This window comes from Buteo buteo, chromosome 3 (genome assembly GCF_964188355.1).
Source record: "Buteo buteo chromosome 3, bButBut1.hap1.1, whole genome shotgun sequence".
In the NCBI taxonomy this organism is placed as follows: Eukaryota; Metazoa; Chordata; class Aves; order Accipitriformes; family Accipitridae; genus Buteo; species Buteo buteo.
Window position 1 is genome coordinate 52,595,765 of NC_134173.1, and position 123,107 is coordinate 52,718,871.

General features: G+C 39.2%; 4 protein-coding genes across 12 annotated transcripts; 1 reads left to right on the forward strand and 3 right to left on the reverse strand.

The window, feature by feature from the left end:
- Positions 1-1,523: 1,523 nt before the first annotated feature.
- RAD54B (RAD54 homolog B) lies at positions 1,524-73,537 on the reverse strand. 2 transcript variants are annotated; one of them, XM_075023605.1, is made up of 15 exons: positions 73,452-73,537; positions 70,462-70,615; positions 69,578-69,752; positions 30,273-30,473; positions 26,820-27,107; positions 23,513-23,675; positions 22,567-22,792; positions 14,864-15,071; positions 14,182-14,321; positions 13,297-13,587; positions 11,749-11,924; positions 9,276-9,537; positions 8,077-8,143; positions 6,427-6,627; positions 1,524-2,988 (listed from the first exon to the last, which is right to left on the reverse strand). In XM_075023605.1, the coding sequence occupies exons 2-15, from the start codon at positions 70,597-70,599 to the stop codon at positions 2,771-2,773; spliced, it is 2,754 nt and encodes a 917-aa protein (XP_074879706.1). In that variant the 5' UTR covers positions 70,600-70,615; positions 73,452-73,537; the 3' UTR covers positions 1,524-2,770. The 2 variants fall into 2 exon arrangements, with proteins under 2 accessions (XP_074879706.1, XP_074879707.1); XM_075023606.1 differs by lacking the exons at positions 69,578-69,752; positions 70,462-70,615; positions 73,452-73,537 and adding exons at positions 45,407-45,504; positions 46,073-46,154.
- FSBP (fibrinogen silencer binding protein) lies at positions 46,785-53,292 on the reverse strand. The gene is made up of 2 exons (XM_075023607.1): positions 52,364-53,292; positions 46,785-48,061 (listed from the first exon to the last, which is right to left on the reverse strand). The coding sequence occupies exons 1-2, from the start codon at positions 52,732-52,734 to the stop codon at positions 47,536-47,538; spliced, it is 897 nt and encodes a 298-aa protein (XP_074879708.1). The 5' UTR covers positions 52,735-53,292; the 3' UTR covers positions 46,785-47,535.
- A 180-nt stretch (positions 73,538-73,717) lies between the features above and the next one.
- Positions 73,718-89,356, forward strand: LOC142029178 (RING finger protein 151-like). Of its 8 annotated transcripts, none has more exons than XR_012649859.1 (8): positions 73,728-73,845; positions 78,214-78,331; positions 79,284-79,509; positions 80,748-80,887; positions 82,693-82,855; positions 84,076-84,196; positions 85,105-85,718; positions 85,980-89,356. XR_012649859.1 is itself a non-coding variant. In XM_075023611.1 (8 exons), exons 3-7 carry the CDS (start codon positions 79,304-79,306, stop codon positions 85,339-85,341), a joined length of 867 nt encoding a protein of 288 aa, XP_074879712.1. In that variant the 5' UTR covers positions 73,728-73,845; positions 78,214-78,331; positions 79,284-79,303; the 3' UTR covers positions 85,342-85,347; positions 85,636-89,356. The 8 variants fall into 8 exon arrangements, 6 of the variants coding, with proteins under 6 accessions (XP_074879711.1, XP_074879712.1, XP_074879714.1 ...); XR_012649860.1 differs by having other exon boundaries at positions 86,233-89,356; XM_075023611.1 differs by having other exon boundaries at positions 85,105-85,347; positions 85,636-89,356.
- A 1,831-nt stretch (positions 89,357-91,187) lies between these two features.
- VIRMA (vir like m6A methyltransferase associated) lies at positions 91,188-119,505 on the reverse strand. Its single transcript, XM_075023615.1, has 24 exons — positions 119,394-119,505; positions 116,010-116,125; positions 115,680-115,766; positions 115,229-115,277; positions 114,454-114,622; positions 113,408-113,530; positions 112,585-112,869; positions 110,752-111,904; positions 109,201-109,692; positions 108,297-108,451; positions 106,806-106,888; positions 106,257-106,350; positions 105,576-106,120; positions 104,760-104,995; positions 103,751-104,003; positions 101,949-102,166; positions 100,577-100,709; positions 99,825-99,977; positions 97,141-97,301; positions 96,778-96,874; positions 95,537-95,703; positions 95,044-95,375; positions 94,053-94,196; positions 91,188-93,593 (listed from the first exon to the last, which is right to left on the reverse strand). The coding sequence occupies exons 1-24, from the start codon at positions 119,454-119,456 to the stop codon at positions 93,436-93,438; spliced, it is 5,466 nt and encodes a 1,821-aa protein (XP_074879716.1). The 5' UTR covers positions 119,457-119,505; the 3' UTR covers positions 91,188-93,435.
- Positions 119,506-123,107: the final 3,602 nt, after the last annotated feature.

The following is a 123,107-nucleotide window of genomic DNA, read 5'->3' on the forward strand; positions in this document are numbered from 1 at the left end:
AAACACTGAATATTATACTATGATTATGTGAGCAGGGTGGGCTAGTCTCATTTTGCAGGCTGTTGTAGACTACTGTGGGAGAATCACAGATGGCATAATAAATTAGTCTGTATTCATGCTTCCTGTATTTTCCATAGCCTATTCCTCCAGTGAAAAACATAATTTTCCAGGACACATCAAATTTCAGAACGAGATTTTCAATCTGCATCATGTATAATGCCGTGTGCAACCTGGGTATTTGGGTAGTATTGTCTTACCCAAACAACCAAGAAGCACATGCATACTTCCATCGTGCCCAGAAGTGGTAAAGGGTTAATGAGGGGTGCACAACTGGCTGGCCAGGTGGATGCTGGAGGAGCCTTCCACTGAGAATCACCTTGCCACTGCCACAGATCTGGGGCAGCTTGGCATAGCAGGGCACAGGCAGGGAATCATACCGAAGCAGTAACTGGTGTTGCATGTGTTTGTACAGGCTGCTTTGGGCTTCTTAACCTTGAAGCAACATTACTTAGTGTGATAGCCCATCTGCCAGAAATCCCTCCCAGAACAATGATCTGAGCCTGGATCACCTTCACGCATACAGCAGTACGTGTCTGGGGGCTCATTCCCTCTGGCCTCCCGAGAGCTCCGTGGTGGTCCAGCAGCAGCTTTTATATTTTTTTATTTAAAAACTGCCAAAATAAAACTGCCCGGAGGCCAAACAATAAAAGGGCTTCTCTGCCAGACCTGTGTTCTGCCAGCATGCAGCTACAGCTGTATTGTGCGGAGTGGTGCATGACGTGACAGCAAGTAGGATTGTCTGAGGGCAGGACTCAACAGGTGAGGCGGGGAGGCCTGCTGAGATACCCCTGAGGGACTGCCTTGGGCAGAGAAGATGAAACATGGCATGGTGTGGATCCTGGAACTTCCTTCTCTTATATGCCCAGGTTTCCTCAATGGCGCTGCCAGTTGGTTTGCTCCAAACCAGAGCGGGCTCATGGGTGTTCAGTGGAGATGACTAGGGTCCCACAAACAAACCGGCGATATAGAACCAAACTGGCATCTACTTGTTCATACAGATGCAAGAAACCACATATGAGATCAGCATCAGCAGAGAATGCCAGCATGCTTCCTACAGACAGGGACAAGAGCACAACTTACAGAAACTTATGGGCAGCACAGATCTAAGTATGATCAGTCTCAGATAATGATTAATTACAATAATGATTATTATACAGATTGGCTAGAATCTCTTTCTTGAGTTACAAAGCTGCAGGCAAACCTTGCCCTTGCTAATTAAAATAAGTTGTGGGAGCTGTAAGATATCAGACAGCCTTTGTCTAACAGCGAATTGGCACCACAGCAGCACAGCATCTGGATAAGCGTGACCGCCACACTCACCATATACAGGGTGAAGAACAGGCTCTTTTAATAGCCAGCCTAAACTGTCAAAGAATTAAACTCTAGGTGTTAGCATAATTGTAATTGTTACCAAGAACACAATTTGCATGCCAAAAAGATGTTTGCAATTGATGACTTTCTCAATCATTCTCTCACTTTGGTCTTCATTATTTTCTGGTGTCATTCAGCATTTAGAGTCAAAGGAAACTAAAAAACCCTCTGAAATAAATGTGGATGGTGAAGAGAGGTCAGTGCACATGGCTTTCTGTTCCCAAATTGCATCAAAATGCAAGGAAAATGTTTGATGATGGGTTAGTATGGACTGTGAACTCAGTGACAGCCTAGGGAAAGAGAGAGCACTAACTGTTATAACACGGAGAACAAAACAATTTTAACTGTTTTCTGAAAGTTGGTTGGGCTTTTAGCCGCTGGTCTCACATGTACCAAATACCAAGAGATTGTACATCATGTGGCATAATGCAGGATTACCACAATGGAGCCCTATTTTTGCTCAAGGTCTTTCAAATTCTGTAAGTTTGCAGTATTTGTGGAAATTATCCAATCTTCTGTCCTTCTGGGCCTTTTAAAGTACTTCACTTAAAAGCTGTAAACTGATTTCAAACTTTTGCACCTTCAAAGAAGAAGGAAAATAGTCATAAAAAATATATATGCTCAGTACTCCAGTGTTTGGCAAAAAGAGTCCTTAAAAGGAGTTAGCTAAATGTAGATAAGCCTGTACTCTGTATGTCTGAGAAATAAGGTTTTTTATTTTCTCAAGTAAAAGCAATAGGAGAATTTCAGAATATTTTGTCACAGTATCCAGCTGTGGTCTCAGAATTTTGGACCTCAGTGGCTATTGCTCCGAGTTTCATTAAATTTTAAATTCAAGGGAACAAATACCTACCTTGCTATAAAGCCACAGTTACACAGATACATAACTTTTCATTGTCAAAACAAAAATCCAACCAGAGTCTTGTTAACAGCATATACATGCATACAGCATTGCCTAATCTTACAAAATTTGGCTGAAGAGTTGCCAGCTTTACAAGCAATAAATCATCACGATCAAATGAAAACTATAAAACAAAGACATACATAGGAATGTGCATAAAAACTATCCTACTAATTATGTTATCAAAGGAACAGAAGACTGGAAAGCAAAGTTAGTTTTAAAAACCTGTATTATAAATATAGTAAGTATGATTAACTTAGTAATAACTGTAACTTTGTATAAACATCAGGAATCACATTTACCCAGAAACCTTGTCAGAAAGACACAAAACAGAACTTGGCAAAAAGAACAAAAGGTAACTGCACATCAGTTGATCAGTTGTTTACTATACCTATGAGGAGGAGGATGCAAGTGATAGGGAAAGGCACTTAAGTTTTATTAGCTGGTGGAAGTTGGACTGGTTACATTCTGGAAAATGAAAGAAACATTCTCTTTAATCCTTTCAAGGAAAGGATCAGTGAGAGTCTGATGTTGCCCAGAGAAATGTTTCCATTGCATCAGCTGTGACATGGAGAGTGGTTTCTTTGAATGAGGCTTCCCATGATTTTGTCCAAGCTGGCAACTTCTAGATACAGAAGGCTTTTCTGAGGAAGGATCTGAAAAAAAATGATGCAGTAGACTAATCAGAGAAAACTAAGACAGAAAATTTCAGTCTGAATCAATAAGCCAGTTGGTGGTAACAAATGAGAGAAAACAGAACAGCATATATAATCCTTCTATGTCAATGAAACCCAAACATATGTATCCACAGTAAGAGGGGAAAGGCTGTTTCTTGCTCATTGATCGAGTTTATCAAAATCACCATATGCTAGCATGAAGACAAATCCTTTTACACATGGATGGGAAAGGAAATATCTTATCTGGCAATTTCCTTCCTTCTATCTTCCTATTCTGTGACATTTGGGCTGCTCCCATTCTTTAAGTAAAATCTGAATCTAGAAGTATGTTGCAGCAAAATTCATGCTAGCTTCTATTTCATCCCAGGGAAGTCATTCCAGCCAGCTAAGAATAGTTTGAATAGCTATTTCATTGACTCAGCACACTAGAGCTGTGCACTTTGTACGCCCAGGTTATGTCAAGTTGTTCAATATACGCAATATTGTATACTGTCTATCACAGTAAGGAAAAGACTATTGCTGTGAAGCACAAAGAGAGGAATTCACTTTCAACAAAGGATCCTAAAGACCCAAACAGTACCACCTCATTGCAGGGTGTGTCACACATTGCTGGCTTCATGATTCATCTGATGCATGTGACAAATGAAGAAATAATTTTGGAGGGAAAAAAATTGCATCACTGCTGTTACTGGTTTAAAACCTGTTGTCACATATTTTCATAGCAGTGTTACATGCTCCTTAGGAAAGACCAGTGATATGAGCAGCATGATGACTCAGAGTATTCTTGAGTTTTTTAAAGTTTTGGAGAGCCCATAAAGACTCATATATGCAAGACTTTCCTTTTGACTGACATATGATGCACATTTGCACTAGACTTGAAACGTATCCTTTTACTGGTGTCCTGGTTTCAGCTGGGATAGAGTTAATTGTCTTCCTAGTGGCTGGTACAGTGCTATGTTTTGAGTTCAGTATGCAAAGAATGTTGATAACACTGATGTTTTCAGTTGTTGCTAAGTAGTGTTTGGTCTGGAGTCAAGGATTTTTCAGCTTCTCAAGCCCAGCCAGCGAGAAGGCTGGAGGGGCACAAGAAGCTGGCACAGGACAGAGCCAGGGCAGCTGACCCAAACTGGTCAATGGGGTATTCCATACCATGGGACGTCACGTCTAGTATAGGAACTGGGGGAGTGGGGGCGGGGAATCGCCGCTCAGGGACTAACTGGGCGTTGATCGGTGGGTGGTGAGCAATTGCCCTGCGCATCATTTGTACATTCCAATCCTTTTATTATTACTGTTGTCATTTTATTAGTGTTATCATTATCATTAGTAGTTTCTTCTTTTCTGTTCTATTAAACCGTTCTTATCTCAACCCATTAGTTTTACTTCTTTTCCCGATTTTCTCCCCCATCCCACTGGGGGGGGGGGGGGGGAGTAAGTGAGCGGCTGCGTGGTGCTTAGTTGCTGGCTGGGGTTAAACCACGACAACTGGCCAGAAGAAAATTTAGAATAGATGCACTTCTCAAGTCCTTACAGATTATGCGTTCCTAATGTCATAAATTATACCATGATCAGGTAAAACAACAGGCTTACAGCTTTGTAGCTGATCTGAAAGCCAGTAGAATAGCAAGCAACCCATCTGCACAATCCATGCACAGTTAATTTCTTCCTTTCAAGACTCCTGTGGTTTCCTAAAGATGGCCCTAGTGTGAATGGACAACAGGAGCTTGGTCAAAAATATCCAGTCTCGTTGGTATATCTAATGGAGAACATTAGGAAAAGTTCATATATTGTGAAGCCTATATTGTTTGGTTCCTCTTTAGTTTATCTTTTGAATCATACTTGCTAGAAATGGAGGAGATGAATCAGTGAAAGTTCTTGGCCTTTTCTGCACACCAGTATCTATCCCCAGTAACCTGGAATCTGGTTCCCTGATGAAGTAATTTGACAGCTTTCTGTTCTTAGGAAAGGCCAAGAGACCAACTAGTGGTAGCTGTGTTCTAGGTGATCAAACCAAAGACCATGACTTACAACAATTTGACCAGGGAGCTGGTTAGCCAGTTTGACCTCTGCTCTTTAGGATATCAAATCTTCCACTCACTCTGCCATTTCCACCATTTAAGTCTAAGAATGATCTTCAGGTTTTTCCTTGATTTACTGCCAAAAGGTTCTGTTTACTGGGACCAAGGTATAAATACCCTTGAGGAAGTCCTGGTTACAGGATCCAAGAGACCAATGCTGTAGCTGAATTGATGGAACCAATATGCATTCAAAGCATAAGATAAGCTGTCAAGACTGTTAAGACAACTGCAAAAATACTAAATAAAATTATATGCACCAGGGTTCATCACAGTAACAATATAAAATTTCTCTGGATTTCCGCAGTCCAGGACCTCTGCCTGCCTCACTGCACACCAGTGAGAAAATCTAGCTGACATTTAACACTAAAGGTGCCTTTTCCACACAGAACCTGTAATAGTACCTAAGTGGAGGCTGCTATATTTTAGAACATCACTTACTCATGCAAAAACAGAAGGTCTAATTTTTCAATCATTTAAGAAAGATACAAAGACAATGAAATCAGTATGTGGAGCAAAAATAAAGGAGAAAGTCAAATTCTTATGGCTACAGAGCCACTGTGGTTTCACTAGCCGAGTCCTCCCCATTTTGGGTTGAATCAGATGAGAAAGGAACACAACTCTAGCCTATTACCTGGAAATGTGCAAACCATCAAGCAAAATAGTCTCACTGGGTCTGTATTACTTAATTTCTTGCCCATGTCTGTTGAGAACATGCACTCTTGAACCCATTTCTTTGGTCCTTTTTATGGTGGTATCTGTGTGCATTTAGAAGATATCAGTAGTGGTACCTCACTATCACCCCTGTAAATAGTGTACAGGGATATTTCATGCCCAAAGGAAAGAAACATACCAGGACAATAGACACTCTTTCCTTTAAGAAACTAGATGAGCTAGTTTTAGTTAATAACTGTGAAATGAAGGCTTATATTCAGAGATCTGGCACAGATCTTCATCTGGTATGGCTGTCCTCAGATAAACAGCTTTTGAACTAGCTCTTACCAGCTATTGATTACTGTCCTGAATATTTAGAACCAAAACACCATATAGTGCCAATTGGTTGCAACGAATTACTAATTGAGTTGGCCATAGCTAATTCAAGGAATTAAGAGGGATGACACTTGAATTGGTTGTTACTGCAAGGAACGAATCTTGTCTCCTCTTCATCTTGTGAAGGGCTCCTATGGATTAGAAAAATCAGCCAATATCTGGAAGATCCCATAATGAACCTCATTACTTCAATCCTATTTTACTGAGCAGCAGAGTTTTCTCCAGTGACAGACTATATATTCAGAATGGATGTACTTCCTCAACAATGGCCAGAGATAACAAAAAAGAAACTCACTTTGGTGGTCTTTCTTTCCCATACAGTTGCACTCAAGCAAGTCATGGGTAACACAGGTGGAATCTTCATGAAGAGTAAAGAGATTTCTAAGCTCCTCAATGGAAAAATGGATGTGTTCAGATGTCTTGGAAAGGTCTACAACTGCCCCAGAAAGGTCTTGTTTGCTGATCTGTCTTTGATAGATCTTTTCTTCTATTGAGCCTGTATTTAAAAAAAAAAAAAAAAAAAAAGATACACTGGAATAATTTTTGATCAGTACTTGTAAAGAAAAAAAGTCAAATCCATTTCTTGATAACAGTATGCATAGCTGGTATTGGGTTTGTGTGGCAAGGTTTTGGTAGTGGGGAGGGCTACAGGGGTGGCTTCTGTGAGAAGCTGCTGGAAGCTTCCCTTATGTCCGACAGAGCCAATACCAGCCGGCTCCAAGATGGACCTACTGCTGGCCATCAGCAATAGTGGTAGTGCCTCTGGGATAACAGATTGAAGAAGGAAAAAAAGTTGCTGGGGCACAGAAACTGCAGCCAGAGAGAGGAGTGAGAACATGTGAAAGAAACAGCCCTGCAGACACCAAGGTCAGGGAAGAAGGAATGGGAGGAGGTGCTCCAGGCGCCGGAGCAGATATTCCCCTGCAGCCTGTGGGGAAGACCCTGGTGAGGCAGGCTGTCCCCCTGCAGCCCAGGGAGGTCCACAGTGGAGCAGATATCCACCTGCAGCCCGGGGAGAACCCCACGATGGAGCAGGTGGATGCCCAAAGGAAGCTGTGACCCCATGGGAAGCCTGCGCTGGAGCAGGCTCCTGGCAGGACCTGCGGACCCATGGAGAGAGGAGCCCACGGAGCAGGTTTTCTGGCAGGACTTGTGACCCTATGGGGGACCCGCGCTGGAGCAGTCTGCGCCTGAAGGACTGCAGCCCGTGGAAGGGACCCACGCTGGAGCAGTTCGTGAAGAACTGCAGCCCGTGGGAAGGACCCACATTGGAGAAGTTCGTGGAGGACTGTCTCCCATGGGAGGGACCCCACGGTGGAGCAGGCGACAAGTGGAGTCCTCCCCCTGAGGAGGAAGGAGCGGCAGAGATGAGGTGTGGCGAGCTGACCCCAACCCCCATCCCTTGTTCCCCTGTGCTGCTGGGGGGAAGAGGTAGAGAATTTGGGAGTGAAACTGTGCCCAGGAAGAAGGAAGGGGTGGAGGAAGGTGTTTTAAGATTTGGTTTTATTTCTCATTACCCTACTCTGGTTGATTGGCAATAAATTAAGTTAATTTTGCCCAAGTCGAGTCTGTTTTGCCTGTGATAGTAATTGGTTGAGTGATCTCTTCCTGTCCTTATCTCGAACCACAAACCTCTTGTTATATTTTCTCTCCCCTGTCCAGCTGAGGTGGGGAGTGACAGAACGGCTTTGGTGGGCACCTTGGCGTCCAGCCAGGGTCAACCCACCGCAATAGCAAATGCTAAACCACTATTTTCAGTTATTCAAGCAAAAGCAAAGCAAAGGCACATGAACCAATGTGATGTCTCTATTTTAACTGAATTCAGAACAAATCATATATATTTTTAAAGAACAAATTATTTCCAAAAACACTCCCTCCCTTTCTTTTATGGACAAAATTTCAATAGCTGTCTCACTCTGGGATATGTTTGAGCACCACCTCTGACCTGTGGTTAGCAGTCTGTAGATATATACAGTATGTTTCTGACCATCTCTCCATACTCTAGCCATTGCCTGAAGAAAGCAAAAAGATGAAGAGCATTAGCAGCCTACTCTACAATGGTATTTCAGCTAAAACTTGTAGCCTCCACTGATCACATTACCAGTTCTGCTAGCTCATTCGGAAAGATGTTGTCCAAAGAAAGCATTCCTCAATAACTGTCTTTGACTGTTTTTATGTGTCTTCTAGTATTAACTGTAAATAATTCTGAAAATTTAGTTTACTGTCTGCCATTTATGCCCCCCTTTCTTTCTGTGTACTATAATAGGAAAGTAAGGGTTTCAACTCTTTCCTGCCAGAAATCCCCTCTTCACATTTGTTTTCCAAGTATTAACAACTGTTTGATATTTCAGGAATACTCATCATTCTCCCCCATCCCCAAAATTGTTTTTTGCCACAATACATCTTTAAAAATGACTTTTCCATTTCTTTTAAAATTGTAAAATTACTGTTTTACACCCCCTTTAATTCTTAAAGAAACACAATGTAACTGAGTACTGCTATATGATTTTTTTTCCAAAATGTAAGGGTTACACCTACATACTGGGTACAAGTACCCACAACATGGTTTGTGGTCTTTAGCAACCTGTAGCAATTTTGACACAGACAGCAGACTGTTTCAAGTAACAAGACAAGTGACCACATGAGGGTACTAATTCACACTTGTAACTGAAGCAGGGCCAATAATCAGAGCTTATTTCAGATATTAAGCACAGGGCTTCACTCTACAAAAAGAAGTTTCTTACTATGTTTACAAAAAGATTTTTTAAATTGTTATTGTTAAGGACTATTTTAACTGAACACTCTTATGCCAACTAAATAATCCCTTGAGGCCAACAGTGCCATTACAAGAATAGCACAGCACTGGCTTTGTTTTCTTTCGACATCATTGCCACGTGATTTTCTCATTCTCTTAATTCTGATCAGAACCTCTCCCTTTTTCTCAGGTATTGCAAATCAACAGTAACATTCGCTATGCAGTCTAATCATGTTTTTCTTTTTAGAAACACAGCAACTTTCCAGTTAAAAAGAGATGGAATGTGATAATTGGGTAGCAATAAGACATGTAAAGCCAGGCATTTCAAACTCAATCAAGAAATCATTTGATGCCCATCCCAACCCACACGTACATAGTTGTTATCAGACCTGAATATCTGTAGCTGGATTCCAGTCGATATCATACAGGATCAAATGAGATGCTCCGATCAGATTCAGTCCTACTCCACCAGCCTTTGAACTCAGCAAAAAGATAAAAGCTGGACTGAATTTACTATTAAAAGTATCAACAATCTGTTGTCTCTGGGAGACAGGAGTATGTCCATCAAGTCTAGTGTAAGAGTATCCATAATGTTCGCAAGTCTCTTGTAATATGTTTAATGTCTGAGTGTAATTGGATACCAGTACAACTCTGTCAAACAGTAAAACAAAGTTATCTTATCATCTTAGACCCTGGTAAAGTTAAAGTCCAATAACAACTTACTGAAGACATCTAAGAAAATAAAATTACAAGTCAAGCAAAAATTACGCATCAACCTGAGGTTACTCATATTTCCTAAGAAATAAAACATTTCCTATTAATTTGAAGCACATACTAGATTTCGATGCATTATCACTACTGTTAAGCATTTAAATGTTAAATAATGAATGTTTTCCTTCGCAACAGAATTTGGCTTAATGCACAGATTGCAGTGATCCAGAACCAACCACAAAGATAAAAATCTCTATACGAAAGAGCTGTTGTTAAGGCAGCATTTGCAGAGGGTTTTGTGGCAGCTAATAAATAATATATATATGACTCTACTTACTGAAAAAGATACTGTGAGCTTCTATAGACAACCTCAGAAAATTCTAATAAACAAAGTCATGAAAGTCAAATAGGAAAGCAGTGACTCTTTCCTACATTTTATGACTGAAAAGAACTGGGATGAAGGATAGTGAAAGATATCACAAACAATATAGTCTGGATTTTAGTTGTTATTTTTTAAAGCAAAATCAGTCTGATCCCTTACACTAATGACCCATACTATGTTGGTGTTTTTTCTCTGAAATTTTTACTAAATAAGTTTCAGAGATCTGCAAATCTAGAATTTCTATCCTCCCAGATATTGAGGATGACTCTACTGAGTGGACAAAGCAAGTTATTTTGAATTTAAGCCATAAATAAAATAATAAGGGCAGTTAGGGCATTTTCTGCCAGGTCTTGCTGGGAGGTCTTTTATAATCTAAACTAAATGTAACAAATTCCATGAAACGTGCTCCATGTTTTAAAATAATTTTGATTAAAAACAAGTACTGAAGAACTAGACAAACAATTTCATGGAAAACCTGATAAATTAACATTTTAAAGTTGTTTTAAAGTATTTTGATTATTACACTTTACAATTGAATTACATCCAAGACTTGTTTGTAAAGACTTCACAAGATTGATTTTTGTTGTCAATCAACACCAAATTCACACCTTTGTTTTCATTCAAAAATAGAACATAAACTTCAGAATAGGACTGGAATTGAGTCTGTATATTGCAAAAACTATTTAGTACTAATGAGAGCAGAGAAACAAAAGGAAGAGAAACATGAATAGCACTGAATTAAAGCAACAAAACTTTTAAAGGTGTAAAATAATGCCTCAACATCAGCTGTAACTCAGCAGCTCCTATAGCACTGATACAGGAAGAGGTGTTTTTCCAGATACCCCTGTTTCTTTTGTCCTACAAGAAATAAGGCCAGTACATTTAGATATTTATCTTTCATTTATTTCAATTGATGTTAGGTATATAAACTCCAACAATGGGCTCAGCTTTCTGATTTGTAAAAAGAGAGCATCTTCAAATTCCGTTACATCAGTGCCAAGAGATCTGCTGTTACTTCCCACTACTGAATTACAGCATGTCTTATTCAAGCATCAATTTAAATAAAAGTTAAAAGCTAAATACTTTTAGAATAGCTGGGCTTTAAGGCATGAGTCCATAAAAAAGTTATCATGGGACACAAGGTCATGTGAGATTTCCGTGAATCAGCAATTGCACAGTAACTAACCATGTGCATCCTATTACCCCATGATAAACAGAGGTTTTCCTACGTGTCAGTGGCATTTACCACAGGGGAAAAAAGTAGTTGCTGTGCAAGTTCATCTGTTGAGACTGGTTAACCCTGAACAGAAAAGGCAGCAAGCACTGAGCAGTTAAACGTGATTAAAGAGGAAATAACTTATAATGTAGTAATTAAAAATATTTTCATGAAATTTAAATTATTTTATACATTAATACATGTCCTCAAGGAGATACAAAGCACTGGAAAGTCTCTGCAAGTAAAGATAATATGTCATAGTACAGGGGCTGTAGCAAACTATCTTACTTGCTGGAACTTGGTATGAAAAATACAAGTATCTTTATCTGGAAAAAATATGAAGACCATCTTTGAAAATTATGTCAGCTGCAAATCCTAGTTTAGTAATTTAACAAGGAAGAGCCAGAATTACAATGCCTAAATATGTTTGGCACCTCTGCAAACAGTTGCAATGGCTTTACTTTGAATATTACATCCCCATGCATTTGAAAAGCAAAACAATATCCAGAAGGTCACTCCCATGATTTCCCTTTTACCTTGCTTTCACACTTGCCTTTCAGAAGAGTTGAGCTCATGGATTGCTGCTAACAACTTCACCAGCACCTGCAATTTTCCTGAATCAGTTTCAGAGAAAGTGTCCGAAGTATAATCTTGTGGAAAGACATCTATTAGACCTTTGTAGAGGCTAGACTCATCATGTTCATCAGACACAGGATCACAGCTTTTCTCCTATTGAAAATAAAAGGATTCAAGTTCCATGTTTTGATTTTTTTTAAACTCTCCTATATTTTTATTACAAAGACAAAAGGAGCCATCAGAAGCTGCCACAAAGTAGTGTATCATGTGAGCACAACTCCTGATAACAGACTGAAAACACAGTTTTAAAATACTGATAGTGTTTATTTTGGTATACACCCTCTAATCTAAGATATTGTTTGCAGCTGAGTAGAAAGTTGAAATACTTAAAACTTAAAAATGTGTTTTACTTCTAATTCTCCACTTGAGCAACCACACAGATGTATCCCCACAGCAAAGCCATATCTAAAACTTGGGGCAGGGGGGTAGAAATCAATATTCTTTATTCTTTCTAAATCCCATAATACCTTATTATGGAACTTTCCAGTCACTGACTTTTTTTAGGAAGATGTTGTCATTAAGATTCTGTTATGCAACTGGAAATGAAGAAAAGCTATCAAGTAAAAACAATAAAATAGAAGAAATACAGGTGGTATTTTGCTGTAATTTGACAATCAATGTTTCACAGGGAGGAAAAAGCCAAACTACTCAAATGCCAAAACCACAATGGCAATAAATGACTTGCACATATAGTCCTTTTCATCCCTATAGTTTCTAAAGGCTTATGCTTTCACATAAAAAAATGTCTAATGCTTATAATATGAAGCAAAGGCAATGAACTTTACTTGGCAGTGTTGAAAGTTACAGGGAGGTCTGTGCTGTGGACACTCCTACAAAGTCATGAAGTACGTCTTTTAAGAAAGATTTACGTTTCCACCCACCTTACTTGGACTTTGACTAGTGGCCATAGAAGTTAGCATTATCAAGTTCTAACTATCACATTATTTACCTATAGGAATGAGAACATTTCTACAGAAATTACAAGGTGTACAGTGTGAAAGTGTCCCAGGAGAAGTGGAAATGGAGACATCTAGTACCACTGACATCTTGAGCCTGCAGCTCCCAGTGTCAGTGAGCTTGAGTGTGAAATTATCATGTGGACAGGGAGGTTTCAGAGGAACTAGCAGACAGAGTACAGAGTAATCTCTAGCCAACAGTGTTCTTTGTAAAATTCACATTTATATGTATTTTTACAAATATTCAGAGACAAGATTAAGAGTGAAAATACATGAAGAACAGGAAAATGCCACAAGGCAGTAGGAAACTGGTGAGATACCTTCCCTGAGTACATTCAAATTTCCTAACATTTATGTTTTTGAAAGCAGATCTCCTAAAGCAAGTTGTATGTGAGAAGAAAGTATGGAAATGACCTTAAGTAACATGCATATTGACCATAATATAGTTTTAGGGACCTTTGCCTGCTGAAATGACTAATTGCAGGCACCACCCCCATGCAAATAGATACCTTTATAGCTTTAAACAGAAGACATGGATGATTGCAAAGTTTTTTCAAAGCTCCTATACATATTAGGTGAGGACTGTTTTCTAGCCTGCCTTGTAGACAGGACCTAATAACTCGAGAACTAAGCAGTTTTTGATACAATTCAAGTTGCAGTGCTGTTGGTCGGCAAAAGATTATGCTCTCCTTTTTGGGGGGCAGAAATTTGTTTATAATCTCCTGTGTTCTCCTTAGAATAAAGAGTCCAGTGAGGCATGTGAGTTCAGCTGCTCTTTTTTCTCCTAATTCCTTTTCCTCCTAAAAGAACAAAGCACAAAATTAATGATAATTTTGCATTTCATCACAGTAATTTTCTGTATGATTTTAATTAGGTATTTAAATAACATTTTAAAAGTATGATACCACTTTCTGACATGGGACTGTAATGACCAATTCTTCTCCAATTAGTACCACTGCATTAGCTTAGTTCTAGGTCTGGTTTCTAAAGTCTTAAACAAAGGAAGATAATGTCCCAGAAGACATCCAAGGCTTGAATTATATTCTAGAATTTCTGGACATGCAATAAAATCATGAAGAATTTGCAATGCTGTGCAGAAACTAAGAATGAATAAAGTATCATCACATGGTAATGCGCATGGCATTTTTGGGAATGCAAAGTGTTGGAGAACAATTTTTGCCTGCTAATTAATAGGCAGCTGAAATGACGTGATCTCAACAGGCATGTATTCCTCCTGCTTCCTTTGGAGAACAAGTGAATTTATTTCAAATAGGAAAGTGAAAAGCTTTTGTTACTATTAGTAGTCCTGAGCTTCATTTTATTCCATAGAAAGCAAATTTCACAGTGCTGTCTATGAATTTTCTTCTATAACTGTATTTTTTTTAATAATATACCTTTGTTGCTGAAGGTTCTCTAGATCTGACAATTGGTTCCTCATATATCTTTCTATATGAGGATAAAGAACCAAGTATTCCTGGATTCACAAACTCTATTAATGCATAAAATTCTTGCAAGTCATTTTGGATTGGAGTACCTGGAAAAAGAAGAACAAACAATTCTGCATCTGGCAACTTTTTCTTGAAACTGATAGAACTACAGTCATTGAAGGCAGGGTTTAATATTGAGAATGCATCTTGAAAACAGGTTTTGTTTCAAAGTGAATTACTCAGAGTTCTGAATTAATCTAAAATTTTATCATGATTAATAAGCTAATTAAGACCTCCTAACTAAACAGACTGCACATCTAATTGTTTTGACAAAGGAATTAAAAAAGTCAAGTTCTAAATCAATTTTATTAAATAACTACAAAGGAAAACAATGACTGTATGCAGAATCCTGATTCCCTTACAGAAGTTCCCAGGATCCTTGCCTGCCCCTGAAGATGGACAAATTATACATTTATTTTAAAAAATTGGAAATAATCTGTTTTTAGAAGACCCCAAATTTGTCCCTTTAATACCCATTGCCAAAATTTATACTATGCTCCTGCCATACTTACAATAAATACCTTTTTTCTTTACCCCCACCTAGCACTATTGACATAGTGAAATATTAAAAGTAACTATAGATACTAACCAGTAAGGATAATCCTCCTCTCACAAGACAGACTAGTGAGGGCTGTAGTTGTCTTAATAGAGCTATTTTTCAGACGATGTCCTTCATCACAGATTAGGAGGTTAAATTCTATAGCCTGAATTTGATCCAAAGATCGCAGTAGCATCTCATAACTGATTATCATAACTGAATAAAGTGGAGAACCAATGAATTCCTCTACCTTGTGGTCCTGCAGGCATAAAGGAAAATATATCATACAACTATTTCTTTGGAGATCACTCATCATACTCCTTAAACATCCAGTGTCTACAGAAATTTTTTCTAGCATGACACAAGACATTTACTATCTCCTTCATGAGTTTGGGTTATTGATTATTTCCTAATTTGCAAAGGAAATATGGGATCTGATACAGCAATTTAGAGTTTTACCACCTCATTAAAAGAAAATGTATTATTCTTTTAGGCTTTCAAATCCTCTGAGACACATTACTGTGAAGGTGAAAAGCACAGGCTCCCTGTAACAGCTTCCCAGTCCTGGCATTTAGGTAAGCTTCAAATGAATAATTAAAGCCAAGATAACGAAGAAGCATAAGTAGCTGCCTGTACGTTCACTTTGGGATCTCAAGCTGCAAGGTGCAGTAATGGGGTCCAGTAGGAAGTTACCACATTCTACCAAAATTCCCCTTGTAGTTTTGAATTGAATATGATATTCTTGAATATATTATATGAATATTATTGAACCTATTGAATAGGTTTTAGGTTTTAGATTTTAGAAGAGCAAACTGCAGCTCACTCAGAGCTCAGTTGAGAGGGATTCCATGGGAAGCTTCCATGGAGGACAAAGGAGCTAGTGAGTGCTGGGAGTTTTTCAAGAATACTCTCCTGGAAGCACAAAACCAGTTCATCCCCTTTAAACATAAGGGACATAGGTGGAGCAAGAGACCCCCTTGTCTTAACTGCAAGCTTCTGAGTCTGCTCAAAACCAAGAGAGAAACATACTAGACGTGGAAAAGCGATGAATACCCGTTGAGAACTATGAGGTCATTGCCAGGGCATGCAGAAATGCAGTTAGAAAAGCAAAAGCTCAGCTCTGATTGAAATTGGCCAGAGATGTCAAAAACTACAAGAAAGGGTTCTTCAGATACATAAACAGCAAGCAGAAACAGAAGGAAAATATCAGCCCACTGTTAAATAGGAGAGGTCAATTAGTCACCAACAATGCTGAAAAGGCAGAGGTTCTCAACACTGTCTTCACCGCTATCTTTACAAGCACTGTTGGGCCCCAGGCCTTGGGAACAAAAATCCAGGTTGATGCAAACACAGACCCACCATCAGTGAAGGAAGAGTTGGTATGTGCATTATTACAGGAGCTTGACCCCTATAATTCAGTGGGCCCTGATGTTATCCACCCAAGCTGGCTGATGTCACTGCAAGGCCACTGTCCACAATCTTTGAGAAGTCATCGAGATCGGGGGATGTCCCACAAGGCTGGAAGAAGGCTAATGTCACCCCCATATACAAGAAGGGCTTAAAGGAGGATCCAGGAAATTATAGGCCCATCAGTCTTACTTCAGTCCCTGGGAAAGTTATGGAACGAATCTTCCTGGGGAATATCACAAGTCAAATGAAGCACATGGTTGGGAAAAGCCAGCACAGATTCACCAAGGGCAAATCGTGCCTGACAAACCTGATTACCCTCTACGACAAAGTAACCTCCTCAGATGATGTCAAGCAACCGGTGGACATTGTCTACCTGGATTTCTCCAAGGTTTTTGATATGGTTTCCCACAGCCTCCTCCTGGAGAAACTGATGCGTTACAGTCTAGACAAGTGGTCTGTGTGGTGGGTGGGGAACTGGCTGACAGGCAGCACCCAGAGGGTGGTGGTAAATAGCTCCTTTTTAAACTGATAACCTGTCACAAGTAGGGTCCCCCAGGGATCAATACTGGGCCCAACGCTGTTTATTATCTTCTTAAGTGATCTGGATGATGGGATCAAATGTAGCCTGATGAAGTTTGCTGATGATATATCAAACTGAGTGGGAAAGTGGACACTTTGGAAGGGAGAGCCACCCAGCAGGAAGACCTGGATAGGCTGGAAGAGTGGACTAACAAGAACCTTATGAAGTCCAACAAGGACAAGTGAACCTGGGAAAATATAACCCAGGAGCGCAGCACAGCTGGGGAGCAGCTCTGTGGAAAGGGACCTGGGGATCCTGGTGGACAACAAGCTCAATATGAGTGAACAGCATGCTGCTGCGGCAAAGAAAGCCAGCAGGATGCTGGGTTGCATCAACAAGGGCATCACCAGCAGAGATAAAGAAGTCATTATCCCACTCTACTCAGCACTCGTCAGGCCACACCTGGAATAGTGTGTTCAGTTTTGGTCCCTGCTATGCAAAAAAGATGTGGACAGGCTGGAGAGAGTCCAGAAAAGGGCCACAGAGATGATTAAAGGACTGGGAAGCCTGCCATATGAGGAAAGGCTGAGAGAACTACGTTTGTTCAGCCTTGAGAAAAGAAGGCTTAGGGGAGACCTTATCACCATGTTCCAGGATTTAAAGGGTGGCTACAAAGAAGATGGAGACTCCCTTTTTACAAAGAGTCACATGGAAAAGGCGAGGGGTAATGGATACAAGTTACTCCTGGGAGATTACGACTGGACACAAGGGGAAAATTTTTCACAGTGAGAACTATCAGCCATTGGAATAATCTCCCCATGGAAGTGGTGGATTCCCCAACATTGGACACTTTTGAGATTCAGCTGGACAGGGTGCTGTGCCATCTTGTCTAGACCGTGCTTTTGCCAAGAAAGGTTGGACCAGATGATCCTTGAGGTCCTTCCAGCCTGGTATTCTAGGATTCTATGATGATTCTATGATTAACTTTGTTACAAGCCCTTAACATTGATGGGTTGGCCAACAGGTAAGGACAGCCTGGGACTCAGAAAACAGAGCCCATAACCAGCCCCAGAAAACATGCCTGTCTACTGGCAAATAAATGCAATTGATTTCTAAACCCTGTATTACTAGTCAGAAAATGCCTGTGAGCCCTCCACTCTTATATACCCTTCAAAACCTTTTCCTTCAATAGACATCAAGACTTTTGATGTCTATTGAAGGAAATAGACACACTAAATAAAAAGTCACTGTAATGTGACAGGGAGCTTCTTCCAAAAAACTTTCCTAGATATAGTTATATTTCTGTGCAGACTTGCGAATGTACTAGGATTGCTTACCTGTCTTGCAATTATGTGTAAAAATGGAAAAACCTACTGTGAGCACGCCCCTCACCTTTCTGCTTGGCTCCAGACACTAATTCCCTGCATGGTCTTTCCTATTTCCTAATGGTGTTCACTAACTAAGCAGGCTATGGGTGCAGCTGACAAGCTGAAGGACCTCTTTAATTGTGAAAGCAAATCAAGCTAGAGCCTCAGAAGGTATTTTTATTTTCAAACAAGATCAGTTACCAAACACAGACAACTAAGTCTGGAGCCAGATGGTGTAATATACTGTAAAAGCAGCACCACTTAATTATCACAATCTTTAGAGCCCCCTGGTAGGTGATTCAGATGAATCTGTGGGCCAAATCTGGTGCATTAATCTCATAAAGTACCTTGTGGTAGATCAGTCCCCACACACTGCTCACGAAGAGGTGCAGCACGCATAGGAGGAAGCAAGGAGTAGTGAGGAGCAGGTAACGAGGGCATGCACCGATCTCCCCAGGTGTTTGGATTGGACCTGAGCATATCTGTTGTTTCCAGGACTGTAGTTAACTGCCTGTTTCCTGGCCAGTATTTTTACTGGCATTTTCAGAACAGGAGCAGAAATTTTCCCAACACAGGAACAGAGACACAGAGGAGCCCTGTAGGCAACACCCAATGTTGTCCCTGCCCAGTATTCAGGCTCCACACTGCAGCCCTGAAGACAGAGGCAATGCCTCTCTGACCTTCTCTTGGGACGGCACCAGAAGATGCCCAGGGTTCAGAAACCATTTTGTTTCCCTACACTTTCAAGCTGTGAGCTGAGACTACAGGGAAAGTGCTGAGGCACTCAGGAACTGCCACCAGTGTCCCTCCCCTGGTAAATCAACTCTTCCTGACTGTTTGAACCCCTTATAATACGTCAGGACTCTCCTCCTGTTTTTTTGCAAGCCCCCTGCAGCCAAATATAATATATTCCCTGCTGTATATAACAACAGCAGTGAATGATGGACTCAAAATTAAAATAAATTTACAAGCTAATTTCAAGTAATTAATTTATCCTCTTAACTGGCTGCAAGATATGTATGTATTACAGCCTCCATTTTCACGATTACCCAAAGTGACTTGACAGGTTTAAGCAAGTTGCCTGGAGCCACATATGGAGCAAATGTCAATCAGTATTAGAGCTCCATAATGTCCCAGACTTACTCTTTGAACAGACCTTTCTTTGCACTAGTCCAAATCCAATGTAGCTGGTGAAGTGTAAATTAAAAAATGCTGAATCATGAAGCAATGTAAACCTTTAATTAATTAATTCTCCAGATATTTTGACTTAAAAACCAAACTAAAACAACTCCAGTAGAAGAGATACTCTGCAAACAGATAAAGGAGTTATTCTCTCAAACAGGTCTCAGATGCTGATAATATGGATTAACAAGACCTAAATGCAACCTTTGTGGGGACGCCTTCATTTTAAAAGCCATGTCCTCTACATAACGTTTGCATTTTAACAGAAGTAAACTGTAATCACATTTTAAAAGCAGATAATGTCCTGGTTTTTTGAAGAGTCTATTACTGAAGGGTTAGGATCAGTTCATGGTGTTTCAGCATGAAAGTGAGGAAAACATGCCTAACATTTTAAAAAGTCTGCCAGTTCTTTGAATGTATTCCTTATAGGCAAGAATAGAAAAAACCTTTGAGACAAGCTCTTCCTTTTAAGTTATACTGGAGAAATAACAGTATGGTAATTGCTGTTTTTCCAGAGAAGATAGACAGTAAATTATTTTGAAATACTCATTATACCCCAGGCAAGTCATATTGTGTCTTCCTTTTGCATGACAATGTATTCCTTGCTATTTGGGAACACAATCTTAAAAGCCTCTGAGTGTCCTCGATCCAAATGGCTCCAATGAGATGAGTAAGAATATTAAAGTCATTTAAATGAAAAGAAAATGAAAGCTACTGTCATTCTGGGTCACAGTAACTGTCAGCAAATTCAGGTTTTCTCCTCCCAACATTATTCATAAAAACTGCAAGAAAACGATCAATTATTTCTAACTACCTTTTCAGGTAAAAATGTTGCCATATTATATTTTGCCTTGTATCCACTTCTTTTAGAAACTTCCATATTTCTCTACCTAACCTATATTACATTACAGTTCCTGACAAGTCAGTTTGCTTCATTTCCACATCTTGAAACAAGTTACTAAGAAAAGTAAATGATGCAAAGAGCACCTATTACATGTGGATTGTTCTCAGTGGAAGATGAGTATGTTCAATAATTTCAAGAGTTTGACAATAATGAGTGGAATTCAAAGAAATAATTACTGTTACAAAATTTTGGATGCTCTTGTCCTGGTTTCAGCCGGCATAGAGTTAATTTTCTTTCTAGTAGCTGGTATAGTGCTGTGTTTTGGATTCAATATGAGAAGAATGTTGATAACACACTGATGTTTTCAGTTGTTGCTAAGTAATGTTTAGACTAAGTCAAGGATTTTTCAGCTTCTCATGCCCAGCCAGCAAGAAGGCTGGAGGAGCACAAGAAGCTGGGAGGGGACACAGCCAGGACACCTGACCCAAACTGGCCAAAGGGGTATTCCATACCATGTGATGTCATGCCCAGTATGTAAACTGGGAGGAGTTGGCTGGGAGGGGTGGATCACTGTTCAGGGACTGACTGGGCATGGGTTGGCAAGTGGTGAGCAATTGCATTGTGCATCACTTGTTTTGTATATTCTAATTCTTTTCATATTATCATTTTCATATTATTATTATCATTGTCATTATTTTCTTCCTTTTCTGTCCTATTAAACTGTCTTTATCTCAACCCATGAGGTTTTGGGGTTTGTTTTTTTTTCAATTCTCTCCCCCATCCCACTGGGTGTGGGGATTGAGTGAGAGGCTGTGTGGTGCTTAGTTGCCAGCTGCCGTTAAACCACAACATCTCTATAAAAGAGTTTAAAAACAGTTTGAAAATTTCCATTTCATGTGAAATATTCACTCTTCCATACAGACAATAAGGATAATGCGAGAAACTAAAAGCAAATTTGATTGATGTAAGAATCACATTATCTTTAGAATGAATTACTATTTGTTTCTTCAATCTACTTGTATGGAACTATTAGATTAAAAAATAAATTTGGAAAATAAATATCTTTGTTGCAAGCACCAATGCAGATACTATAAATTCTCCACTTTCGCCCACTGGCACAATTCAAATATATAGGACCAAGGAAAAAAGTAGGGGTACAGCAGACTGCTGAATGTAGATATAGAAACCACCGTTTGCTAAACAACTTTTCTTTCTTTTCTGCTGTGAATGCCCACTCCATATGGACATGGGGACCAGAAGTTTCAGGAAAAGAAATACTGGATGGTGAATTATTAAAAAACAGAGCTTGAATCTGAAAGCTTCAGAAACATTAACAAAAGCATGAACAAGTCTCCTGTTCACAGTTTCATAAATGCTGGTCCTGAGGGGACCCAACCCTCTGACCGAGATATTAAGCCATGCTTAATGGGAAAAATTTACATGGCAAGAAAACCTTACTGGATAAGCAGAGCAAGATGTGGCTCTCCTCCAGAGAAAGCCCTCAGTCAGTGATGCTACAGCCTCACTCCTTGTACTCCCTTGTATTTCACTTGGCCAGGTGTTTTCCTGCCTGATGTGGTCAATAAAGGTCTCTGAAGCACAGTTTGTGCTAGAACTTTTAGTCTTTGCATAAAGGACGGAGAGAGTTTTGTGTTTTAGAAATAAAGGCAAGACCCTAAAGGTATACCAAGGAGATTAAAAGATTACATACTTCATCAACACATAGCATTCATCCAGGCACTACAGGAACTTGGGAGTGTCATTACCAGTGGGAACAGCTCCACTATAGGAGGGGACAGGGATCATCCTGCTTCTTGATTAAGATTTGTACTTGTCTGCATTCTTCTAGAGACAAGAGATATTCACATTGTCTAACACTGAGACTCTAGGCTTCTATCTTACGAGACTTTAAATCAGCCCTACAGAAACCTAATTCTTGACAGTGACAGTAAAGGGAATAACCTTCTGAAGTAACGTGAACCAGATAGCCAAAACAAAGAGGAAAAAGTTTTCAGTACAGAACAAAAGCAACTACCACAGAAATGGAGTACAAGTCAGTCAAGGTAGATGCTCTGGTACATAAAGCAGGGAAGGTGTGCACTTTGATAGACAACAGAAAGCTGTTCCTTAAACCAAAGAGGCACATGGAGGAGCATGTCAACTTTTACATCTTCAAAGGTGAAGCCTGAGGAAAGATAAGACGGACATATTCTACACAGGCAGGTGAGCTTGAGTTATGAACTGGATACTGACAGCTAAATGCTCATATGGGCAATTACCTGAAGGAGAAATAAAGTATTACAAACAAATATGAATAGAGAATTACTAGTTTTGATCTCTGGTTTAAAAAAAAAAAGAGGAAAAAAAAAAATCACAAGTCCTATATTCTAAGCCAAGTATGACCTAATCCCCTTTTGGAAATAAATCTTACCTGATCAACTGTAAAGACTTTGATCCTTTCGCTTCCCAACCACTTCTGAAATTCCTTTTTCCAGTTTTTTACCAGGCTCCCAGGGGTGACAATTAGTGCTCGCTTTAGTACAGGTTTGCATCCATAGACCCCCTGACGCAGAAGAGTCCAGACAAGTGCAATGCATTGCAATGTTTTTCCTAAGCCCATTTCATCAGCAAGAATAGCTCCAAATCTGCCACTAACTCTGTAAGATATAATTAGGCAGTGGTAACATTTTAAAAGACATAGCTATAGTTATTTACAACTGGTTTAGGGAATTGCTTCTTGTGGTTGTTTTCTGAAGTATAAAGAACCTATTTACGCTTATTATGCTTATTATGCTCTACTGTATGTTTTCATTCGGCTATACCAATAGACCTTAGAGTGAAACTCCTCATTTTCTAGATTAATGCATTAGTCCTCCAAAACCAAATAGTTTAAATCTTCTTATAGAATTAAAAATATTACCTAATACTTTTAAAACTTGTGTATATCTTAAGGAATCTATGACTTGAGAAAACACTTTTGAAAATAGTACTGTATTTTTTCAACAGGTTGGTATAACAGCTTCTTTATTCAAAATGCCTGGATTATAAATTATATGAATAATCATGAATAATATGAATTATAAAACCCAGAAAGCAGCATGCTTTAGCATGGGTTAGATGGTATCTGTGTTTACAAGACTTAGTATTTGCAGTAGAACTTTTGGTGCACTAGCTTCTCATCACATCTGGCAAAGTCACAGCAAGCATGATGTTACACACAGGTCAGAAAAAACTTATGCAACCTTTACTTGGGGAAAATTACTAATACGAATTCATTGAACAGTTGCTCAAATCTTCCCATTCAAATTGCCTAATTTTGAACATGGGCATGAAAATATTACAGGCATTGAAAGCCAAAAGGATAATTATTTTCTTACCTCATTCCCATTACACATTCATACAGAAATATAATTCCTTCTTTCTGATGTGGTCGGAGGTTATTTGCAATGTGAGGATCCACAACTACATCCACCATAGGTAAACCAGCCTTATTGAACATCCACTGATGACTTGCATTTGGTTTTGGCATAACTAGAGAATCTTGAAGTTCAAAATATATGCAAGCATTGCACAAAAACGTTATTTTTAGTCTGTTACCAAAGGGTATTATTTCTCTAACTCACCTACAGAATAAAGTCAATAATCTAATGACTGCTAAAAATACTGTTTAATATATTGACCATTCTCAGACAGAAAATGCATTTACCAACAGAGCATCTAGATAGCCTTCAAAAGAAAGATCCTTTCATGGAGATTTCCCAGATTGTTTGCACTTTTCTCAAATGTAAAGGTGACAAACTGAGAAATCTGAGTATTTCTTTATGATGAGGTAAAACTGCCTACATAATAAATGTTGCATGATGACTTTGAATGCATAGAGTTAAATCAGAAGAAGTTCTAAAAGGCTTCTTAAAGGAAAGTTTAAGAAAAAGAACATAAACAATGACCTACATAAAGTCTAGACACTACATTTCAAGGGGGTATTATTGTAGCTGCCCAGAAAGGCTTCTCTGCCTGAGAAACAGAGATAAAAAGACAACGATTTGTTTAAAAAAAGGGAAGGACTGAGAGTGAGCTGACAAAGGCTGCCACAGTGCATGAATAAAAGAAGTTGACAGGTTTGAAGACATACAGAGGCAAAGAGAGCATGAAGTATTGGGATTTATCCTTTGGCTACATCTAAATAACAGTTTTGCTTGCCATAATTTGTTTACAAACTCTAACGTCATAATTTTGCTAGACAATGTCCATACTGCGTTGCTTATATTGATGCTACACATCTGCACTGAAAAGTTGTATTGTCAGAGGACAGAATGAGAAAGCAATCTATAGCTGCTGGTATTTTTATGTCACTGGAGTAGATCTATATTGATAATTTATTCATGGGAATAGGTTGGTTGACAGCTTGTATCATTCAGGGAGATTTTGTTTCCTACTGACAAAGGGCTGAGTTCTGATAAATTATATCAAATTGCATGCCTGTATATATAAAAGCCAGTGGTGACAAAAAAAGATAACTTTTCTGACAATATTTTGCAGCCTCAGAGATGGGGAAGAAACAAGGCTTAGATGAGCAATGGACTAAAACCTTAGAAATCATACTTGGAAGACATGGCTCTACATCTTTGTCACTGTGCTGTTCTGCTGAGCACAAGGATAAATGGCTTTCCATTTTGAAGAAGCTGCATTTTAATTATCCACTGGTATAGGCCTCAACATGAAAACCCCAGAATGCTCCAGTACCAAGGTGTCCTGGTTTCGGCTGGCACAGAGTTAATTTTCTTCCTAGTAGCTGGTATAGTGCTGTGTTTTGGATTCAGTATGAGAAGAATGTTGATAACACACTGATGTTTTCAGTTGTTGCTAAGTAGTGTTTATACTAAGTCAAGGATTTTTCATCTTCTCATGCCCAGCCAGCAAGAAGGCTGGAGGGGCACAAGAAGCTGGGAGGGGACACAGCCAGGGCAGCTGGCCCAAACTGGCCAAAGGGGTATTCCATACCATGTGATGTCATGCCCAGTATATAAACTGGGAGGAGTGGGGGCAGGGGGATCGCCGCTGGGAGACTAACTGGGTGTCAATTGGCAGGTGGTGAGCAATTGCATAGTGCATCACTTGTATATCCCAATCCTTTTATTATTACTATTGTAATTTTATTAGTGTTATCATTATTAGTTTCTTCTTTTCTGTTCTATTAAACCTATCTTATCTCAACGCACAAGTTTTACTTCTTTTCCTGATTTTCTCCCCCATCCCACTGGGTGGGGGGGGAAGTGAGTGAGCAGCTGCGTGGTGTTTAGTTGGTGGCTAGGGTTAAACCACGACACAAGGTCCTGGTCTAGGAAAGTATCTCCACTACTTCTGAAAGAGCTTATGCAACAAGGTGTTTATTTAAACTACGTGATTCTCCTGTGTAAGCAACACTAATGACTGACAGTCCAACCTACTGATGCGTTGAGGGCTCTCCATATCAGGCAGTTTAGGGAAATCTCATCGGAAGTACTCAAACTTGCCAGAAGAAAAGTCACAGGAGACAAAGAACTAGAATAAACCATTGCTTTTTGACAGACTAGTGCAAAAACAACAAAAAAGTTAGTGTGAGTGTTGAATATATCGGGTCTTTGACAGATTTTAGGTTAGAAAGATAATGTAGTATCATGCAACCACAGGAAAGAACATCCTTAGGCACAACATAACCAAATTGAATTCAGACCAGAAGATGGTGTTAATAAGGCTGCTCTTACAAAAGGGCCAATGATAACACTAATTACCACTTGATTGGGATTTCATTGTTTATTTACATAGCAGCCAGGTAGCAGCTTTGAAAAGTCCCATAGTATCAGGATATGAGTTAAGAAGTAGCATGGAGGTAAAACTACAGTAAGAATGTAGAACAAACTTTCATTTTTTTTACATACACATTGCTCTGCTTAATAACATTTCTTTAAATTCATTTTTGTCTTCCACCCAAAAGATAAAGCCATCAGCAGAACATAGCTCCTAAATGGTTGGTTATTGACAGACAAAAGAGTACTTCTTATTTCAATAAGCAATGCCACTCCCTGCAGCTATCCTGTTTACAGGATCCCTCTTACACAACTGCTTAAGCAGCCTGTTTCTACACAATTTGTGAACTCCCATGGCTCTTCAGCACATGGTACTTCTAGCATTACAACACGAAACTTTTATTCCAAAATAAAATGAGTTTGGGCAGTGTAGTTACACTCGCTGGCTGTGAAGGATCAAGCACTGTCAGGAGCAATTCTTTGAATCAAGCTTAACCTCTCTATTACTGATCCTCCACTGTAATTACTGTGCTGCCATATTATGTCAGTGCTTCACTGACCCCAGCAGGAAGCTGGAACTCATCTAGAACTTCTAGCATGTGTCAGACTGTTTCTCTGATCAATAAACTCATTTTTCTTGGCAAAATTCTCAGAAACCACTCTAACTTGTTTTTACAGCCATCTGTAACAACTATGGGGAACTTTATGCAGTGCAGAGTATTCCACTTGTTAGATACCCGCATGATAAAATCCGAACATGGTATTGATAGAAACACTAGGCCTGTATGTCAGAAATACTTCAGTAATACATGGGGAACATGAAAATTTTGGTTACACATTCAACATTTTTTTTAAGAGCCACAGGATGCTTAAAGAAACTTAAAAATCTGAATCTTACTTGAAGCATTTGGATCATGGCGAGGTTTGTAGCTTTGAGAATCTTTGAGTATATTCTCTTTAGTATTGGGCTGAGAGACACTTTTGAATGGTTTACAGAATGGTTTCATATTAGTTTGAGAAAAAGCAGTTGGGACTGTGTCATGTGTCCCTATTCCAGCCTGAAAACACCTGCCACTGCTGAAGTCATCTGCTGAAATTACACCCATCACTTCAATTTCTTTTCCTCCAACCATCAGTGTTTGACCTTCACCAAGACTGTCTAGCTCTTTAGATTTATATCCAGTACCTAAAAGAATGTAAAAATTTATCAGTTAGGACAACACAGCAAATACTACTTCCTTAACACCAGTACTCATCTGCAGGAAGCAAAAACAAAACTGTGAACAGGTATTTGATTCCTAAGCATTTGAATTTTTACACACAGGAACTCATAAAGCCTTTCCCTCCTTAATACAGATTGAAACTTGAGTGCTAATAATCAGAATGAGATAGTGGAATATGTGAGCAAATATTCAATCATCCTCATCTACAATTGATTCTACTGAATGTCAGATATCCATTTAAGGGAATTTTTAAAAAAACAGCCCTGTGTCATAAAATCTAGCAGCTTGCCTTATTTTTGAACTTGCTCAAAACTAATGACCATTCTAGGTCCTTTTTCCTTCCTTTTCAACAAGAACACCACTAGCTCCTCTTGCTATTGATCTAAACAGAATAGTCTACTTTTAAAATCATTCTAAATTAGCTTTTTACAATTAAGGATTCAAATGCATCTGAAATCTTTACTTCTACACATGCTCTGGAACATATATGCTCTGATTATTGCCAGGATTTATCAATCAGCTCAATAGTTTGTTCGTTCAAAAACCTACCAGGGATGTGATGCATTTTTCTATGTCCCCTCAGGGAGTCCATCAGGTGGGCATTCTCAGAGCAGCTACCACATACCATCAGTCTCATTACAAAATACAGCTACAGCTGCCACTTTCTTTTACGATAAATATGTAGGGAAGAGTGGTGGTTCCTTCTTTTAAATAGCATTCTAGTTATTGAAGCTCTCACATAAGAAACAGGAGACATATATAATTTATTTTCTTAACTCAAAGAGGTCAAAGCCACATCCGTACCTCAGAATTAGAATCAGGCACGTTCTTTACCCCAATTGTTGAATTTGTGCCACTTTGGATAAACAGGCTTGGATCCTTAGTTGGGCCAAAAAAATAAAAAGCATGACTGTGTAGACCAGCAGTTAAAGCACTTACCTGCGAAAGAGGCAAAGCCTCCAAAGGTTTTACACATATTTTATCCAACAAACACTACATATAAAGACTGCTGGGAGCTGTTTGCAAAGCTCATGTCTCCCACTTCTAGGAATGTGGAAGGTTGGAAGGTAAAGATCTGGATACGAATTCTTGTAAGAGACTAAACTTGCTGAGGTGTTTCACAGTCAAAGCAAGTGTTGAAAAATAGCCTGGGTAAAAAGGAAGGGGAGGTGGTTTTCTTCCCCTCCTCTAAATGTATTCAAAAAGCACACGGCGAACCTTGTTTCGTTCTTGAAAGAACACCACTTGCTTCCAGGAAAGAGCTGAAGATGCCTGAACACAGGAGAATGCACGTGCCTTCCCAAACGAGGTGCCTGGGGAGGGCATTTATGACCTCTCTTTTGCTCTGCATTTTTGTTTTGTGTTATTATCTCAGCATAGCTTCAGGCTGAGCATACTGAACACAGGTGTATCCTTGTACAGGATCTTTTGGATTCCAGCCTGAAGAGTCTAATTCTAAGGCAGGATGGGCTTTAAGGGTATCTGGGAACTTAGGAAAGGCAAAAAGCAAACCTATAAAGGTCAAACGTTTACGCAGCTACCAGAAATAACTGTTTCTATAACATACAGCAAATTACAAGAAAGCACTTCCTAAATTCTTTGTAATACATTACTAAGGAATTAGGACATTTGCAGGGGAGAAAAGCAACATGTTCTGCTGCCTCGAAAACAAGCTACAGCCTGTGTTGGTTTTAGGTTTCCATGCCCCTTCTTAGATGCAGCCCTGGTATGCCTAAAAAAAGAATAATAATAATTATAATAATAATAATAAAAAAAAAATCTTCCTTTGCCCTTTTCTTCCCATTTAAAAATAATAATTCTGGATGGTCATTCACATTCACTGTAAACTTCCTAGTATTAAATACAATTTTGGAGGTAAGCACCACTACCGAACTTTTCCTTCTCACTCAATGGCCTTGTAGAATAATTGCAGAAATGCTGCTTAAATTGGTCAATTTATGATTTTCCTGGAATCAACAACTATTGAAAGCAACTCCGAATGGGCAAGTTAACACCAATGACACTGGTATCATTGTGCTCCCTGACACCATCAAACACAGCAAAAAGACTTTTACTAGCAAAAATCAGAATATTCCTTTTTCTATTGTGTTTTCTGCTAATTCAAGAAGACATGACTTGAAAAAAAACACAAGAACAACAGGGTGGTGGCTGATGCATTCCAAGCATTACTCTCTTTCTCTCTGCCTTTTTCAAAAACAAGCAAGTCTGTACATATATTGCTTTGCTATAAATAAATGCAAATTAACTTCTAAGTCACAGACTGATTTGCAAATCAAAACTGCCTGGTCCTAACAAGGCTCACAATGTCATGACTGTAACATAAGAGCAGACAAGACATCTCAGCCCTAAAATTAATCAGATTATATTTTGTAGCAACACTGTCCAATCCTACTCCCTTACAAAATATCTTTGGCTCAGTTAGCAAAGTTAATTCTTGCTTTGCTTTCAATAAAAAATTACTGCTTCAAGTTGACTGCAGCCTATAGTTTGCAAGTCTTATTTTTAACTCTGATATCAACCCAAACTGTGTCTTAACAGCAGCAGCTGCTGCTAAAACTACAAGACTAAAAATTGCTACACAGTTGACTTTGGCTGGGCTGGAAAATGTTGCTGTTCGCCTGTCTTTCCAACAAAGATAGTATTTTTAGCTGTTTGGCTGAAAAGTACAGATCCAACCTCTGACATTCCCAGTTGCCGTACTACTGACTGGAATATCTACAAGAAACTTATCTGTGTATCTTTCCCTAATTCTAACACCTTCTCTAATGCATTATGTGAGCAACCGAAATCAACTACTCATCATCCCTCATTTGGCATCTCCGCTGAATTAGTACAGCCGTTCATTTCCAGATCCTCTCCTTGGACTAGCATTTGGTGTTTCTGTGAATAATGTTATTCAGCCTCCCCCATGCATCTGCCTTATATGTAAGAAATATAAAGCTTTCTTTCCGTCTCCTTCTCCCCCCCAAAACCCACTAGTTTTTCATCCTGTGGTCGACATTGGTATGGAGAATTCTACATTATCTAAAAAGCTGTGTCTCTGTTAATCAAAGCACAATAATTTTAAGCTAGTTGTTCACTTACACAAGTATGCAAATCTACAGTACCTCTTCCAATGTCTTTGCCTTCCATATCTTTCAATATTACTGACTTTCCTTTTGTAATAAGAACAGCATCGCCTTCCCACTTCTTGTGCTTTTTCTTTGATGCCTTACACCACACAACACTGAAATATTTCTCAAGGCAGTCAGGTTCTTCCTGAGCTGCTTCTTCCTTTGCTGCCCCTAATGTTGGCAAATACAGTGCATCTAAAAGGGAAATAAAATAACAAAGAATATCTCAGGTCCTCTTGATGAAGTGTACAGTCATTTGCATTTCAAACAAATCAAGGACAATCTATGCATTCATCTCATATAAACAAAGTAGTGTACTTCCTGTCCTGGGCCACTTATGGTTAGGTTTGGACTGAGACAGAACAGCACATAAGGACTCATCCTGAAAAAGGAATCATGAAATTGTTTTTGGAAAAGCACATTACTATTAAACTAATACAATGAATGTTTGTAACAAATTCATTTTAACATGTTCTGGTCAGATCTGTCATTATCACAACCCTTTGTGCCCCACATTGGGCACCAAAAAGGACTATCGTGGTTTAACCGCAACCACCGACTAAGCACCACACAGCTGCTCACTCATTTCCCCCCACCCAGTAGGATGGGGGACAGAATCTGGGAAAAAAAATGTAAAACTGGTGGGTTGAGATAAGAACAGTTTAATAGGACAAAAAAGGAAGACAATAATAATGATAATAATAACAGTAATAAAATGACAATAATAACAAGAAGAAAAGAATTGGAATATACAAAACAAGTGATACACAATGCGATTGGTCACCACTCGCTGACCGATGCCCAGTCAGTCCCTGAACAGTGATCCACCCTTCCCAGCCAACTCCTCCCAGTTTATATACTGGGCATGACATCACATGGTGTGGAATAACCCTCTGGCCAGTTTGGGTCAGCTGCCCTGGCTGTGTCCCCTCCCAGCTTCTTGTGCCCCTCCAGCCTTCTTGCTGGCTGGGCATGAGAAGATGAAAAATCCTTGACTTTAGACTAAACATTATTTAGCAACAGCTAAAACCACCAGTGTGTTATCCACACTATTCTCATACTGAATCCAAAACATAACACTATACCAGCTACTAGAAAGAAAATTAACACTATCCCAGCCAAAACCAGGACAGTACATTAGTAAGATAGCTCCTGATTTGACATACAAGATGACAAGAGTGGAGAAAGAATAGAAGGGAAGACTGGAAAAAAACAAAAGGGAAGCAAACATAGGAGAAAATGAAAACAGGGTCCTGGTGCTGGGCAATGTTCTGGAAGCAAGGATAGGAACACAGAACTCAGGAAAGGGAGCAAAGGAGGCCAGTAACCAGACCTGCAGCTGAAGTCATTAGTACTAAGTGGCAGAATAACCATAACTGTAATAATGCAAAAGATTATTTCAACTCCTTTCCTTATATTCTTTAAAAACAAGTAATTGTGCAAATCCTGAAAGAGACCATCTCTTCAGTTTGCAGCAACTCAAATGTTATTAGGCTTAGATTGATTTAGATTTGGCAGCAGTTACCTAATTATAAGTGTCACGGATGTAAATATTAATAGGAAGTACTTAGGTTAATAAGGTTAAGAAATCATAATAGAACAGACAGCAGTTGATTATAATATCGATTAAGAATAAACACATGCTTTCAAGTGTTAGCAATCTGACATAAGTAATGGTAGATAAGTCCCCAGCATTACCTAAAGGAGTATCTGTAGCATTCCTTTTCAGCACATGCACAGCTTCAAAGGGAGAATCAGACTAATTTTCATTAAAATACCCTTGCATGCTGGTTAAAGGCTTAAATCGGTTTGCTCCTTTGATTCCATCTGGGATTCTACACCATACAAATCTGTTACAAAAAAGTGCTTATGCCACAGACTAACCATTCCAATTTCCAAGTGTGCTGGTATTTAAAGGAGAAGTGGCAAGAGTAAACTTTTTCTCACAATAATAGTCCAATAAAGAGGCAACTTTATCACTTCTACATCAAGTCTACACATTCTTAAAACTGCAAAACACTCTTAAGTTACATGCCTAAAATGAGTGCAATTTTTCAGACTAGCGTTTACTAAAAATATACTATCAAAATGAAAAATGCTATATTTATTGAATAGAATTTTCTTCCCAAAGGTCTCTGAAAGTTTTACTGTCTGTATAGAACTCTATGCTAACACAGAGCCTAACGTAGATAGGATTTTCCATAGGTGGATGTTTCTTCAGGGCATTAGCCAACATCTGTAGTGTTTCATGTGACAGATGCCCCCATCTCCAAGGGGTAACAGAGCAGCTACTGAACACTGGCATACCGCAGAAGGATGAGAAAAAAGAACAGAGCATCTCTTTTTGAAATGTAGGGGATTCTTTGCAGATGAAACCTGGGAAATGAGCCAGACAGCAAGAAAAAATCCTTGCAGATTTGCAAAAGGTACATTAGCTCTATTGGATCTTCAGCAATCACAAGTGATAAGATTTGGAGGAGTGAAGGAGGGGCGGGGGGAGAAAACCTGTACACTGCTAAAAATACAAAGGACTAATTTGATTCTGTATTGAGTTTCTAACTGTAAACTGATTCAACAATATAAATACAAGACTGTTTTCTCTTTGCTTTTCAAACTGATTCTCTTCGTTTAATCAGCAACTTCTTTCCTCATATTAAGATTTTAAGTAACTGTTACTGCAAAAACTGGAGATTTCATTGCAGAACCTTCTTCTTCTCGCTTGAAGGATGGCCATCCATAAACAAATGACCACCTCCTTGTCTCCTCCGCTGACCTCCCACATGAGTTTGGTGACCCCTGAGATCTGTTTTATGGTCACTGCTTTTACTCAGGGAGTCCTGCACGGTGCTATCTGAATCCAACCAGTAGATTAACTTTCAGGTCAATATCAATTCTTCAAACTCTTCTTATCCCTACTTCATTTAAAATAATAAGAAAACCAATAATTTAGAAACAGAGCTAGAAACTGCTAACGTTTTGTAATAGTGACTTTCGCCAAAAAGGATTTCCAAAGCAACCTGCCCCCCGTAAGAAGCAAACCAGCACCAATATTCCATATAATACTACCATGTTCCTACAGGAAAACTGAAAAACAACAGCCTCTGCCATGCTCAGATTTCATCCCTCAATTTGTCTTCTGAATTACCATGATTTCTTGTTTATAAAAATATCCAATAACGATTTCTTTCTATGGTACATAAAGTATTCTCCTTTTACCTATAACTACAGGATAGTTTCAGATAAAAGTGTTAAGGTGTATTTCTTTTATAAAAATTAAGCATTTTAATGCAAAAATCATTACATCCTCTCAAAATTATCTTACATAGAATTCCCTTGAATAGAAAACTTTAACCTGTTCACCAACAGTGCTGATCAGGTACTTGCATTCAACCTTCTTTTTGTCATTTTTGTTTGTAGTCAGCATCACACCTATTTAACTTCAAAGATTTATTCCAGTGCAGTAGAAGAATATCCAAATTTGATAAATACACTGTCAGGAACTTTTCAGGAACTGAAGCGAGACTAGTATGGTATGCACAGGGACTAAGTTCAGTCTTAGATACAGGGGTATAGAGAGCAATGGTTTCCACAGTAAAACCCTTGCTGCACTGACCTTAGACAGTATCTTAAACACAGCTGGGTTTGCTGAGACCCTAGAAGATAAACTGCAATTGTAAATTCTGAGCTCTGCTGTTAATCAGTTTGGACTGAAAATAATAAGTAACAGGAACTATGTGTACACCACAGTATGAGAAAGATCAGGAAATCATGCCCACTCATTTCTCTCCCAAACAGCAAACTGCCCAGCCTGGCAGTGCGGTTTTCTTAACCATGAAGAAACTCTAGCAAGTGGCATGTCTTTCCTCCCAGAATGAAGGACTTGGGAACTTTAAAGACATGGCTAATAAGGCTTTGAAAAGCTTCCACAAATAAAAAAAGCTTTCTCTCTCTGGTTGAGAAAGCAAGGGCTTAAAGTTTCAAGATATAAAACATAGCCTAGTTGATACGAGGAAAAGTTTCAGCTGCCTGAGGAAGGTGATGATTTACAGAAAGTGGGATGGGATCCAGGAGAGGGGACAGGGGAGCATTCCAATGGCAAACTAGTTTAACCAGTTTCTGATGAGCAGGATTTAGAGAAAATGCATCGATTAAGTGCGTTAGGTTACTCCCAATGCACCAAGAAAACAGCTTCATTATGAAAGACCACAAAAGGTAATGCAAACCTGCGTTCTCAGTAGACTGTACACCGTAGCTTGCAGCACTGTAAGTATGCGTTACGGTAAGGAGTGCAGCATGCTCCAGTGAGCGGGGCACTGGACACCTCGGCCTGAGGTGTGGTTTAATGGATGGCTTAACCCCATCCAACTGCAGGCTGCTGCCAAAGCCCATGAGCTCACCTCTCCTTCCCTGTCCCCTCTGCCTCTCATCCACCAGCTGCAGGCAAGCCAGTTCAATGAATCCCATCAGCAACTACAGTCAATACAGGGAAGGGATATGTGTGGTTTGGAACAAGGAGACTGGGAGGCTGCCCCTTTTTTTGTGGCAGCTACTGTTAGGTTGGGGTGATTTTGAAACCATGGGACCTGTCAAGTTACCTGACATCTCCGTACCTGAACTTGTATGTAAGCATGTATGAAACAACGGGGAGTTTACCCTCAGATGCTCTGAATCTTCTAAATAAAAAGCACTGTTGCAATGCAAAAATTAAAATTTAAAGAAAACAACTTTGATTCAAGTTGTGCCCTATAGTGCTGAGAAATAATTAAAAAAAAGAGGGAGGGAGCAAAAAATCTGGACTGAGGTAAAAGGAGATTTGGGCTCTGAATAAATCACAGCCAAAACTCGATGGCAGTGCTCTCCTGCAGCCTCTGCAGCCACTCTGCATGCGTGCCATCAATCTGCTCCACAGAGCCAGCATCATCTCTGTCTTCTGAGCAAAGGAAGTAATCAAAAAGTTCCTTAATCAAATTAATTCATAACATTTAGAGAACAGATGTTTACATAGTAGTTAAATGTCCTGTTGCATATGAAAGATCTGTATGTTAAACACTCCCAAGATATCCCAAGAATATTTAAAGAAATATGAGACAGAGATAGCATCATCCTTCATTTGCAAAGCAATTTCAGTCTAATGATAAACTTAATACTAAGCTAACATGTAAATGTATATTAGTGTGCCTCAAAGATGGAGAAATATGTAATAACTCTTGTCACAGCACTTCTGTGAGACTTTTATGAGGAGTGCAATCAGCAAGAGTCGAGCTGACTTGCCCTGAAACCACAGGAATCAATGACAGCTGGGATTACATCTCAGAGTCGCTTGACTACAACCCAGTGCTTTGTACCCCTCTTTCAAGCAGAAAATGTATATGTAATTCATCGCACACATATCAGCATTGTTAGCAAACTCACCTAAAGACTGATATTTCAAGCAGGAACATTTTCTTTGAAAAACACTTTGGTTTACATCCAAAATTATCTTTAAACAAAAATGCAAATGATCAAATATGTTTTAATATTTGTAAACATCTGTGTCAAAGATGGTGATGGCTCAGGCTTCAGTCACTTCACATGCATAGCTTTCATCTGAAACTACAATCAAACTAGCCTCTAGATTCCTGAGCGTGCATTAGTATGGGAACCTCCATGAGTAGATCTTACTTTACATAGCTGATAACTTTGCCAGGCCTTCATCAGTCCATACGACATCTTCCATGCTAGCTGTCTTAGTTTAAGCACACATATTCACACACACACACAATGTCCATATGGACAATGTCCATAAAAACTCACTGTTTATGAGAACAAAAATCACAGATTAATAAAGTTTTAGTCGCAATAAATTATTACTCCTTGTAGAAGCTCTAATAACTCAATCCTCTGGAGAAGAATCTCAAAATTTGGGGGGACCATAGTGCTTCTTTTTTCTTTTGGCTGGGGTAAAACTTTTTCCATTCCTGAAAAGCTCTTGGAAATAAATGCAGTTTGCACATTCTCTGCAGCTTAATTTCCTGAGGATTACAAACTGGACATGCTCTAACTGAGGCTGAGAATAGCTTTCTCTGTAGTCACAGCTCTCACTGCTCGGACCAAAGCCCGGTCTCTTCCAAGCACGCCAGCAGGGAATTTCTCCTGGTCCCTCTCCTTCAGAGACATCATCTCCCCTCCTGACACCAACCAGGGAAAGATGGCAGAGGGGACAAGGACCAGCTACAGAGAAGAACAGCTTGGGAGAAGCCTGAAAAGAAAGACTACCACTGGAAAGGAAGGCTGATGTTAAACAGGTAGAAAACTGACAACTGGGTAAAAGACTGTAAATCAGAGCTGGAATCAGAGCACACCCGGGAAAGGCTAGAAACCAAGCAGGGAGTAAAAAGAATAGGAAGACAACAGATTATTTTAGGAGAAGGGATGGGGAAAATAACAGGCAGACTGGGACTGGAGTCTAGTATAAGAGTCAAGCAGCAGAGAGAGACAGTTGGGATTTTCTGAGCAGGAACTGGGGAAAGAAAAACTTACTGCCCCTTATCTCTCTCCCTTAAAATTCAAGGTTCACTAAAAAACATATGGCTGGAAACCATCAAATCAAGGGAAGACTTGGGAGGATGAAATGAGAACAGAAGCTGATTAGACAGTGACAGGGAAAATAAAGTGAGAAGCGACTGTGGAAGAAACCAGCTAAGGACAACACAGCATTGCAACATAAAAGATGTCAAGCAGATGAGTCCAGAACGACACTCAGAGCAACCCAGCCTCCTGGTAAACAGGGCCCACTCCTCTTCCCCCATCCTTCTAGTTTAACTTTTTCACTAATTCAAATTTTAAGACCACCAAGTCAGTCTTAGAGGTAGTCAACATAAAACTACTATAATTATTATGCTGTTCCATAAAATTTTACAGAACAGGATCCAGCAGCTGCTCTCCATGTAGGTAGGGCTGGGGGAGGACAGCAAGGGAAGATTTAGGTGCAACGTAAGAGATGGAGGTAATTAAGCTTTTGAACTGGATCCATCTGACTGATCATACCCTGCGAGAAACCAAAATCAAGTCTGAGTTTAGGACTGGTGGAAGACCCAGAATCAGGCAAATAATTCCTAGTGGACAAGTCAGTGAAGGCAAAGCAGGAACTAAAGCTTGGATCATTGTATCGTTTACCCCCAAGTCCCTTTGGTACCTTCTGCTCTTCAACTTAAAAATTTTCAGTCTTTCAGTTTCTCTGCTGTCAGCGAACACATGCAAAACTCACTGGGCAAAACACTGCATGCCACTATATTAACGGTCTACACTGAATTCAGTGACCTCCTAATGCAGTCATTCACTTTATTATCCCAAAGGGTAAAAATAAGAGTTGCAACCTTGCCTGTCTTACACAGATGAAAATATCAAATTATATGGAATAATCTGTTTAGAAATGTTAATTTGCTCTAAAAGCCAAAAGATTAATATCTACAACCCCATGGTAGAAAACTACATCATACACCCACCCCATTCCCCAAACCCCAGCTTCCACTAAGTGAAAATTTTAAGATTGTGAAGTCGACCAAAGTTTGGAGATGTCAAAAATAAGACCGTTCAGTGACCTGATCTGCCCCATTGTGCATATGCATTAACGATAAAGTCTTTACAGAAAGCATGCTGCACTACCTTGCCGTGGGACCTCTTGCTCATTCAGAGCAGAGAACTGAACTGCTCGGCAAGAGCAGGATAAAAGAGGCTGCTGCTGCCAATGTGATCCCTCAGCTGCTTTGTTGCAAACTGCAAAAAGGGTGTGATGAAGGAGGCCGACACTGCAAGAAGAGAAAGTCCACCCCTGTGGTCAGATAAGCTGAATAGTGCCTTAGAGAATTGGATTTTACTTGCATGTCTTCTAGAGTTCCTCTGTGGTATAAGGAAAGTAACTTAACCCCAACTTTTCAGCAGTAAACATTTGTCTGAGCGCCTGACTTGTGATTCAGTCTCATTTGTAGTAATAGTGAACACTCACAGGTGCAAATGGAAGTTGTGGTTTGGAAAGATTAACTGTACGGTATACTAAAGCACTGCGATAATGCAGTGCTAGGTGATTCAGTCTGCACCTTCAGCAGTAACAGGGCTTTTCGTTTTTATTCTCTCTGTGCCTCAACTCCTACATTATCTCCAACAAAGTGGAGATTATACCAACCTCTTATCTCACAAGGATGTTGTAAAACGTAATTGCATCTGTGAAGCACTCAGATACTATCATGATGGGCACCAGAGAAAAAAACATTTGCTAATTAATTCAAAATAGTTTGAATAGTGTGCTGAAAACAAGGCATAAGTCTATAACTGCACAAAGAGGTGGAAAGAAAATACTGAATAGTGGCTCACTAAGTGGACACAGCCCAGTCTGTGAACTGAAATTGGCAAGGAAGCCTATAGAAATATAATCCGTAATCATGTAATTAATTACTATACCCAACAGCATGAGAAGGCTGGATTCAGGTTGTGCATATTTGCAAGTTTTTGGGTACTTGAGTTTGTAACCTTTATTTTCTTTTCAAATAGGAACATTCCATATACAATAATAGAGATGGTAGTTGTACTTAAATTGAACAAGTAGGAACAATCCTCTCATCACCGTTCAATGAAACATTTACCTCTTAGGGTATGAACTGCAGAGAAGGGAGGATGGAGAGCATATACCTTCAAAATTACAGCTCCATAGTAGAAAACGATTCTTCCTAAACCTCTCAACTGTCTAAAAATCCAACAGACTCCAGCTTCCACTGTAAAAATTTAATGAACTAAGCTGAAAGCTTCTGTCAAGCCCACAGAAATAGATGTGCAAGTCCTATTATCAAAGGAAAAAGCATCATCATTGAGAATTCTGAAAGGCTGCAGGCATCATTCGGTGCAGTGAGCCAGATCAGCTCCGTAAAACATTGGAACCAGTCAAATGCCATCCAACTTGACTGTTTACTACACTTCTTAATGCTGCCATCCACACTGAAAGTTGTTTTGATTAATTTGTCAAGTAAAGGCTCTTTTACTTCAAAAAAAATACATGCAAAAGTCAGGTCAGAAAGCAACATCTATCCTTGGGTTCTGTAAATATTCAACGTTATTGCAATAAATGATAGTCTAAATGGGATATAAGTGGAAAAATTCCAAATATTTAAATTACCAAAAAATCCAAATTACTAAAGAAATAGTTAGTAGACTATTACACAATCACGGGCTAATTGTAGCCATCTCAAAAAGCAGTCAATTTTTGAAGCGGCTTGCAGAGATGTAAGTATGCATCCTTTTGTGTTTAAATGTTAATTGAAGGTACACAGCTAAATCCATATGTGGTACTTTGAAAATATATAGTTTGGTATTCTCTTAAGCATTTGCTATTACTTCTACTGTTTTTTATTAAAAACAAAACTGTATTTCCGTGCTGTACAAAATCTCCATTCCTAAAATGCAAAGACTTTTAGATCTGTAACAAAAAGCAAGCAGGCAGAAAGGGATTTATTAAGATTACATTTCCTTCGTATTAACATCTGGTTTAGCACATATTGGAAGGAAAAACATTTTTAATGTACTGTTTGTGTTTGTTAATGGCCATCTTTGATTTCCCTGGATTATAATAATGAGTCCTTGAAATAAAAAAAATCAATAAATCTTATGCCCACTGTCATAAGCATGAAAAACAATACATTCCTATCCTAAATTATTTAAACAGGATTGTTTAAAATTTATGACATTACCCTGGAAAGAGGCACACAAAAGATGAGTCATATTTTTGAGAATTTTCATGTGTTATGCAGCAATGATTTCTTGCAGAGTGGCTGACGAAATATTTGGAAAGAGTAATCTTTCCAAATCAAGTTACATAACTTTGATGTACATAAATGTAATCCATTCAGTAGTCCAAGCAGAAAAGTAATATTTATGGCCCAAGCACAAAAACCTATAGCTCTAGTTGTAATTCCTACTAGGAAAACAAAACTGGAACAGGGAAGGTGAGGGAGGAGGGAAGAGGAGAAATTCATCCTTGTGCAGGAAAGCAATGCTTACTGTGCTGCCTTTGCTGGTTCTGGATGTAAGAAAATTGAATAAAACTTAAATTGCATAGAAATTCCAATGCAAATTGATAAGATGACTCCATGCAGGGAGCTGTAAATTCAGGATGCCTTAAACAGAGTCTACTTTATGTCAACCCTGCCTATTTTTGGTCCTGAGCTGACCACTTACATAAGGAAATGCTAGAAGACATGGAAATGTGGCAGCTTTCCATCAGCAGACTGGGTCCACTTGCTATTCCCAAGGGACTGCTTTGACCCTTGATGTCGCTTGAAAGCCTCTGCAGCATGTGCAGCTCTTCTTACCAACTTACCATATGCGTATCTTACTTGGTTTGTGCATGTGTGTGTGTACATGTACATATGTATGTGTGCATACTCATCAGAGAAGGATGAGATTTAAAACAAGATCAAATTTAACTCTATGGTATTTCATCTAAAAACAATCTTTACAGATGCCCACTGTATCTTCAGAGCTAAAGTATATGAAATATATAAGAATATATTTAATTTCTGGACTGTTGAAAAACATCTTTAGTACCATATTGGAAGTTGACTTAGGAACTGTGTATTTTCAAAACTCAACTACAGCAAATTAGTACATACAGTTATATAAAAAAACCTCTTCAGAAAGGAACAAATTTTATCTAGCAGAAATAATTATAACAACAATGGCTAACTTCCCTAAGCAAGCTTAATTCAACCCTCACCTGTGCACACACTACGCAGTACTCTGAATCAGAGCTACAAAGCATATTTTCCAGGCTATTGCTGGTCTTCAACTTTTCGCAGAAGATCTGTGCCTATCCAGCTGTATAGTTCAAGTGATTTGAAATCCTTACTGCCCTGAAAGAAGAGCAGTTGTGCTTGAGATCCTTGCTGTCATCTGTCACCCTCTGTGGATCTAAAAAAAGTGGCTTCCTCACTGAGGCTACCTGGCCTGTTAGCAGCAAAACTAGGGACACATTTTCTTGCTTTCATTCAAGGTGTTCACAGCTGAGAAATCACTTTTCTTCTCTCAACAGTGCAATGTGCCCAGGTTGCAGAGACTGTCCTAAGAACTCCTTTAGAGACTATATCTGAAGTATAACAAACTTGTACTGAAAATGACCAAATTCCATGTTTGCCCATGACTTAGGAATTAGACAAACTTGAGTGAGGTTTTACAGGAATAGCCAAAGATCAGCTTGGTGCCAAATTTCAAGTACTTTTTCAAAAGCACAGAGAAACTAGAACACTACAAAGGGAGGATCATAAAAATCCAACACATCCAAACCAGCGTATTCTCCTCTCAATCTGCTTCACAGAAAAAAGCTGAGCTACTTCAAAAAGATATAAAAAACACAAATACATATCTAGAAAACACAAATTATAGCCTGAGAGGAGGTAACCCAGCATAAAGTGGTTTGATCAAACTGATAGTTGATGCTACCAATATCACGTGGAAGTCCATCATGACGTACAACCTACTGCCAAAGGTTCCTTACAATGCAAAACAATGCAAACATCACCTGGATGAAACTTGCAGAGTTTACAAGTCAAAAATAATATTTTTTTGGCTTACATGTGCATCCCTAAGTGAATGCAATATTATGACAGAGAATGTATCAACAGTAATAGTAATGTTATACATACCCAATTTTACTTCTGTATTTCTGGTACATGCCACACAAACATTTCTAGACTTCACAGAATAGTATTCTTAACAGTATCAACATATGGGCTAAGTAAAATTCACCTGCAAGCTGCTGCAGTTATGATAAATTACTTTCTTTCACGTGACACCTTCGGTGATTAATAATAGATAAGACTCAAGACTACTGCAACAGATTTTATCTGATACAATAGAGGAAACAAGTAACGTTGTAGTAACTAAATACAGGCAGTCCAAAATCCTTCTCCCCATCCCCAAACTAGATAAACATTTTGTTCTACTGTTTCACTGTTGAATTAAAGCAAAAAAAACCCCCAGTAATTTATAAATTGATTTACTTATTTCAAGCATGCAGAAAGTTCTGAGCTTTAAAAAAGACATGTTTGAGAAAGCATTAGCAATATAGACAAGGATCATACAAAGACATAGCAAGTAAGCAAATAGCAACACACAGAATACTGTAAACAAAATGACTGAGCCTTAACCGAACTGGGTCCTGACATCAACAGAGTATGGAGGGGCACTATAATCCAGAGGAATTATTTTTTAGCTGACAACTATGTTAGATTATGCTAATTATTGTGACTATACTAACTATAGATGAAAATCGAGAACCAACAGGAAATGGCCAGGAAACAATGACTTATTTTTTAAACAAATTCTATTTGCATACATAAAATACAAAAAATCTAGTAGGATTTTTCAAGTCTGCAGTTTTGCTAAACAACAAATAGCAGTCATAAATCACGTGGAGTAACTGCTGATTAAGTATTCAATGAAAATTACATTATATTCTTCTTGTGCAAATAATACAGAGTCAAACAAGGTGTTATGTTCACTCAGAGATGTTTGGATACATCAACAAATCGTTCTGTGTAATCACTAGGATAAAATAGCATGAAAATCCCATAGCACGGAAGAAAGGCAGGGACAGTGGGGAGTGCCAATGCCTGCAGACAGCTGAGCCTTCCTTGGGTTCTCTGACCCTTACCCACCCCCTCTTAAACACAAATCACAAGCGAGGTTTTCAACTACTTTAGCACTGAACAACTGTAGGTTTTACAAGGAAGAATGCACAGAAACTGATTTTGTTAGCTAGTATTCAATAAAACTTCAGTAAATTGTATCTTTATTATGGAGGAAACTCTGCCCAGACAAACTGGATACCATTTAAAAGCAACCATCACTACACAGGCAACTCGGCCAACATCAAGGCGAACGCTTTCATTTTGAGCAGAGACAAGACACAGAAACATAGGTCACAGAATGACTGAAATTTAGTCATGTGTTACACACCCAGCCTAACAGACTAGTATTTTAACTACTGTAAACAACACACTTTTTTCTTTTTTAAAATCTAAGACAGACAATGAGATTTCTCAAATTATTTAAGACCTGGATATTTAAAAATAGAATAAAAGCATGACTTGTTAAGAATACACACTGAGAAGCTACACTTCATGTATTTTAAAACCCTGAAAAATGCTAAAAGGCATTTTTCTTAAAGGCTTGTCTTTATTTTCATGTGCAAAATAGAAAAGTAATCAACATCCTAGGAAAACACCACTTTATCATCTTCATGAGTAACCTTTTTATGATTTTACCGAAGTTAAAATTCATATGGAATCATCCTAAAGCACTTTAAAACACGATACAAGAAATTTTAAAAGACAGCTTAGCCAGCCAGCCTGGATATCACAATTCCTCATTTGTTCCTCCCACTTAGAAACAACTCTCTTTTAATTATAAGCAACTTAATAGCTTTGCCTATTGGAAATCCAGGGGACACAAAGTCTGCCCAAAGAAGGTAGTATGCAAGCTCTAGTTTATGCATTTTTGTTGTATGGGGAGGAAAATCCCAAGCCAGAAAATGTGTAGAAATATAAATGAAAGAAAGGAATTGAAGTTGGTGAGGTGGAAGATGTGAGAAAACAGGAGAATGACAAGCAAGATTAGCTATAAGTAATCTCTCCTGGTCTTGGAGTACTTCTCTCTCCTACCATTTTTACCTGATAAGAATTTAGATCTAAGGCAAGCACATCAACTAAGATAATTCCACAAGAGTTGAAAGCTTGCAGGGGGAAGCAGAGAGGGACAAAAAAAGCAAAATAATTAGGGAGCAGCCAACAAAATTATGGACTGATCATTAGACAATTAAATAGATGAAGTTACACAAGATGCTATCACAATTATCACAAGGTTATCATAGTTACAGTTTTTTACTCTAATCCTAAACATAAGTCCATTAGATGTTGGGAATTAAATCATTCCTGGAGCCTGTTTATTTCAGTTATCTTAGTAGAAGGACATGAACATATGGTAGAAATTTACCCTTGCCTAAAATTACTCTGCTTGTACTACATACATCATGAACACGCAGACAGGGAATGGCACTGCCAGATGTAGTGAAAGGAATAAGAGGATAAGAACAGGGTTGAAGGAGGGAAGGGCTTCCCACCATCCCTTTCACACATGCTAACGAAATATCATTTGCTGGAACAGTAAAAATCATAGCACTTCATGGTCCAGAAGGACTAGCCACAGCTGTGGTGCATGTACTCACATTAGGAATACACGGAAAAAAACCAGCAACAGGCACTGAGAAGTGAGAAGTCTGACTCAGACAGATAACCTGATACTGTAAAGCAGATGTGGAGTGAGAAAGAAATGCAGATCCACCAGCACGGAGAGGTATAATATATAGTCAGCACCATACTGCACTGACGGAGCAATATAATGTCACCAAAGGAGGAAACATTTCTGTAGTGAAAGGAAAAAATGTTATGTCACTGGTAAAGAAACAAGCAAGCTCTACAGGGACTCAAGAGATGTCTCCCCCCACCCCAAGCTCCCCAAAACCCAAAAGAAACACAACCGAGAATAAAGGAAAAGAGAAGCATGAAAGAGATCTCTGAATTAGAGGTGTTGCCTGCAGATAAGAATGAAAGGCCTTCCACTAAGAAATGGGACAACGCTAGAATAACCAAACATGGAAGAACACTGATTATAGGGAGCCAGTTCTGACCAAGCCAGTATATTTTATTTCTTTACTCATTTGTAACCTTCCCCTTCCAATATCAAGAATAGAAGGGAGACTTTGCTCTACCCAGAGTCCTATATTTCTGCATCTACTTTGCCTGTCAGTTCAGAAAGGACTGCAAGCTTTCAAAGACTGGAAATTCCTCTGGTTCTAGTCCTTGAAATAAAAATACCATGCCAATAGAAACCCCAGAGGTCACCTCTTCATCTAGTTCAAGGAGAATAGAGAATTCAACTGAAAATATTCTAAAGTCTCTAGACAATTTTGGTGGCAAATGTAAGAGTAGCTATAATTCAACTGCAAGATGATGAGCTGCATGGGAATTATTTTCTGAACTATTAAAAACTTGTTCATTTGCATAATATGTAAGGACAGAAACAACAAATAGAAATTAATTCCTTACCACTGGAAATGAGAATTCTGATTCTCAGCTGAAAGGATAAGATCAGGCGTTTCCAAATTATAAGACGAGCGCAGAGAATTTAGTGCTGTTTCCTGTTTCTGAGTAGAACAAATAAAATCCTTATTTATTTATTAAAGCCAATATTTTGACTCTTGTAAACTCATGGAAGTGAGTATCTCCTTGAAGTGTTTCCAGCTACACAAAAACAGATCAATGTTCTTGAACTGAAAAATACTGCAGAAAGCCAAGGACTGTACAGAAACAGAGGCCACTTATTCAGGCATCATCATTTTCAGCGCACGCAAAAATTCCCAAGAGAACAAACAGTGCTCTCTTCTCTAGAAAACAACTGGAAAACTATTGGGGAACTCCATATTGATGACATCGGTTTTCACTGTCTGTATTTTTCTTCAGTTTGTAAACAAAAGACTTGCTTCCTCTACTCTTCCCACCTGTAACCTGTTAAAGTTATCCTGGGCACCAACAGTCAAGATTATTTCTCTCGTATCACTATCATAAAATTTTAACTACAATTCTTTAAGCTCCACTAGCCTCTAAATTAAACTTAAATGCTTCCAGCCTTCAGTTTTTAATACGCATTTATCCCTGCAGCTACAAAGGTAACCTGATTCACTCAGAAGACTGACAAGGAGGTGCGAGGCTTACCTCATTCAGAGTCTGCTGATGCAGACCAGTGCCCCATGCTCGCATGCTGAGGTTCTGTGGGAATGGGGAAAGAAGCAAATTTGGGAAAACAGTGGTGACAGGAGCAACAGTTACAAGCAGCCGCAGGAAGAAATATTCTTCTTCCTATTGCTTGGGCTCTTTCTGTTGTTGGGGCCCTCTGAGATGCACAGGAGGAATTACATCTCCTTTGTTCTTTCTTCCTCCTTGATGCTATGCTTCATTTCCTTTTTTTGTGCTAAAGGTTAGAGGAAGGAGAAAGTACTGTTACAGGGAATAAGGAGCCAGAGGTCTAAGGCAGTTGTGGATCCATTTGTAACAGGCAGGAGACTAAGAATTATGAAGAAATGAATCATCTGGGACTTATGCTTTCCAGGTATTTTTCTTCCAGTTATGAACGCTGATCATAACTGCAGAGGAAACAGCTGCTACTAGGACAGACAGAAGAATCAATTTCTTTTTCATTTGGGGCTTTTTATTTGAAACTAATCGAAAGACCAGAACAACAGCATTTATAAAAGATATCCAGAATGACAAAGAATCTTCTGTTGATTTCAAGTCACATGTTACATACATACAGAAACTATTTCATTTCAGTAACTTATAGTCATAGTGATATTGATCAAAGGCACCTGCAACTGTCTTGGTTGCACATGCACTGTAGTAATTATGCATGCAAATGAGGAAATTAGACTTTTTGGGGGGTTGATCACCAGTATAATTACTATAACTGAATATACGATCATGGTAACTGTACACACAAATTACACATGCATGCAGCTTTAAAAACCAAGCGTTGTATTCATTGTTTCTATTTTGATAACATCCTATGGAAACACGCCTCCACTGGAAACAATAAAAAGTATTAACTTTTAAAAACATGTACATTTATTCAACCATCTACTGAACATTAAAAAAATATAACAATCCAGTAATTTTGTGTTCCAAGCTGATATATCAGCAAAGTCTCACCTCTGTCATAAGATTTACCAACCTGAAAAGAGTAACATTTAAACATAGCCTCTTACTCTTCTTTTTTATATGTATTTATTAACCTGTAATTTCATTAAGATATTAAAGGATAGGTGATTATTTGAAAAAATAATGCATATGATCAAAATTTTTAAAAAGAGCTGAGCTAAATTTCCATTAGCTCATCATAACTCTTAACAGATATAAGTGGAATTATTTTAGAAGTTTGAATTTTTATCAACCTAAACACTTAAATATACAAGATTTGATTATACTTCAGACCAGAAGAGTTGGTGCATTCAAACCCATACAAGGTATTTTTCTAAGGTACATAAACAACAACATGGAAAATATGCTTTCATCTCTCAAGCCCAGGTTTTGATCCATCCATATTAACATAAGGAACAATTTTGCTAGGGAAAAAGCATTTATTAATAAGTATTTCAAAGAATATGACAGAAGTAATAAAATATTTAGATATTGCTGTATTCTGGCAGATCACGGCGTAGTCGTATTGCCTTCAGCTTCTCTACTTTGATTTTTGTTCGCAACAGTTCTTCTTCCAGTTGCTGCTTTCTTTTCAAACCATCCCTTTTTTCTTGGACATAAAGACCAATTTTTCTCTGATTTTCTAATATTATTTGATGCTCTTCTTTCAGCATTTGTAACATCTGTGGGTCATAACCACACATTGGTCTAAAGCGTTCTCCAACCTCAAGCCTAAAAAACTCATCTCTTCTTGGTACAGGAGAGGGAGACATCATCACTCTCATATCAACTGAAGATACTGATGTTGAAGGAGACCTTTCCATAATATGCACCAGTTGGTGTTCTTCCTCTTGTTCTAAGTTCTCATTTTGCTGTGAGTCTATAATCAAAGAAGGAGGAGGTTTGACATCCTCTTCCGATTGCAACTCCATCATGACTGTCGCAGGATGGTGATCCAACATTGCCTGTGGTGAACTGGTACCAGCAATTGTTTCTTTATCGATACTAGCACTAGAACACACAAAATCATATTTAAATAAGCCATTAAAAACTATTTTTAAAAGGCGTAGCTGTAAGTAACCAAAGCTTCATTTGAAATACTACTCTGCTATCTATGCCTGGGACTCTACTTCATTACATGAACACTACCTGTACCCCTCCTCCTTTCCACCACACACCTACACAGCCCTGTCCTACTTGGATTCTATTGCTATAAAGGCAGTACAGCCAACAGAGGACTATCCTGGTAGGCCCATCTTCTGACACTGGAGAATCGAGAAGGGCTATTAGTGACAAATGAGAATAAAGACAAAGCAGCAGCAAGTCATGCAAGTGACAGAGGAAAGAGTTGATATAATATATAATGTGATTTTAAAAGGCCATTAATTTAGATTGAGTGAACTGTGGCAGAAACATTTCCATCTCCCAAACTTATTCATCTCATCCTGTTCTAATGTGTTCCCTGTTTCTGATTCATGCACCCGAGTATTTGGTTTTTTTTTAATGTAAAACAATCACTGAATAAAATTACACAAAAAGCCTTGGGAGAAGAAACCAGAGCCCAAATGATGACCCTGCCAGTAGATCAGGGAATCAAGCTAATCCTTGCTCCTTCTCTTTGAATCAGCGATCTCAGTATTTTTCCAAAGCTTCAAGAGAAGACACAGAAATGTTTCCATTAAGAACAGCCTATAGTTCTGTGCATTTCTTTTTGAAAGTACAACGCCCACTTGACTCATCTGTCTTTGTGTAAACCCCTGAGTCAGCAGCACCTCAAATCATGATTTGACATTACGTTGGCTTTGATGATAATAATGGCTCAAGCTGTTCCTGCCACTTCTCTACCATCGGTTGCATTTGAAACCCTACACTTCTGCACATCACTCCTTTATTCAGGCAATGGTTTTTTCAAGCCAGATCAGCTTCCTGATCTATTTTACAGTACAGATCTACAAAGAATACTTTCAGCATGACTGGGAAGGCAGTATAGTGTAACATGGGAACACAAATATATTAACGTGGTACCGATACCAAGACAGTGCATCGTCATGGCCATGACTGTCTAAAACAGGCTATAACTGGTGGTTGCAGATATGAGACATTCCCCAACCCTTGAACTGAGCTGCCGCTAGCAGCTAAAGACAGTGAGTGGGTCCATGATTAATTTAACATTCACAGATGCTCCCCAACCCTGGAGGACCTGAGTTGCTGTCTATTAAATTGGGGGGTGGAAGCTGTTTGTTTACACTTTTTAAACTCCTTGTGAGCCCTACAATCCACAAATTGAGAAACACTATCTGATTATTAAAACACTGTCCTGGTTAGCAATAGCTGTGGGTTCAAATTCCCAGAAGCAAAGGAGAAATTTAATTTGCACATCCTACTTCTTGTGTAAATGCACTAACTCCTCAATCAAAAGGTGGCATGATCATCTCTTCTGCATCTCTCATAGTCTTCAAAACTCTTGGTTTAAAAGAAATAAGCAGTCACAGTTGCAATTTCCAAAGGACCCCACATCTAGCCTCCCATCCATTAACAGGAAAGTACATTTTCTAGAATAAAAGCATGCAAGCTTCTCAATACTCAATTGTAAAAATGTTCAACAGGGTCAGAGCAATATATTTTCCAAAAATTAGTCCTGTCAACCACCCAAACTATTCTAACTAAAGGTTTGGGGTTTTTTTACAAAAAAAAAAGTCCATCTGAAGCAGATATTGAAAACAGACCTTTCATCTACTCCCTGAAGAAAATGCCAGGATAATCTTCATTCTACTGACTGTCTGTTACCTGAGCTGCCTGTAGAGTATCAATTATATCACCTTACTCCCTCCTCCTCATGCCACAAAGCTTCACTTTTTCCTATATACCTCTTTCTCACATTCCTTTTACTCTTCTCACTGTGCATCGGAAGTATTATCCTGCACACAAATTTTCACTTGTTTTCCCCAGTGCTGACTGTAATTCTGGGTTTCCCCCTCTTCACAACCGCAGCTTCTAATACAGCTTCCCTCCTTCTTATTTGCTGGCTCCTGGCCAGCTTCTAGCCTGAGAAAAGTGGAAACAACCAGCAGGAGAAGCAGGTCATTCCGACAAAAGGAAACAGAGAGAGAGCAGAAAGAGAAAGTGGGAGAGGTTAAAGAGAAGAAAGATAGGTAAGATTTAGTCTAACATAGACTAGATCCTCCAAACTGTGAAAAATCCATCTCTCAAAGCGTAATCCACACAGAACTAGAAAATTACCAAATCTTCAGGTAACTCTGATGAGGCTTTTTTTTCTTTGTCTTAGACTCAGTTTCTTAAGAGGAAAACAATTAGACAGCAAAGAGAGAAAGAGGGAATTGAGAAACAAAAGAGCCGCCTGTATGGTGGTTACTAATGTTGTTTCTGACAACTTGACTGAAAGAAAGACAAACAACAGTTACCACAATTGGGGGATGGTGTTTATAACCCTGCAGGCACCCATGATTCACCAGGTTTTGTTTAATCACAGCGAGCTAGAAATTGCTTAAAGGTGCGATTAAGAATTTGGATTCATTGTAAGTTGTATTTCCCTCCTACAAAACCTAAGCCATATCCTGGTGAGTTAAAACCCAATACAAGGTTTTGAAAATTAGGGTAAAATGCAACTCAGAGTTAATATTGGAACTATCAAATAATGATGTATTTGGGCAGGGAAAAAAAAATATCTTTTAAATTACATTCTTTTCCATCAGCATACAGTATATTGGCTGTTCCTAGGAACAACCATTTTGGGTAAGCAGTAATCAAGTCAACGTTCCCAGACCCATAAGGGACTGCAAAAAATGTTTAAATTATAGGAGACAAACTATGGAGATCATTAGCTCTTAATCATTCATGAAAAGCATCAGTGCTTTTTATAAGCCGATCTACAAACCAAAGTTCTCACACTATTTTTTTTCCCCTCCTTACAAAAGTTGGTAGTCAAGACACTGCAACCTTTATTAGCGCAATTAAAAGCCTCGTTTTGTTCCAGAGAATTCTTTGGAACGGTTCCTCCAGGGGCATTCACCAGGAGCAGCAGCACAGCCCAGTTGCTTCAGACTTCTTTACGCAAAGGACCCACAACAGCATATTTTTAGAGCATCTGGCATGTTGGGATTTAGACAATTGTTACCATTCAGTTCAACCAGTGGCACCATGAATCCAATTCAGCATGTGTGCGCATGCCAGCTTTTCTTAGAGTGTTACGCTGCTGCACCGACTATCAGTATATCTGATTAAAATACAGAAAGTTCACTTCCCATTAATATGCTTGGGAAAATAGGAAAAATCAGAGCTTTCTCAAGGTTGCTGGGGAGCTATTTGACTTCTTTTTCCCTCCTCCCTAGCTTAGTTTTTGTATGTGGAGGAACCAAAACCTGACCCAGGCATTTTTTGATCCCTCAAGGACCAATACAGAACCAGCAGAGTGTTGCAAGTCAGATATGAGGGGCATTAGCCAGCTGTGGGAGAAAGCCTGCATGCTGCCTGCCTGTATTATGTCTGGCTCAAATCTAGACAGTGTGTCTCACTTTACTGAGCAGTAAAAAAAAAAAAAAAAAAAAAAAAAACAACCCAACCTACAAAAAAAGAAAACTTCTACTGCTGTACCTCTCAGTTTCTCTCTATTTAAACTACCTAACGTACAATATGTAACTGCTTGGAATTTAGACTGCAATTAGCCTTGCTCCAGTTTCAGGGAACCACCGTCAATACAAGAAAAGTATAATTTAAAAAAACATTTGCACTCACAAAGGCACTGTGGTGTGGGGAGTCTTTTTTTTTTTTTAAAAAAGGATTGGGATCAGTTAAACAACATGCAAACATCAGAGTAAATAAGAGAAAAAAGGTGTATGAGTAAGGTTTCTTAGCTCTGTGAACTAACTTTATCAAAAATCTTACATAAACTAGTAATAGTTCCATATGTTGCAAAATGACTGCAGTATTACCTTAAATGGAGGAGAATAGCCATCACTTTGCCAGTGTTTGAATAATCTGCCTATTAAAAGGTAGGGGAGGGGTAGAGGTTGGAGCTACTATTTCTCTTTGATTCTCTCTTAACCCTCACTTTCCAGAGTATGACAAAGACTCTGAAACAGGCTTTGAAAGAGAGCTGAAAGAATGAATGCAGTGCTAAGTCACCATAAAGCTTCCCATAAAACAAAAGCAATATTGTTTTGCCATTGTTCCCCATTTGGGGATTTTCTCTGCTACACGTTTCCTTTAGGAGCCTGAACACAAGCAAAGCGTTACAGAGTAGATAGGAGGCGCCATAATTTTCATTCAGTAACAAAATAAAAAGAATCGTCTCACCTTTGAACACCGCTCCTGTCTCTTAAACACACATTGGAAATCTGTGGAATCATCTCCACAACTTTCTTGGTTGGCTCGGAAATGCTGCTTTTACAATCTGAGTGAGTCTCCTTTTGCTGCAATAGCTCCTGTTTGGCATATTCTTTGAGCCTCTTGTACAGCGTGCGCAGGCCCTGTGCAGTACGAGGAGGGCGATCTACTCCGATGGCATTGTAGTTATCAGCTATGATATCCCAGCATTTGTTTTTTTCCACTATTACAGAATGCTTATTGGTATGTTCCTCGAGAATTTTAACGTACGGCTTCACGAGTTTTAGCAAATCGAGCTTTTCAGATAAGGTAAAATTAGAAGATCTGGCCTTCCCAACCATTGTTATCTTTGAATTAAGGAAGCCGTTCCTGAAGCCACCATGCAGTCCCTAGCTCTGCTCAGCTCTTTTTCACAAACAGAAAAAGATCAGGCTTAACTAGGCTAGTCTCATTTAGGCCCACGCCTACAAGGGAGGGTTTATTAAAATTCCTTCAGCTTAAGCTGACGCAGGTTCAGGAAATCTGCTTAAGCCAAGCCTGACCTACATAAGGCTTCAGACTGAAGACGACGAGAAGAAACAAGCAAAATACACTTTTGTACGAAGAGGCCAGACATACGCAGGATTTAAAAACATAAAGGTTTAAAGATTAGCACGTTACCCAGCTAAAAATTACCTAATTTAGCTTGAGTAACAAGCTCTGACACATCTCCCCAGCGCTCTCACACGTATCTCAAACTGAAACCGCGCTCGAGATGATTCTACATGTAACGACGTCCCCAAAAACGCAACAATTGCTTTGTGGAACGCACTGAGCGTTACAGGGAGCGGGAGGCGAACGGCAACGGCGGCGGCGGCGGGCGAGGGCGGCGTGTGTAGAGAGCTCCCTGACAGAGCCCCCGGCCGCCGCCGCCGCCGCCGCCGCGCTCCCCTGCGCCATTTGCATAATGCTGGTCCTGCTGTCAATCAGGGGCGGCATATCCTCCAGCCGGTTAGGTTACACTCAGGCGCGGGCTTCGCAGTAAAGCTGAGCTTCTCCTGCACTTGGCAGCCCGCTCCAGCTACCTACACGGGGGCTTCTTAAAGAGGCCGCTCCCCTGGGCGGCCGAGCCTCCACGGCCAGGCGAGGCGCGGCGGAGCAGCGACGAATCGGCCTTTTATTACAACTTGGGCCGGCAGCTGCGCCCCGCGGAAACACGGCTGCCTCGCAGCGCCGGTGTCGGCGCCCTTCGGCCCGGCGCCGGGGCCGCACGCAGGAAAGGCGACGGTGGGTCGCGGCGGAGCTGCCGAGCGCGATCCAGCCTGCGGGACACTGGGATTCCCCTCATAGCCACCAGGACACTACCTACTCTTACTAGAACGCTTCCAGGCGTTCTTTCGGCATAAAAATCTGATTCTTATTAACGAGATGCGCGTGGTATGTGCGTGCCTTTCTAATGCTCGCTCGGAAACGCAGCACCTTAAGCCAAGCCCTCACCTAAAAACGCACCCAGGGCTCTAAGTTGCTGTGGTCTAAACCAAATCAGCACGTCGGAGAAAGAGGAAAAACCCGCGGATGTCAGCAGAGGTGCTCTCAAGTACAAAAAGCAAAAACTAACTTTGAAAAATGACATACACGACTCGGAGTCCGGAGGGTGGAAACGAACACCATTTGGGATAGTGGCAACAGCTTTCTCAAGCTTAACATGTTCAGCCTTGAAAACAAGGGAGCCTAGAAGGGGGGTGAAGGAAAGAGAAATCTAATTATAGTTTGAAATATCTTAAGGCTATAAAGATCTAGGTATAAGCTTGTTTGCTCTGAGGGGAAGAAACCCAAAGCAGGCACAAGCCATATTCAAAACAAGAAATTCAAACTAAACAAAGGGAAACTTCTAACTGCTAAAAATCAATTAGCATTTAGAATAACAACCACGTTTGGAACCGTTTCTGAGTCTTGGCTTGTCCGTATCACCTAACAAAATTGCAACCAGTCCACTTTGCTGGAATTGCTTTCAAGCCAAGATTAAATAAAGCATTTTATAGTCTGAAGCCCATTACACTACAATTTGAGAAACAAAATACTCATGTGGTTAGAAGCACTGTATGAAAACCATCACTTCTGAAGACCTAATCCTTCCCTATTTCCCCACACTTTGCAGTTTACTAACATTAAGAGTAAAAAGCTGCTGGTTATCTTTTTTTTTTTTAAATGCGCTTGGTTGTTCTTCAGTAACTGGGGAAAAACAAACAAACAAACAAATGTGCCTCAGAAAGTTTAGGCTCCGGCAGTATCAGAATTGAGGAGTCACAGGCAAGCCTAAACTGTACCCTCTGCTGTTGAAGCAGCTGTGCAATGCCTCAGTCTCTTGACTTGTTAGTGACAAAAAGAAAGAAGTCAGTATTCGGTTGTGTGATTAAAGGCTCCTCCCCACAGACACAAGCAGCACAGATGAACAGTCTCAGGCAGAGGAACCCCAGTAACCCAAATGAAAGAAACTGAGCCCTCAGTCTGGCTGCTCCCAGGGCTGTCAGCAACACGAGCAGCCCAGTGAGCTGGGGGTGAGGCCCAGATGGAAAAATCCACAGGAGAGGCTCTCTAGATCACCTTGCAGACTGAAGGAGGGGGTTACGGCCCACTGAGTATGGGACTCGTGAGATGCCAGGAAGAGTATTTTGGGATTGCCGAAGGCATAGTACAGGATATTTAGAGGAAGAACCAAAAGCAAGAAAAGGGAGGGATGAAGGTGCTTTGGGACAGAACAAGCATAGGAAAATATTGGGGAAAAAAAGGATAAAAGGGGCCACATGCATGTCAACAGGGGATGCTCACTACGGTTGTCCAGCCATGCCCTGTGCCTGATCACTGCAGTTTGTCCTATCTTCTTGTTCAACTACATTTGCAACTATTTTTCAGGGTGAGGGGAATCTCTACTCTGTGTGCAGGAAGCGTACATGCCAGCAACTGGAGTTGTACCACAGATCACAGGGGCCCAGCTGCTTGGGGTCCCAGCAAGCAGAGGCCAGAGCCCATGCACACTGCCTGGGTACCTATGTCAGCGTGTGATTGCTGGCAAACACCAAGCCGGACTAGCCAGCAAGTAGTCTTGGGAGCCAAGAATTGGAGCAACCATGAGTCTGGGCCAGATACTGGAGAGACCAGAAAGTCTGAGATTTGGCTACTGGAGGGACCAGAACACTGGGGGACTGGCCACTAGTAAGGTTATGAATCCGGACCAGCTGCCAGAGAGACCCAGTGCGGGTTTGTGAGGCAATTGGGAGACCAGAGGATCCAGGGACAAGCTACTGAGCAGAATAAGAGTCTAAGGCCACTTGCTGGAGGGATCCATATTGTACACATATGTATTTTCCACAAACAGGCTTTCCTCCCAGTCAGCCACTGAAGGGAAGGGATGAGGCCATTGATGCTGCTTGTGTTTGCGTGAGCACTGCATTTTCTGTACGGCTGGCCGTATATGTATGTATAGTGTGTACACATGCGCATGTGCCTGTTGGGAATACACCCTTGTGGACCTGGCCACATGAAGCTACAGCAGTCTCCTCTATGCAGGGCTATCCTAATGCAGCAACTCCTAATATAGACCTATCTAAACTTGTATTACTTTATCACCTTGCTGCTTAATGTTGCTAGAGACACCAAGTTTCCACACTAATGCAATTACAGCAAAATACCACTACAAAGATTTCTTTTGAGCAAGTGCCTGAAGGAATCAGTCTGAATTACATATTGTTCTGCAGGAGTGTAAAATAACCCTTGTAAAAACGAAGCTGGCTGCCAACCAAGATTTTTTCCCTTTTTTTTTCTTTTTAAAATAGCTCTGCTCATCAGCCTAAGGTCATATCAGTACTTGGATGAGAAATCATAGAAGGTGAGAAGCATGGATATTAATGTTACATATAGACTTCTTTGAGGTAAAACAATAGGTGTAGTTCCAAGGCAACTACAAAGAAATGTTGCTGCAGTGCACTCTTCATCCTACACCTTCCACCAACACTAGCACTTACGTAACACAGTGCACAGCCAGTTCAGGGAGATGATCCAGACGCAGACTAATCAATTATTTATTTTTGGGGGACTAGCATAAATATTTAGTTTAATAAATGAATAATTGCTTTAAGTCAACATAAATGTGGGACATTGCCAAAACAGGAGTTTCTGCCTCCCCCTAACCCTGTCATGTTCCTGCCCCTTCACTGTGCTGATATGGTGACAAATGGTCACAATATCTTCTGAGCAAGTCAGATCAGGGAACTGTCTGCAAATTCATCATTTTTTTTGGAGCTGGGTTAGTTTTAACCACCAGCAGTTCCCTGATCCTGTAAGCCACAGGACAAGTAACTCTCACAAAAGAAATACATTGAAAAAACTTCTTCAGATTCTATCTGGATCATTTTAGGAATATGGTTTGCAGTGCACCCTACAAAAACCTGTATTAGCATAACTGCGGGGAAAGCAAACCACAAGCAGGGAGGAAATTCTGGTCACTGCTGAAGAAAACAGCCACACACACACCCCCCTCACATCACTTCACTGCCTTCTATGCCTCCTGTTTTAATCCTATGCGCAAGGTACAGCTCATTTTTCCTTCATATTTTCAAGGTGGAATTCACTAATCTACTCAGAATTCTGAAAAGGAAAAAGTATTGGATTCAGCATTTTTCTTTACATTTGCTTGCTTCTTTCCTTTTAAAAAAAACCCAAATGCTTCCCAATTTAAATGTTAATATTTTAAATCCCAGTTTTCCAGTAGATGAAATCTTCGCATTTGGGAGTTCATGAAAAATGGGAGCTGTAAAAGTAGATCATTTTTCTAGGGAAAGGAAAATCAGCATAATGATTCAAAAACCAAGCAACAGCACCTTGTTGCAGAACTTCAACAGTTGGGAAATAAGACTCAAAACAACAGGTAACAGGTAAGTTCAGGTTTTGCTGTGGAAAAGTCTAGAATTAATACCAAAGAAATGATACAAATAGTGCATCCTGGAGAGCTATCAAGAGATGAATGAATCACAGCTGTAATACAGTCAGGGATTAAAGTAGCCAAATGACTATGAATTGCTGAAAAAGCTCAGTGGGCCCAAATTTTACAAGTGAAAGATTTGTATCATGGCCAATAACTGCATCAACTGGCCCATGTAAATTTAGGCATATTATGAGACAGAACACCCTGTAAAGGAGAATGTCTTAAATCAGGAGAGCATCTTGGATGGAGGGAGACAAAGGATCCTTTGTCACACAGAACTGAGGAAAAATCTCTCCATGACAGACTTAAAAAAAATTTAAAAAAAAAAAATCACTGTAAGGTACATGATTCAAAGACAAAAAAGAGAATTAAGCATGCCCTAAGAAAAAATGTGTCTTGAAAGATGCAGTTTGGATCAGACAGCAAACTTGAATGTTGAAAGGAATGACACCGGCTTAAGTGATTCAGGCTGGGACCTTCTAGTGCAAAAAAAACCAAATCAACAGATAAAGGATTGCTAAACTCTGTGAAGGTGCTCTGCCCACAAAGTGGAAGCCCCAGAATAAGTCTGAAGGACATCTGTTCTTACTTAATAATGTGCAAGCGAACTAGCTTTGCAGAGACCTGGGTTTAGCATTTGCAATCACCTAGGAGCCTGAAAATCTTAAGAACAAGAGGATGATGATGAGATTTGAATCAAAGCTGAAGTGAAACCCTGATACCCCTGTGCTCATGAGAAACTGTAAGAAGATTCAGCAGCTAGGATGGGGTATGTTACATATCAATGAATATACTGGGATATACTGGCAGCAGAAACATTTGGCAAGTATTGAGGCAGTTGCTCACTCTTGCAAATGAATTTGGCAGCTGCATAAGATGACTTGAGAGTGTCTATAGGTAGTAAGGGCTGCAAAAGTTCCATTAGGTCATCATATAGTCCTCTTTACTGACACGACAGCAAGACAGTGCCAAGTCATTTGATCTGCCTGTCTTAAGAGCCTGCTGCAGCAAAGGGTGGGTCAGAAAGTTTTCAACTCCAAAGATCTTTCATAGGGACAGTAGTTTCATGGGTAATCTCAAAAACTAAGGGTTGCAGGCATTATTCATTAAGGAGATGGTTGAGGATGACAAACTTTGTGAGACAAAGTTGCAAGACAACTTCCCCTGGAAGCTACAGTGCTTAAATACATTCTCACCAGACTTTTTAGAAATACTGTCAGATCATTTAAGTTGCATTTCAAATAATTTTCTAATTTCACTTGACTTTTTTCTCATCTTCATCAATACTTTCATCACCAATTTTGCACTTTCTTGTTCTTATCCTTGCTATACCTGAACCTCTCAGACCACTCATTTCCTTTCTCCTGCACAATTATTTCTAAACATTTCTAAACCTGTGTCCTGCATTGGGGGTGGGGAGAACAAAGGAAAGCTTTACCTCTTTTTTTCTGCATCTACTTCATTGGTCACCATATAGCATGTATTAACTTCTAACATCTAACAGTTCTTGCAACTGCTGCAAGAACAAGGGTGCATGTACCTCATGACAAGCACAGAAAATGCAGACATGAACAGTTATTACCTTTACACCACTCTCTTGAAACTAGCCTGAATTACACATGGCCTACTCCAGAGCTCTTATCAACTAAAATTCCAAGCATAAAAGCTAACTACACTTCCGTCCCCTCTGCTGATGTAAGGCATTCTCTCAACATTTAGCCCACTGAAATGGGAAATATTCAACTTAGACAATTAAAATGCCCCCCATGCCAAATTTTAAAGAATTTGTCTTCATCTCAGACTGACATTCCAGGGCCCACACATTCAGATCTGTAACCATCATTCAAACTAAGTTTGGCTTAAAGCTACAGGACTCTAAATTATAATACTGAGTGACTACACAGCACCGTGAATTAGCTCTTCACTTTATAAGTCACGTTGTTAACAAAAAAAAAAAAAAAAAAAAAGTTAAGAGCACCATTCTTTACAAATTCAGAAGTGTGTCCAGTTCCTAATACATGCTTGTATCTTCTCTGATCCTTTCTTCCAACAAGCTTTTTGATGACTGATCAGAAGCAGCTGAGAAATACAGAAAGATTTGAAAGTATGATTTTCTCAGGATATTTTGCTTAAATTCTTAAATCCCCATTAGCAAGATAGCCTCTAAAAAAAGAAATGGTGTAAGAGAAGCCAAGTTTCTGCAATTCTCCGATCTTTTCATAGAGAGATGAAAATTTTGGAGATTATGCTTTTAAATACTGACCTCAAAATACTTCCCCATGCACTATTACCTGCATTTGACATAGGAACAGCTTTCTCCATTCTAATTTTGCTCAGCGGATATTTTGAGGACAGGGAGATAATCATCTTATCACTATCTTGTTGATTTTAGGAAAGTCATATTGTGACAAAGCTGCTGTTACAGGGGAAAACTTAAGGCCCAAAGCCAAAAGCTGGGACTGAATTCTAGTTATGCTGGCATGGCAACAAAGGGGATCCAAACAATGTGCAGAGCCACAGAAAGATTTGGCAACTGTCTTTGAAGGGATCCAGGCCAAGTCTGTAATAATACTCACGATAGCTCAAAAAAATCTTCCAGTTCCCTTCAGTAAGGCATTTCTTGTCCCTCCACCTGATAGCTATATTCTCTCCATCTTTCCTTAAATCCACCTTTGTATCTATTGGAGACGGGAAAGCTAGGGGGAAAAAAAAAAACAACCACCAACCCAAACCCCCACACACCCCAAACTACGACTTTACGAAGGGTGGGAGAGGGGAAAAGAAAAACATCTGATAAAAGAAAAAAATCTGATAAATTTAGAATAGCCATATATTTTTCTTCTGCCCATCTTTACTCCTTACACACACACAGCCTGATAATAAATTTTGATAATCGGGAAGAAACTATGTGTACAGCTTCCCTCAGAATGAATGAGGAAACTGAAAGAATTATTACTGCTAAACCTGAATTCTTGAAAATAGTCTCTATACAGAGTATTTCCTAAGTTCCTCATTTTTAAAGTTCTGGTGTTAGATAATTTCATTTTCTATATATTGCAGACTATATGCCGTCTGTTTGCATGCAACTCCCAGGAGCTAAATTATACTAAATATATTGAGATAGTAAGTTCATTTCCCAACACAGCCCCTGCCACCCTTTGGAAAGGGGAGTTCTCTTTATATCTGCAGTTTCAAAATTAGGTCTCTGTCTCTGCACAGGAAAGAGTATTTAATCTTTATTTCTTGTTTACAAATTTTAATTTTCAGTAACTTAACAAGTTAAAGAAAAATGTATAAAAGATTATTGTCTCTACACGGAGCACAGCTCTCTTCAGTAGGGGATATATCACTACTCAAAAGTAAAGAACCTAGCAATTTATGGTTTTTTCGTTGTAAAGAAGCAACAATAGTTCCATTCAATAGGCAAGTTTCTACTGCAAAACTTACACTTTAATCCCTCCAACTTTTTGAAAAATGTTTAATATCTTGCATCTTGCATAATATAACTCTGTTTTTCTTTATTTTCTGACCATGTAATACCCTTCTGATTTCTGGTTTCCTTCTTCTCTCCTTCATTGTCTCCAGTAGTTCAGGTAGACATATTAGAGCACACTTAACTAGGACAAATGAAAAGTATATTTCACTGTCAATGTGTGAATATCCTGGTTATATCATCTATCATTACATAAAGCCTAGTTATTCACATGACAGCAAGATATGATCATAACAAACTATAAATTATGTTGTACTAACTGTGGAAATATCACACAAGAATTACGCAAGTCTGAATTTGTTTTACAGCAGCCTATTATACTGCATTGCAGATGGCTACCCTGTCCAGGAAACCAGCTTTGCAGTTGCTGAACATTATATGATATGTTGCCTTTCGTGGTGAAGCTGGTATAAGTTCCTCCTTCCCATATCAGTCTTGGTTGCTAATTCTACTACCTCAGTGTATCTTACCACTCAGCTGGTGGGCAGCCCAGATTCAAGATGAGTAACACTGGTTAGGGATGTGAACTTCTTCAACAGGCTAGTGTATCACACAAGCACACTATATGCTTTTACTTGCTTTCAGTCTACGGCAACTGACTCCACGTTATCTGACTATTGCTACAATCCAATAATGGTTTCTCCACTGATAGACTTTAAAACTAAAGAAGTATGGAATTAATGGCTGCTGCATTTGGTGCTTCTGAGCGCAGAAATAAAGCCCTTGAGGACAGTGTTCTGCTCGGTACATAGTTCTGGTCACTACCACACAGAAGGTGATGAATCTGTAAGAGGAGGAAGCCAAAAAAAAAAAAACCAACCCCAAGAAACCCTGAAGAATCATGAGAACAAGCAATGTCAGACTAAAGAACTTCTCATCTTTTTCTTTTGTTATTGTTGTTTTAAAAGTCCTGAGAGCTTTGAACAGTTTAAGATTACAGTAGTAAAGTTACTTTGCTAAAATGCTGTTCCCTGCTTTGCTATCATACCATCTCCATGCATAACTGTAAACAATGCATGACCACATCCAAAGGGAACTCTGAGTGTGCATAATCAGCTGGGGAAATGCTAGGGAAGGTCTTATGCCAGCAGCAGAGTAGAAGACATCATCCCACATTCCAAGCAAGAACACCAAGCAAAAGGTGTTGTCCTCAGGAGATGCCAGTGTCCCAAAGCTGCAGACCAGAAAACACAAGCCATCTAGGACTAAATAATCACAGAAGTCTCGGCGACAAGTTCACCTGCAACATGTTTACTGCTGGGCAGTGGGGTACTAGGCCAATAGGTGACAATTTGCGTGTATACCCACCATGATGGATGTATAAATGAACACTTCTGGAACCAGTGTCAGATCAGATATATGGACAATTTCTCTTCTGATACATTTACATCAATCTAGTTTTCTTAACCAATCCTCATCTCCTGAGATGAACTGATCAAACAGGTACAGATGACACCTAAACAGTAAAGAAACTATCCTGAATTGAGAAACAGCTTGTCTATAAACTTGTCTATTCACTATTATAAACTATTCTGTCTATAACATTCCAGGGAAAGGAGGTCATTTTAAATCATAAAGAGCTAGCAAAGTAATTTGATACTATTTTGAATAAGAAATGACAAAAAAATTTACAAACTTGTAAAATCTAACTTGCAAACAGTGCAGTAATAAATGATTTGCACTCAGGCAACCAGTAACACCTTATTTGCACTAAGGTGTAAGTGGTAATTATTAAGACCTACAGATGTCTATGCAGTATCTTTTACCCAAAGACTTAACTGCTTTACCAGCTGTTTATAAAAGCATTTGAAGGGCCCACTGAACCACAGCTATATGTGCAGCTCCACTACTAAAATAGACAGACAGTAAAAATACCCTTGACTGGACTATCTTTTCCAGTTGAGTCTGTGAAGTGCAATAATAGAAATGAATGCAATAACAGAAATTACAATTAATACTTCTACTTTTGCAGATATCCAAGTAATTCTAGCGATAACATGCTTCATTATGAGATGTCAGGCCTGAATGTTTTTAGTTGTATTATCTAGAAACCAAAAGTAGGCAGTTAGACTGAAATTGGACAATATGACAAATCCTGAAAATAACATTTTTTAATCCTCTGATTAAAAGTGATAGGCAATTGATTGCTACTGTCACAACTGAATGAAAAGTGGATTTTCTCTTATAACACTCAAATTAATTGGTTAAGGGGTTTTATTCATATGAAGTGACAGAAGGTATCAGACTAACCTGTAACAACGTTCTAGAAAGCTGAAGGAGCCAACAAAAATTCCTATTATGAAAATAAAACTGACTTAAATGAGCAAAGAGTCTAAACCTTATAGACCAATGTACTTGGTAAACATTAACACCCCAGAGAAGATAGAGAAAATACATTCAAAGCTATATGCAAATAATAAATACAGTTAATATCATAGGCATGAAAAACATTCAAAAACATCTGTTGAGAGGCATAGGATGAACACATTAACCCTGTTATGAAATACAATCCGTTTTCATTGTTAGCTCAAAGATAATATTTGAGTACGACTTCCGACAAAGTTCCTCTTGGAAGACGCATTAACAGATGTTAGTGATGGATGAAACAAAGTACTCCTGAACCAAAAACCAAACAGGAGGTGAGCTGTAACAGAATAAAACTCTATATCCAGCTTTTCTGTTCACCTGCGTCAGGTTCAATGACATCTCAGTCCACCTAGAATGTTGTGTCTAAGTATGCAGGTGAAAAACCTATTCACTTCCACACACAAGACAGTAAGGCCAAAGGAAAAAACAAAGCAACATTCTCCTGGATTAAAAATACCAACAGAAAGCAAGCTGCAAACTCAGATAATAAGCATAAATTAAATCAATTATGTATGTTTTATATAAATTAAAAAAAATATATTAAAAATGTTGTGTGGTGGTGCATTTCTTGCCCTCTCTCTGGGCTGATCTACGAATTCGGGAAGTCTCACCAGGCCTTAGCGTAAGCGTAATGAGTAGGGCAGTTAAGCATCCCTTGACCGTATCAGGAACTCTTGCAGGGCTCAGACAGGGAGTTGTGCTGACCATTCCAAGGACTCCTGCTGCGCAGCAGAGGTGGGGGACGAGAGTAGAGATAATTAGTTTTCTCCTGACAACCTTGGGACATATCTCAGTCCTCTCCTTACAGCCTTGGAGCATCCCGTATCTGAATCTTAAGTCATTCTCTGACAGCCCTGGAGCCCTCATCTGAATCGTAACTCATGCAAAATGGTACCAGTGCAACTGGAATTCTAGTAATTTGCTGATGACTAAAGCCAATCATCTCCCAAACCTATAAACAGTGGTACTAAGTGAGACCCTCTGAGCTCTCCTGGACCACAGCGGGCTGCATCCAGCATCTCCCTCTGAGTGGGACACCTCTCAGCTCGCAAGCTGAAAAGTTTGCAAAGATTGGAGGTCTGTTGCCAAAAGCCAACAAGACTTGGGCTGATACTGTCCGCTCCTTGAGGCTCAACCCTTCACCCATTGAGAAAGATGCTAAAGCATTTGATGTGAATATTTTCACTGAACTCGAGGGGAATTTTTAACAGGTATGCCTCTTTTACTCGCTTACGTATCTCTTAGTGTCTTTATGCATGTGTGTGTACTAACCTGAACATTTTATAGCAAGTATATTAAAAATACTGCTTTTCAAATCTATACTTAAATTACTGTTGTGAACTTTATTCGACTGTGAATGAATCTCAGGCTGCTATTATAATCTCTTTGGATATAAACCATTGACTATTGACTGAGACTAGGAGTCGATCCAGCTGCACTTAGACTCTGACAGGAGTTTAGAAAGCAAGGGGGTCTTCTCTGAACCTCATGACTCAACAGGAGGATCTCCCCAACTTTTTCACATTCCCAATCTCTGTACAAATCATGAGAAAGCAATTCTAACTCGATTTTTCTTTGTATGTTTCTCTTTTACCCTATTGTGTCTTTGGTCTCTGTATACATAATTTTAGTTTGATTCTTACTTTATTTTCTTTTGTGCATTTCATCCATGTATTAAGTAACAGAATGACCTTGCCATCGAATTTTGTGAAGTCACACTTTTATTTAAATTCCTGTTAAATCATTTTTACTAACACCATTGGAGGCAATTCTTTAAGCAGTCCAAACCACTCCATTTCGTGACAAGTTGAAAAAGGCAATGTAAGTAAAAACCTCAGTTCTGGCCAATCCTGCTGACTAGCAACACTGAGAAGATACTAAGAGATCTGCCTGTCTGTTTTTTTCTTCATATTCAAGTTATTTGTATTTTTTTGTTATTGCTTATAGGTCCTCAGAATGTAATGAGGACAAGTAGAAGCCAAGGACCTTTAAGAGCTGCAATAATATCCTTCCAAACACATTTATGATTTTGTTTTCAATTACTGTTAAATAGTTTAGGAATTTTAAAGTAACTTTCATTTTTAAAGAGCATCCAGACTTATCTGATAAATTCTCTGGCAGCATGTGAGGAAAAGTACTAATGACAATGTCAAATAAATTACCTCCCCTCCACACATCTGTTGTCAGTGTCAACAAGTACTATATTCTGAATACAAAACAAAGGTACCAAAGAGATTGCTGTTCTCTTTGCCTCTTAAAAACAAGCAAACACTGATTCATAAAGCAGTCGTAAAGTTAATTTTCCTACAAAGATATGTATTTATGGAAAAACATCATTTTCCAGTCTTCACAACTCATAATCGTGATTAGTAAACGGCATGTTGAACAGCATGTTCAATATCTTACACCTCAAATTGTCTTAAAATTACAACACATAGGTGGCTTTCACTCAACAACAGTTGCTACAATGTTATGAAAACGTCTTTAGAAATATCTCATTTCACAGAATTTCAGAGTCCCTTACACTTTACTATTATTAGTGAAATTTTAGGAAAAAGTTTATTTTGAGAAGAAGCCTAGAAAAGCAAGTATTTTTTTAAGCCAGATATGCTATAATTTTTAGATTGGTGTTATCTAATCAAATCCTTACTTGTCTACTCCAGGAAACAGACAGCATGTGTCAGATAACAAGGGTTTTTTTGAAAGAATGTGCAGCATTTTCAGGGCTGGGTTTCAGAAAGATTAGCTCTATGAACAGTGCAGTTGTCCAATGGTCCACAGGTGTTTCACAAGAATTATCAATGGAAACTGGGGTATTTATTTACACATTCCACTGCTGCACTGGAAACCCAAACACAGCAGCTTTGAGGATGATATAAAGCTAACAGAGTTTATCATCTGCATTAAATGACATGGAGACAATAAACCAAATTAATGCATACACACAGACTTTCTCAATCTTTAAATTATTTTAATGCCCCTTTAACAGAGAAGTCTTCTTTGGCTGCAGAGACTGGCAGTCAGATATAATTCCATTACAATATTAATAATAATAAAAAACCCAAACTGACTCTGGCTTTCACAACTGGTTTCCATTACTTCTGAATTTCATACCAGAAACAGCTTTAACAAAACAATTCCTTTTCACACAACAAAGGAGGTTATGGTTTACACAATCTACGTAATTGCTACATTAGCCATAATGAATAGCAGACAAAAGTGACGTAAAGGGCAGAAGCTGTCTTGGAAAATCCAAGTTATCAAGAAATTACTTAAGATTTAATGGAGCCTCAATGCAGGATTGTTTTCACAGTACATCACCAGTGAACCTGATGACCATAACATTGACATTAGATATCTTTATTTTATACCACATTTCATCATAGCTTTACAAAGACTTGCAGGTTAGCCCCATTCTACAGACATAGAAAGGCTTTGGCACAAAATGGCTTGTTCAGTCACTCAGAAAGGTAGCAGCACAACATTAACAAAAACAGCTCAACCAGTCTCACTCCACAACTTTCTGGTTATTTTTCTGAAGTCATCACAGAGAACCCATACCAGCTGCACCCAGAATTCACGATACTGAAAAAGCATTTAGTATCTTTTCCACTTCACGGCACTTTTTATTGGGAAGACTGCTGATTTCTCATATTATTTTGGAAATAAATCCACTATTTATCTTTCAAGTGCACTGCTAGACAGAACCAGCAGACACAAATTTTTGCAGATGTACCTATAGGGAAGCAGGACCATTCAAACAACTTGTCCTACATACACTGAAAATTTCCGCAAGTATGAGCTTCATCAGAAGAACTGGAAGGTACAGCATGCAGCAGATAAACACAAAAGCCATGAGACCAGAAGGACTTAAGACATAAAAGGAGGCTGAATTTTCCCACATTAGCTCTGCCAAACAGAGTGCATATACTGTAGGTCACATAACATGATAATGGCAGCATCCTCTCAGGGCTATCACAGGGGACCAATCAACCCCATTTTCTGGGGGTGAAACCCAACAAGAAGAGTCAATGGGAACACCTCTCCAGAGCACCTTACAGAATGAAGGGTGTTGCTGCCTACTGGGGCCTGGAGCTCATAAGATGCTGGAAAGGGCATCTGGAGATTGCACAAGGCTTATAATGAGATTTTTGAAGGAAAAAAAACCAAGGACAAGCAAAAAGGACAGATGAAGGTGGTTCAGGGAGGAACAAGCACAGGAGAATAAAAGGAAAAAAGCAGCCACCTTTAAACAGGTGACTGGTCAGTATGCTTGTCCAGCAATGCACTGCACCCTATTGCCACAGTCTGTCCCATCTTCTTATTGGACTACATTTCTAGTATTTTCCTGGGTGAAGGGACGCTATTCTGCATGCATAAATGTGTACAGAAGTGTACGTGCCAGCAGCTGGAGCTGGACCCCACACAGGTCATAGGGCCCAGGTACCTGATGTGCCAGCAAGCGGAGAGGCCAGAACCCATGCATACTGCCTGGGTACATGTGTCAGTGTGTGATCACTAGCAAACACCAAACTGGACTAGCTGGCAAGTAGGATAAGAGGCTTGAGACCCAAGTATTGGAGCAGCCATGAGTCTGGGACACATATTGGAGAGACCAGAGGGTCTGAGAGTTGGCTACTGGAGGGACCAGGAAGTCCAAGTTACTGGAGAGACCAGGACATCTAGGGGTTGGCTACTGGTAAGTCTGGCTACCAGAGAGACATGTTTGTATGTATACATCTCTTGCACACAAGGCAACTGGGAGACCAGTGGATCCAGGAGCCCACCACGAAGCAGACTAAGCATCTAAGGCGAATTACTGGAGGGACCTATAGTGTGTTTTTACCTGTGGGAGCGCAGCTCTGAATACCAGCAACTGGACTGGGAGCTGTGGGCCTTCATGGTTCATACGCCCACATGCCCGCAGCTGGGATGTCCAACAAATCAAGGAGCCAGCTACTGAATAGACTGAGCGCATAAGATCAGTTACTGGAGAGATCTATATTCTGTGTGTGTGTATCTATATATAGATATATGTATATTCATTTATTTTCCACAAACAGGCTTTCACCCTGATCAGCCAGAGAGGAGAACAGGATGTGTCCATTGGCCCTGCTTGTGTTTGCCCAAGTGCTGTCTGTGTTGGCCTATGTTACCAGCCATCTGTATGTGTATATATGTATTGTACATATGTGTGCCTATTGGGAATACATGCTCAGCCTCACTATTGGCTGGACCCTGGGACACAGCTATGGCAATTTTGCTTCTATCAGGCTTCCAGATTTTGCAGCTCTTCTCACAAACAAAATTAAACATAACTTTGTTAAAGCCTTCTGACTTACAATTCCAACCATTATGGAATCAAGGTGATATGCAGTCATGAAATGCTCTTTTAAAACTCCACTCACTACACAAAGTATTACCAATTAAATGAACCCTAAAACAAAGAGAAAGATCATTATCAATGTAATTAATTATGAGGAAACAACAGTGAATTAACTGTAAGACAGATGTTGAAATGCCTGAGCTGGCTCCAGGAGGAGTGATTTCATCCAGCAATGTTAGTAACCCAGTTCAAGTGCAACACTTTCAAGATGCACTTGGCTCCTGAGGTTGTACACCTGCATTCACACAATGCAGAACGTCCCTGTGCTATATCTGTGGTCAGAGCACACAAAGAGTGGGAAATGAAGACACTCAACCCCACAGAGTCATTCAGGTCCATCAAAGTGCACTTGCTACACTTCAGACACTTCAGTATCTTTGCTTACTACCTAGCTTTTCAGAGTAATTATTCATTACTGGGGGTAACAAATGAGAAAGCGCGCACACATGAATGAACAGAGCCAGTTCGGCTCTGATGCTACACTAGAGTTAGCAGCCCATGCTTGAACCTTGAGTGCCCACTGGAGACACTGAAGAAAACAGCTCAGATCTTGCACTGAAGAAAAGAAACCCTCATGAATTCTGAAAAACGTGAATCCGCTCAGAACCATTAGCATTCTCCACATGAGGCCAACAAGGTCTCCAAATCACAACAATTTTCCACTATTTAGGGTATCCCAACTCTCATCTTGATACTCTGGATTAGAGTGAGTTCACTATAGTACTCTTCTGGAAGACACACACCTCAACAGCAACACTACCAACTGACTTTTAAAACATTAACTTTTTTTCCTTTTCTATTTAAAAAAATCATTTAATGTTTGTTTTTTTCACTCTCTACCCAGTGGAACACCAAATAATGCCACCATTGCATGACCCTTGTATTAGTATTTCATAAAGGTTTAGTAAGTAGTGTATCATTCATAAGCTTTAAAATTATCTTATGATACATGGCAGTAAATAAGAAAGAGCATCTTACCAGCTTTGGGTGTATTTAGTGTTTTCATTTCCACCTTGCTACACTTTTTAACACTGAAACACGCTTTGGTAGTCTTTATTTTTCCAGTTGACTCCACAGACTGTGTAAAATTTGCATTTTGATTCTGGCCATATATTTCGGAAAGCAATGAAGCACTTTCCTCTTTCTCATCTATCTGCAAAAGAGAAACAAGTTTACAATAGCGTTTCCTTCATGCAGTTGAAGAGAAATGGAGAAAAGAGCAATGAGAAGGGATCTTAATAAATACTAATCCTCATTATCAAACTATCTACATAAATATAAACATCCCTACACAAATGTATGCATCCCAGTGTTCACAACAAAAAAGTGCATGCAGACAATACCAAACACCACTCGTGCAAGTAGTTTATGAATTGAATTTAATAGATGTCTTCTGTAGATAAAATCAATAAAAATTGTGATGCTTTTTTTGGTTGATATTAAAGGTTTTGGAGAAAGTTCCTCGCAGCAAAACTGCAACTCGATGTACTGACATATCATTACTAAGTATCTTAGTTTTTTAGGTGCTTTTTCCAAAGCATTTGGAAACATTTGGATTCAAACATTTGAATCCAAAGCCCAGGCCAAGAGGCAATCCATACCTCAGCCACACTGAGTACTGTATTTGGGATCAATACTAATTACTTTTATTTATTTGAAAAACATTTTTCTGCATCCACTTCACAGAGTGAGAGAAACCTACCTGAGAAGCAAGATCAAATGTAGTAAGCGCAAAGGTATCAAAATCTATTCTGAACAGACTGATTATTTAAGCAGAGATTGTTTGTGGTGAGCTCAGATGCTATATTTCAGTAACAATACTGTACAAACAAATTTATTTTTTAGTGGACTGTTCAGTTTACCTCCTTTAATTTGATTTCTTGGTCCATCTCTTTCATTTCATTCTTGAGACAAACTGTGATACTTTTTCCTGGTGGTATAAACCTTGGCTTTTTGGCTACATTTCCTAGCACTTGACTTGGAGCTGCTGACCGCCTCATATTTAGTTGTACTGCTCTGGAGGGTGGAGAGGAAGGAAGGAAGCAGATAAAGACAACTGTAGTCAGAATAGGCTTTAAATATAAAAACATATCCATAGATAACAATATAAGCACTGTTTTAAAACAAAATAAAAGATAGCATAAAAGATTTTCAAATAACAATCTTAATTCATAAGCATAATACAACTTAAGAAGAAGTAGTATCATTGCAATGCATTAAGTACTAAGAAAGATTGACTACAGTGAAGTCTGCCATTTAACACTTCGTTTTTCACTTGAAAATCCAATAATGTGGTTCTCAATAGCAAGAAATGCTCTGGAGATGCGCAATGTAGGGCTGCTTAGCAAACTTACATCAGTTTATAAAAAGAAAGACAATCTGAAACAGAGCTAACTATTCTAAACACTTCGAACATAATTTTGAAAAGCCCATTATTAGCGCACAATGAACAACGAATGTTGAAGGTATGTTTCATATCTGAGAGTAGTACTTTGCATTAAACAGTCAATTATATTAGTCATTCAGATTCACTATAATAAGATTAGAAGTCAGCACAAAATTATCTCAAAATTACAGTGGAGATTATCACTCCACGTCGTATCCACCTGAACAGTGGAAGAAACGTATTATAGCTTTTCCCTCAAAATATAAGACCATTATTCCCCTAAACAACCTCAGGACAAAACCAAACATACACCAATGTTAATATGACAAAGCATACTTGCAACCACTAGAATAACAAGTTATAATCTTAATACTTTAAAGTAGTAGAAACAAGACAAGAAAAGGAAATTCCAATAGAATAACCCAGCTGCCGGAAGACAAGCACAGTACAGCAATTTATGGAACATATTTCGGTTTAATTCTCCATTCATACATGGCCTATTTATTTTAATTGATCCCCCCAACTATTAGGTAAAAATAAACCATAATACAGATTGCAGACACAAACTTCTCTACCTCTCTACCATCTTGAAAGCATGTTTGCATCCTATTGCAACAGCCAGTGTGTTTCTGCACTTTTTTTACGCTACTCTGCACTCCAGTGGCTTACTAGGGCACAACAACCTTTCTTTTCAAGATTTGCGCAGAAGTAGTAACGAAGTACCGTCAAAATACTTTGCAAACATGCAGACACTAACGTGAGTACTCCTATCTCCTTCATAGAGAGGAGTTCCCATAAGTTAGGCCTACTTACACCTTACACCTACACTAACACTTAGGTTACTTACACCTACTGACAACGGTGTTAGCATATGAACTTTAGTTAACCCTATGCAATAAGGGAGTAGCTTGGTTATTATAACAGGAGTATCTGTAGGGTAAACAACTGATAGTCACTGTGAAAGCTGCAAAGGTGCCAAGAACCTTCCAGAGGAGCAGACTGCGAGTGCCAGTGCTGACCACAGCCAGGTTCAGGTGCCACATGAATTTGAACAAGTTCTCTACCCAGTCCTATAATGCATGGTGACACTTAGGAAGACAACCCAGGACACCCCTTGACTCCACATGAGGACTACGCATAGCATGGCTCAACTGCTACACTAACCCTGCCCACTTCACTCCTAGAGCTTGTCATGTTTCCTGCGGAACAGGGGAGTTGTGCAATTCATAAATTGCATGTGTCTGTGATTAAAGTGTTTTGGTTTCCAAATCCATTTGGACTTTGCACTATCATTTGGTCTTAAACCACAAAAAACAACTCATTAAGAGATTTGCAACTTAGTAAGAAATTTAAAGCTATGACCCTTGATAACTCAGTAACTTCACTCCCGTTAAATTTAAGAACATGTAAGAATATTACCAGTACTACCTACTTGCAATTACAAAAACTATTAGAGGTTTGTGCTTTTAAAATGTAATGTTGCTTCCAGCAACACATCCCTCTCTGTCTTCAAAATATAAGCTTTTGTAAAATATAATTAAAATATAAAATACAAAAAATGATAAACAAGATGTTTGCATTTTGTATCTTTACCGTACTATACAGAAAAAAGGCCATTATGGATGTGCAACAAATGACAGATGCTAGATCTTTTAGATGGGATCAGAGTAGGTGTAGCAAGGGCAAGGAACAGCTCCACATTACAACTAAATCAATTGACAAGCAAACATGCCCTTGCCTCTGACAGCCACCACTACATTGAATCACCCTGTACGTGCAATACTATTAGGTATGGTTGCAGGCAAACAGCTGTAGGTAATGAGAAAAGCACTGCTCCTGCCTTTTATTAGCAACCTAGCTTGACCAAATCAAGTGTACCATGAAACCACAGCCTAAAGCACACAGTGAACACATCTGGTTTTGCAAGCATTAAATTCGGTAGTATTTTTCTCCTTAAAGGCATCTTAACAGCTACATTAAAATGAAATACCAAGTGTATTCCAAAATTTTACATATTCAACCCAACACGGTTTGCCCGGAGTCCCGTCAAAGGCAGTTTTGGCGCAAACTTAACAGGCTGTTCTCTTGAACATTTGAAGAGACACTCCCGGCATAGATGACGAGGCCAAACAGTTTTTGTAGGCAATTACAAAGACACGACACGGGACTAACTTTCACTCAGTTGAAGTTGAACTGCAGGCAGCGGGTGCATCGCCTTGAACATCAATATTAGTGAAAAATCACTTCAAATGAGTAGTAACTGTAAGGATTTGGAGCAGGTCCAAAAAGCAATGCTATTCAAATCGCTGTTACCCGGCCCAGCCCGCCTTCAGCCGCCCGGTAGCGGCCGCGGGGCGGGATGTCTCCCTGCTGGCAGGAGCTGGGAGCGCCCAGCCGGCTCTCCACCCGCCGCCCCCGGGAGAAGAGGCCAGCGGCCCCGCCGCCCGCCCCCGGCCCCGGCCGTACCTCAGCCGCCGCCTCAGCACTCAATCGTCCCGCCGCCGGCTCCCGTCAGCCCGCTGGCCGCGCCGCGCATGCGCCCTGCGCAGTGCCCCCCGCCGAGTGCCGCGCTTCCCGCCAAGCGCGCATGCTCCGGGGCCGTGCGCGGAGGTGGGGGGGGGCGGGTTACCTTAACTGCGCATGCCCGACCGCGTTCTCGTGGAGGTGCGCGTGCGCGGCGCTGGCTCTGCGGGCGGCTCTCGGGGCTGGCGCTGCTGGTAAGCGGCGCGTGCGCGAGGCCTCGGCGCCACACACAGCATGGCGGAGAGGTCGCGTTCCCGGCGGCGTGCCGCGCGGCCGTCAAGCAAGAGCGGCCGCAAAAGCAACCTCGGTTTCGCGACAGTGAGCGGCGGCAGGTGGGGTGAGTGAGTGAGTGAGTGGGGGGGCTGCGGGCGCCGTGAGGGCTGCCCGCGGGCCGTGGGCAGCCGTGCCGCGGGGAGGGGGGGACGGCGGGACCGCAACGGATGGCTGTGGGGAGCTGGGCCGTGAGGCGGGACCTCGGCGTCGGTCAGGGGCGGTTCGCCGTCGGCAGGCCTGGCGCTTGCAGCTTCGGCCCCGGCGCCGGGCCGGCGGTGGCTTTTCCGTCCTACCGAGGAGGTGACGGTAAGCGCGCGTGAGCTGTTCGAGGCCGCCGAGGTGCGGCGACTCGGCGTTGCGGTGGTGCTCCTAGGCCCGCCGTGTTCTCCGTGTCCCAGACCGTTGGGCGTCCCTGAAGAGCCCGCCCAGGCGTCAGCCGGGGGCCTTCCTCCCTCCGGCCTGTGCCAGGGCCCCCCTCCCCATCGGAGCCTCCGAGGGAGCTCCTCGGTCCTTGGTCTTGCCTCTGTGCGGCAGAGTCCAGCCCTCCGAAGCCTAAAAGGTGGTTTGTGAGACGCGTGTCTTGTATCGCTCTGTTTTGAGTAGGTTCTGCAGCGGGACAGCAAGGGGAAGCGTCACGTAAAAACGTTCTTTGTCAAAGCAGTTCTAGTTTCTTAGGTAGTTCCTGGTAGAGGCATAGGCCTCAGATTAGTTGTATGTCTCGTACTGGCTACTATAGAAGCTTTTATTGATTAAGCCACTTTCTTACATCGGTGTAAGCTGGTATTGCTATCCTTTCGTTCTTATCCTCTTCTGTTCCCTTTCTCTTACACGAATGATCCTGAGACTCCACAGTGTACCCGTCTGGGGAGCTGAGCTGGGGGCTCAGGGCTAGGGCTATAGCAGCCTTAACCACAGACGCTGCTGCTGTCTGTCTTCCCTTTCTGCCCTGGCTGTGGTTTCTCATCCCCTGTTTTGACCCACTTCCACAGTCACTGGAGGTTTTGCTGAGCCATCTACAAGAAAATCTAGCCTAGCAAATCAGTGAGTAGTTGTCTGTATGGTTAGTTGTCTGAGCCAGCTCAGAAAAGGGCCAAATCAAATGTTTTACCTGATTCGAGGGAGGAAGTAGAGGGAGGCTAGGAGGACGTTAATTAGTGGGTAGATTGTCAAAGTTCAAACTTTTTTTTCTTTTTTTAGTTCAGTCTTAAAACAGGTCAGTTACACAGCATGATATATCAAGTGGCTATAGAAACAGCATGTACTGTCACAGTTGAAGGGGTGAGTCTGCCTCTTTGGGCATTAATGCTGGCTTGAAATGGCTTACAGTGACTGTGGCAGAGTGGCACAAGACACCTTAAAATGTTGTTTCTACACATCAGGATTTAAAGCATAGTGTATCTTTGTGAAAATAGAAGCTAAAGCAATATTGTGTTTTAATGTCACCTCATCCCCAGGCCCTGCATAGATTGTTTGTTCTTCCAACCACACGGCACTTCTGAAAATGCTGTCTTAGTGATACACATCTGTAGTTCTGTCATGATTCGCTCCAGCCATTCAAACAGTTATGCTTTGTTTTGTCACATGGAAAAGAAACAGTTTTTAAAAATCAGAAACTACTGTAGATGAAAAAATGCAAGTCACTAATCTGATCCCAGTGTCCTGATTTTTACAATGGAATAGCTTTGATTAGTGCCAGGCATTTAGCAAACTATGTGACTATGTTGTTGGGAACTACATCCCATCTGTATTCTCCCTGCTATTATATCCACACAAAATCTCCATTTGAAGGCAGTGCAGTACATAGGTCAAGGCTGTTTTTAGGTGTGCATCTGCCTGGCAAACAACATGGGACGACTACTACTAAAAAAATTTACTTAATATCTGAAAACTGGAGGAGATTTTTGCTTGTCAGAAACTGTGGGGAGAAATAAAATATGTATGAAACAATGGAAAGCAAATAGCATGTAATAGTTTGTGCTTTTTCTGCCTTCCAGATTTGGCACCCACAAATTCCAGATACCCTAGTCAACAGTGTCACTGGTAATGGCCAGGTGATGGGCAAAATTCTGGATCAGAGAAACCAAAGACAAGGCAAGGTTTGGAAACGTTAGTGGAGTGTGGGAAGGCAGTGATAAATAATGTAGTTTCTAGGTGCAAACGAAACAGGAGTGTGACAATCAGTGAATTGTAATAGAAATAGAAGAAGAGGTTTTGAGGTCAAGTTGAGAAGAGAGACATTTCTAGGGAAGAGCAGAAGTTGAAAATTAGGTCATTTTGTGGTGGAAGTACTGAGTAAAGTGATCTGTACAGCTAGACTGCATTTCATTCATCTGATGCTCTCCCTCTGCTTATCTGTTGACTAAAGTGCATTTCTTGAAATTGGCAGAAGATAAAACATCTCTGGTTCTTCAGGTCGGGAAGTTTCTACTGGAGGAGATCTGGGACCCCAGTGTTGTCGTAGGTCTCGGAGTCAAAGCCACAAGGATTCTGGCACTGTGTGGGATGGTGCTGCTCCAATATCAGTCTTGAAAACATACTGAAGTTCTCACCAGAACCCCCCTTGATTATATTTTTTGCCTCAAAGTTCCCATCCACTCTCCATTTGAACTGTGGTTTTGGTTGGGGCTTTTTTCGTATACAGTTGTTCCACTTCATTTTTCTGTCAAGCATAAATAAAGTTTTTGTTTCCCACTTGATAAAAATACTCTTTCCTGCATTCTGATAGACTTCAAACTTGCTAAAATATGCCAAAGAGTATCTTGAAGACTTAGTGTTCAGGGATCAGCAACATGTGTGCAGTGTGTAGCTTACAGTATCCACAATTCCAGTAGAGCAGAAATGCTAGGACAGCAAAAATATTCACAGTTTTGCTGACATATCTTATATCTCTATGAAAGTTTTCTAAAAGCTGAATCCTCTGGGATCCACAAAGTGAAATCAAAATTTTAGGCTCACAATTCAAATTATAGAATGTATGTATGCTGTTTAACAGTCCTTCAGCATAAACATACGATACGTTTCAATGCTTTCATCAGTATTGAGAACTGGTACTTGACTTCACATTCATAATTAGCATTGTTCTCCACTTTTTAAACTTTCCATTGTGGTCCTTGCTGTTCAAATCACAGCTTAGTGCAAACATAATGCTCATTTTATTCACACTGAACTAGCAAAGTCCTGAATTTCCTGTCTTTGCAGGAGACCTGTAAAAACATACAACGAAACGACAGTGTAAAAAGAATTGTTTATCATCTTCATAATACAGTATTTTCTTGAGCAGATACTTTTAAGACATAGAATGTCCATGCTGTGGCTGAAGGAATAGCATATCCCAGATACCTGTAAATTTAGTTTCCCTGTGTTGTTGATGACAATGTAGCCACAGAAGCGCAGACCTAAATGCAGTCTGTGAAATCTGCCTGGGACCTTGTGTGGATTGCACTCCCTGCTGCTGTGGCAACGCTGTCACTAGGTCACCCGGCTAGTAGGTGTCCCAGCTAATCTAAAGCTAGCTCAAGCATCTCTGCAAGCCACAGTGTTGGCTGTATGACAAACATGCCAGTAGAAACAAAACACAATATGGAAACCATGTAGCAGATTATGTGTTTTGTACTTGGGTAATATGCATGCTTGCTTGTGTTCTGTATGCTTTCATTACAGGTTTTATTAACTTTAATCTTAGCAAATACCCTTTTAACACAAGCACCTTTCATAATCAGTGAAGATATGCTTTGATACTCAGACATATAAGATCTTCTAAATTCCAGATTTATTTTGTATTCATAAAGAGGAGTTGCAGAGTTCTTTTTTCCCTTTAGAGCAAAATTTGACATTAGTCCTTAGAGGTCTTTATTGTTCCTACACAGTTCTAATTCAGATTGAGATTCTCTTTGAATGTCATATTGCAATTGCTAGATATCAGCTTAAGGGATTTAAGTGATTACATCCTTTTTAATTTTTTGTTTTAAGTGAACAACCTTAGTTATGCTACATATCAGAGCAATGTTATTTGTCAATACAATGAACTTGACTGTGATAGTTTTGTTTTAAAAATGAACTGCATGTCATGCCTGGATAAAACCAAGTTAGGTAACAAACTTTCATCTTTTTAAGGAATATAATTTTACCAGATTTCAGTTGCTACTTTTCAATAATACTGAATTCTGTTATCTTCAATCTTCCAAACATAACTGTAAGGCTTCAAATTAAATGGCATCAGGGTGTTCAGTTTTGTGATAAGTAATAATTGAAAGAGGGACTGATGATTCCCCCCCCCCAATCTAGTCAGATCTCTTGTGTTGAATTGTAGGTTTTACAGTGGCTTGCTTTGGAAAGCTTTGTTTTAATGGGCTGTTAGCTGGCTGGTTAGACATAGGACTCAGTAACTTAGGAAACACTACTGAGCCTTTTTCTTTCTAATTTTTTCTCATAGGCATAATAAAGCAGTGAAGAGAAACTGAAGGAAGGAAGTATTACATGTCTTACTGATCAGAAAACTGTTTCTGAAGTATTTGGACAAACTACATATATATGTAGTAAAATCTAAAAAGGTGGGATATCTTTCTTTTCTGTTTTATTTGGGAAACTCCATAACTAGTGAAAACCTCTTTCACAATTCTCAATGGGGTTACAAAAGTAATTTTGTATGTTAAGGAGGAATGAGAAGCCTAAAACATATTCTTGTGAGTTCTGTGGAGTCTTACCAAATTCGACTAGGCTTTTCATGACAGGATTTTGATGAAGGCAGATTGCCTGTTAGTTCTTCTTTACAAAGCTTTCAAATCCATTTAAAGGCTACTTAGTTTTATAAAATAGACCATGTAGGAGAAGACAGTAGATCTTCATGATTTCAGGGTTAGCTGCAGTTTTGGCTTCTTTTTCTTCCCAAACATTAAGTATTTCTCTAGGCATGTGGATATTTCATGCTGTTCCCTCTGGAATGGAAGTCTACAATGAGTAGAGAATCTTAGCCTTTTTTTTTTTCAGTATGAAAGCAACCTATTAAGTGATATGCAGTTCATAAATACAAAATCTCCTAGGTGAAAGTGCCACAGGTATTGTCTGTAAGGACACTGTTTTGTAAGTTTGTTAGGCATTTTATAAAAGACATTACAAATGGAAAGCAAACTCTTGCATTTGAACTTCTATGATGTTTCTGCTTCTGGTAGAATTCAAGTAAATAGAAACTATATGTTCCACAGTGGCTGCTAGAACTATGTTCAATAACAGAGTTCAGAACAAGCATGGCTCAACTGTCTGCTAAAGTCTTTGCTTTCAGAATTCAGAGAATCTTGATATAAAATTGGGATTCTGACATCCAGCAGTACAATCCTCAGATTCTCACTTAAAGTCTCCAAAGTATGTGTTTGCATTCTGACCTGTGAAGTTCTTTATTCACATTAAGTTCTCCATATTTCTAAAATTGCTTCTAGGCCTTTTTGTGGATCTAGCCATACAGATTCAGGACAAAGACTGCTTTATTTCTCTGTGCTGTTTTAATAGGTTGAAGGTATCTGGAGAGCATGGGTTATGATATTGAGCGTTTCGTTGGCTATGTTAATGAAGGGCTATTATGCTCCATCTGCCGTGATGTGTTAGAAGACCCATTACAGGCTCCTTGTGAACACGCTTTCTGTACTGCTTGTATACATGGATGGCTTGTTCATCACAGTAACTGCCCTGAAGACAGACAAATGATTGATGTATCTTTGCTACGGCCTCTCTACAGGTATACAATAATCTTGCTGTAATGTTGAAATTACATTAATTTAGGATTTCTCAACTTTGCTTGCATGGCTTCATCTCTTGTCATTTACTGTCACTCAAATTGTCTTTATCCAATATGCATATGGCAAAAACCAATCACTTGCATGAAAGCATTAGGATTTTCTGTTTATTATAACTAACTTTCAAGGTATTAAGATTTCAAAATGGAAAGAATACTTAGTTTGTTCTCCACCTTTTTATATCTTGAATGCTGATTCTAGATATCTGTCTGGTTATTATTCTGAATGTCTTCTACAGCACCAATACTTTCCCATACCTTTATAGAGAAAGCAGGCAAAGCAACTCTTGACAGCAGTCACTAAACACTGTATATCTTTTGTTTTTCTTTTCAGTCTTAACTAGATACTGTAGTGGGGTTTGTAATGAATAATTCCGGTAGATATGAACCAAAATTCTCACCTTCAAATCCTTTTTTAAAAAAGGTCTTTAGCCATAAGAATATCTGTCTTGAGCCACCTTGTCATGTAAAGCAGGCTGTTTTCACAAGTGTCTTCCATAATTGGTCAGGCAGTTGGACTAGATGATCATTGTAAGTCCCTTCCAACTGAACTATTCTTTTCTATTCATTCCTGCTATTACCAGCACACAAAGTTTCATAAGTAGACGCTGCTTGCTGTTTAACCCATGCGTTGTCTAATCTTGGTCCGATTAACAGTTATGTTGTGTTTAAAACCTTCAGCCACAGATGTTAAATTAACTCCATTAGTATTCCCAGTCTTTTTGTCACTAATGAGATTTTACTGTCTGGAAAGCTGAAGTATAGTGTAGACAGAACCCTAGAGTTAAATTTATAGATTGTTTTGACTGTACTCACTGTAGTCAGTTTGGTTTGGCAAGTTTAGAAACACAAAACTTAAATGATGAATGAGTAGCCCTAGTGTTTGCTATTGGTAATATCTGCTGAGCTAGTGAAAGGTCACAGTTAAAAATTTATTCAAAAATAAAGATTTCATTTGCACTTTTAATTTTGGAAACTGAATTATCTATTAACATTGTTTCTTTTAAGCCTGTTCTTTTCCAGTATGGTGACTTGAATTAAAAAAAAAAATTAAACTGATTACTCAGAATTTTTCCTAATGGGGACTAGAATCTTACTTTCTTTTCCCAAAAGTTGAAAATACAAATTTTTCAATAAGGTTCCCAAATTTAAGAACAAATTTTTTTTTATTTTGCACATAGATATATGAAAAATGATTTAAACCGTCTTCAGCTACATTGCAAAAACAGAGAATATGGCTGTGAAATGGTTTGTTCTCTGGAGTCTATAGACAGGCATGAAAGGGAGTGTGAATACAGTCAGATACCTTGCTCCAATGCCGGTGAGTAACATTCAAAGAAGTTGAATCCTTTATATTCAGAAAACATGTGTTTGTCATCTTTCTGCCAACAGAATGGCGATAGTGGCCATTATTTCCAAACAGAAATTCAAAGCTTTCACATGAGCTACTCTTTACAGCAGTGTTTTTGAACAAAATGTATTACTGATTTATGGCAATCATGATCCTTAGCAACAATTTCTTATCCAAGAACTAACCCAAATGAATGAGCATGATGGACTTCAAATTTATGAAACTATAGTAGTGCATTTGTTTTGCTTTCTTTCAAGCTAGGAGTTTGTCATTCAATTTTGACTGTTCGTTTTGATGTTTGAATCAGTGTAACAGCACCTACAGAACACTTACAGGTCACAATTTATGAAACAGCTGGTTGCCTCGTGCATGTGCAAGCGCTCACTCTGTCTCACGGGTTTTAACAAAAACATATCTTGGAAATAAAAACTGTTTTAAGCTAAATTCTGGTTAGAATTGTATTCATGTTAAGGTTTTTATTTAAAACAAAGCTACACCTCCTGAGGAAGAAACATACTGCTAAAAAGGAATATACTGTTAAAAATTCTCTGTTGATTTTATTCAAAATGTTGTATGTTCCTAGATGTAGTTAATTTCTAATTAATGATGCTAAGGGCATAGTCAAGTCTGCCATTGTAATTAATTATAAGAAGATTAAGGTACTATAATTGCTCCACTGGAAGTTATAATTTCAGTAAGCAGTAAATGACTCTTGCAGATGCTTTAGATTCACCTGGTTTACTTTCTACGGAAACAGTAGCATTTATGGAGTTACTACACTTTACCTCTGATGTCTGGTGTTCAGGGTGTGAGGGCTCTTGCATCTCTTGAACTCTTTCTCAAGAATACGTTGGAGTGTTTTTTGAGTACCTCAATTACAAATCATTGTAGTTATTAGAAAAGCTCTTCTAGAGGGCTGTCTTTTGTAATTTTCTGGTATGGTTTGTTGGCAGGTTTCATTGCTCCATTGTTTCAGTTTTCTCACATCGATTTTTTCAATGCAAATTAAATGCAAGTATGTATTACAGCAAACAGCACCTCAAAGATTAAACATTAAGACTATGAACTTCAAGTTTAGAGTGTTAAATGTAGCAATAATTTATATAGTGTTCATTTTTGGATCTCTACATTTTATTTTTAATCACTACAGATTTGTAAAGTTTGTATCCTACAATTTCTGTGGAAATGTTTTTATTGTTGCATCAGTTATTAAATGTTCGTAAATGTGCTTATTTATTTATGTAGTCTAGTATGTTATACACAAGACCAACCAATTGTCAGGAAAACAAGGTACATTCCATCTCATCCACATCTCTCTTACTATGTCTTTGGACCTTTTTTCCTAAATTTGATAACCTAATATTTTTTTACACATGTGCAGTCGTCTGAATTCCAGTCACTGCAATTTATGGTGGAAGCACAGGCAAGCTGCTAGGGTCTTAGCTTGGCATTAGTGTTGTCATTACTGAAGTCGCTTTAGTGCCAGACCAGCAGTAGTAGACTTTACAGAAAATACCTACTTTCAGGTTTTCAATATTTTCATTTAATGCATAAATACCTTAATAAGACTTTTTAAGAGTGTTTTCTTACTAGTTATGTGTGTTATAACTATATTTCATGTTCTAAAGAAATCACTTTTTTCATTGCTTTAACAGATTGACTGTTGCTTAGCTCAGGATATTGCAGCTTGCTTGCTTGAGTGTTTTTGTTTGGAATTAATTAAAATGCTTTTGTTAGTTGTAAATGACTGGCTTACCTTACTGTTCCCTGTTCAGGTTGTACAGTTCAGATTGAACGGCGTAACTTGGATGGTCACCTGGCAGTGTGTGAATATCGGAGCCGTGAATGCCCCAATGGTTGTGGCTACACCATTCTCAGCGCAGAAGACACGCAGCATAATTGTGTAGCAGAGCTAAGAACTGAGCTAGAACTACTGCGGTACAAATCTTCTGTTTCTTTGATGTTTGTGTTAGTCTGGGCCTAAAATCACTGCATAAAGCACTTCAGATACTAGCACTGGATTCTGGTATGTGTTAAATAGTCTATTACTGACTTGATACTAATGGGCCAGAGTAGTGTTATGTGTCAGCCTAGACTTTAAATTCTTACTGTTTTGATTCTTCTGCTGTCATTTTTTTTGTCCAAGTTGTTATAAGTCCTGAAATACCACTGCTTGCAGTTGAACAAAACTGAGCTGACTATATAAAATGACAAAATACCTAAGAAAACTGGACTGAAGTTTGCAATTTCATTTTTCATTGGCCTGTTATAGACCCAGAGTCACATTATTTAATAATTTTGTTTAGTTTATAATTTTACAGGTCCAGAAGAATAAAATCTCTAATTATTTTGGCAGGTATAGACTGATAGATTAAACATCTGAGGATCTAATTTTCAATTTTTATTAAAATCCTGGCAGATGGTGAATATGACTCTTCTTACTGCCATCCTCTTTTTCCTCTTATATATGTTTCTGTAACTTTCCCTTTCCATGATATTCCAGTTGGACTCTTTTATCCCATGCTCCTTCCCATTTCTGTCTTTCCACTCACTGGCTAAGTCTTGTGCTCTTGAACATGGCTGTGAAGTCAGGCTCAAATCTGGTTTAAATGCATTGAGACACAAGGGATTCTGCTACCTGGTCTCTGAACTCAAGATGTTAATGTAGTAACAGCTAGTTTTTGGCTGTGAAGCTGTGTGAATGATTAGGTTATAATAGTTAACTGCATACTATCATTCAGTGTCCACCATAAAAGTGACAAGATTACATGTTTAGAAATACTATAGTATTCACACCTTTTATCTTGACTGCATGTGTTTAGTAATACTAAGCAAGCATATACTGTAGGTAAAAGGCAGTAAATCATAAAGTCATAAATACATGTTCTTAAGCTCATAGAATTACTTCAGGAGTGATACAGTTGTCCCCTGTACAAGCTGTGCATGGTCACTTTAGTGCCCCCTGGGTACAATGCACTTTTTTATGCTAGTTTTATTTAAATTAATAAATGGTACTATCTTGCCTCTAGAGGGATGTCCTGTAGAGTATGATGGGAATCAGATTGGGCTGTTTGGCTGCAATAAGGCTTTCTGGAATTTGAAAAATCATTTTTTTTTCTGTGCTTACAAGGCTTAACAAGGAGAAATAAACTTTTCAGGTCAGAAATGATCTGCAGAGTGGAGGAGGCAAAACATGAGATGGAGTCAAGGTTAGATTCACAGAGAAGGCATATGGTCCAAAAAGAGAGTATTCTGCAAAATGAAATTGAAGAACTAAAGGTAAATATGATCACTTTTTCTTTTTCTTTTTTTTTTCTTTCCTAACAGTCCAGCTTTTTGCTTTTCCCAGTTATAGTCTCTTATTCTGTAAATGTAGTCTCATACAGATAAATTACATTAAGTATGGGGAGCAAATCAGGTGTTAGCACAATGTTTTGCCAGGCTAATCAGCTCTGTTGAGAAGCAGGCTGAGTGCTGTATTCGTCTGGTTTATCTACTTCAAATTCATTTGGAGCTAACCTGGGTACCCCTGTGCAAGGACTGCATTGTTCTGTGCATACATAACATGTTGGCAAATCAGTCTGAAACTCATTTTCAGTCTCTAAACATACATCATTAATTAATCCAATGCTGACACAGAGCCCTACTGAAGACACTGTGGTTCAGCTGCGGTCAAACAGTTGGAAAGTTGCGCTGTAAACTTCATCAAGTAACGAGCAAGGCTGTCTTACCTTTTCATTCATCCAGTTGTTATATCACAGAATAATGATTTTTAAAGCCCAAAGCAATGGATGTGCTTTATAGTTTACATTTTTACTTTTACTGGATTTGATGTTAACTCCTTGAAAAAGATACATTTTCTATTTCAAGACCGCAACCAAAATAAGGTTTTGGTTATGTTCAGGTAAGTGGCAACTGGATAAATCCACTGTTTCTTATTATAGTTTATAAGAAACTTTTTGCACTTTTAGGAAAACTGTATTGGAATTTTTGAAACAAGACTGTCTCAGAAGGTGAATGTTGGATTGTGTCTCAAATTGTTTACATCTGTTCCACTATTAAAAAATTATTCTAGTGTTGCTTATTCTTTATAATCCATCATCTTACATGCGTGGCCAATTCAACTTCATACTACCATCATTAGAAAAGAGTTTGGGTTTTGCAGTAAATTTGTATTTGCATTTCAGAGTCAGATGTCACGAATGATGTCAGATGTACGTTCTCTGATGGCTGCAGAGAGGCAGCACCGACAGGAGCTGGAGCAGGCAGAGCTGGAAAAACGGGAATTAATGGAGCTGCTGAGGGGGCTGCAGAAAGACTGTCGATTAACTACTACAGAAGGAAGCAGGAAGTCAACAAGTTTCCGCCCTCTGACACGACTAGAGACTGTAAAACGAAAACCTAGGGAAGTTACAGTTATCTAAACAGAAGTAAGCTCAAAAAGCATTTTCTTCCAATTTCTGTGCCCATCTGGCAAACTTTTCTAGTTTCTAGGAATGATTGGTAAACTTTATATCATTTCTGATTTACTTGTTTTCTTTTAAAATCTAGATTACTACTTCATTTCCTCTTGGGGCATAAAAACAAATGGGAGAATTTTCTCTTGGGGAACACTGGGCATTAAAAACCAGTAATTGGCAAATACGTTTTTAGCTAATGTTTTTATAAAAAGGGGGAAGGAGACTTGATTTGTTATCTCTTCGGTGTATCGTTTACAGGAGTCTTTCAAGCCTGAAAGCTAGAGCCTTTTAAAGTCAAAGATACTTAAAGGTTGTTTCCTTCCTGGTCCATTATAGTCCGTGTAAGTCTAGTTTATGCTTATACTTGAAACAGAAAGAAAATGTGATCATCAGTAATGACATTTGGGATGTACTTAATTTTGGGAAAAGTCAGTAATAGAATTAGTAAGTCAGTAATAGAAATTAATAGCTTTTGTTTGTTTATAGTCTGTAGAAGGTCTATTTCAAAGGTCAAAAGAAAGCACTTTAAATTGTAATTCTACTGCTATGTAACAGCTTCAGGTGAGGTTGACTTTTACATTAGAGCTTCTCTAATTTCACAGGCTGATACACGCTTAAGTCACTAATACCAAAGCGCAAGGTAATAGAGTCATCTAAAACCTTTTAAACAGATGTGTGAGTAACTTTGAGTTTGTGGGAGGGGATCTGCATTTTATTTAAAAATTTGAAGCTTTTATATGTGAAAGTATCAACTATTTCTACAGGGTCCTTTAAGCTTAAGAGCAGCTCATTTGGTACTCAGTATCTTTAAAGCATATATAAATACCTAGAGTATCCTTAATTTTCTTTTGGCAGGTTTCAGGCTACTTGAACATTAATATCCACAACAGACAAATATTTGCAGAGTCACTTGGACTTCAGATGTTCTTTATTAGTATTCAAGTTTTAAACTGTGTAAGAGGTAGGATTTTTTAACAGACCCATAAATACTGAATCAAGGGGGTGTTTATCTGTAAGGACTGTATGGGAAATCTGTACAGTTCAAAGACTTTTCTCTAAGCTTCTCACACAGCGTGTTCATGTTGTTTTCAGTGGTGTAACTAAGCCATATTCTGTCCATTGCAGTTCTTCAGTGGAGTAACTAGGGAAGAACCTGGCCTCCTGTTTACCGAATGTGCTAAATCAGTTTTGAACTTTCAGGAAAATGTGTGCAGGTCTAACAATCTGAATAAGCTAATTTTATAGTTTAGAAAGCAAATACATTACTGTGCATGTCTTGCTGTCACTCAGAGCAACGCTTTTATGGCTAAGAGCGTAACCAAAGAGAGAGGCAGCAACCTTCTTTAGCACATACACTACATTATGAAGACTTGCGGTCAGAGCTGTCTTAATTTCAGGCATTAATAAATCTTTCTAACTTGCTGTTTCTTTAGTATCACTGAAGCAGATGTGCACATGTTCAGGTCTTATGCATTTAAAAACTGGCAGAAATAACTCTTCTGTAAAAGTTTTGGGGTTTTTTTCTGAAAGAAAACATTCATAGGAAGAGTTACATCCAAATATTTACTTGTTTTCAGTCCTTGTATTCTAGATTAAATTGCAATCATTGACAGTATTTAGGTCATTATAGCAGTCTCACCAGCTCATGACATAGCACATCTCTTAAGCAGCCATATTTAACAATCTGAAACGGTAAGACATTAGCTATAATTTGTAAGACCTTCATTCACACTAAACACTCAATGGTCAATTCACATAAATCAGTGTGTGTATTAAAGCTGTAGATAGAAAGTAAGAATGCTTTTATTATCTTGTGTTCTAAATAAGCAAGTGTTAGTGTCTGTGGTCTGTGTGACTGACTCTGTTTCAGCATTCACGCTAATTCTGAAGCTTCTTGGCAACACCAGATTTCATGCTATTAGAATCAATCAGTGCTTTCTGTGTACTGTAACTGTGTGGTTTTGTGATGTGACTTTATCTACTTTGCTTAATGTGAAAGAAGAAAATTACTTCAAAATCCTATAGAACTCAGATGAGCTGGATCATCTTTCCCAAGTTGGAGGGCGGTAATGATCACCCAATCTTTTCTGTTCTGATCGCAGAAAAAGAATTTATTAGCTCTGTGCTTTCTCCATAATGGGATCTGCATATTTGTTTGTTTTAGGAATTCCACCTGCTTACTTATGACTAAATTCCTTCTAGTATAGGAAAAAGGATTTATTTAATATTTACTTAGCATTTGGTCTGCTGTCAGTCCCCTAAGTGACAGGCATGAAACTGTGTGAGAAAACGCATCCTAGGTGGTAAAGAAGGACTTCCTGCTGCACAATCTATGTAACTCCCCTAGTTGCCAGCTCTGGAGAGTCTGAACTTCTAGTGTTGAAATATGGCAACAATTTGGGCCCACCTGCTGCTGGAATGACCTGTCAGCTTGGGTTTCCTTTAGCACTGAAGAAGCACTTGCAAAGGTATTTTAAATGGGCACATAGTAGCTAATAGCATCAGATCCCTCCAGTTACTTTAAGCTTAATCTCATTCCTCTGTGTTGATAACTGTTCTGCGCTTAAGAATTTCCACTGCTACTGAACCACTCACAGGGTGGCGTATGCTGGAGTATGGTCATCATTTTACCTGTCTTATAATTAACTAGGCTGAAATTAAATAGCCCATTATATTAATATTTTATCTACTTCTAGCTTTTCTAGTCTCATGTATTACACAGCTCTTAATAGCAGCTGGCAGAAGCAAGGGATTTTTTTCCTTTCTTTCAAATAGTCTGTTAATCCTTTTTATAAAAACAAAGGGTCCAAATATTGTAATAGACTCGGTGTAAGTGAAGACATTCACTTGGAAATGCTACTTTCCTAGTCATGATCATATCTTAGGATTATATGAGACACTGCTAAAAGTGCATTATGGGAGGGCTCCAGCACTGGATTACTGGTATTAGTATTCTCATACTAAATCACACTTTAATCAGTTCCATTTCCTCACAAGTGGAACTGTTACTCAAGTGGACCCATAACCATGCAAACAGTTGTTGTATTTTCAGTTGCTTCTAATAGCAGTTTGCAGCTAGAAGAGGGAGAGAAAAGACTGTGGAGCTGGGAGAGTGGAGAGGAAGAGTAAGGGCAGTCCAACTGTCTTCCCTCAGCCTAAGAGCAGTGATGCAGCTGCACCAGCCTGTGCCACCAGCTAGCTTACCAGTGTAAACTGCTAGCACATGGCATTACAATTAACATAGCATTAGAATTAAAAGATTAAATCTTTATCCACAATTAAGTGGGTACAAAATGTAATAGTACCAAACCTGAGAGATGCACAAACAAAACTCACAGAGAGCAAGCTGTCAAGTAAAGCATGTGAGACTACAAGGTATTACAAGTTGAGCAAATCCTTATCCTACATTAAATTGGGTGAAAAAGAATAACACTAAGGATATATTTAAAGAAATTAATATTTTAAAGCAAGTCGTAAGTTTGTCTTTGAAAGAAAATCAACTTATACATATTTATTCTGAAGACCCAAGAGGTCCGTTACAAATACACGTAAACTAGTTCCCTTAAACTGACCTCTCCACTTGAGAGGTCAAATTCAAGACAAAATACTGTTTCTTCTGTTTTCTTCAGCATTAAAGCTGCATTCCCTGTTCTCCTGCACTCCTCCCAAAGCAAAAAATAGTTGGTCGTCTTGGCCAGTATGGACCATTGCTGCTAGCATTACTTTATTTGGAGTGGGAACAGTTAATTGAGGGGAGAGCTTCTGGTAGTTTTAGATGAGTTTCAACAAAAGGCATGGAACTGAGAATTATGCACCTGAGTTGGGTGCAGGAGTGGCAAGGAAGAATTTTGCTGAACTTCCTAATTAAGGTGGCAGGTTTTAGTTAGTATGATTCTAGTCCTACATTAACAGTCTCATATGAGATAAATTAATTTAGTAGCACACATATACAGGAGTTTCTTGTCAGCACAGAAGGGAATGGAATTACATAGTCAAGCAAAATACCTAATACAGTGAAGTATTTTGACTGGCCAGAAGTGTTTTTATCTCAAATGTTCTTTGATGTTTTGAAGAATTTTAATGTATTAATAGATCCCAACAAACAGCTCCTACGATTTATAGAAATGGGTAGCCTTGCAAATTAAATTTTCCATGTGCTGTCCTCTTCGATGTTTCTGGCATGGTGCTTTTCTACAGCCATTTTACTTAGAAGTGCTGGATAGTATTTAAAAGGAGCAGTACTAGCCTTGCCTTTCTCCCGTACTGCTTGTAGGATGAAGTATGGTAGGTCAGGGAGGTCTTACCACATAGATAGATGCCTTTATAAAGACCTACAATTCTATGCAACTTTCTATTAACAAATAAACATTGAACTGTCTTCCAGCATTGTGGTTCACTGCCAATCTATTTACGTTTTCTACCTTTATATACACAAGAAGGATAAAACAGTGCTTAACAGAGCTTAATCTGTAGTCTGTAAAAGAAACAGTAACACTATTTGTATCACTTTGAAGTGCACTTTGTATAAAAGTTGAACTAATAAAGGGTCTATACCATAACTGATGTACTTTTGTTCACTTTTTTCCATTACAGAAGTTTGAGTACCCTCTTTATCAGATGAAATAGCAAAATTTAGGTATGCTGGCTGCACAGTGCAGGAAGTCATGAATAAATGACAATATAGGGCCAGTGCATTGGAATAGGTAAGGCTGTATTTTGCCAAATAGAGGGAGTATATAGCAATAAAACAAGGCAGGTGTTCAATCAAACAGTATCCCTTCTCAAGAATTTTTCTCCTGCCTCACAGATGGGAGTTTCTGAATGGGATGAGCAGCCATTTTGAAGGCAAAGAGCTAGGAAAAATTGAATACTTAGACTACAACAGTATGCCACTCCAGTCCTGCACAGACAGCAGGATAATAAAGGGAAAAATTAATTTGCTGTCCATCAGCTGAAGGGATCTCATCCCTAATGCAGGTTTTTCATAGCCACTACAGGAGCCCATGTGGGATATGAACACATAAGAACAGGACAAGAGAGTTGTTCGGAAGTTGTAATCTAGGGATGCATTTGCTTAAATACGATCAATCTGGACACAGGGCACTCCAGAGCATGAACATGCTGCATGCAGTATGCTGCATTAACTGTCTCGAGCATATTCTCTTACCTGATGGCAGGAGTTACTCAGCAGGGAAATAAAGGCTGACAGCTTGGACGTCACAACTACAGAGAGCAGCGCAATAGCTTGCAGATAACCTGTTTATCTGCTTATGACTATCCATCTGCATCTGGCCTTCAGCCAGTATAGAATAATAAAGACTGCCCAGCTGCTAAAGATTTTGGAAGTAAAAAAAAAAAGTGCACACAACTCGTCTCCCCCTTACCCCATATACAAGCTATGCACTTTTTCTGTCCGTTAACTAGGACATTCACTGAACCAAGGCAATTCTTACACATTTCAGCCAGAAACGCAGCCTTGGTTAAGACGGTCTCCTTTTCTTAGCACACACTGCTGCAGAGATAGGATCTGTGTATTCAGCTGCAGGACTTTAGGAGGGAGAACTGTACTACATTGTGGTTCTGTTCTGTCTTACTCCTCCCAAGTGTAAGCGTACAATTCACTAAACAGCATTTTGACATTGGCATTAGCCGCTTCCACTGTTCTGGTGCTCCAGGCAGGAAACAAAACTTGAAAATTTCTTTTTGGGCAGACCGTAAAAAGCAAAATTTAATGCTTACAGTGTTATTTACTTGTGGTAGGAATCCCGTTTAAAAGAGCAAATCAAATAACTTCCAAGTTTTAAACAGCATTATTTCAAGTTGAATTTATCGAAGAAAGGAACCATTGTGCATTGAAGGGTCACAGAACTAAATTAATCAAAAAAACCCCCCAAAAAACCCAAATAAAACATGATAGACGTATACTTCTTTTTCAAGTTAAACTAAATTTACAGAGCTTCCATACATCAAACAATTTAACCAACCCTTTATTTCCTCCTAGTTTGAAAATGACTAGTGTGACATGCCATATATTTTAAACTTTCAGGAACCAGTACTGAATATTTACATATTTATTCCACACTTGACACTTTTCTTTACTTTTCATTTCAAATTCCCTGACAAAAACCAAATTATTCATATCCCTGCTAGTTTCCACACAGTAAAGTTTCTAAAAAAAAAAAAAACAACCTTAAACACATAAAGGAGCTAGTCAGCTTTAAAAATATTTATGCAGTGCTCCTTAAAAAAATAGCATTAATACCTGTAATGCCTGTGAGAGCTCCACCCATTTTAGTCATTACAATTGCATTATTAGTAAAATTAAATCTCCCTGTTACTTTTACCATTGAGAAAATTGTTTGGCTTCCAATCCAAATCTTTGTTCATGTTATTTTAAACAATGTTAAAACACACACCTTTGTGAACAGATACTATTCCCTTTAACTGCACCCAGTCAATTAATAGAAGTTTACCACTTTAATAGGTTATGTCAACTGATGTTGTGCAACCTAATCGCCTCTCCAACAGTGGGACGGTGTCCCAGTCTCCCCGCAGAGAAAGTACATGTAATAGGGGCTTTCTGCGGTTCAAATAAAAACCTCCTTAATTTAGCCAGGCAGTATAAAGCTAAAAAAAATTTCAATTTAAAGTACTACCATGCTTTAGAAACACTTAAAATTGGGTGTTAAAGTTTATGAGTCTAGGCAGACGAGTTGTCCAAAGTAAGTTAAGATTACGTAAAACAAGAACATTACAACTGGGCCTTATTTAAGCAGACGAAGACCCCTTTACAGCACTTTCGTAATGTCAAGAGACCAAAGCATAAGTGAAAATTGAGCTCAGCTAAGTCTGACAGTGGAGCTTGTTTGTAAAAATTTTATGTGGCCTTTAGAAAAAGCTACCACTCCTCACCCCAGCCAAAAATGCAATAAAAGGCTATTGGGAATCAGTTAATTCTATGAAATCCCACAGAGCCCAAAGGAATGCAAACATGTAAAAAGCTTACTTCAATCACTGAATTTAGTATGAAAATAAATTTAGAGTTGAATCTAGTGGTAACATTTCTTTATGAAATCTTACTTCTCAAAGTTTTTCTTTTAGCATTGTATCTCAGTCTAATTACAGAAACAAAAGTCCAAACCATCTATTCAAAGGGAAGGTTTAGCGTTACTGCTTCACTATGTGGTTGTTCAGCTCGCACATCTGTCTCTATGCCTTCTCCTCGACTATGTAAGGCAGCAGAGAGGCAGGCAAGTAATTAACCCAGGCTGTCTCAGAGTACGAGTATCTTGCCTTTTAACTTGAAAGCATACTCTGTTTTCCAGTGAAATAACTCTTGAGCCCCTAATGCATGAGCTGGAGTTGTAAATGCTAGAACATCATCTTATTCCCCCTGAAGTCAATGACAGATTTTCTACTAATATTAACAGGTGTGGTATCTTATTTAAGTGTCTAAACACATTACCAAAGAGGTACAACAAAACCTACATAAATTACGTTTACATTTGTATTCTTTCACAGATTAATTAATTTCAGTCAATCTTCTATCACCTGCTACTTCAACTGCTGTCAGATGGACCTCATTCATTAATAACTCAGACTGGCTAAAAAAAAAAAAAAAAAAAAAAAAGGGCTAATGGCTCTAAACCTGAGAGAAAAAACTAAAATTGCCTTACATATATATATATTTTTTTAATTTTCTTGCAGTAATAAGTCACACACAAAACACCTGTACCTTTCATTTGGCACAATGAATATTTTAAAAGTCCTTCAAGTCTTAACTCAAAGAGGTTCTTTACTGAGTATTGTCTACTGAAGTCCACGAAAAAATTAAAACATTCTTTCAAAAGGAACAAAAAATTTACAATTGTACACAAAAAGTCTTGAATTTTATTGAAATTTCAAGTCTTGTATCAAACAAAAACTTCTCTTCAGCAAAAATATTCTCTTGGTGTCCTCCAGATACCAGTAAATCTGAATTGGTCCTTTAGTGCCGCTGCTTTCTTTGTCTTCTTTACAGAAGTCCACATGGTTGGGCTGTTCCATTAGGTCTCAATTTTATCGTGTGAAGGAACGTACATGACGACCTCTTCCACTGCCTCCACTAACAAACTTTCCTCTTGAGCCACCACTGCTACTACTATTAGCACTTGTCCAAGACGGTCCAATTCCTCCCCGGCCTCTGGAAGCACGATCGCGAGGACTCGGTCGGTAGCCTTAAAGCAAAGAAAAGTATACTCAGTTGGAAAAAAAAAAAAAAAAAAAAAGCCCTAGGCGTAGTAGCTGCTGCAAAAGCATAAGAAACAAAAACAAGATGAGGCACAAACGGGGTCTGTTTCCTCCTTTTAATTTTCACTTTTCTTTTAGGCAAGCATTTTTGCTTTGATTGGCTCTATAATTACCATGTAGGTACGAAGACAACTGAATTGCAAAAATCTGAATGCAAAATTAAGATTCTGCGATCAAGTGTTCAATTCAGCAAGTTTTATGGATTACAGGGCAGTTCGTATGAAAGCATGTATTTGACACAGTCTCAGTGACAACTGTTCATATATGCTTAAAACATTTGCTGAATTTCAAGGTGTCTGCAGCATCCTTGCATGGTTTCATTTGTAAAGCAAAAATGAAATTCAAGGAATTTTCTATAGTTCGATGCCCATATGAATACCATGTACCTGCTGAACTTAATGGTCTCAATGGTGGCAGTGGACCCCTGTTAAAATTGCTTTGACCACCTCTACTGTCATTGTAGGTTCCCCTGGGCGTACTCTGTGCACTCCAACTTGAGCCTCGAGCACCTTCACGACGACTGTAATTTCCTAGATAGAGAAAAACACACCCACTGTTGAGCAAACAACACTTTTTTTTTTTCCGTTTAAATCTTCAGAATACTCAGTGGTAAACATAATATTCACCTAATTCAAATAAATGAAGCTATTCTGCATCAACATACCCTCAGTATTCTATCTCAAACTCTACAAGTTACTATATTATCCAGGAAATTAGAAGAAAATACCTGTTTTTCAGATAAGTTTAGAAGAATTCACATTATCTAGTGTATTAAGACAGACTCCTATACTTCAAGGTTTTGTGATAAAGTAAATCCTAGTATTTATAACTTTACTAAATGGAAGTATTTTCTGTATCTACTGTGCAAGGACTTGCCCTAATTATGGGATGGAAGGGAAAGGAATGCAAACTTGTCTATATATGAAACAAACTTAACACTCTGTAGCTACAATCTCCAGGTTCACTGAAAATTGCATCTTGACTCTTGTCAGGATCTTCCATCCTTTTATTCAAAAGCCTCCCTTAAGCCCAGATATGTATTGTGATGCTTGATTTCAGGAACTACCATGAAACAAATGGTAGAGAGGGCTTTTTATTTTTCTGACTGCATCTCTGAAGCATTCCCAGCAGTTGCTAAAAGAAAACAGCTAACTCCTTTGGTAAAAGAGGGAAAGAGGCGACACAGGTACTCGCAGCTTTGTTTCAATTCTACAGCACTCGAGACAACCTTTTCTAGCACTAAACAACTTATTTCAACAACGCTGCTTCACGAACATCTCTACACCAGGGATGACTAACTGCTAGTAAATTGGGTTACTATTACTGAAGCATTTTTAGCATTCATTTACTCCAATTCTAATACAGGAAACAACATACCTTTTGAAGCAGGTGGTGTAAAGAACCTGTTCTGACTGTGAAAAGCTCCTCGTCCTCCACGATTCCCTGAGAACCCACCACGTGAAGAAATCTTCTGTGACACTTTTGGTGGCCTTTTGGCTGGTGGTATCCCATCTGGAGCAACCACTTCTTTGCTCTCTGCAGCCACAAAATCATCCACATGCATGGAGGGTGGCCTGCTCGTATTCTGTTTCCTCTGACGGAAGATATCATGTGGTCGAATTCCTTGTCCAAATCCTCCCCTGCCTCTTCCTCTTGGTGGTGGGACAACATGAGCTCTCTTTGCAGGCTCTATGTACTCAGATTTTCCACTGTCATGAAAAAACATGATTTATTTAGTTAATGTAAAAATGTATACATACTGAAGGTCAGGCATTCTCCATATTGGAGATGCAATTTGAAAGGTATTTGACATTTTGAGAATATACAAATCAGTGCTGAACACACTGTTTACTCATTAAACTCATCTTACCTTGAAGTTATGAAGGTCTCATGCTTGTGCTTGCCGAGTTTGAACCCTTTTGTGGTTTTTGTGCGGCCAGGAGATGATGGTTCTGACAAAAATGACCTCTCCAATTCAGCTTGCAAGTCAAAGTCACTGCAGCCCTTCTCTGACAGTTCAATTAAGTCAACTTTTACCTGCAATGAGAGTTTAGTTTTATCACAACAATGATTATTAGCACCTCTGAAGAAGACAACATGCTGCATCAGGATGGATGACATTCAGCTAGGGTCCTTCTACTTGAGCAAAAAAGCTCCATCCTCTACCCTTTAATGCAGTAGTATGCCTCAAAACAAAAAGCAGCAGTAACAGAACAAAAAAGCAGCAGAGCTGCAGCAAAATTGTCTTGATAGTTCTGAATCTCAACAAAGTCAAGGGCATAGCTTTCAAGTATGAACACCTATCTTGTCACTAAATGACCTACACTGAGGCACTCTTTTGCTTAAGCTACAGTCCTATAAATTTATTAATGCTGCTTTTATACAGGAATCAACAGTTTTGATTTTGCTTAAGAAATGAAAACGTAAGTATGTCTGCATGTAAATTTTTAAAAGTAAAACTAAAAAAAGAACAAAGGCAATAAAGTCAACAGAAACTGATTATTTCTCACATAGGAAGTTAAGACACTGCCAATCACTTAGTTTAAAAAAAAAAAAAGAACGTTATTTTATATTTTTCAAATGACAATTAAAGTTTAGATTATAAATATCAAGTTTCAAATACTGTGAAAAGTTTTTGTGCAAGTAGTTTCATTTACTACTGCCATTTTTTCCACTTTTGTCACATCAGAGCAAAGATTTAAAAAAAAAAAGTGTAGCTATCAGGCTTTTTGGATATTACTGCAATGACAGAAGACAAGCAAGGAAAAGAAAATAAATCACGTTCTTTGTCTACATTTAACACAAACTGCTGAAAAGCCCCAGCAGCAATGCAAAATTAGATGCAGATTAGGACTGACACAACTGTTCCTCTAAAGGAGATGACTTCTGCATTAGAGCACTGCAAAAGGTGCCTATCTTGTGGCTGCTTCCAAGTGAACCTGAAGGCATTTGATAACAACCTTTAGCAAATGCCAACCCCTATATCTGGGTCAATTTACAAGGGTGAGCTCAGGAAAACAAACCATTTGGCCATATGAATTTCTGATGCTACTAGCTCAGGTTAACCCTCATTTTTAAGTCCACTTCAGTTACGTTAATGAAGCCTTTTACCATATCCAGATCAGTGTCTATTTCTTCAGCCTGAAAGGGTGAGAACCACATGGACTTCAGCTGGTCATCCATCACGTCTGCCAACACGTATGTAGTCCTGCAACAAAACAATGCCAAATACCTATTTGGTTATGAACTACAACCAATCACAAGCACATGCAGCATTACAGAACCTGAGGTGAATGTTGCTGCCTTACCCTTGATACCTGCATGAAATTAAATACATTCGGAATAGCAGGTAGTAGCGACAACAGTGCTGTTTAGATCCTGTTTGTAACATACGCGTGCATAAATTATTGCATTTTCTTAAATAGTATGGTACTATACATACAGGTAGTATACTCACACACTTAACCATTTTACCTGTTATTAAACAAATTCTGAAGAGAGTCTGGTGCAGAAAGAATAGGCTCTATGTCTTGGTCACTCAGTGGACAAGAATCGCCCGCTGATTCCAACATCTGCCTCACTCCAACGATGTTGTCCAGTAAGGATTCAAGGCCATCATCTTCCTTAGAACGATCCTAAGTCAACATAGCACAAGTCAGAACTTTTTCCCCTCCTCAGAGAAGGAAATATGCTTTTGTTAATTTAAAAAATAAAAAGGGGGCAGGGTACTACACAAAACAGTCTATCCATCCACAAATAGTGAAACCAAGACACCTGAGCACACAGACAACAGCAGAGAGCTCCTCAGTATGCTATAAAACAAACCATGTCAACACATGCACATTCTAGTCTTTGTTTCCAGTTGATGCAATAACCTCCATAACGTAGCCCCAAAGAAGGCATCACCCCAGGTTTTAGTTAACAAGCTCTCTGCTAGAGCACTCCAACATCCTAAGTGTCTGCTATTTCTCCTTCAGCACAGTCATGGCTTTTAATCTTTTGCCACCAATGTAGGCAGCCAGGGAAGGGACAGGAGGGAGTATAGCACTGCAAAGGCATTTGTGACCAACAGGCTACGGAACAGCTGTTTTATGGACCCTTCCAATTAGCCATCTACTGCACAGCTGCCATCAATTATGTAGGATTAGATTTGAATACTAGAGTTCAGTTTGTGATTAGAATCACAGAAACATTGGATGAATTGAATTCTGCATGTCCTCTAGTCCAATTCCCCCCTGCTTGAAGAAGGACTATCATCAAAGCCAGATCAGGTCAGCCATAATTTTATCTAGCTGCATCTGAAAAAAAGCTCCAGCGACAGAGAGCCCACAGCCACTCTGAGCAACCTGTTCCAGCCCTGCACTTCTCTCAGTGATTTTTTTTTTTTTTTTTTTTTTGCTAATGTCAACCTGAACCTCTGTTCTGGTTTCAGCTGGGATAGAGTTAATTGTCTTCCTAGTGGCTGGTACAGTGCTATGTTTTGGATTCAGTATGAGAAGAATGTTGATAACACACTGATGTTTTCAGTTGTTGCTAAGTAGTGTTTAGTCTAAAAGTCAAGGATTTTTCAGCTTCTCAAGCCCAGCCAGCAAGAAAGCTGGAGGGGCACAAGAAGTTGGGACAGGACATAGCCAGGGCAGCTGACCCAACCTGGCCAACAGGGTATTCCATACCATGTGACGTCCCATCTAGTATAGGAACTGGGGGAGTGGGGGTGGGGGGATCGCTGCTCGGGGACTAACTGGGCATCGATCGGCCAGTGGTGAGCAATTGCACTGTGCATCATTTGTATATTCCAATCCTTTTATTATTACTGCTGTCATTTTATTAGTGTTATCATTATTAGTTTCTCCTTTTCTGTTCTATTAAACTGTTCTTCCTTCAACCCACAAGTTTCACTTCTTTTCCCGATTTTCTCCCCCATCCCACTGGGGGGGGGGCGGTGAGTGAGCAGCTGCGTGGTGCTTAGTTGCTGGCTGGGGTTAAACCACAACAACCTCTGAAGCCCCAGTTTGGGGCCATTGCCCCTTGTTTTATCATTCAGAATTACCAAAAGGAATTTGATTCCACCACCTTTGTTACTATCCCCCAAACAGCTGTAAGTAGCTTTGAGATGGCTCCTTAGCCCTCTTCACCAGGCTAACCAAGCCCGGCTTCCTTCTCCTCTCTCTGTAGCACATGTGCTCTAGGTCCCTGACCACCTCAGTAGAACCTTCTTCAGTTTCCCTAGATCTCTCTAGAACTGGTGAGAGGACAAAGCTGACCAAAGGTGAACGCAGCACTCCACATGAGAGCTCACCAGCATCCTATGGAGGCAGACAGTAAGGTCCCTTGATTTGCTGACCATGCTCCTTCCACGACAGCTCTGAACACAGTCTGCCTTGTTTGTAGTGACCATGCACTGTTGGCCCATGTTCAACCCAACATCCACCATAACCACCTGGCCCTTTTCAGCCCAGCCCACATCAAGGCATGGGGTTATCCTGCTCTCAGTGCAGAACTTTGCATTTTTCTTAACAAGCCACACAAGCTTCCTGATAAATAATCCTAAAACATTTATTGAGGTCCCTCTGGATTGAGGATTTGCTGTTTGTCACCTTAGTCACTCCCCCAGCTTACCCTCATCCACAAATTCACTGAAGATGTATATACATCATTCAGGTCTCTGATGAAAACAACCAACAATATCAGCCTCAGTACTGACTCCTGGGTATTCCACTTGTTACTGGTCATCAGCAACATCTAGCCACTGCTAAGCAGTGGTTCCTTTTGCTTATTACATTACCAATCTGTTTCACCACTATCCAGCGCTCTCTGTTGTATGCATTCACTACCTTTCATCACAGAGTTAACTGCCTATGCTCTTATGGTGTGCAAATACTCTCAGCACAAGGGGACCCCAACCTTACCTGAAACTTCTTAGCATTACCATAACACAAACAATAAAGTCAGAATCCATCCTGCATCAGAAGGATGGATCCAAAATCACCTGATTTTGGACATCAGTATTAAAATAATGGCAACAGCTATTACCAATTCCACAAGGTATGCCACAGAATTGCACACCCTTCCCATCAAGGAGGGATAGCCTATATTGTTATAAAAACACATTCAGATACAAGACCGCAACATCAACTTGATTATTTAAATTCTTTTACCATAACGTGTTTCTCCAGATCAAGCAGCAGGTTTTCTGGGGTTTCCTCTTTGTTCTGCAGTAGATGTTTTAACTCTGCAGTAGTTAGACCCAGTGTTCTCCCAGGATGAGATCCATCTGCTTCCATAAGGCTTCCGTCATCTCCACAACATCCCTGAAATATTTGACAAGTGGGAAATAAGTACACATAAATATTCATTATACTTCTGGACTGCAAACCCCTTAGAATTCAAACGTACGTTAGAACAAATCCAGCAAAATAAGAATAATCTTTTGATTTAAAAACATATTATACAAAATATTTTAATAAAGAACACTTCAATAGGCAAGTTTAGATGTTGCATCAGGATGAATGCAATGATTTCCTATATAAGATGAGGTTTGTATCACAGAATTAGCAAGTATTTTAGATTCCTTTCTATACTCCTTATCTATACAGCAACTCTAACAGGATGCCATGAATCTAAAACCTGGACACAATAGGATGCTATTCATTTAAGAAAACAATATGAATCAATATGCTGTTCTTCCTACTGAAAAACCCTCTTATTTACTAAACATATATTCTGCCTAGCTTTCACAGATCTCATTAAAAACTAAAGATGGCACTAACACTACTGATGGAAAAGCCTCACACAGCAATCTGCATAGTCAACTGCTTTCTGAAATAATTGTTCCTGAATGTGTCTCACACTGCAGATTTCAGAGAAATGCAGCTAGGTTTGTCTAAGTATTTGATATATATTCACTTACCAGCGTATCAGAGTTTAGAATCTGTCGCATAAAATCCAAAAAAGAAGAGGCCAGTTCACCTGTGTCTTTGCTAAAACTAGTTATTACTCGCTTTAATACAGTGTACAGAGCACTGCTGTGTTTTCTTAGAGAGCTGTTTTCATAATGAAAAGAGAGAAAATACTTTATTAGTGCATTCATTGTGACCATTCCACTGTAACTTCTTATAAGAAAACAACATATATGCAAAATAAATTTGGTAAATTTTACAATTATCAAGTCGAGTTTTGATTACAAAGCTGGAGCTTCATTATTTTCTCTGTACTAGACTGTTGTTGTCACCAGTGCTTTCTGCAGATATTTCAGACTGCACATATACAGCTACACATACTACAGCAATACCTCCAAAACCTGCAAGAAATTACATTTTCATCTTTGGCAGACAAGGGATAGGGGTACAGAAATATTTGCTTGCACAAGGGCCTTATGTATAAAGCAGGATCATGCTTGCTCTTACAATTTCACTGCATCTCATTATGTCTAACTGCAGAAACAAACCAGAAACAAACACAGAAATAGCAAGACTGTGCACTGAAGCTGACAGCTAGACATGTGAGATCATAGAAATAACAGCATCTTTAACCTGTTTATTTTTCATTTGCGGGTTGTATAGCTTCTTGCAGCACAGTTCTGCAGCACTGCTCAGAAGAGTGTTTTGAACAACCTTTTATTGACAAGGCTCCAGATACTACCTTATTCTCTTTGGGAACCTCACAAATTACTTGCCTCTCTGCACCTCACCTTCAGTGGACAGAAACAGGTCCAAATACAGGACAAGGAGGTAAGTGTCAAAACAACATAATACTGTCCAATGCATGTATATATTCTGTTCAAAAGGGAGTGGAGTCAACAGAAATTGTTTAAAAAAAAAACAAACCTCATTTCAAAAGCCTTAATTGCCTGGAGGTCAGAACACTCTGGGGAAGTGCAGACTGAATCCCCTCAAAATAGAGGGAACTACAGACAGCTCTCCAGTATCCCAGACAACAGCTCTAATTACTGAGTCACTCAAAAGGGAAGGACATAAGCATTGTATCTCACTCTAATCCTCCAGCCTTGGAGTGGGGAAATGGAGCATACAAGCCTTTTTTCAATGCTTTGTTTGTTTCTTGAAAGAAAGTGCTCCTGTGTGCACACTGCAGAAATTATTCAGAGGTAAAATCTCAAGTGAAGGAAGACCAAAATACTGAGTAAAACACTGAAGCCCCAAATAGAAATGAAAGTTCAGGTGCCTTATCCTCAATGTCTCCTACTAGATCAGTAGGAAATGATTTCACACTGCAGAAGTTTTTAAATACTTCGAAGTTGTCAGCAATATCTTAAAATACCATACCTCTTTAAGTGATAGAAGCCATAGTCATGCTCTGTAAGGAACATCATTGTTCGGATACATGTCAGCAGACAACTATAACTGCTCTCAGAATTAGTTAATGTTTCCATCAGACAGTCACAAATTAAGGGCATCAGCTCTTTGCTTGGTAAGGAGTTGGAAAGCTGCTCTGATTCAGACACAGAGCCTTCTGATGAACTTGGTAAAATGAGTGCAATATCCTATAAAAAAATGATTATTATACATAGTAAAATTGCATTCTGTACACCAGCAATAAGTATAAACCATACATTAAGTCAGAAGCACTAGGTTCTTTTGCCACCCCTTTATCATCTCATTCCAGTATTTCCAGTATTTACTGATCAGTAAAATACTAATCCAAAGTATCCTTTTTAATTTGGTTCTGTTAAGGGTTACAAACCATTATTGATTTTTAAAAACATAAAAACTTCAAAGGGTGAAATGCGATAGCAGAGCCACAACTAAAAGCCAGTCATTGGATAATATGCATACAGTTTCCTGCCTAGGTAGTCAAACTGTCCCTTAATCTCAAAACATCCATCAAAATACAAGGAATGGCTGAGGTCACTTGGCTTGTTCAGCTTGGAGAAGAGAAGGCTGAGGGGTGACCTCATCGCAGTCTACAACTTCCTCACAGGGGGCAGCGGAGGAGGAGGTGCTGATCTCCTCTCCTCACCAGTGGTGACCAGCGGTAGGACACAAGGAAGTGGAATGAAACTGTGTCAGGGGAAGTTCAGGTTGGACATTAGGAAAAGGTTCTTCACTCAGAGGGTAGTTGGTCACTGGAACAGGTTCCCCAGGGGATCGGTCACAGCACCAAGCCCATCAGAGTTCAAGGAGCATCTGGACAATGCTCTTAGTCATATGGTTTAGTTTTAGATAGTCCTGTGAGGAGCAAGGAGTTGGACTTGATCTTTATGGGTCCCTTCCAGCTTAAGATATTCTATGATTCTATGATTTTGTGATTCTCTGAAAATCAAGAGGCTGCAGACACCACCTAGAAAGTTTAAGATCTACTACCCCCTCCACGTTTTACATAAAATAAAACAAGATTGACTTTCACAATGGATTTGTATGGGCAAAGAACTCTTGTTTATATGCAAATGGCTGATTAATCTCTACTGAATAACAACGCCCAAATTGCTTTTGCATAAGGGGGTAAGCACTAAAGCAAATAAATACATGCAACTAGTAAGGCAAATAATGACATGCAAATCTATGCATGCAATAATGAGAAACTACCAGGGCTAGTCTATGAATCAGTTTTCAGATAACATTTCTTACCGTGTTCTAGTAACTTATACTGTTGGGTTTTTTAATGGTGGAGTTTTACAGTAGCAGCATATCATATATATCTTTATATTTGGAATACATTTTTAAGAGGTTTCAGTTAGACAACTAAGAGATACTTATTTATTCAACTAGGCAAGAGGTGAGTACTGACAATTCAAGTTTTGCCAGTGGCCCATAGGGAGAAATAACATCACTCTCTCAGCTGAGGGGACAGTCAATCTTTGTGTAATTCAGTTTTCGGCCTCTAATGAGCTACCAGAATAGTGCACATAAAGCAAAAGAGATATCATAACATGAAAGGATTTATGTACATTCAAGAGCAACAAGACAGCAAGTCTGCAAAAGCAGCCAACCATACACATTTTTTCTTTTTTGTGTTTTAACAATGTTGATTTTTTTTCTTTTGGAAAAAAGCAGGCACCTAAGAAATAACCTCATTTGATTTGTCTCCTACAATTATCAACACGTTATGCATTAAATATAGAAAATACCTGATCACAGAGGGACTGCAAAAGGGAAGTTACATATTCAGCACACTGCTGATGAGTGACGTTGTCCCCAGCCGATCGCATCAAAGCCAAGAGCTCCTGGAAAACCTCTGCATACTTTTCATCACCTTTAGTAGTTCCGTTGATAAGATGCAAAATAGCCAATTTACAAGCTTTATGTGAAGCCAGGGCATCCAATAAAGCAAGCAATCGAGTGGTCTGTCCAGTGTACTGTTTCTCTTTATCTTCCGTGTTGCTGAAATGATACCAATGCACTTTGAAAAAGCTGTTTTAAAGTGATCTAAAAAACTACAAAAACAACCATTACAGGAGTCATATAATTCTGCATTTTTAAAAAAAACACCTAGTTTACGTATTTAAAACTTAGAGTTTGATTTACTTTTTGAAAACTGCTCAACTTTCACTAAATGACTTCTGATTGCATCATAAATTAACTAATCTACTGTGCATTTAACATACAACAGAGTATCAAATTGTATAAGGATAAATATGCTTTTATACAAACAGTATTGAATTCTGTGTGGATAATTATACTTTTAAATAAAAGTACTCATTGTTTCAAAACCCTCTGAATTTGTAGTACTCAACTTCCTCCAGCTTACAAACACCTACACATTTTCCTGTTAGTATGCAAATCCCAGGACAGCAAACTTTACTGGCCTACTTTTCTTATTTATATCAGATAGGTCCTTTAGAAGCACTTCACAGATGAAATATGGCTTTGTAGGGACAGCCTGAAGAAAATCTTTCTAAAATACTTATCATAAACATATGATGTGAAACTGTCTACATCAAAACTTAAAAGTATGAGCTGGTTCCTTGGCAACATTATGCATTACCAGGACACAGTATATAGCACTGGACTGAGAATTCATTCAGTTCATAATGGGTAAGTAATATTTCTGAAAGTATTCTCCTCCTGCTAAATCTACTGCACAGAACCAAGGTGAATTTAACACTTCATTAAAGAAATCTTTGCAAAAGAAGATACCTTTGTAGGTCTTCTACAATCAGATCCAATACAGTCCTCATGATAAGAAGAGCAGTAGGTGAAGCCAAGTCACACAACTGAACACAAATACGTCTCAACATATGCTGAATAGGCTGGCAAGATGAACCAGAGAAAGAACGAACTATCTCTTGGATCAGTTTGGCCTGAACATGAAGATGCATACTCCACAGCTTCCTGGTGTTGAGTGCCACTGAAATATCATGTGGTTCAATCACCTGCAGGAACAGAAGGACAGGAGGTTTTTCCTTTCAACTTTTATCATAAAACCTGAATTCTATCACAAGGTATAAACAAAGACTAAGTACTAATACTGTCCTCATCAAACATATGGAACACCATTTTCATTATTATCACTGAATGACAGGGCATGATTCCAGCAAATTAGTATTCCTTCAGGAGCATAGGTTGTCACACATCTTTTATGCTTACAAAAAGATCACAGATTCAAGATCCATGCCAAAAGAAAGAAAAGCCTTAATATACTGAGAGTTTAGCATTCTAGGTTAAATTCAAAGGCTTCATAGCCAATCATTTAAGTACCAGAATGGGAGTCTAGATAACTTTACAAGGGGCAAAAGGACAACACATGACTGCTAATTTTAAAAGATGCTTGAAATAATAACAATTTTGTTTCTGATGAAAAAATATATCTTCAAAGACTCTATATGAACACAAATGCTTTACAGAAACTTTAATGCATCCTTTCACATATCTGTTTTTTCCACAACTACAAAAATGGTCTAAGGGTTATACATAATTAAAATTCTTTAAAAACTAAATAAATCTAAATTATACCTGAGTCGTCTGCATGGGCAGTGGAAGAGGCAACAATTCTGAAAGCAGTATAAGTCCAGAGAAAAAGCCTTCAGGAATTCTCAAAATTGAAGAGAGAACTTCCTTCAGCATTAAAGACCACGTATTATTCGCCAAAGTTTCTTCAGAAATTGTAAGTTTTTCATTAACACCTTGTGTAAAAGTCAGTAAGATATCAACAATGTCATTCTGAATTTTTTGTTCATCGCTATCTAAGCGGCCTGAGAGAGGAATAGAACACAGGAGCATGTGTAAAGAAACAAGTGCTGATGGAACACGCATGTCTTTGAATTCAAAAGATCCACCCCTCAGGAGTTCTGTTAGCATTGTTTTAAGGAGAGTAAGTGTACAGCGGGCCATAGAAATAGTAGTAACTCTGTGAAGTGTGGTGCCCATGTTGACATGGAGTCGCCAAGGCTGAATAAGTATGCTGTTCAGCTTCTGTAATACCCGGATGAAGGTGTCCATTCCCTCAGAAGAAAAGAGCTGAATAACTGCAAGATTCCATTTAAGGTCTTTCTGTTGACCTGTATGGAAAAGAAATAACATTTCTGTATGTCTAATTTCTCTGAGGCAATCACAGTTACACTTTAGACATGTTTAAGTCAAAGACTCAGAAAACTAAGGTTTCTATCTTAAGCAGTAGAAATGTATCAACCGTACCTTCTACCAGAGGCGGTGGACATGCAACATGACAAAGAACACGAAGTGCAGTAGGAAGACCAACTCCATCTGGGGTCATCAAACTGTCAATATTCTTTTATGGGGAAAAAAAATAAAAATAAAAGAACCTGTATTACAAGGAAGGACTTTACAAGTGTATCACTAGCTTAGTACTCAAATTCTGTATTTACTTACCGTAAGTAATCCACAAAATTTAAGCTCAATTATTTCACCTTTTCGAAAGTGGTCACAAATACAGCAGAAGCAAAAAACAGAAGGTCAATGTTTGCATTGTGGTTTTATGGGAAGCTAAAAGATTTAAATAGTTGGATCTTTGCATCATGTAGTTACCTTAGATTTTGTTTCAATAAATATAACTGAGTGCAAGAACTGGCCTAGATCATAAGCTTTAACAAAAATGTTTTGGATAATAGTATATATTTTTAAGTATCATATGTTAGTACATATCTAAGATAAAATATCAAACTACAAAAGGTCTAAGCTTATAGAACACAACTAAAAGATAGCATCTATCTGTATTTTACTAACCTGTTTGATATATTCAATGAGATTTGGAATACAGTTTATTTCAAATCTAAGATTCTTCAAAGGTTCAAGCCACTTGCTGAGCTCTAGGGGAAAAAAAAGACTTAAGTAACTTGTCAGTGCATTTATGAAAATAGAACTTTTTTCAATAAAAATGTACTTAATTTACACAACAGGTACTAAGGCAAAGTGTGAAATTTGTGAGGCATACATTGCAGCTGTAGCCAGCTGAAAAGCATCAACAAAAATAAGACTTCAGAACAGGCAATACACCTCACATACATGGACAAAATTTGGCTTAAGTCAACCCAAACAGTCAAATAATTTTCACTTTATTATCTATATTATTTGTAATAATATAAAAGACACTAAGGGTCCCACTGTCAGCTGAAGAAAAAGCCATCAAGAGCAAGGACCAAAGCACGTTCCCTTTAATGTACATAACAGGTTATTACAAAAGGAATACAAAACTCCTATTAAATGCCCAAATGGAGCCAATCTCTGCACCAGTAGCACATACTCATTCTGGAAGTCTTTATAGATTAACAGTCTCTCTCTTAGTCCAGAATTACCTGAAAGTCCCAATTTTTGGGGACAAGAGATTTAAAGTTTTAACACCCATTGTTCCTGAAAATATTTAAAAGAATGTGAAGGTTCAAAGGTCGACTGGATATGAACTGAACAAGTATTCTCAGACTAATTACATGATTTGGTTTAAGTCAAAGGCTTAAGGCATGTGAAACCCTGCCTCTCATGAAACCGATTATCAGGTGACAAGGAAAAAATAAAAGCATGGCAGAGGAGGGAATTAAACTAAAACTTTGAAGAATTCTGATTTCTTTCAGTGCATTCAAGTTTTGGAAGAAATTATTGGTATGTCTACACAAGTCAGTTGAGCGGTGCAAAGCACAACTCTGGACATCAGAGTTTCAATGTTCTGGTGTCAGAACAGTCCCCAACAGGCTTTTTCCAAATGACCTGGGCCTGATCTGTGAGGCAACACACCAAGACACAGTTTGGAGGTCAAAAAATTTAGTAACAGGGTAACATGGACTATTCCATGCCACTTGGCCTAGGTACCAGGAAACAGTCCCAGGTTTATTTATTAGTATATAAAGACCCTACGAGGCTACATCACTAAAGGGAAAAGCAGAAGTAAGAGTCAGCTCACTAACTAGTTAGTCCACTTTTACTAAAACTTGCTCTCCTATTTTCAACACAGAAATAATTTCAAACTTCCTGTAATTATCCAAAATTCATGGTAGTTATTACTTGAAAAATAATATAACTATAAAGAATTTCCTATTTAACTCTCATTAACAGAAAAACAAATTACACATTATCTCAGTGACTCAACTAATCAGATGCAGCTGGAAAAAGAACTTCATTACACACATTATCCAAACCAGATGATCATGAAGCATCAATTACCCACATATAAAAGGTTTCTTCTATACATTCAAACAATTCAGTTGATAATGAAACATACCGTACCTTGCAATTTGGTGTTATTTTCATCTGCTTTACAAAGCTTCAGCAAAGGCACCGAGTGCTGTTCCAGCATTTGGACATCACTGGAAGATTGAACCACCAGCAAAACAAGGATGCAGGCATAATTATAAGCAACTGACTTCTTAGACTTTGAGTCTCTGAAACAACAATAAGGATTTTCTTTAGATCTCAGCTAACACAACCGTGTATCTGTTAGGTTTTCATTCTTTGACCCCTAAAAATCTACCTACAGAACTTTTACCTTCACCAAGGATTGCCTCATATAATTATCAACCAAAAAAAACCCCAATTTTCTCCTATCCTTTTGGAAAAGTGAAAGCTTTCTTTTACATTGACTTCATATTTATTTCAGCATCCACAAAAGACTAGAGCAAGTCAAGCATCACACAAATCTTTTTCCATAACTCTGCCTGTTTTACAAATCTTGTTTTAAAAGCACTGCTACCTAAAATAGTAAAACTGCATGTCCAGAGAAAATAATGACTGGTTTTAACACTTATAAGAACTCAAAGAACTGAGAGATTCCCACCCCAGAGAAGTGTGCAGTGTCCAGTTTCCCCAGTCAAATCTTTTGCTTGTTTCACAGTCAAATTTTATGCTTGAATGAAAACTGCCTACTTACTCATTTTTTCATATAGCCAGAAGTCTGACTTATATTACAACACCTTTGTGGATGACCTATGCAGATTCTGGGTATTAAGTACCTAATTACAAATGACAGGCCTGATTTTCTATTACGTTCTTCTACTTAAAAGTTGTTTTGTTTTTAAATAAAAATATCATGATATAAAAGAAAAAATATTTTAGATTTTACTGAATTATTTATAGAAGATATATAGTTTTAAAATGTAAAAACCTAAAGGATATAAATAAACTCATAAATTACCCTAAAGCTTCTTTGGAATAGTACTCCATTAAAGTAATAAGACTTTGGAGATTTTTCTCCAGACTGAATACATGAGCCACAGCAGATCTTCCCACAGGGTTAAAGGTAATCAAGTAAAGGTTGTGAAGTGTTCCCAGCAGATCTGAATGGTCAGTCTCCTCACTGGCTGTGCACCGCTGAAAGTGGCAGAATAATTCTGAAATGCACTGTAATGTCTGTGTTGAATGCAGGAGCCACAATGCAAAAGTATCCTCACTGGCACCATCCGATTGGAGACCTTCCTCTTGATCCGGATCAGAAAACTGACAAAGTGCTCTGATCAACAAGTTTGTTGCTTCATACTCGGAAATAAAGAAAAGAAGACCCTTCTGTGACTGTGCCAGGAAACGCAATATATCTCGTATAGCTTGAAGCACACCTGGATGTGCGCCTGTCACTGGAATAGACAGTAGCAAAGTAATGCATTCCAAGAAATGGTGACTATGAAGATACCTGAAAAAAAACAAACAGGAAACGATCAGTAATATTATAACCATCTGTCAATACTGCATAATAACATCATATAAAGTTACATGCCTCCTAGCTTCAGTACTTACCGCTCTGTGGACTATGAGACATTATAACTAATTATGAAGCAGTACAAAATTTTAATCTTACAAAACATAATGGCTATAATATTTACAGGGAATGAATCCCTAAACATAAAGTTCTGATCTCAAAAAAAAAAAAAAAAAAAGAAAAAACAAAACAAAAAAACCACTCACCTTACCTACTAACAAAATAACACTCTATGTTTTATTAAATTTGCTGCATCTGAATCATCATCAATGCTGCATTAAATGTTTTAAATGTGCTAAGAAATTAATTACTATAGCACACGTAATAGGTGATTTGAAGTCTCTTTGCATGTAGATACTTATATTCAGTCATGACCTACAATGCTACTATCAAAGAAACCTGTTAGCATTTAGAGAAATACTTTCTAGACAGAAACTTGCTAACAGAGAAATAACGCATGAGATCCTTTAAATGGCTGAAGGCAGGCAGGCCTCAGCTCCTCTGCCCATGCTGTGAAACAGTGAGCTACGCTGACACAACTGCATGACTTCTAACCAAGGCTGGCTTCTATCTTGCCAGCTCGGCATAGAGAGAGAGGTATTCCAGACTTGTTTTTTTCATACACACAGACTTGTTCCAAGACAACAAAGGGAAAACACTCTAGATCTATAACAGTTTTCAAATATGCACTTGTACAGCACCTAGCACAACTAGCCAGGATCTATGAATGCAACTGAAGTGCTAGCATGGTACCAGTAATAGCAAGAGGTTAGCTTCTTGTTATATGCATGCTAGGTTCATTGAAAGCCAACAAAGTAACAGGTACATTAACGATCAAACTCTCTCAGACTCTGTAAGCACAATCCAGAATCCTCCAATAAAGTAGAAAATGAAACATTTAGAAAAGTGTTAGTCAGCAAGGTCGTCCTTAAAAAATATCTGTATCAAGCTGGAGGAAATACACTCTGGAAAGTGAACTTGCAATTGCCATACCTAAACAGAACAGGGTAAGGATCATCCCTTTCTGGAGGGCCTGTAATGCGTGCCATGGTTGGGAAAGATTTCACAGGTGGCTGAATCATTGTATGAGGAGCAGTTTCCATCAAATGGAAGATTTCTTCAAGAAGACTAACAAGTTTTTCCATTTCTCCTTCGCTTATATTAGAAGATTCCAAAAGATGATCCATGTCCATAGGAGCCTCCACATCATTCTCATACTCTTGGTTGGTTCTTTCAAGTCCTGTCAAGTCCTGGTCCTGTTCTGGCTCCGTGTGATTCGGAAGAGAAGGAGTGTTCTCTGCTAACTGATCAACCACCTTTTTAATATCTGACAGAATCTCATAGAAGTGACATTTCTGGAGAATTGCAGAACCAGCAGTAACTACTCTCACAGTCTGATCTAACAGTATGAGTTCCAGGAGTTTCTGATAACCACTTTTTTCATGTACATCTACGCCACCCCTTAGAAACATTTCCATTCCCTCAGTCATACTAATAACACTATCCAAAGCTTTAAAAGCATTAAGCTTAAGGGAGGATGACACATGATCTGCAAACAACAGTTCAAATAACACATTAATAACTCCTGCCTGCAAGAGTGCCATTATTCCTTGCGTCCCACATTCTCCTAACGACGATACCAATTTTGTCCCAGCTTTGAGTTGTCGGACATTCAAAGCAATGGGCTGTTTGAGAGCTACCTGAAGGTTTAAAGCTTGCAAGGTCCAGTCTACTAGCTGGGTAATATAGTCTTGCTTTGTGTCTTTCACCTGCAGGTAGCTCAATCCTTTTACTATTAAACTCGGAACTTCTTCTAATGCAGTGACCCACTTTGCACCCCTTTCCTCTTGATATAATTCCAACAGTTCAGTTAATTTAACTGAGGCTTCCACTGCCCCTGAATTTTCTTTTTCTGGGTCTTGGTCCTTTATTTTAGCAACTTCATTTTCAAATACAGTCTTGTAAGGGCAGCTAAAGTATAAAAGAGGTCCAAGCTCCCTTTCAAAAGGTTCATATGTCACAGGAGGCACAGATGCAAGATCCTCAGGAGTATATTCAATATCAAAGCTTGGATACTTAAATGTTTCACGTTCCAGATCAGCAATTCCATCTTCATCACTTGAAATCTGCTCATACCCATCATCTCCTAAAAAGAAAAAGATTCATTTATGAAATAAAATCACTTATGAATAAACCAGCTCATAACTGCAGAGAATATTCTCAAAATTAAAAAGTAATCATTTATTTAATACAAATATTACTGGTTAGAGAACAATCATACACTAACATACAGAAAGCTTTCTCTCTCCAGATGTAAGTGAAAGCCCCAGCTAACAGATATTTTTTATGTAATGACGGAGATATTTAAAAGAATATATAAAGCAAAAAGTTTAACTAGGGTACACATTACTACAAGAATATTGTCCAATTTTCTTCCTATGATTGTATCTCTCATAAAACTTCTAGCCTGACTTCATTACATAAACAACTTTATTTGATTTTTAATTGAAAAATAATTTCTTTCACCACTTTCCTATATTTTTAAACAAAACAGATAACAAGATCGAATGTTCATTCTCACCTATAAAAGCTGTATCTATTTTCCTCCATTTATGGAAAGTAACAGGAAGATTTACTATAAAAGAATAAATATTCCACAGCGAAATACTGTTCTCAAGAATGTCAGAAGCATAAATAAGGCGGGCAATGGTGCAATGACCACGGGAAAGAGATCCAGTTCTCTTTGCACCTAGTCATCATAATAGTACTCCCATCAAAAATTCATAAACCTGATATATTTTCCTAACTTTTTACAACTTCACTTACCTTCACCTTCTTCTTCCTCTTCACCTTCTTCTTCATCTTCATCTTCCTCCTCCTCTTCCTCCTCCTCATCAGCAATACTCTCTACTGTATGCCCATCATCATCATCCTCATCCTCCTCCTCCTCAACATCCACATCATCTTCATCTTCTCCTTCTTCTGGTTGATCTTCCTCTACTTCTCCATCATCAGAATACTGGCTTTCTTGATGAATGGATGTTCGATCAGGAGAAATGGGCTCAAAGTAATCCTCCCTATGGTCCACATCATCTTCTTTTTCCCCAACCACTGAAAACATATACAAATTTTAAGAAATAAGAGTACTTCTCTGAAATCCAATGCTCAATAATATGTTTTAGAATTCTGCACTATGCATAGTGGAGATATAAAAAAAGCTTGAAGAAAATCTTCAGGTGATTTGATTGAACACAAGCAACAATCACTTAGTTCTATAAGACTATAAAGAAACATGTAAAGAGTCCTTGGCACTTTTAACCTATACGGAGACCAGAGAATTTGGCAGATGCTGCAAAGGGATAGAGGAGAAGGGCAATGAACACCAGAGTCAACAGATCATTTACATAAAATATGAGCAGCATGTTCAAGCAGTGTATTGGTCAACAGCTGATACTCTCAAATCTACTAACTCTTAAATTGATACAATTTAACATAGCCAACAGATTTTCTTTCAAATCCCTTTCCTAAAACTGAATCTGTCCAGCAGGACTAACAGCAGACAGGAAACCTCACATGGGGCAGGAACACAGAATTCTGCCTCCACTAAGCAGTGATGTACAGCAGATAAAACAGTCTGTTCTCATTCTACCTGACACTGGCATAGGTTCATCCTCATCATCATCAGGAGGAGGAGGGCCTGGAGGTGTCCTTGGTCCCCTAGGTTGTGGTCTTGGAGGGCTGCCATTGAACTGGTCTTCTTTCTCTCCATCAACTGTATTTATTGTGAAAATAAAAACTTGCATTTAATGGAATCGCAGGAACAGAAGCGGGAAATTTTAGTTTTTCAGTGTTACTTGTAACTAGGGAGCACCTTCATTTCCCAGATGTTACTTAATCTGTATTCTGCATCTGCAGTATGTGAGGCAGTTTTCTGAAATCACTTTTGATATAAACAAGAACTACATTAATAAGCAAGCTTATTAACACTACTCATGGTTTTTTAATACTGGGTTAAAATTAACATGGGTAATTGCCATTTTTGCCTTTGACACTAGCAATAGTGTAAACTCTACCAATAATATCTGAGTTACTTTTTAAAAGGAAGTTTACATTTTAATCAACTGGTCTTTACAGTTTAGAACTGGTTTTTACTACACAGAGTATTCAAATTTTGCAGCCCAATAGCTGTACCTTGAACAAGACAGTTCTAATTTTAAATCGAAAACCAAAATTGAAGCAGACACTTGATCATGGATTCTGTTCATGGACACTCTAACACCAATGCAAAGCAAACACTCTTCTGTAATGTACTTTACATACAAGTCACAAAAGGAAAGCTAATTATGACTGTCAAATTTTCTTGTTATGATTTTAATACTATTCTAATTACTTTTTTTGAGATTTCAATCATCTAAACTTTAACGAGTTTAAGCAAATTAAACTGCATTTTGTCCATCCTAAGTAATTAGCAATAGATGAAGTACCCCAGTCTCAAAAAAGCACTAGACAAGAACCTACTTAAAACCATTCAATACAAATCTAAAAGAAAATACAAAACTAAAGGACAAAGACATAAAGTTAGAAAAATAAAGCCACTGAAATCTAAAATGTGAAAGAATTGGGTTTTTTTCAGATGGGATACTATAATGTTGATTTTATTAAAAAAAAAAATCTACGTCTTCTCACAAGGCTTACCATGTTTTGGGTTTCTTTTTAAACCAGGCTGTTGCTGGGGTGGTGGTGGTGGAGGTGGGGGTGGAGGAGGTGACTCTCTCTCATGACTTATTACCCTGTCAACTGAGCCATATATGGCCAAAGTCAGACAGTTGTACCACCCTCTTAGAACTAATCCATCCGTGTTGACCTGTTTTGTTAAAAAAGAAAAAGCACTTAAAAACAACACAAGACAACTTCAGAAAAGTTATTTTAATATCACTCTATCAGTATCTGCAGAAAAGCAAGAAAGGAGAACTGAACATTAAAGTACCTCTTTACCCCACATTTTGAAAACTGAGAAAACTTTAAATATATCAACCATTACAACAAATAAATAATCTTCCTCTAAAAGCATTGAATTCCTTGCAATATATTGCCTAATGTACTACAGGCTATTAATGAAAAAAAACATTACTGTTGGTCACACAAATACTGATCTGAATGAAATAAACCCAAACAGAACTGAAAATTAGGTGCTTAGCTGTAGCCTGCAGCCACAATGTTCTGTTCCATCTTTGCTCCTTAGTGGGTAGTTCTTTTGCTAATCTCCACAGGAACTGTCAAGCAATCAAATCTTCTACAACTTATGCCGTTACAGATGCAGACTCCAAAGTAATGAGTATCTGAACTACAGGCAGGTTTTAGAATAAGATCTTAAACAATAAATGCTTTACACAGTGCTAATGCACCACATGCAACCACATTTATACCTAAATGACATATAGAAAAGGAGGTTTAAATCATATTGCATTACCTTTGCATTGGGTCTGAAAATAATTGAAGTATTTTCATCATATTCAAGGCTGTTAAGTAAAATATACAAAGTTATTTTTCCATTAATGTAAAGCATGTTTATAGAAATGAAACACAGCAGTACTAAACACATAAGCCAATAATAAAACACCAACAAATACATGCTCTTAAAAACACGAGAGCAAAATCACTTATTTCTACAAAATACTTTTCATTAATATATATGGGCTCTGTAAGTTTAAAAATAACAGAATCTTCTCTTCTTTTAAGCATGAACCTCTGTCCTCCCACACAGATTGAAGGGAAAGGGCAAGAACACAACTAGCAAAAACCAGACCAAACATGAAAATCATGGGAGATAAGGATTTTCTATTGTGCATTTTCTGCACTAAAAAATTCTCAAGAAGAATTGGTAGATAATGAAGTCACGCACAGATCTTCAAAGTACTTACCTCCCCAGCCTATCAAAAACAGGGGCACTTGGCTTGCTGACATTGTTGAAAAACAAGTCCAGTTGAAAGGTATGTGGGGATGTCTCCCTGGAAAGAGAACAAAAGTAAAAATTAAACCCTTTGAGCTCCTTATCAGAGTAGGTAGGACTAACAAGGGAAAAAAACTTTAAATTATACTGTTTAAATAATTCCCCAAAATAATTACAAGTTCAGCAGACACATAAATACATTTTCCCTTTTTATATGGGAGGTTCTATTGAGATATACAAGTTCAAGACAAAAATAACAGGAAGGTGTTCCTAAATCAGACACCTAGCATCTTTCACTTACCCATAAGCCCTATTGTCAGGCAAACTTGTGTGAGCTCTCACTCCTGGAGGAATGACACGTACTTCATTTATGTAAACCACGCATGGAAAACGAACTACATCTATATTGGTACTTTGCTACAAAACAGAAAAAAAAGAAAGTCTAAGTAATGTAAAATGGAAACAACATAATGTACTCATATTCTTTATTAACCAAATTAAGGTTGCAATCCTAATAATTACAAAATTTGATTATGTAAAATGTTAAACACTATTAAATTAAAAGATTTTTTTCTTCTGGCACTTTTCATATATTTTAACACTTTTTCACAGAAAGCGTTACTGGTTTATTTACACCATTAGTTCCCTTTATTTGCAAGAATCTTTTAAACAGCAACAAGTTTTTCTTTAGCAGAAGGCATGTTGGTAAGGGCAAAAACTGGAACTTAAATTATTAAAGAAAAACTCAGTATATAGTTCCCTATTATTAAAACATATCAAGTTTATAACTAAAGAAAAAAGAAAATGTGTGTTTTAATTTTAAACACTAGTAAATGTTATATTTCAAATGTAATATTAGAAACAATAACGAGACTATAAATGCTTTGCTAGACCTGTACAAAAATTCCATAGGATGCTTATTTATCCAATTTTGCAACAACATTTGAAAACCACTTGCAAATAACATTTCTGTCTACAACACAGAAATAGCAAGTATAAAGAAATGCTATGCTTCAGCACTCCTAAAAGATGCTTGAGCAAACTAGGAAGTAATCATAAAGTCACAGTGAGTTCCCATGTAGCAGCTACCAAATTAATGCTAAAACTCTCCTCTCACTAGATTCACTATATTAGGTCTTATTACATTTATACATCATTTCTATGATATGTACACTCACAAAATAGTAAACATAGATCAACTGTATGTCCAACTGTAAGCATATAAAGATTTTCTTGAACAGAAGCTCAGAATCACATTTCTCACTGAATGTTTCCAATTAGCAAACTGGATTAGCAAAGACTGCACTAGCAAAAGAAAACCAAAACAAACAAAACCAAACAACTGATCTAAATATCTACCAACATAACTAAAAAATGAAAATTAAAAAACAAATTGATCTGCAACCAAAAGTCATATAACTTTGTCCCGGTTTCGGCCAGGATAGAGTTAATTTTCTTCCTAGTAGCTGGTATAGTGCTGTGTTTTGGATTCAGTATGAGAAGAAAGTTGATAACACACTGATGTTCTCAGCTGGTGCTAAGTAGTGTTTATACTAAGTCAAGGACTTTTCAGTTTCTCATGCCCAGCCAGCAAGAAGGCTGGAGGGGCACAAGAAGTTGGGACGGGACACAGCCAGGACAACTGACCCAAACTGGCCAGAGGAATATTCCATACCATGTGGTGTCATGCCTAGTATATAAACAGGGGGGAAAGCTGGCCAGGGGCTGCTGCTCAGGAACCAGCTGGGCATCGGTCAGTGGGTGGTGAACAATTACATTGTCCATCACTTGTTTTGTATATTCTAATTCTTTTATTGTTGTTGTTATTATTACTACGACCAGTATTATTATTTTCTTCCTCTTCTGTCCTATTAAAGTGTCTTTATCTCAACCTATGAGTTTTACTTTTTTTTTTTTCTTTCCAATTCTCTCCCCCATCCCACTGCGGGGGGGGGGGGGGGGGGGTGGCAAGCATCTGTGTGGTGCGTAGCTGCCAGCTGGGGTTAAACCATGACAAACTTTCATCACAATCAGAAAGCAAAAGAAACCCCAAAATTACCAGCATAAGGCAAGAAAGTACTCAGATTTTTAGAAAACTAATAAACAAAGAAATAGTCACAAGTAAAGTTTTTTAAATAATACTTAAGTGTGTACTTTTGGGCACGTATTACTGTCATTTAATAAGAAATCTATGCATACATCCTTTAGCACACAAATACAACATCGTGGCCTGTGGACTGACGCATTACAAGCAGGATGGTAGAACAAAAGGAACCCCGCTATGAGAGGGAGTGCAGCTTTCTTAACAGGAACGAGGTGACTGTAGCCTGCAAGGAGTGAGTTGCTTTGCCTTTAAAAAAGGTGTAGTGTCATGTGGGAGACTTAGATTTCTGAAGGGAAGGCTGCTGCTGAGGAGGCTGCATCCCCAGCAGCACTGCCCAAAGACAGACAAATTCTTGCTTAAATGACATGGGATTATGCCCTGACAGCCATGCATCAATATTACCAGGATGGCAAGCGAATCCAATCCACTTTCCCTCCAAAACATTAAAAAAAAAACCCGTACATTAGAACTGGTCAACACATGTTAAACTCCATAGCTAAGCCAAATAAATAATTTTATTACAAAACTCAGCAGTACTTTTCCAGAACTGCAAGTTCCAAGGCAAGACTCATGATCCATTTAGCTCAAGAATTAGGATAACATAAAGAACACTTCTCTGCAACATGTAAAACATGTTTCATTTTTTTATTTAATAAAAATGCAGTATGGTTTAGGTTTGGAAAATGTCACTGGCAAGAATGAAAGTGCCAGAAAGCATTATACACAATTAAAAATGTTGAATAAGAGAACATACTGTCCTGGAGAGGAACAGGAGTGGCTAGCATCTCCTGCCCAATATTGTCTTAAATAGTAGAATGAAAAATACACGTGGGTCTCTGATCCTAGTAGCTAGAAATGACTCCAGAATAACTTCCTGTTTGTTTTTAATTGCAGCATCAGCTCAAAATACTTTTTTTTTTCCTTAATGCCTATCCATGAACATAGTTGAGATATTCCATGATTCCGTAACATCTTTCTCATGTTACACTACACTTTTTGTTTTCCGCGATGGTCCCCTTCTTCCTCCCTGAACAGCACAATGGACTGAGCCCTGGACAAACTTGCTGCAACACAAGCAGCGTCAAGGATGCTCAATATCCAGCAGCCTCGAAGCAGAATACTTGCACAATCTCCCACTGCTAAAGCAAGGCTGAAATATTCCTTTTGTTCACGATGCATGCAGGCTGCATAAATCTAAGGAAATATCTCACACACACACAAATGCCCCTCCTCCTCAGCAGCTACAGAAAAGCATTAGGCATCTCACCAGCGGCCGGGTATGGCCCTCTCCCCGACCTCCTCCCTGAAGGCCTTCTCAAATCGGCTTTACCCTCGTTGTTTCCCATTAGCATCTCTTCCCCGTTACTTCTAAATCTTCGCTCCTCTCCCACCGCCGTACCCTCCCTTAGCCCTCTGCCACCGCCGGGGCCTACCCCAGCCCCGCTCGTCCCAGCGGCGCCCCGTGCCCCGCAGCCGCCGCGGCCCGGGGAGGCCCCGGGGCGGGCAGGAGGCCGCCGGCAGCAGCCAGGAAGAAGGAAGACGAGGGTAGGAGCGGCGACCCCAACACCCCCGCCGCGTTACCTCCGCGCTCTGGTGCTTGAACGTGTCTAAAAACAGCAGCTCGGTTGCGGTGTCCACCGCCATCTTGGCTCGGCCGAGGGGGAAGAGCTTCCGGGCGGCAGCGCGACCGCTTCCGGGCTGCCGCCGTGTACGGGGGCGGGCGGGGCTGCGGCGAGGGGGGGGGGCTGCGGCGAAGGGGCGGGGCGAGGCGGGCGGCGACCGTTGCCCCGCCCGCGCGGGAGCCACCGCTCTCAGCGCCGTGAGGGGAGGTAGAGGCGGCCGTGGCCGTGGTCTCGGTCTCGGTCTCGGTCGCGGCGCTCCCGGCCGGCGAGGCCGCAGACCTGCCGCCCCCGCTGCTCCCCAGCCCGGGAGAGGTGCGGGGTCACTCGCGGCGCTGCCGAGCGTACTGGAGCAGGGCAAAGGCTGGGGGACGGAGAGCGGGGAGGCCGGGCGGGCTTTCCCCTCAGCGGTGGTTGCCCGCTGGAGGCAGCGGAGGGAGAGCTGCGGGTCGGCGGCGGGAGCCGGGTGGCCGTCGCGGCACTCGTGGCTGGAGGTTGAGCTTGTGAGCAGGGGGCTGGTGCCCTCGGGCGGTGCCCCTGCTCTCCAGAGACCCAGCCCGGCGTGCATCGCCCTGAATTTGGCTGGGCGCCACTGCCGACCGCTCCAAGCCTTGCTTCTGCTTGGTTTCACAAGATTCAGCTCCGGCTCAGCGCTGACTAAATTCAGTCCTGCTTGAGAAATTTCCTTTGTAGCCTTCCCGCATTTAAAACTAACCCTCTGCGGATGTAAGAAATCGTAGCATCTCACAAGTACATGTAGAACAATTCCTTGTAACTTTTCCACAGCTGCTGAGGTTCTTGTTTAGCATCCAATGCCCCTCTGCAACGGCAACTAAGTTGCATGCGCATTAGGGACACCATGAAGCCGAAGTCAACCCGTGGCAGGGAGAATGATGTGGAATTGATCTTACGCAAGCAGTGTGTGGTTACACAAGTTTTGTGTACAAGTTCTACATCTATAACTGCAAAACTGCGCCATGTGCCTTTAGAGGAAGTCTAGAGAAGGATGCGTAACGTCTCTGAACTGCTGACTGGAGCCTCAGCCACATACCTGCACTTTCCTTAACGGTGATAATTACACCTTATTATCTGCGTCTTGTTCTGGAACAGCTTCTTAATGAAATAAGCTGGTTTGTGTGCACACCAGGAATTAGCGAGTCCCTTTATTATTATTTTTTTTGTTAGCTAAGCTTGCTGCTCTCTCAGCGCTCCACAGTTTCACTTGCACCAGGACTGACAGTCCTCTAGGTTGGACTTTATGTGAAAACATTGCATCAGTTTAAACAAGGCTGTGGTTCAATATATCCATTTTCAGTGGTGAAACTAGTTCAGGAAGTTCCTCTCCCCACACCACATGTTGGGGAGCTGGGCCACAACGCGTAGTTCCGCAACCAGTTTTATCGGCACACCTGAAGAGGTGTTTTGTGGCAGTGCAGGGAGACTCATCGACTGGAATTGCTTCCGAATCCACTGAAAACATGGTACTGCCTCCTCATACTATTTCAACAGATATAGTTAAAATACTGCAAATCCCTTCACAGAAACATTTCAGAATTTGAGAATCAAGGGGCCTCCTTGGCCATGCTGGCAGATTTGCCAACCTTCATTCTTGTCCCGAGTGGGGACCCTCTCTTGTCCTGATGAATAAAGAGATCTAAACTCCTGGAGTTTAATATAATTTTTTTATGTAGAAAACCAAAAATCTTTATATGTATTTTGCTAAAGTAGCTCAATGCCTTACAGCTGCTAGTGACACTTGCCATGGCTTATTTTGGTTATGTTTATGGGCTCTTTGGAGACTTCTACATGAAAGTAGCTTTGCAGATCTACTCCAAACATGGGCATCGTCACGCGTACCATTGTGCTGGAGGAGCGCGGTTCCAGTCAGATGGCTTTTCTCCTGGGACAGCCTGGAACAGTATTGCAACCAGGTCAGCTAGCGCGAGTAGTTTCTGTAACTGGCAGGGGAATTCCAGCCCCTCATTTTTATCTGCAGTGACTCCCTCGCTGCCCATAACAGCTATGGCTCTGGATGTGAGAAGAATCAGCTTTGCAGGATTCAATTCAGACGGCTCTGAGTGTAATGTCATTGATCTCAGCACATGGCTGGGCTTACAAGTCAGTGACATTTCTTTGCTGCAAGGTAAAGGAGCAGTGTTTGAATGTCACACCCAGTTGCATGATTTCAGGGAATGATGTGGGTATTGGTAGAGAGTTATTTATTGACTGATGAAAGTGGAGAAAACAGAATTTGGTTAGCAGCAGCAATTATCTTACAGGGATTTAAAAAACAGTTGGTGGTAACCATTGACACATTCCAACAAAACAATACAGCTCTGCCGATTCTCCCATGAGCACTGATGGGAAAGAGGGATACAGGTGGGAGACCTGGCACGGACCGAAGGTCTGCACGGGAAAGGATAACAGTTGCAGGTGGTATTGGGGTGAATTGAAGACCCTCCTATAGAGGAATAAAGCAGAGTGGGAGACACAGAACTCGCAGGAAAAACCTGGAGACAGTAAGATGCGCAGTGTCACAGGTTTGTTCAAAATAAACTGGGAGGAAGGGGGTCAATGGGTGAGAGGAGGAAACTTCAGGAACGTGGGGGAAGTAAATAAGAGGGCATGTAGGTCTCTTGCCGTGGTCAGGGGGTGGTATTAACACCAGCCCCTTGGCACGAAGGAAGGTGTGAGTAGTTTCAGAAATGTGCTGAAACAGAAAGTGGCATGAAAGGACATGTGGCGGGAAACCAGAACTGATACAAAAAAGACAGAGAAACAGTTACACTGAGATTAGCAAAGGGGCTGGAAATTAGACAGACGGACAGCAGGCGGGAAAGAGAAGGAATATCAGAGGAGAGAAATACAGCTACAAGGTGCTGGGAGGAGCCTTGAGAGGTCGTTGTGCCCCAAAGTGCCCTAGTACATTCCTGTAGGTAACAACACTGATGTCATCTGGACGGTGACACTTCATGCAACGACTATGCTTAACCAGGCCCAGGGATAATGAACAGCCAGGGAGAAGCAACTGGAGTGGGAGTACACAAATGCCAGGAGCCTGGGCAACACAACACAGGAACCTGAACAACTGGTGCATGTTGTCAGACCAGATACTGCTGGCATGAAAGAAAGAGGGTGGAATGGGAACTGTGGCTGGAAAACAGGCATTTTAGGGAATGTGTTACCCAAGAAAGAGAAAAATAAAGGGTAATGGCACTACAATAGCAATTAGCAGCAAGCGGCTTCCAAAATAAATAAAACACAGATTAATCAAGAACCCAAAAGGGTTTTATGGGAATTAAAAATACTTTTAGGGTACAGCTTAACCTATGAAAGGGGTTACTATACGTAATGGCAGCCTGCTGTAGCAATAGGCTGGGGAGTCTGATGCTCCTAGATGGAAAGAGACAAGATGGGACGAGACAATAAGGCATAAGAGGGAAGAAAAAAAGAAATACGTAAGCCAGAACACAACAAATCACAAGTGAAGGAACAGGTATCCATCCAAAAATTGTTCTCACAAAGGCAAGGGCTGCATCTCAAAAGCCAAGCAGGCATTGGGAAGGAAACCATCTAGAATGGATAGTTAAGTTTCACTGAAAGACGACCTGCTAACCAAGCAAGCACTATCTATCTGGCATGCTCCAATGTGAAGTCATTTCAGAAATGTACTTCT

Bases quoted from the DNA above. Each gene is read 5' to 3' on its own strand.
- FSBP (XM_075023607.1), bottom strand. From the start codon at position 52,734: ATGGTTGGGAAGGCCAGATCTTCTAATTTTACCTTATCTGAAAAGCTC. The intron at 48,062-52,363 runs GTGAGACGATTC...TGTGTGTTCTAG, and splicing joins GACAGGAGCGGTGTTCAAAG to TGCTAGTATCGATAAAGAAA.
- RAD54B (XM_075023605.1), bottom strand. From the start codon at position 70,599: ATGAGGCGGTCAGCAGCTCCAAGTCAAGTGCTAGGAAATGTAGCCAAA. The intron at 9,538-11,748 runs GCAAGTGTGAAA...ACTGTTTGACAG, and splicing joins GAGCTCAACTCTTCTGAAAG to AGTTGTACTGGTATCCAATT. The intron at 2,989-6,426 runs GTGAGTTTCTTT...ATTTTTTTTCAG, and splicing joins GGGAAAGAAAGACCACCAAA to ATCCTTCCTCAGAAAAGCCT.
- LOC142029178 (XM_075023610.1), top strand. From the start codon at position 79,304: ATGGGTTATGATATTGAGCGTTTCGTTGGCTATGTTAATGAAGGGCTA. The intron at 80,888-82,692 runs GTGAGTAACATT...TTCCCTGTTCAG, and splicing joins GATACCTTGCTCCAATGCCG to GTTGTACAGTTCAGATTGAA. The intron at 84,197-85,104 runs GTAAATATGATC...TTTGCATTTCAG, and splicing joins ATGAAATTGAAGAACTAAAG to AGTCAGATGTCACGAATGAT.
- VIRMA (XM_075023615.1), bottom strand. From the start codon at position 119,456: ATGGCGGTGGACACCGCAACCGAGCTGCTGTTTTTAGACACGTTCAAG. The intron at 116,126-119,393 runs GTAACGCGGCGG...TCTGTTTTGTAG, and splicing joins TCAAGCACCAGAGCGCGGAG to CAAAGTACCAATATAGATGT. The intron at 112,870-113,407 runs GTAGAATGAGAA...ATATGTTTTCAG, and splicing joins TGAACCTATGCCAGTGTCAG to TGGTTGGGGAAAAAGAAGAT.